At 35.3% G+C, this 141499-nt stretch overlaps 18 protein-coding genes, 1 non-coding gene and 1 pseudogene across 47 annotated transcripts; 10 read left to right on the forward strand and 10 right to left on the reverse strand.

Moving 5' to 3' along the window:
- Positions 1 to 2522: 2522 nt before the first annotated feature.
- On the reverse strand, positions 2523 to 8064 carry LOC112788300 (D-xylose-proton symporter-like 3, chloroplastic). Of its 6 annotated transcripts, none has more exons than XM_072232218.1 (15): positions 7775 to 8063; positions 7580 to 7686; positions 7056 to 7134; positions 6898 to 6957; positions 6731 to 6797; positions 6534 to 6658; positions 6356 to 6457; positions 5903 to 6280; positions 5718 to 5765; positions 5553 to 5615; positions 5392 to 5472; positions 5186 to 5284; positions 4830 to 4967; positions 4581 to 4715; positions 2523 to 3937 (listed from the first exon to the last, which is right to left on the reverse strand). In XM_072232218.1, the coding sequence occupies exons 1-14, from the start codon at positions 7985 to 7987 to the stop codon at positions 4581 to 4583; spliced, it is 1695 nt and encodes a 564-aa protein (XP_072088319.1). In that variant the 5' UTR covers positions 7988 to 8063; the 3' UTR covers positions 2523 to 3937. The 6 variants fall into 6 exon arrangements, with proteins under 6 accessions (XP_072088319.1, XP_072088320.1, XP_029151112.1 ...); XM_072232219.1 differs by having other exon boundaries at positions 2523 to 4004; XM_029295279.2 differs by having other exon boundaries at positions 2523 to 3867; positions 7580 to 7698; positions 7775 to 8034.
- On the forward strand, positions 2552 to 4364 carry LOC140183686 (uncharacterized). The gene is made up of 4 exons (XM_072232220.1): positions 2552 to 2681; positions 2806 to 3135; positions 3220 to 4011; positions 4113 to 4364. The coding sequence occupies exons 1-4, from the start codon at positions 2597 to 2599 to the stop codon at positions 4154 to 4156; spliced, it is 1251 nt and encodes a 416-aa protein (XP_072088321.1). The 5' UTR covers positions 2552 to 2596; the 3' UTR covers positions 4157 to 4364.
- A 12564-nt stretch (positions 8065 to 20628) lies between the features above and the next one.
- LOC112788362 (protein PLASTID TRANSCRIPTIONALLY ACTIVE 16, chloroplastic) lies at positions 20629 to 31068 on the forward strand. Of its 8 annotated transcripts, none has more exons than XM_025830433.2 (14): positions 20629 to 20901; positions 21064 to 21153; positions 21342 to 21464; positions 21833 to 22000; positions 22110 to 22196; positions 22334 to 22446; positions 22977 to 23024; positions 23111 to 23170; positions 23406 to 24149; positions 24389 to 24550; positions 24653 to 24796; positions 24901 to 25098; positions 25177 to 26066; positions 26325 to 26671. In XM_025830433.2, the coding sequence occupies exons 1-13, from the start codon at positions 20881 to 20883 to the stop codon at positions 25817 to 25819; spliced, it is 2601 nt and encodes an 866-aa protein (XP_025686218.1). In that variant the 5' UTR covers positions 20629 to 20880; the 3' UTR covers positions 25820 to 26066; positions 26325 to 26671. The 8 variants fall into 8 exon arrangements, with proteins under 8 accessions (XP_025686218.1, XP_025686220.1, XP_025686219.1 ...); XM_025830435.2 differs by having other exon boundaries at positions 24910 to 25098; XM_025830434.2 differs by having other exon boundaries at positions 23114 to 23170.
- Positions 31069 to 32343: 1275 nt separating this feature from the next.
- On the reverse strand, positions 32344 to 33122 carry LOC112769063 (uncharacterized). The gene has a single exon (XM_025813462.2). It carries the CDS (start codon positions 32986 to 32988, stop codon positions 32410 to 32412), a length of 579 nt encoding a protein of 192 aa, XP_025669247.1. The 5' UTR covers positions 32989 to 33122; the 3' UTR covers positions 32344 to 32409.
- Positions 33123 to 35815: 2693 nt separating this feature from the next.
- Positions 35816 to 37423, forward strand: LOC112788471 (tropinone reductase homolog At5g06060). Its single transcript, XM_025830442.2, has 5 exons — positions 35816 to 36113; positions 36200 to 36407; positions 36516 to 36732; positions 36810 to 36916; positions 37025 to 37423. The coding sequence occupies exons 1-5, from the start codon at positions 35926 to 35928 to the stop codon at positions 37211 to 37213; spliced, it is 909 nt and encodes a 302-aa protein (XP_025686227.1). The 5' UTR covers positions 35816 to 35925; the 3' UTR covers positions 37214 to 37423.
- A 689-nt stretch (positions 37424 to 38112) lies between these two features.
- LOC112788487 (tropinone reductase homolog At5g06060-like) lies at positions 38113 to 39517 on the forward strand (annotated as a pseudogene).
- On the reverse strand, positions 39362 to 43317 carry LOC112788418 (elongation factor 2). 2 transcript variants are annotated; one of them, XM_025830438.3, is made up of 6 exons: positions 43242 to 43304; positions 43035 to 43080; positions 42619 to 42669; positions 42447 to 42534; positions 41971 to 42364; positions 39362 to 41650 (listed from the first exon to the last, which is right to left on the reverse strand). In XM_025830438.3, the coding sequence occupies exons 3-6, from the start codon at positions 42619 to 42621 to the stop codon at positions 39604 to 39606; spliced, it is 2532 nt and encodes an 843-aa protein (XP_025686223.1). In that variant the 5' UTR covers positions 42622 to 42669; positions 43035 to 43080; positions 43242 to 43304; the 3' UTR covers positions 39362 to 39603. The 2 variants fall into 2 exon arrangements, with proteins under 2 accessions (XP_025686223.1, XP_025686224.1); XM_025830439.3 differs by lacking the exon at positions 43035 to 43080 and having other exon boundaries at positions 43242 to 43317.
- A 1012-nt stretch (positions 43318 to 44329) lies between these two features.
- On the forward strand, positions 44330 to 46418 carry LOC112788445 (metal tolerance protein B). 3 transcript variants are annotated; one of them, XM_025830440.3, is made up of 2 exons: positions 44330 to 44649; positions 45131 to 46418. In XM_025830440.3, exon 2 carries the CDS (start codon positions 45236 to 45238, stop codon positions 46397 to 46399), a length of 1164 nt encoding a protein of 387 aa, XP_025686225.1. In that variant the 5' UTR covers positions 44330 to 44649; positions 45131 to 45235; the 3' UTR covers positions 46400 to 46418. The 3 variants fall into 3 exon arrangements, with proteins under 3 accessions (XP_025686225.1, XP_025686226.1, XP_072082033.1); XM_025830441.3 differs by having other exon boundaries at positions 45217 to 46418; XM_072225932.1 differs by having other exon boundaries at positions 45223 to 46418.
- A 383-nt stretch (positions 46419 to 46801) lies between these two features.
- Positions 46802 to 49301, reverse strand: LOC112788503 (ras-related protein Rab11C). Its single transcript, XM_025830443.3, has 3 exons — positions 48882 to 49301; positions 48485 to 48683; positions 46802 to 47596 (listed from the first exon to the last, which is right to left on the reverse strand). Exons 2-3 carry the CDS (start codon positions 48647 to 48649, stop codon positions 47114 to 47116), a joined length of 648 nt encoding a protein of 215 aa, XP_025686228.1. The 5' UTR covers positions 48650 to 48683; positions 48882 to 49301; the 3' UTR covers positions 46802 to 47113.
- Positions 49302 to 61198: 11897 nt separating this feature from the next.
- On the forward strand, positions 61199 to 66848 carry LOC112788519 (protein THYLAKOID ASSEMBLY 8-like, chloroplastic). 12 transcript variants are annotated; one of them, XM_072232221.1, is made up of 5 exons: positions 63151 to 63568; positions 64739 to 64788; positions 65159 to 65558; positions 65904 to 66294; positions 66509 to 66848. In XM_072232221.1, exons 3-4 carry the CDS (start codon positions 65172 to 65174, stop codon positions 66291 to 66293), a joined length of 777 nt encoding a protein of 258 aa, XP_072088322.1. In that variant the 5' UTR covers positions 63151 to 63568; positions 64739 to 64788; positions 65159 to 65171; the 3' UTR covers position 66294; positions 66509 to 66848. The 12 variants fall into 12 exon arrangements, with proteins under 12 accessions (XP_025686233.1, XP_072088323.1, XP_029151122.1 ...); XM_025830448.2 differs by lacking the exons at positions 63151 to 63568; positions 64739 to 64788 and adding an exon at positions 61199 to 61513; XM_072232222.1 differs by lacking the exon at positions 63151 to 63568 and adding an exon at positions 61202 to 61513 and having other exon boundaries at positions 64739 to 65558; positions 66518 to 66848.
- Positions 66849 to 67206: 358 nt separating this feature from the next.
- Positions 67207 to 67971, reverse strand: LOC112788596 (uncharacterized). The gene has a single exon (XM_025830451.3). The coding sequence runs from the start codon at positions 67969 to 67971 to the stop codon at positions 67339 to 67341; it is 633 nt and encodes a 210-aa protein (XP_025686236.1). The 3' UTR covers positions 67207 to 67338.
- Positions 67972 to 68167: 196 nt separating this feature from the next.
- TRNAD-GUC (transfer RNA aspartic acid (anticodon GUC)) lies at positions 68168 to 68239 on the reverse strand. The gene has a single exon. It is a non-coding gene; the product is annotated as a tRNA-Asp (tRNA).
- A 620-nt stretch (positions 68240 to 68859) lies between these two features.
- Positions 68860 to 70035, reverse strand: LOC112788612 (universal stress protein PHOS32). Its single transcript, XM_025830452.2, has 4 exons — positions 69604 to 70035; positions 69410 to 69519; positions 69210 to 69328; positions 68860 to 69118 (listed from the first exon to the last, which is right to left on the reverse strand). Exons 1-4 carry the CDS (start codon positions 69776 to 69778, stop codon positions 69028 to 69030), a joined length of 495 nt encoding a protein of 164 aa, XP_025686237.1. The 5' UTR covers positions 69779 to 70035; the 3' UTR covers positions 68860 to 69027.
- A 20025-nt stretch (positions 70036 to 90060) lies between these two features.
- Positions 90061 to 92486, forward strand: LOC112788644 (uncharacterized). Of its 2 annotated transcripts, none has more exons than XM_025830454.3 (5): positions 90061 to 90446; positions 90526 to 90726; positions 90847 to 91057; positions 91769 to 91888; positions 91984 to 92486. In XM_025830454.3, the coding sequence occupies exons 1-5, from the start codon at positions 90243 to 90245 to the stop codon at positions 92097 to 92099; spliced, it is 852 nt and encodes a 283-aa protein (XP_025686239.1). In that variant the 5' UTR covers positions 90061 to 90242; the 3' UTR covers positions 92100 to 92486. The 2 variants fall into 2 exon arrangements, with proteins under 2 accessions (XP_025686239.1, XP_025686240.1); XM_025830455.3 differs by having other exon boundaries at positions 90529 to 90726.
- Positions 92487 to 96030: 3544 nt separating this feature from the next.
- Positions 96031 to 98656, reverse strand: LOC114925871 (uncharacterized). Of its 2 annotated transcripts, none has more exons than XR_011879456.1 (2): positions 96847 to 98656; positions 96031 to 96603 (listed from the first exon to the last, which is right to left on the reverse strand). XR_011879456.1 is itself a non-coding variant. In XM_029295309.2 (2 exons), exons 1-2 carry the CDS (start codon positions 96878 to 96880, stop codon positions 96324 to 96326), a joined length of 264 nt encoding a protein of 87 aa, XP_029151142.1. In that variant the 5' UTR covers positions 96881 to 98631; the 3' UTR covers positions 96031 to 96323. The 2 variants fall into 2 exon arrangements, 1 of the variants encoding a protein (XP_029151142.1); XM_029295309.2 differs by having other exon boundaries at positions 96031 to 96553; positions 96847 to 98631.
- A 648-nt stretch (positions 98657 to 99304) lies between these two features.
- On the reverse strand, positions 99305 to 99736 carry LOC112788670 (copper transporter 1). Its single transcript, XM_025830456.3, has one exon. The coding sequence runs from the start codon at positions 99734 to 99736 to the stop codon at positions 99305 to 99307; it is 432 nt and encodes a 143-aa protein (XP_025686241.2).
- A 3-nt stretch (positions 99737 to 99739) lies between these two features.
- On the forward strand, positions 99740 to 107615 carry LOC112788703 (uncharacterized). The gene is made up of 4 exons (XM_072224907.1): positions 99740 to 99844; positions 102584 to 102938; positions 104549 to 106401; positions 106498 to 107615. The coding sequence occupies exons 1-3, from the start codon at positions 99740 to 99742 to the stop codon at positions 104680 to 104682; spliced, it is 594 nt and encodes a 197-aa protein (XP_072081008.1). The 3' UTR covers positions 104683 to 106401; positions 106498 to 107615.
- A 14215-nt stretch (positions 107616 to 121830) lies between these two features.
- On the forward strand, positions 121831 to 127004 carry LOC112788714 (UDP-glucose iridoid glucosyltransferase). The gene is made up of 2 exons (XM_025830458.2): positions 121831 to 122771; positions 123704 to 127004. The coding sequence occupies exons 1-2, from the start codon at positions 122306 to 122308 to the stop codon at positions 124621 to 124623; spliced, it is 1386 nt and encodes a 461-aa protein (XP_025686243.1). The 5' UTR covers positions 121831 to 122305; the 3' UTR covers positions 124624 to 127004.
- On the reverse strand, positions 126545 to 126982 carry LOC112788741 (18.2 kDa class I heat shock protein). Its single transcript, XM_025830460.3, has one exon. It carries the CDS (start codon positions 126980 to 126982, stop codon positions 126545 to 126547), a length of 438 nt encoding a protein of 145 aa, XP_025686245.1.
- A 4598-nt stretch (positions 127005 to 131602) lies between the features above and the next one.
- Positions 131603 to 136176, forward strand: LOC112769079 (uncharacterized). Its single transcript, XM_025813483.3, has 3 exons — positions 131603 to 132143; positions 133060 to 135498; positions 135627 to 136176. Exons 2-3 carry the CDS (start codon positions 133222 to 133224, stop codon positions 135927 to 135929), a joined length of 2580 nt encoding a protein of 859 aa, XP_025669268.2. The 5' UTR covers positions 131603 to 132143; positions 133060 to 133221; the 3' UTR covers positions 135930 to 136176.
- Positions 136177 to 141499: the final 5323 nt, after the last annotated feature.

Below are 141499 nucleotides of genomic sequence, written 5' to 3' on the forward strand. Positions count from 1 at the left end.
GTTGCATTTTCTTGAAGGTGGAGTAGAATAAGACGTCGGCACTACTCCCTGGGTCGAGTAGAACCTTTTTTACTGTTAGTTCTCCCATTTGTATCGAGATTACCACCGGATCGTCCATATTCGAGCATTGCAACTTTAGTTTGGATGTACCAAAAGTGATTTGGGCATTTGTTGCCGAGTTTTGAGTCTGTTGCCGAGAATCCTCTATTGTCATCATGGTTCTGTAACTCCTTTTTCTGGCTGTGCTGGTTGCTCTTCCTCCTGCGAAACCGCCTCAAATGTAGTTTATTATTCCTTTGGATGCAGGAGTTTCAACTGGTCCATACCAGGCTCCCTTTTCTTTGTGGTCGGAGCTATAGCTTGGTTTGTCAGTGTCCCTTGTTTTTTTTTCTGGTTTCTGGAAGTCACGTATTTATCCAGTAAGCTTTGCCTCGCTAGCCTTTCCAATAAGTCTTTGGCTACTACGCACTCGTCAATGGTGTGGCTATACTTATGGTGAAATGCGCAATGTTTGCTTCTGTCTGCGTATTTCTGATCCTGGCATGTCCATGCTTTGCTTGGTGGTTTGATTAGTTTGTTTTGTAGGATTTCCTTGATGACGTCCTCTCTTTTTGTGTTGAACTTGGTGTATGAGTCGAACTTCGGCGTTAATTTTAAAGGCTTTCTGGAATCTTTGTTTTGAGATTTGGTTGGTCTTTCCTCCTCCTTCCGGGGTAATGGCCTTTCGTTTCTCTGAGCTTCACGTAATTCCTCGATTTCAATTTGCCCGGTTGCTTTTTTTTTCTGAACTCCTCCAATGTCTTTGGCTTTGCGACAGCTATTGTTTCCTAGAATTTTCCAGGTCGGAGATCACTTTTTATTGCGTAAAGTTGTACTTCAGAGTTGAGTTATGGGATCTCCATGGCTGCCGTTGTGAAGCGCGTCATGTAGTCCTTCAAACTCTCATGTTGTCCTTGCTTGATCGTGTTGAGGTAATCTGAGTCTCGCACGTAGATTTTGGATACTGCGAAGTGGTTTATGAACAATTTGGCAAACTCTTCAAAGCTTGATATTGATCCTGCGGCAAGTTAGAAAACCATAATAAAGCAGCTCCATCTAAAAAAGTTGGAAAATATCGGCATAAGATGGGATCGGAGTCACTATCGAGAAACATCATGGATTCGAATTTTGTGACATGGACTTTAGGATCTCGATCCCCTTGTACGATGTTAAAGTCATTGGAAGTGTAAAATTTGTAGGCATTTTAAAACTCATTATTTCTTCCGAGAAAGGATTAGTCCGTCGTCTTTCTGTTTTTGGAGATGTCTCCCCTGTCTTCACATTTGATTCTGACTGATGTTCCTCGTGTTGATCGGTATTTGTCTTCTTATTGCCATTCTTTTCTTCGCCATTGTTCTGCATTGTTGCTAATATTTCAGTCATTCGTTGGTTTTCTGCTAGTAGAATAGCATTAGCAGCCAAGAGTTCAGCATTGGTCGGATTGGCTTGAGGAGTCACTGAATGATCTGTCATGCTTCAGCTCCTGAAAAGAAAAGGAAGTACAAGGCGGAAATAATAGCATTAGGTCAAGAAACTAAAAAGCGAGGCGGGTCCCCACGGTAGGCGCCAAATGTTCGTGCAAGGATACTCCTCCCAAGCTTTACTTCGGTCTTGTGTTAATCCAGTGTCCTTGGCAGCTCAAGCTAGATTGGGAATATCCTTGTGAACTCAAACCCGAGCGTGGTATCTGCAAAAAAGATTCTAGCACTCAAGTCAGTAAAGAATCACTTATCAGAAAGAGTATATGATTAGTGGGTTATGTGTTTTGTTTTTATCGTGTGGCCTATTGTTTATTCTAGTTGATTTATAGGCTCCTTTATTTGAACTATTTGTCGGTCTATTAGTCGTGAATGGCTAGGGCCGAGATTCTCAAGAAGAAGGGAAGTCTGTTGGTCATGGACAACTAGGGCTGAGAATCTCGGAGGGAAGTGGGTCACGATGATAAATTTAATTTAATTTGAATTTTGTCTTATCCAACTAAGGTATAACTCGTGTTTTTCGAGATACGAGGGATATGATATATTATAAAATTGCTTACTTTCTTTTGACTAATTAAGTACTGACCAAATTTTAATAAAAATGTGAGTTTCATAGACTTTTTCGCCCATTTATTTCATTTTGTTTGTTATAAATTTATATTATCATCAAATATATACTACTCTACAACATTATTATAGAACATACGAATATCAATTCCACTTATAGATATTGAAATGGTTCAACAATCTTTCCTGTGTTGGCCTGGTCAAATTACTAATTCAGGGTGATTCTAATTTGTTTGGTTTAGTAGCAAGAAAAACTGTTAGTCTACACGTGTAGAGAAAAGAATCCACAAATGGGTCCTAATGGTGCATGCTGAGGTTCTTCTTGATCATCATTTCCCAGTGCAAGAACCCCGGAAGCCATTGCATGACCACGGTTCATTCTTTGTTAAAAAAGTAATTATGTCTATTATTATCATTATTATATATTTTCCAAAGAAAGAGCAAATATAAGAGCAGATTTATTAAAAGGCGGAAGCAAATTTGTTGATGTAAAAAATTTAGTTACAGAAAAAATGGCTCAACTCGAACGCCCTCAGAGACCTGGTGTTGAAACTTCAAAAACTCCCACCATCCATACCATGGAACAACTCCTCCGAGGTAAAATCATCATCCTATAATGTCTTTTGGCAAAGATTTGATTATGGTATATGCTAGTATTTACCAACATACATTCTTAGATGCTGAAATTATCATTCTAAGTTATTGTTTTGATGCACAACAGGAGAAGGGTCTAAAGTGTCACCAAAAGGTTCTAAGCTATCGCCAACAGGTTCTAAGATGTCAACCAACACTGCCACCTTGTCCTCCTCCTCCACCTCCTCCACTTCTAATTCATCACCTTTTTTCAATAAGTTGAGGCACCATGACTCGGAAGAAGACCATAGCCCGAACCAGAAGAAATCAGTCCTTGCCAAAGTGAAGGAGAAGGCTAAGAAATTGTGTCACAGCCTCAGCAAGAAAAAGCACGACGATGGAAACCAAACTCCCTCACCCAGCTCTGGCTTGGAAGACGAAATAACACACGACGAAGCTGAATACCATGGAGCTCCAAGTAATCAAGACCTTAACTTTCGATTTTCTGAAAAGGTTTCTCTTAACTTTGATCTTATGTTGTTGTGTAAAATTAATATTTCAGTGTACGAATCTGAGAAGGCACATCAACCAAAATCAGGTCTAGGAATGCAAGAAAAATGTTTAACTCGGTCATTCTCCAAGAGAACAACTCATCCAGCAACTGTGGCTAATGCTGCAGCTGGAGCTGCTACTAGCACCAATACTATTGATGCTGGTTCGAACAGGGTAGCGACGACTAGAACCTTAGCTCATGAACTGAACAAAGGATCACACTCTATGACTTCCAAGTTTCAAGGCCTCACTATTTACAAACCTGATGAGCTTCACACTTCAACATCACCAAAGGATGGAACTCAAAGTAGTTTCTTTGTTTCTGCTCCAAGTACTCCTCCAAAGACATCTTCCCAAACTTCTCCAAGCGCAGCACGAATTTGGTCAGCTCCAGTGACCCCAAAAACTTTAGCTCCAGTGTCACCACAGACTCCTTCATGTTCATCTGCTCCAACCACTGGCAGGTATGCCAGCCCTGGCTCGCAGATATGGGATAAGGGTGTTTCGGTGAAAGAGTACTTGATGAACAAGCTTGAGCCGGGAGAAGATGAAAAAGCTTTGTCTCAGGTGATATCTGAGGCCATGAGTCCAAAGAGAACTCCTGGTGATGCAGGTGTGATGGAGAAGGTGAGAGAAGCTGTAACTTCTTTGCTCCGAACTGAGGAACCAAAACAAGAAGACACAACAACCACTATCACGACCACTGACACCAACATTGCAAGCACATCCTATCAAAACCCAGTATCTATCAGTGCTGCTCGCAGTTCATCTCAAATTCCAGTATCTACCAATGCTCTAGAAGGTAAAGCAGCAGTTCATTATGGTAGTATAATCTGTTTATTTTTACTCATATAGTTCTTTTTTGTTCTAAACATAAACCTATAGTTCTTTCTAAATATGCAGTGGTTCAGGAAGAAAACCATGAAAGAATTCTTCAGGCAAATTGAAAGTTCCCATGATGTTTATGGCTACCTTGTGCTATATGTATTCAATTTTTGTTCTATATTTTTGTATATGTATCCAATATTTAGACTGGAATGATCATTTCCATTTACATTTGTAAATTTTAATTTGTATGTATTAATATCTTTGTACTCCATGTGGACTTATTGTATATTTATATTACACTAAATATTCTTCAGTTTTTTCTTTTAATATTTTTGCCATGAAACTCTATTATTTGGATCAAAGCTAAACTCTAAAATTCAGTTATGAGCAACAATAAGGAAACTACCATTTTTCTCACCATAAAACATATTTACATGACCAATGAATTCCAAGTGGGAGATGTATGCATAGGTATTACATTACATGCGCTCCAAAATTATATTCCATTAGGATTACAAGATGCTAGTTTAAGCTGTCACTTACTCATTTCAAGATTTTGGACTCAATATCTTCTAGGCTCAAGCCTTTTGTTTCGGGAACTGAAGATATAACAAAGATAAGTGACAGTAAAGCAATAGCCCCAAAAAGGAGAAAAAGGTTTTCTGCTCCTAGAAGCTCCTGCAGAAGAAGCCAATGCAGATTAGAAACTCCAAGAGTTGACAAAGAAAGGTAAAGTTGGTGAAGTTTACACTTGAATGAAAAGTGAACATGAAAGGTAAAAGGATCTAAAACCTTTAAAGGAGAGAATGCAAAGGTCACAACTGCATTTGAAGCAAAGTTGGTTAGAACAGCCAGACTGATCCCCCGTCCTCTTGTGCGCAACGGGAAAATTTCTGATACCATTAGCCAACTTATTGGGCCAAATGATACCTGCAATGCAAATAGAAATTAACATTAGTCTACTAAGCAGAGAGGAACTGCTGTGTCTGTTCTTCTCAAACAGGATTGGTTGGAATCCCCTTTAACTAGCAGTAGAGAGGTCCATGAATTATAATTGATGTCAGCATATATTGTATAGTCCAAATTGCAAGCCTGGCATTTTCTTTTCCACAAAAAGCAGCAAGGCCAATGACCAGGGGGTATTTTACCTGATAGCTACCAACATAAAGAAGTAAAGCCGCGACAGCAATAAGTGGGAACCCTCCAAGAAATTTATAATAAGCAGAAAGAAGAGCTAAAGAAAGGGCCTGCAGAAATTTAAAATAAAATAAAAATCAACAACAATGAGCATTTGACAAGTTGCAGACAGAATACTCCAAGAATATGCTAGTTTAAAATGTTAACGAATCCGTACAATGCCAGTGACACCTCCAATCAGAAGAGGCCTTCTCCCCAAATCATCAACTTTTAAGACAGCAATCCATGTCATTAGCAACTGCAGATTCATCAATAAGAATAAATTATTGTCAGGTTCACAAAGGAGCCACTCTTCCTAGGAAGGGGAAAAAGAAAAACCTTGAATAAGCCAATAACAACTGAAACTTTGGTAGCATCGGCTGCAGCAGAAAATCCAGCACTCTAGATAAAGCAAAAATAGAGAATAATCTAAAGTGAGAAAAATGAAAAAGAAAAGATTCTATTTCAGAAAAGAAAGAAAAACTGAAATTATTGATAACATACCTGAAGAATTGGGCCTGCATAATACAGAACACTTGGTTGGCCAGTTATCTAGAGCAAGAAGGTGTCTAATCAGAAAAATAGTAGATGGAATATTCGATATTTCCGTCAATAACATGATAAAAGTGGAAGGGGAAACTACAATCGTGATAACTATGAACTGACTCATTGCATAGAAGAGGCACTACCTGTTGAAATAAGACAAGCCCCCCACCAATTATGAAAGCTTTCAGATTGGCACCCTGAAACACCTCCAAGAAACTCCCTTCTGATTCCTGATCTGCATATGCAGACTTCAACGAAACAAGGCTCTCTTCTATTTGCTTCTCAGATTCTTTGTCGCCGGGTGGTCTGCCCCTTAATTTACTCAGGGAAAGAATTGCCTTTTCCTTCAAATCTTGAAACGAACCCTTCCCTTGAACGGCCCTGAGAAGCAACCACCTCGGAGAGGGAGGGAGACTCAACATTCCTAGCCCCATTAGTACAGCAATCGGAGCACTAAAGCCATACATAAACCGCCATCCCCCAACGGCATTAATCTCAAAGCTTCCCACAAAATAACCAAGCTGCACAATAGTTCATTCCCAACTCAGCAAGCTCTTTAGTTAATAAAAGAGACATAAAAGCCACAAGTGCAATACCAGAATCCCCAAGACAATGAAGAGTTCTTTTAATGATACTAGAGTCCCACGGATTTGTGATGGACATGTTTCAGCAATATACAAAGGAGCACCGTGCATGGCCTGCAAATCAATTTGTTTGAAGATGATGCAGGTATAATTAACATTACAAAATACATTACAGGTCATAGTATCCTACCAAACCTATACCAAGTCCATAAAGCAGCCTTCCTGCTAAGAGGACATTGAGCTCTGGTGCATACGCAGTGATCGAACCGCCAAGCACATATAACAGTGCTGCAACAATGAGTTGTCTCTTCCTCCCTAATGTTAAGCCATTTTACTTGATTAATAAGAAGCCTTTTTTCCTGGATAACAACAAAGTAAAGCTCTTACCAAGGAAATCAGCAACGGCATATGCAAGAAGTGAGCCAAGAAGAGCCCCATAGAGGGAACCACTGACCTATGTATGACATTGGAAGTGAGATTCTAATTAGTATAGAAAACAATAACTTCTCTGTAAATTTATAATAAACTTTTCAACTATGATGCTGAAATCATACCACAAGTCCAAGCTGAATAGCCGAAAGATTGAACCAAGCTATGCCACTAAGCTCAGGTGACTGTGAATTCAAATCAACAACTTGAAGCTCAATTATATAAATTACTGCACTAGTAATACAACAAAGTGTAATTGAAAGACATTGAGTAACAAGTTTACCTGCAGTGAGATTGTGGCCCCTGAGGTGGCACCAATATCATAACCGAATAACAAGCCACCCAATGCTGGGAATAGAAACCTATATTTGAAAGGAACTGTATTAATCAATCGAAAGTGAAACAAGTAGATCAGGAGTTTATACATTTCAAAATCCACAGTGTTTGACCAATCCATGCACGTGCAAGTTTTACAAGTTAGCATCTTCCTAGTTCCAAGCTTTAGCCTTGAATTCCTCACAGGGATATCAACGGCAGAAGATTGAAATTTGGAAACAAAAAGGAACAAAATTCCACCCCAAAATCTATCAAACTAAACCGTATGAACTTGTCACATTTTACGATTCAATCTAAACAACTTAATTTTGACTTTACTTGTTTCAAATGCTGTCAAACATGTAATTTAATCTGGCTTGAACCCAAAACAATGCAACTCCAAACTTAAATACATTGACCAATTTTGATCAAAATGTAAAGCAAGGCCATAGAATAATGAATATAAACAGTGTTACAGTGATAGAAACGTACGGAAAAACCACAGAAGACCAAGAGAATTCCTCTTGGTATGTACTTGTGTCAGAAACACGCGACTGAGGTTCCTCCCCAGAAGAAGCATACCCCTTCTGTGCTCCAACCTGCCCACAAGACTGAGATGCCAAATTAGATGAAAAAGCATGAAACTTTGAAGAGTTTTCCAGCTTTTCTTTTTTATGGGGTCCTCACGTGGAATCTGAGCTTAGGATTATGACCATTGCAAGAGGGAAGAAGAAACGGGTACTTGGGGACCAAATGATGGTTCATGGAAGTAACCATGCGGTGCTGATGACTGATGCCAACATTGGAGAGTTGAAGTTTTGAGCTCTTTATCCGTTGATGATGATGGTGAAGGGGGTTCAGCAGGGAAAGCTTGAAGCTGATGAGAGTTGTTAGTGCCATGTGAGGTCAACAAGAACACTAGACAGAGTATATGTTTTTGGTTCTTTCTTTGTGAATCTTAAATAGTAAAAATGCACGTGTGTGATTCTCGGAGCACACTCAGTTTCACACAAGATATTTAGCAAATTGCAATGGTTAAAAATGTAAAAAGCAACTATACGCTGTTATTAGTAAGACAATAGTTTTCGTTTTTTTTTTAATCTATCTTGTCATATACATATTAGTGAGTAATTTATTCTTTAATTTTCAGAAAATACCAAAACAATTGTAAATTGTCACCAAGAAAATGATTATTTTCAAAACTTTTAACACATTATAAGTGTAGATGAAACTTTTCGTTATAAGCAATTTTGCATAAAGTGCAATAGAAAATATATAATACGTTGGATCAAAATAATTAAAAGTAATAGATAGAAAGGTGAATATATATATATATATATATATATATATATATATATATATATATATATATATATATATTTCGTTACATTTAGAAGATAGAGGATGATGATGCCAAAAAAGATTAGGATAGATGATAAATATTTTAATTGTATTCTACAAATATGTTGCTAAAAAAAATGTGTCTGACAAATATTTGAATTTAAGTTCTATTATTGTGAGGTTAATGGATAATCTATAAGTATTCTAATAAAATTTTGTACAATTTACCTATACAAAATAAATGTGAAAAATCTTTACTTGATTACAATAATTAGAAATTGGTTACGTGCATATCTTGTTTCAATTTCTATATAATCAGTGGGAGCTCACTACAGTTTCATATTACACCGTGTCTGACAGCAAAGGTTTACATGTAAGGATAGTTGAACGTAAACCGTGGGATGCAGCCACAGTTTACTCTTGGAGAATGCAACACATAAATCGTGGGTGACAGTCACTGTTTATGAAAAAGATGGTGTGTGCATATAACTTTGGAAGTAGTCACGATTTATGCATGAGCAACTATAAATATAGAAGTCGTTGTTGGTGAGGGCGGATCATATTTGAGCATTCAAAATTTTGTGAAGTTGGATGGCTAAGAGAGAATCCGGAGAGTTTTGTGGTTTAGAGGATTGGTTTGAGATTTTGAACCAGTTGAGTGGTGGACCGATGAAAGACGAAACTCGCATGTACCGGTTAAATGGCGTTGCGCATGTGGCTGGATATATCGATCAAGATGTTAGTTAAACAACTTTATTATTATTATTATTATTATTATTATTATTAATCCTAGTATTGTTATTATTATTATTATTATAAATATTATTATTATTATTTTAATTGTGACTTTTTAATTTTGATTATTTTTATAATAATAATAATAACATTATTATTATTATTATTATTAGTAATGTGACTTGTTAGTATTATTATTATTATTATTATCGTTATTGTTATTATAGTTATTATTATTATTGTTATTATTGCGGGTTGTTAGTATTTTATTGTTGTTGTTGTTACTTTTGTGATTCCTGTTGGTATTGTTAGTTTTGTTATTGTTGCCGTTATTAGAACTATTGTCATCATTAGAGTACATAAAAACCGATATTGGTGTATAATAATTTTTAAAATTATATTAGATATTATTAGTATTGGTCGTATGTTGAGAATTTCTTTATCCATATTTTTGCAGCCTACTAGGGTTATTAGCGGTGTCAGGAAACAACAAAATATGCCTTTAAACGATTGGATTATACCGTATCTGGAGACCGCGGGCTTGTATCACTTGGCTAGGCTGAACAGTCAGTGGTTCTAGGTTGATGAGCCTCTATATAGCGCATTCATTGAGAGGTGGCATCCTGAGACCCACACCTTTCATATGCCCTTTGGGGAGTGTACTATCACCTTGCAAGACGTGGCTTATCAGCTGGGTTTGCCGATCGATGGGGAGCCCGTGAGTGGGTGCCTGACTGACAATGAGAATCTGATGAAAAACGAAAGACCGGCATGGGTGTGATTCCGCGAGTTGTTGGGGAGTTACCTCCACAGAATAAAGTCAAGCATATGACAGTGTGCTACACATGGTTCCATGAGCGGTTTCGGTTTCAGAAAGAAGACCTAACGCCGTCGCCGTCCATCCTCTCTCTATGGGGTCTCAGCTCACTCAACCGAGAAAGACACTGCCCAACTTTTTACAGGATTAAACCCCAAATAATCCTACAAGATACAAACTTGTCATCATCTCCAGTGGTCCCGGCGCCTCCATTTCTTTGAACAGGTAAATTTTCTGACAATCGAATAACAAGTTAAGGTTTTGCCCTAACTGTTGCAGTCCCAACATGATCTTCTCTTCACTTTTTTTTTTCTTTTGCTTTTCTTTTCATTTTTCCTAGCTTTCCTTTCGATGATTTCATCAACTAAAGTTTTATCTTCTGAAAATATCCAGTTAATACCTTTATGTGAATAGCCTCAGTTCAAGTATCCTTTTGATTATTTTTTTGTCTAATACTCAAATTTTTGTTGCTCTCCCATCTTGCTGAGTCTTAATTTGAACCAATATAAGAGATTGTCATATATTTTGGCATGCATGTATCATTCAAGGAGAGGTTCTTCCCCGATTTAAAAAGAAAAAAAGAAATTTTTGATTTCCAAAACAACGGATCTCTGACACTTGGATATGTCCAACATCTGATTGTTATTAAGTTCTTTTTTTTATGCTTTTTGTTAGCAGATTGTCACACGTGAGTAGCTGCTACTTTTGTTAATCATCTTGAATAGGAAGCTACATTTAAGGTAACATACTAAAATGTAAGTTATTAACATGAGAGAACTTCAAAGGATAATAACAGGAAGCTATTTTTTTGTTAATTTCTTTTTAGCAAGTTAATTAATTCAGTTTCAGTTCAAGTATCCTTTTGATTATTTTTTTGTCTAATACTCAAATTTTTGTTGCTCTCCCATCTTGCTGAGTCTTAATTTGAACCAATATAAGAGATTGTCATATATTTTGGCATGCATATATTATTCAAGGAGAGGCTCTTCCCCGATTTAAAAAGAAAAAAAAGAAATTTTTGATTTCCAAAACAACGGATCTCTGACACTTGGATATGTCCAACATCTGATTGTTATTAAGTTCTTTTTTTTATGCTTTTTGTTAGCAGATTGTCACACGTGAGTAGCTGCTACTTTTGTTAATCATCTTGAATAGGAAGCTACATTTAAGGTAACATACTAAAATGTAAGTTATTAACATGAGAGAACTTCAAAGGATAATAACAGGAAGCTATTTTTTTTGTTAATTTCTTTTTAGCAAGTTAATTAATTCAGTTTCAGTGAGGTTGTATTGGCCGTGTGAAATTCGGCAATTTTGGTATTATTATATTGTATCGAATAAGAAAAAATATTAAGTAGATAATTTAAAACATTTTTAAGAGTAAAAAAAAATAAAATCGTAATTATAATTTTTTAATATTCATTATAGTCTTTTATATTTTAATATTGATCTAATTTTTGTATATTTTCTTTTTTTTCATATTGTTTATAATGCATATTCTAATTAACAAATTCATAATTCATGATTGTTTCTTTAAATTATTATTAGTAGTAGTTGTTAGATTTCTTAAACTTCTCAACATTATAATTAGCATTAGTAGAAATTTAATTTATTAGAATAAATAATGATATTTTTGTTCCTATATTTCTTCTTTTGTTTATGAATGGTTGCTGTTCTTTATGTTTGTTCTTTAAGTTTCTTTATTCAATTTTATCACCTGTTTTTCTTGAATTTGTTGAAATCTCCTATTCGAGATTACTTTATTATAATTTTTTCGTTTACAATAAGAGACAAGATATTTTCTTTGTTCTTGAATCTTTATACCAAGTCTCTCTATCTGATAAGGTTGAATGGCCATAGATGCCAATAGAGAATATCCAAACAGGTATGTTGCTGAGCATTAGAGAAGATGTTTTCTTTGCTGCATTTTCAGTTCGATTGAAGTCTCATTTACTTTTCCATTCAATGTATTTCATATTAACTTTTGAAAATTTTAATGTCAATTAAATATCGATGTTATGCCATCTATAGTTTTTTTTTTAATTCTTTCTCATATATTTTTCATGTTGTAATTTAATTTTATTGGCTTCTCATTTATATGTAGGCTAGATTTCAGAAGTTGTTGTAATCTGTAAAATATGTTGTGTAGTAGTTTTCTAACGTGGTCTCTTGGGTATTTTTTGTTAATGTACTTTTAATTTGTTACTCTTTTTTTTGTATATTTAGTTAGTTGGTTTCTTGATTAAAAGTCTTAGTCTTAAATTCTAATCGTACCATTATGTGCTAATAGGAGGTTTTTAGCAACCCAACAATACTGGCCCAACGGAAAAGAATTGATTTTTAGATTTTGCCTTTTCAGTAAGCAGGTAACGAAATATATTATGGAATATTATATCATGCATGTTAACCGATTAAAGAGGTGGGTTAAATCTTTAACTTCGAATGGTTTATTTTTAATTTATATTCAGTTAGTGGTCTTTTCTACTTTTCTCCTCTTGATAGTTTCTTTTTCCTGTTAAATGAGTTTGATTAGCTAATTCAGTTAGTGGTCGTTTCTGATCTTTCTGTTCTCAAATGGGTGTAGACTACAACAACTCTAAAAAGATTAGTTTTGATAAATTATCAATGTCCATTCAAAATAAATAATATAAGGTTTACTAATCATACATATATTGATAATGACTTTAAAAATTCAACATTTATTAATACCTGAAAAGATGATTCGAAGTTCATGTACATGATTTGGTTTCAGAATCCATCAAGATAACAGAAATTTCTTTTTCATTGTTGAAATCTCTCAGTTTTCTCTTTGATTCTTAATAAGCTTGATGGCCAATGTGCAGTTTTGGCCAATAGTATCAATCTCAATTAATTAGATTCCTGATTTGACTTTATGTTCTTTAATTTGTTATTTTCTACTATTTTCTGCATGTCTGAGAGTGATTGCTTTGCCCCTTTGTCCCTTTTCTATGGATATTTTGTTTAAATTCATTGAGTTGTTTACTGAACTATAATCTTTTCAATTATTTATGTTAAAGCTTTCTTCTCATTATAATGTTAGTTTATTTACGTGATTATTGTTCTGTTGTGTTGCTCACTTGGTAATAATGGTAAATTTGAAATACCTCTCTTTACTAAATAGTTAGGTAAAATTATGTGAAGCATTTTTAGCATGTTTTGTTACACATGAATGAACTTTGGAAAAAAATTTGAATATAGGATGAGAGACTTCTTCTTTCAACTTTTGTTTCAACTCATGGCGAAGGATTTGGGCCAATGTTATATGTCATTGACGAGCTAGATAATTGTTTAGTCCTGGGGGTGATAAGAAAGAATGATCAGTTGCTCATAACTGACTACTCATTTGAACAGATTAGAACTTTCTATTTTATCGATAGAGGGACATCTGTTCAATTTAGGTATGTCAGTTTTGAATTTTTTTATTTCATTGTGGAATAAGGACAACCAACCCATCGAAGTTCACCTTGATCCTAATGCATATGTGCATGAGCTAATGGACTCAGAGACATTTGATAATGTATCAAGAGTGTTCCACATCAAATATACCAGGATTGATGAGGAGTCATCAGCTGATGTGATGGTTCTATCTGGTTCTGAACCATCTGATGATCAGTTTTCATCAGATGGTGCTGAAAACAATGATCAAGATGGGACACTAGTAGGGGATAATCCGCATAATCCGATAGATTTGTCTAGTGGAAGCAGTTTATTATTGGAGGTCAACGAACAAAGTAACGCTGCAAATGAATTGTTTGATCCTAGGTAATGATAGATGTAACTTTTTTTTCTTCTGTTTTGGATTTTAATATCATGGCATAGCTTGCTATTTTTTAGTGTGGTGACTAACATATTTAAATTATCCTGAGTTCGATGCACTCCAGAGGTTTATTATGAAAAGATAATTACGGCTTCGGATCTGGGTCAATCTAGATTGGTAACTTCATATCAAAAGAGTGATTTCTTTTATTCTTTTTTTTTTTCTTGCAAGCTTATTGGATGTTCTTCCTAAATCTGTTATTCATTTTGTATGAAAATATTATGTTTATGTTAACTATGAATTATTTGTTGCAGTATTTGGTTTCAAAACTTGCTGCGTATCTTAAACTATCTGGAGATGGTTCAATTTGTACGATCACCAGTCCAGATTCCAATGTAGAGAAGAATGTGTTCTTTTTCCACTTACTGAAAAGTGGAAGAAGAGGTGCAGAATGGAAATTTGAGGTCGGGTAGAATGAATGTTATAGAGTATACAATTTAAAGGAGGGTGATATCATTACCTTGAAACTCGGCTCGATAGCTAACCGCCAGATAGAGTTATCGATTCAGCGACGTTAGGCCTCCTATGTATAACTCTATTTGATGGATATTTTGAATTATATGTTAAGTTGTCTTGGACATATTTTGTTTTTTGTTTAATGAACAAATTTATATATGTTGTATATATTTTGTTTTGCTATCAGTAGGTATCTTGACGTTATGTGTTTCTAAGATAATCCGTAATAGTAAACTATATTTCTGTTGGACTTCTTTTTTCTGTTTTTTTAGTGGCTAACAATTGTTTAAATATTTTATTATCTTTTATTATCTTAAAAAATATGTTATACTATTTATTGATATATTGAATAATTATTGTATTCTATTTTTTTATTTTAGTATAGTGATAATTTTATAATTATCCAAATTTAATACAACATATCTATTTTTATAGAATACATTTTAGTTATACTCTTAATATTTTTCTTTTAAAAAGGTTTAAATTTCGTGAAGCCCGTGTATTGTACGGATTATCACGCTAGTATATATATATCGTTACATTTAGAAGATAGAGGATGATGATGCCAAAAAAGATTAGGATAGATGATAAATATTTTAATTGTATTCTACAAATATGTTGCTAAAAAGAAATGTGTCTGACAAATATTTGAATTTAAGCATTTTCTATTATTGTGAGGTTAATGGATAATCTATAAGTATTCTAATAAATTTTTGGACAATTTACCTATATAAAATAAATGTGAGAAATCTTTACCTGATTACAACAATTGGAAACTAGTTACGTGCATATCTTGTTTCAATTTTTATATAATCCGTGGGAGCTAACTACGGTTTCAGATTACACATAAACCGTGCCTGGCAACAAAGGTTTATATGCAAGGATAGTTGAACGTAAACCGTGGGAGGCAGCCACGGTTTACTCTTGGAGAATGCAACACATAAACCATGGGTGACAGCCACGGTTTATGAAGAAGATGGTGTGTGCATAAAACTTTGGAAGTAGCCACGGTTTATGCATGAGCAACTATAAATATAGAAGCCGTTGTTGGTGAGGGCGGATCACATTTGAGCATTCAAAATTTTGTGAAGTTGGGTGGCTAAGAGAGAATCTGGAGAACTTTGTGGTTTAGGGGGTTGGTTTGAGGTTTTGAACCAGTTGAGTGGTGGACCGATAAAAGACGAAACTCGCATGTACCGGTTAAATGGCGTTGCGCACGTAGCTGGATATATCAACCAAGATGTTAATTGAACAACTTTATTATTATTATTATTCTTATTATTATTATTATTATTATTATTATTATTATTATTATTATTATAAATATTATTATTATTTTAATTGTGACTTTTTAATTTTGATTGTTTTTATAATAATAATAATAATAATAATAATAATAATAATTATTATTATTATTATTATTATTATTATTATTATTATTATTATTATTATTATTATTATTATTATTATTATTATTATTATTATTAGTAGTAGTAGTAGTAGTAGTAGTAGTAGTAGTAACGTGACTTGTTAGTATTATTGTTATTATTATTATCGTTATTGTTATTATGGTTATTATTATTATTGTTATTATTGCGAGTTGTTAGTGTTATTATTGTTGTTGTTGTTACTTTTGTGATTCCTGTTGGTATTGTTAGTTTTGTTATTGTTGTCGTTATTAGAACTATTGTCATCATTAGAGTACATAGAAAACCAATATTGGTGTATAATAATTTTTTAAAATTATATTAGATGTTATTAGTATTGGTCGTATGTTGATGATTTCCTTATCCATATTTTTGCAGCCTACTAGGGTTATTAGTGGTGTTAGGAGATAACAGAATATGCCTTTACACGACTGGATTATACCGTATCTGGAGACCGCGGACTTGTATCACTTGGCTAAGTTGAACAGTCAGTGGTTCTGAGTTGATAAGCCTCTACATAGCGCATTCATTGAGAGGTGGCGTCCTGAGACCCACACCTTTCATATGCCCTTTGGGGAGTGTACTATCACCTTGCAAGACGTGGCCTATCAGCTGGGTTTGCCGATCGATGGGGGCCCGTGAGTGGGTGCCTGACTGACTTTGAGAATCTGATGAAAAACGGAAGATCGGCATGGGTGTGGTTCTGCGAGTTGTTTGGGGAGTTACCTCCGCAGAATAAAGTCAAGCAGATGACAGTGTGCTACACATGGTTCCATGAGCGGTTTCGGGTTCTCCCAGCAGATGCTACTGACGAGACCGTGCGTATATACGCGCGTGCCTATATTATGATGTTATTGTCGTCTCAGCTGTTTGCGGATAAGACCGCAAACCGGGTTCACCTTCGCTGGTTGCCTTATTGGCATCGTTGGACGACTTGGGTATATATAGCTGGGGCTCGGCGGCACTGGCCTGGTTGTATAGATGTCTTTATCGTGGGACAAACAGAAACGTTGTTAACTTGGCGAGGCCACTTCAGCTTCTACAGTCTTCGATTTTCTAGAGGTTTCCGAGTTTAAGGCCTAGTGGTTTCAATATATTCGGGTTTCCGCTTACATCCAGGTGCAGATATATTATTTTAGGTCCATAACTTGTTCAATTACATGTGTTGTTACCCGTTATGACATGCTTTGAATGAAACTTGTAGGTGGGCTGAGTATCTACCGAGAAACGATGCAGTGGATCAATGAGTGGTGGCTGCACGCCTTTGTCTGGATAGATTGCGTGTCCATGATGTGAGTCGTTTAGTTATTGCTCTTACAAGTAGTTCTTCCTGTATAGAGTTATGCTTTTACCTAATGTTACATTCTCCGATACAGTTCGTGTGGGAGCCTTATTCCTCTCCCGAGGTGGCTGTTGTTCATCCGGAGATACTAGTTGATGAGCACCGTAGGCTATGGACGGCGGTTACTAGCCTGATTTATTTTACCGCGATTGAGTGGCACCAGGTGGATAGGGTGATGCTGCAGTTCGGTGGGTTCAGCATCTCCCTCAGTTGGCTCTGAACATAGATTGGCTCCATGCGAAGGATGGAAGGGGTGGAGACCGATGGTTCCCCATATATTATCGGGTGTGGCATCAACATTGGGAGGACCGGCTTGATACAGTCATACCGGTCGACCGAGTCACTGACCCCGGTCCATCAGCTGAGTACTTGGACTGGTGGTGCTGTGTGGCTCACAGATTTCAATCCCCTGAGGTTGCATTTCAGGATCCCAGTCCGATTGTGTTGACGGAGGAGGCTCGTTGCTTGTTGCAACACCTTTATCGTAACTGTAGCATCTGCCCTAACCAACGAAAAAATCCTCGCACAGATAACGTGGTAATCAAGCTGACGGTGATCACTGGAAATAGAGGTGGCCAAGCAAGTGTGGGGACCGTTATACCTCCTAACCTCCCAAGTGCCCTTTCGTGCACGGAGCGATATTCGAATCAACCAACTACAACCCTTGCCGAACTCCTTGCATTTTCCATAATACTTCAGATGATCTGATTCCAACACTCGGTACTCAAAACCTCGACGGATGCTATAGTTCTTCACACTCAGAACAGCTTCATCTTTATTCTGGAACGATTGCCCAATCTGAAATTCTGTAGAAGAACCTCCAATTATAGCACCTCCATCCGCCTGTTGACCCAGAGCCTCCAAGTTTAGAGTGGAGAAGTGTGGAGGGTACTGCTGTGTGCCAGAACTTGATGGTGGGTGTTGTGCATGTGGATTAGCACCTGTGTCATCATCACTGTCCCAATGATATCTACAGGCTCCTGGTCAGAGTCATCGTCCCGCATTGCATTCTCTACTCGATTAGGTTTCCCGAAGCCTTGAACTTCATGAACTATGCCACCACCTGTATCCCCCTCAAATGCCTGCTGCCAGACCCCAGGATTCTCCAACAGTACAGAACCAACTACCTCCGTTCGTTCTAAATCAGCCGCGAAGGAAGGGGATGCGACATGCGAAACAGATGGCCGGGCCGCAGGCATTGAACTAGACGCACCGCCCGCGGCAGTTGAGCTATGAACTAGAGTTGATGCCCCAGAACTATCGATGTCAACCTCCAACTTCACAAACAACTCGTGTATTCTGACCTCCAGAAAACTCCTAACACAATGAAATAGAACCCTGATATCTTCATCAGCCGCTAGCACAAACATATCATACTTAACACTGGTCGAGATTACTGCGATGGAAATCTTGTAGAATAACTTCTTCACCCACTTGCTCCCAAATACCTAAAACTTCCGCAAGATGCTGTTCTTGACATCTGACAAAGTGCTTGATAAACTAATGAATACACTCAATGGTTCTCTGTCAGTGAACTTCACACCATATTTTTTGCTTCTTTTGATTTTCCCAGAGCAATGCACTAAGACAAGAAAACTCTCTTCCTCACTTGACATTGTGATAATGATCTCTTCACCAGCTTGAATCTCACTCACATATATATATAATTTCTCTCTTCATAAACCGTGGGAGCTAACAATGGTTTATGCCCATTCGAAACCCTTCATAAACCGTTGCTGCTAGCCCGTTTTATGCACATTTGTCTTCATAAACCGTGGCTGCTTCCAACGGTTTTCATCTCGCATTCACCAAGGGTAAACCGTGGCTGCCTACCACGGTTTACGTTGAGCTCTTCTTGCATGTAAACCTTTGTTGTCAGGCACGGTTTATGTGTAATCTGAAAACTGTAATTAGCTTCCAGAGATTATATAAAAATTGAAACAAGACATGCACGTAACTATTTTCCAATTGTTGTAATCAGGTAAATGTTTCTCAGCTTTATTTTATATAAGTCAATTGCCCTCAATTTTTATTGAGCTAATTATGGGTAAATAAATAAATTTGAGAAAAATAATTTAAATTATCCTATCTGAAAATTAACTTATAATTAAAGATAAAAAATAAAATAAAAATAATTAAATATTAAATTTAAATTATTAATATAAAAAATAATAAATAAAGAGTTAAAATATATTTAATTAATAAAGAGTATAATATTTTTTATTTAGTAAAAAAAACTTTAATGATGATAGTTTTTATCTAAGTATTTATTATTTAAATTTTTTTTATTAAATAAACTACTATTTATATCTATAAATATTTATAATGATAATAAATCTACATTAAAAAAATAAAACTAATATTATATTGATAAAAGATATTTCAACTGATAAAATTGTTCAGACCAACAAAAAATACTTAAAATTTTTAAATTATTCTTTATAACCCAACCTAATCTCAAACTTTAATCCTATCTTACCCGTCAGTCTCTATCCCTTCACTACCACCACCCTATTTGAGGATTAGTTAGAGTTTGAGGTCGGGTAAGTTAGTTTAGTTTTTTTTTGGTGACTAGTAAGTTAGTTTGGTTTAATTTAAAAAGGATAATTTAAAAATTTTAAATATATTTTAGAATTTAGATAATTTTATTATTTAGAATTTATCTTGCATAATTAGAACGTTAATTTTATTTTGTAAAAGAGACATTGGTGTACAAATTATAGTTTATTTTTGTTTTAAAAGAAAAAAAATAAATTTTATTATAATAAATTGTATTATATTTGTATTTATTCAAAAGAAATTGAAATAATATTTAATTTGGTTTCTAAATTTATACGTGAACTTTAATTTAATTCTTAAAATTTTAATTGCTTTAATTTTTTTCGTTGTCCACGGTATCTTCCAACTCGATAGGTCAAGAACTAATTCATCGCAGATCTAGGCTCCATTTAAGGGTTTGTCGCTGGTCAATGGGTTGCTGCATACACAAGGCGAGATTCAAACCCCCGACACTTATTTAAGTGGACAAATGAGTTGACCACTCGACCAACCAAGTTGATTTAATTGCTTCTATTTAATTTTTAAATTTTGTCATGTAACTCACATTAGTCATTAGTGCAATTTTTGGTACATAAACATTAATGGAGGACAAATATAAACAACTAGATATTATGCTAAAATCTGTAAAATAACGTCATTTTAATTTTAGTGATCAAATAACTTCAAAATGATGACGTATTATTTGTTCTAAAAAAAGTTTTCAATAAACAGTTAAACACTACTTAAAATATTTTTAAATTATTTGAATATCAAAATTAAAATAATATTATTTTATAAAATCTAACATGACATTTATCTATCTACATTAACATGTATACATCAAAAATTATTTTATAAATTTAATATAAATTATGTTCACAAAATTTAAAAAATTAAATAAAAATAATTAAAATTTTAGAAACTAAAATTATCAAATGCAAGTTCACACTAGATCGAATATTATCTCCAAATAAGTTCAAACAAGGTAACAGCAAAAAAATATCGGTTGTCTGATTCACTTAAGGGTAAAATCGTAAAACTAATTACGCGAAGGGATAGTTTGTAAAAATGGCACATCGTGTTAAACTAAAATTAGGGCATTTTGCTTCTTCGAGTAGCTTCTGAACCCTCTAAGCTCAGCTTCGCACTCCGCAGAGGGGAACAAGGAGAAGAAGGAGCAGCTGCTTCGCCGCACGACCCCACTCTTCGATTAATCTCCGCCGTTAAACGCATATTCTCACGCTCAATCTCAACCACACACACTCTCTCTGCGTTCCGAATCGAGGTCGATTTCACAAGATGTCGGGCGGTTTCTTTCGGGTAAATTTTGCTCATATCTTACCCTTGATTCGGGCTAAGTAATCTTAACAGTTCTCAGATCTCGTGTGCTTTGGATTTCATAATAACCTCTGTAATATTAACTAATTACGGATTGATGCGTGTTACTTAGTTAACTGTAATTGTTGAAATTTGTGTGTATAGGGCACATCTGCGGATCAGGACACTCGGTTTTCGAATAAACAATTGAAGCTGCTGAAGTCGCAAAAGTTTGCCCCCGAATTGGAGCACCTGGTTCGTTTTATTTTTTTTTTCAATTTTCTGTTTCTAGGGAAATGTTTGTGGGTTTGGGACGACAAGGATTAGTGTGTGTGTGTGTGTGTGTGTGTGTGTGTGTGTGTGTGTGTGTGTGTGAAATTGGTGAGATTAGTTGGTTTTAGTTTGTTTTGAATTCAGTTTTGGAAAAACAATGGTTTGTATAGGTGGACATGACAAAGGTGAACATGGAGGTGATGAAGCCTTGGATCACCAGAAGGGTGACTGAGCTTCTCGGGTTCGAAGATGAAGTGCTTATTAACTTTATACACAGTCTGCTTGATGCGAAGGTAACTGATCTATTAAGTTTTAGTTGTTCTTTTTGTTCCGCTGAATCTTATTATTGTCATTGTTGTAGTGTTCCTCAGTTTTCCGCTTCACAAGTTTTATTGGCTATATGGTGTTCTTGGAGTCTAAAATTTTCTATTTGTCATTCGCTGAATCTTCACATCTTTGATAATTTTATTTTCATGTGCATTGGTTGAAATCGGGATTGCATTTCTGTATATAATGTCATTTTGCTTTTAGCATTTGATCGTGCAACCTTGTCCCCACTTAAGAATGAAATATCTTTAATGTGTACACACTAATGACACCACCTAGTACTCCCACCCCTCCTCTCTTTTGGGTTGGTCACATTCTATTTCTTGTGACACAGGAAGTGAATGGGAAGGAAATCCAGATACAACTTACTGGGTTTATGGAAAAAAACACTGGAAAGTTCATGAAAGAGCTTTGGACGCTTCTTCTCAGTGCACAGAAAAATGCCAGTGGTGTTCCTCAGCAGTTCTTGGATGCCAAAGAAGAAGAACTCCGGAAGAAGAAGGTACTTTTGAGTCCTGATATACCATTACTGAACTTTCATGACGAATTCCTCTATCACTTTTGTTGGGGTGTTTCTGATGTAAGTTGCTTCCTGTGGGTTGTTACTTTAGGTTGAAAATGATAAAATAACTAGTGAAATTCAGAGGAAAAGAGAGAAAGAAGATAGAGAGTTCATGGAAGTGAGGCTGAAAAAACTGGTAATACTACCTTTTCCGTGCTGGAGTTACGTTTTATAAAGTTGAGACTTTTGTTTTAACTTTATTCATGTTTTCATGGCGTTCAGCTAGCTTCTGCAATTATTTGGGTTCATGTCCTTTACCTCAAACTACTGTAGGACGGTGGATTTGATGCGAAGGATAATGATACTGCTTTGGACTCAACCACAGGGCACTATGTTCAGGATGGAAAAGAAAGTGACAAGAGGAATGGTGTTAGAGGAAGGAGCAGGTTAAATGGGACAACTCCTTGCTTATTTTTCTTTTAAATATATTGCATCAAATTTCACAGTATAAACTAGGATTTTCAATTTTATAGAGGCTGTATTTGTGTATTCCTGAAGTTGCAAAGTGACACATTGTGAAAGTGGCTTGGCGTTGTTCTAGTTGACAACCTAGAATTCTATCCCTAGTATGCACCACAGTAAAATAGGCATAATTCAAGCCTGACTTACAGAAGTTCCCTAATCTATATACTATTGTACCAAAGCTTTGAATTTACCATGAAAACCTTTAATCTCCTGTAAATTAAAATCAATTATAAGACTGGAAGAAAAGTTTAAACAATTTCTATTTATGAATCATTCAAAATACATATTATTTCTTGATATTTGATGTGTTATGTGTGGTAGGAGTGTATTTTTTATCCGGTGAGACCATAAGCATTTATTTTGAACTTCCCTTTGGGTTTAAGCTTCATTATTTGAATATTACATTGATCTTTGGATGGAAAGATTAAATTATTTGCCTGCTTTGTTGCAGGGTTTCTAGGTCCCCCCGCTCACCTGCTGTTTCTGTTTCGCCTAATCGGTAACACATTTAGAAATAAACACTGTTTTAATAGACTTCCCATGTTTATTTTGATGGTTGAAATATTTGCTGTTTGCTATCTTCAGCAGAGGCTCGCCTTCAAGGTCAATGAGTAAATCATTTTCAAATTCACGAAGCTATTCGGGGTATGCTTTTTGTATTGATAGCTTAGTATGCCTTTTACTTTATTTATTATATATAGCTTATGTGCTTGTACACTATATATTGGTTTATTGCCGTATATTAGTATAATTTGATGTGGTGTAATTATTTGTTTCATTTCTTATCCCTTATATGCTCTTCCCTTATTCAGTGTTATCATGCACATTTAACTTTCCTTTAGTTTTGTTGTTTTGGGGTTAATGAGTTTGTGTTATTTAGTGGTAGACATAGATCGAGGAGTATATCCAGGTCTCCAGAAGCTAGAAGACGCTCCCCATCTTCTGATAGGATTCGCCGTTCTCCACGACGACGATCCATTTCTCCTCGGAGGTATTCACCTAGGCGATCCCCTTACCGGAGGCCTCCATATTCAAGGAGAAGATCTAGATCCCGCTCAACTTATAGATCTCCTTCTCCTCTACGACGTAGAATGCATTCCCCCTACCGTCGTAGTTCACCCTCTTACCGTCGACGCAGATCACCTTCTCCTGTGAAAAGACGCAGATCGCCTTCTCCAATGCGTCGACGTAGATCTCCTTCACCAATCCGTCGACGTAGATCACCTTCTCCAGTGCGTCGACGCAGATCACCCTCTCCTGTAAGGCGACAAAGGTCACCCTCTCCACTGCGACGTCGATCTCCCATCACGCGGTATAGATCTCCACCTGTGCGCCGAATGCCTCCAACCCATCTACGGTCTAGATCAGGATCTCCCATGCAATCCACTTCTCCCATACGTCGAAGGGACGGGAGTCAAAGTCCACAACGCAGATCTCCATCTCCTCTGCGGCGTAGATCACCTGGTTTTGTTAAGAGAAGATCACCAAGTCCTTCTCCGAGGAGGTCTCCTCCAAATGAATGGAGTTCTCAGTCCCCAGCACGGCATGTATCTACATCTCCAGTAAAGAGAACTTCGTCAAGACGTCAAAGAAGTCCTGTGCAGCCTTCTAGGGGGAGAGTCAGGTATTTAACGATTGTTACTCAGCAGATTGCTTTAATAATGTTGTATAACTTTTAAAATGAAACATTTCCAATAGAGTTATTTGCACAATTTTGAAGTAGGTCTAGAGTTTACTGCCAGAAATGTTAGTGGCACTACACCAACACCAGCTTTGATCTGCAAAAATTGTGCAGAATGTTATTCTTTTAATGGGTTTGTTCTTCCAAGGAAATTTATAAATTTGTGGGGATACCTGTTGCAGAACACCGGAAGAATTGTCACCTGTGGCGCATCAACACCCAAAAGATAAGGATCATAAAGCTTCACGCACTAAATCGCCGGACTCAGTTTCGTCAGGTGAGAAGTCTCCACCACGATCAGTGTCTCCACAACCAAGGAGGAGGAATAGCAGTGAAGACAGGAGGTAGTATTTTTTGAATAAAATCTTATTTGTTGCTCTTACTTACAGATCATTTTCTCTAACTTGGTTTGTTTGCACTTTTATTTGGTTATTGAAAATGTTTAGTCCACCGAAGAGCCCGGTGAGGCAAAGAAGAGACAAGTTGACCCATGAAAGAAGCTCGAGTCCTCCAAAGAGACCAAGAACCCAGAAACCTCGCCATGATAGCCCAGAGACAAGCGAAGATGCAGAAGGAACATACCATTCTAGGTTTGAATATTAATTGCATAACTTTATACTTGATTGTGCTTCATTTTGGAGTATGTTACTCTGATAAATTTGTTGAATTGTCTGATTTCTTTTCTCTCTGGTAGAGACAACAGAGATCCTAATTCAAAGTCATCCGGAAAGAGAACAAAGTATTTATCCCCAGTTAGTAAGCGGAAAAACTCACCTGCAAAGTTTCATGATGAGGAAGATTTCTCTCCCGAAATGGCAGCTGGTCGCGTTTCTTCTGGGTCTCGTCACTATGATAACACTGATGGGAGTAGGAAAGGGCGAGAGATTAAAGGGTAATAGTTTGGTATACTGCAGTTATTCTAAATTTCTGTGCATGGCATACATTTTTGATAATGCAACCTCTCTTGCAGTGATATTTCTTCTGGAAAAGGTGATGAATCTTATGTGCGACCTAAATCGCCAAGGAATAAAGAAAGTTATTCCAGTGAGAAGCCTCATGAATCTTATGCTGTAGATACTAAGAAGTCTGATGACAAGGATCATTCTCTTTCAAACTATGCAAAAAATAGTGATAGGCGCTACAAATCAGAAGCAACTCGAGATTTAGTTGGAAAAGTTGATCGTGTCAATCATAGTGCTTCCTATGATTCTGTTTCTGAGGAAAGTGACAAACATAGAAGGGAAGGGAAGGAAAAGAGAAAACATAGAAAGTCAGAGAAAAAAGTTGTGTCATCGGATGAAGATTATAGTTCTGATTCTGAAATGGAGGACAGGAAAGATGCTAAGAGGAGGAAAAAGGAGGAGAAGAAGCTGCGGAAGGAGGAGAAACGTCGAAGACGGGAAGAGAAAAGACGCCGGAGGGAAGAACGGCGGGCAGAGAAGCTGAAAATGAAGGGTAAAACTGACTATAGTTCAGACGATGAGGAAGCTGAACGAATGGATCATCGTCGTAGTGATAATGACGAGATGTTGTCTGAACAAAAGAAGCTTGAGATTGAGTTGCGGAATAAGGCTCTTGAATCTCTCAAAGCAAAGAAGGGCATGAATAACTGAATACATCACTTGAGTTTTGATTTTATTACTTCAAAAAACTTCTTGATAAATATCTTGTTATTTTTTAGCAGCTTAAAGATTAAGGAACTTGGATTTAGAAATGCGTATGCTTTTTTTCCTCTCTTTTTTTGTTGGTAAATGTTTGATGTAGTCTATCTTTAATGCTGGCAGCTGAAATGGATAAATGACGATTTCTGAGCAAATCTGTTGAGTGCAACTCTGTGCAGACATTGCCCTGTATTTACTGGTAATGTTTGTCTCCCCTTAGTTGGGAATCTCACGTTTTTTGGGTGGTGTGCATTTGGGTGCCTTGTCTCCTATTTTTTTAAGATGCTGTTTTGTTCTGTAGTAGTTCCTCATTTATTTTCTTCACAACAGTTCCCTAGGGATCTGATGTGATTCTTTTTCTTGACTATTTCATATTTAGACTAGATTAATCCTGAAGGTCTTATATGAATGTTATTGATGAGGTCGATACTAAATTAGCTTTCTGGTCAATTGGTAGATGAAATTTATGTCAGCTCTAGATGACCTGGTGACCAGACAATATGCAGACCTATATTTTGAACTTAAATACAGGTGAAGTTCTCATTCTTTTGCAGACTTTACAGGTTCTAGATGATATTAACAAGTAATCCGTTGTATCTAACATAGCCCAGGCTGTAGTAAATATTATTTTTCAAAGCCCGGTATCTATTGTTGGGAGCTATTCTAGACTCCTTTCTGGAATTCTCCATGATGTCATTCAACGGATCCATCTGATGATTGAGATTTGATACAGCTCCATGACTTTATATGTATACTGTAATACATGTACTTAATTTTATATATATGTCTGTGTGTGTGCTGATTCGTGCTGATTCTTGCCAACTTACATTAATATCGATAGGTGTGTGTGTTAAGGCTGTGTCCAAGTGAAGGTTTCTTCATTTCTTTTTTTTTTTTTTTTGGCAATGCCAATGCGGCAAGTGTTTGTTTGAAATTGTGCTGTTGGTTAAGTTGGTCTCGGGGCGACTTGTTGCATTCCTAGTGCTTTGAATAACTTGGATGTTATTTGGTGGCTGCATTTGGATTCCCTACGAGTGTTAAGGCTTTTAGTAGAATTATGCCTTTTTCCTTATTTGTATGTGTTCATGATCTGTGATAAAGAGTTAGAAGGAGGGTAAGAGGGACCAAGGGTGTGACGCGATATGATTTTTGCTTGCACACTTTCAGTTGTGCTAACATTTAGCATGGCGTATTTGGACCGCACATTTTAATCCGGAACAAGGGATGACGGAATTCCTTCTCCCCGTTTGTGTATATACCATTATCTAGTTTAACAGTTAAGAAATTCAGAATTGTGTTCGGAGAGTAAATGAATGTTTTTATTATGTGTCATTCATTTTATTCCATTCAAAAAATGAGTCAGTTTGATGTTAGTTTTTATTTTGTTCATTTTTTAAATTTAAATTAAAAAAGTGGTTTTATACTAATATCAATATAAAGCACAATTAATGAATCAGAACACTATTTTATTTTTGGAGTATATCATTTTATTAGTACTTGTAAAGATTGAACAAATTGGTTTCTCAAGCTAGATAAACCAGGTAAAAATTTAACTTTTTTGGTTGGCTTTTTTATTGTCCTTTTTTTCCCCTTTAAATCCAGGATAGGTTGTTTATGCATCTTTTGAATGCGACTTCTCTTTGAATCATGTGTTAATGCGAGATATTTTTATATCAAGTTTCTTTTCTTATCTATGATACTTTGTATGTTATTTGGAACTAAACATAACCTTAAATGCTATATAATTAGTGGTAGAATTATGGCATTTAGAATATTCTTTGTTTGTTGACGTTCAGTTTTATTTTAACTTTATGAATGAAAACTACATTAATTTTTTTGTTTAACGCATTAATCTTTTCTTATCTATAATACGTTCAGTTTTAACTCTAGAATATTCTTTTATTTATTTCATTATTTGCGTGCATAGGAAGTGTTAATTCAAGTAAGCGCCAGTTTTATCTTGTGGAAATCTAATGCCTAAGTTTCTCTTATATATTCTAAATGTTGAGCTAATATTATGAATTTTGGTTCTTATAAATACTTTGGAATATTAATTTAATGCTAAAAATATTGGAAATTTTGTTTTCTATTATTACGGATGTTTCCAAATTTTCTTCCGATATCTAGAAATATCCTTTATCAACACTTTATCTAAGCTCCAAAAACAAAACCAACTATATATATTGAAGAAGAAAATTAGTTACATTTAAAAGGATTAAAATATTATTTCTTTGAATGGAAAAAAAGAATCTTTTATAAACAAATTAATGAATTATATATGGCCTATGGCCTAGGCTCATTTAAGAACTCAGCACAAGCTATGGAAGAAATGTAGTAAGCAGAGTGTAGTCACGTCGTTTTTATTGATCTTTGGAAATTGGAATGCTTGGTGTTGGACTGTTGGAGATATGTGGAACTGGATAAAATGTGACAACGTGGCTGCACCCCATTCGCTCCTCTTCCATCCAGATAATGATTCTCATAACAACCAAACAAAATTAATCCCTGAAATCCTAAAGCATACACACTATGTTCTCTTCTCCTCATGAGAAACTGCTACACTTATTCAAAATCCAATTTGAACAAGAAGAAGGGTGAGGAGTAGTAGAGTAGGGTCCTTAATCCATGGCTCCAACTCTTACTTCCAATTCATCTCTCTTACCTCACTCATCAACAAGGTTCACCCTCCCCAGGAACCAAAGGCTGAGAGTATTAGCTAAGAGTAACAACAATGGTCCATTCCCATCACTCAGGCTTGGTAAACCCAAGGATAATGATGATAATGATGGTGAAGAAGCTTCATCAAACTCCAATCCCTTCCGTTTCAACTTCGGCAAGTTACCTGATGTGACGTCATTGATCCCTGTTGTAAACAACCCTTCCTCTTCCTCTTCACCTGGTTTGTCATTTGGCAACCCAAGAAGGAAGGACCCTTCCACTGTGTTTGTTGCCGGTGCTACCGGCCAGGCCGGTATTCGCATTTCTCAGACACTTCTCAGAGAAGGTTTCAGCGTCAGAGCTGGTGTTCCCGAACTTGGTGCTGCTCAAGAACTTGCTCGTCTTGCTGCTCAATACAAGGTCAGCTTCTTATTCGTTCCACACTTGACAATATAAACTAAGAATACACATCATCTAGTTCATCAGCTATATCTTTTCCTCTTTCTTTTTATTTTATTTTATTAGGATTTAGATATTTAAGCATGATTGGATTTGGAGTTTGTTGCAATAAGATGAAGTTAAGCGTTCTATATTATTCCACCAAGCCACGTGTACACAAAAATTGAAAATGAGTTACATGGCTGACATGTATAAATACATGATATATAGCATTTTGGATATTGTTTGGGGTATTGGATGGAATTGATTAATTTTAGTTCATGTGATCCCACACTCCATTGCTGATTACTGCAGATCATATCAAAAGAAGAGGCAAAGCGTCTCAATGCTGTGCAATCAAGCTTTGATGATGCAGACTCCATAGCCAAAGCAATAGGCAATGCCAGCAAAGTTGTTGTCACCATTGGGCCAACAGAGAATGGTCCAACGGCAGAGGTCTCCACAGCTGACGCCTTGCAAGTAGTTCAGGCTGCTCAGCTCGCCGGCGTAGGCCACGTGGCTGTTATCTACGATGACAACAACGCCACCACCACCTCAACCTACAATGTCCTTGATGGCATCACCTCATTCTTCAACAATATATTCTCCAAGAATCAACCATTGAGCATACAAGAGTTTTTGCAGAAAGTTATTGAGACTGATGTCAAGTATACCTTCATCAAGACCAGTTTAACCGATGATTTCTCACCGGAGAGCTCTTATAATGTCGTCGTGTTAGGCGAAGGGAGCGCCAGTGCAAGCGACTATAAAGTAATGTAATGTATGCGATAGTATCTAAATGGAATTTTGTCTTCTCAATCCTCCTTTTACATTCTTAATTTTACATATTTGTAGGCAATTGTTTATAAGAAAGTGATGGTTTATCTTTAATGTTTATTATAGGTTGCAAAGTCCAAGATAGCATCCTTAGTTGCTGATGTCTTCTCCAACACAGAGGTGGCAGAAAACAAGGTATCATCGGTTTTACATTACAACTGTTATGGTTGATTTCTCTGTTCGAGACAACTAGCATGCATGTGCAGCCTTAAAGTATTTGAAAAGCTAAAAAAATTGAACGTTCTGTTTGTTAATTTACTTTCTTCATCGTTTTGTTTTCAAATCTTTAACAGGTTGTGCAAGTGTATACAAGTCCAGAAGCCCCCTTGAAGCGTGTAGATGAATTGTTTAGGTAAATTAGTAACAAGCATCTAGTTGTTCTGTTCTCTTATCTGTATACAACAAGATCAATATGTGTTGTTCTATCTGATTTTCTGAATTTCTTTCCAGCACTATTCCTGAGGATGGAAGAAGGAAAGCCTATGCTGAAGTGCTCGAGAAAGCGAAAGCAGAAGAGGAGGCAAGATTGGCTGCTGAAAAGGCCCAAGAAGCTGCAGAAGCAACAAAGAAGCTGGAAGAAGAGGTGAAAAAGCTTTCGCAGCAAGAAGCCCGTGCTGCGAGTCTAGCTCAAGAAGCTCAAGATAAGGCAGTGGCTGCCGGGGCTTCAGTGGAAGGCCTCTTCAGCAAGGCCAAAGATTTCGGAGCAGGGCTTTCCTGGCAAAAGTTTAGCTCACAGATCTCGGCCTCAATTCAAAACGCCGGTGAGGACGAGGAACCAAATATTAAACTGGCCACTGTTCGGGGACAGGCCAAGGCTCGGAGCCTTACGCCTAACAAGGCAGTTGTGAAGCAAACAAGTACTCGAAACATCACCACTAAACCGAAGGAGGAAAAGCCAAAGCAAGCAGAGAAACCCACAGAGGTGAGGAAGGTATTTGGTGGCCTATTCAAGCAAGAAACTATCTATGTCGACGATGATTAGAGGAAAAGTTGAACATGCTTTTGTGCAGCTCTAAAATCTGTTGTATGAGTATGCGATGTTAATGCAGATTATTTGGTTGGGGATGTGTATGGTTTTGTAAAGTTCTATATTTTCATGCCAAGATAATTTTGTGGTTGTAATTGGTTAATTAAGGACCCTGTAACAATATTATTAGCAGGGGGCAAAATGTAAGATCAGATTTAGCTTCTCAAATTTCTCACTTTGTTTTACATAAACTGCCATGAACTAATAATATTTGAGAGACATGTTTTCAGTTTGGTGAAAATAGCATCATGCTTCAGATACCATTTTTCCATGTAAAAAAAAAATGTGCATGAATTATTCCCTTTGATTTTCTTATTAAGGGCGATAACTATGTATGCTTCATTCCTTGCTTGAATTGATATCTATTCTGCATTTTTATATGTGTATATACTTTTTGGCCTAATTGACCTTATTCGAATATAGATATTGAACATGGAAAATCTGATTCGAATCAAAATGGTTGACACTTTGCTTTCTCAATAAATATGGCTCAAACCATGAAATTAAATGAAAAGGAAAACAATATAATAAGGTACGTTATCATTAAGATACATAAATTAAATATAAGATACATAAATTAAATAAAAGCCAACACTCTATTCAAAAAGATAATAAAATGAGTGCCTACATTTAAATAAAGTGTTGATTTCTCTATCATTAAGGAAATACACTAACTTGTTAATCCTTCCATCTTTCTTCTTATCAATTGCCCAGGATGAGCGTTATAGATTACAACGAACAGATAACACATAGGAGTATAAGAATAAAGAGGAAAATTTAGAACTGGGTATATGTTGTTGATAAAAGTTGGCAACGTTAATTATGGAAGTGCCTAAAGAGACCTATACAATGTTCTTGTCTTAAAATTGAATTAAAACTAATATTTAATTTAATGTACTTGCATTGTTTGAATCCCATGTATTTCAAACACGCAACTTAAGTAGATTTACCTAGTTATTGCCGATGGTACTCAATGATATATATATATATTAGTGAAAGCCAAAGTAATAATTTCACATAACACATCATCATTTTGTGAACTATAATGGATATAAAATATCTCATGCAGATTAATTATCATCAGTATATAGTATACCGTAACATATATATATATATACATACATCGTATTACTTCCCAATATTACATACATCATATGCATGCATTTTAATTTGTAAAGTCTAACTGTGTATATAATTTTGAACAGGCAAAACAAAACATATAATAACTCTGAGAAAATTAAGTATATCTTCTGTCGTAATTACAATAAATATTAATAGGATTTGATATATATACATATATATAAAGAATCAGAATTATTATATTGAAGTAGCAGATTTCGTTCGATCATCATTTTACAACATTAAACTCATATATCCTTTAGAGTTTACAACAAACAATAACAATGATAATTGAGCTAAAATGACTATTGTGAGGGTAAGAAAATAAAAAAGAAAATGAATTATTCTTTGAACCAAGAAAAGTGAAAAAAGGGTTCTTGGAAAACAAACAAACAAATCAATATAATCACCATGTGTGTATATATGTATTATTATTGTTATATATAGAACAGTATTATTAAATTCAAAAGAATTTTCTAGTACCCGTTATTGTAGCTGATGATGAATTAGATCCTTGTGGAGGCTCAAGCCCTAATCTTAGTTCAAGGTCTAATTCTGAAGATGATGAGGGACCTTGTTGACCAGAAATTTGATCCTCTTGCTGTTGAAGATGATGATGAGGTGATGATGATGATTCTGAAAAGAGTGGTAACTGCCTCATCATCACAACATTGTTATTATTGGTTTCATCGTCCATAACTGGTTGATGAGGCACATTCAAAAGCTCTTTATTATTATCATTGTTACTACCAAGATTCCCCTCCAATAAAAATTGTTGATGATGAGTAGTTTGATTTGAAGAAGAAGAAGAAAACTGTTGCTGCTCTTTGATCTTTGCTTTGTCCTTCCTATGAAGGTTCATGTGACCTCCAAGTGCTTGTGCATTAGAGAAGCCTCTCTTGCAGAAGTTGCATTCATATGACCTTGTTGGATTCACATTATTCACTGCTTGCACTTCATTCCCATAATCACTGCTACTACTCACAACAACCTTTTCTGCTGTTCTTCTATGATCTTGATCATCATCTGATTGCTTCTCCATTTCATCAATTACTTTCAACTTTATTTCAAACTATATATATATGTATAGAGATAGTACTAGTCAACTATATATATAAATATAAATACAAGGGATGCTTTTAATTAAGCTACTTCACCTTCTATATATACATGATAATTAATTTTGTTAATTATAGTTAAAAATGAGACAAAGTTCACCATTAAAAATGAATTTTTAAGGAACGATTGCTATACAGCTTGAGTTGTATGAAAGGACAAAATAGACAAACTTGGTCACTGAATTCGGAACAGCTTGTCTTGTTGCAATTTGGCGTGTAGCTTTTTACCTACGTTGGCTTCTACATTGTTTCTTAAAACACATAACGTTACAATCAAACAGCTATGTTTTCTTTTAATAATATATTAAGTTTAATTTCCGGTAATTAGTTTCATACAAGCAGATGTTCCTCTGAGGGGTTGCTTAGTAATTAAGTTGTTATGGTACGTCCACTTGTTTAATTTGGATTCATTTAATAAATTCATTAAATAATTGCTCAAGTTCTATTTACCAAACCAACTTACTACTAATAAAATATCAGGGCCAAGCGGCGATCGCTTAATATATCCGATGAATCAATCTTTTATTATTATTATTATATTATTATAATATATATTCTTAAAAATGAATTGCTATCTTATATATATAACATAGCATATGCTGCTGATGAACTGGTCATAATAGGAATCACGCAACCGCTTACAACATGATCTCGTTAAGATTGTTGTATTTAATTAGTTTTCAAAAACTAATAATTATAATCGTCCCAAATTTTAAAACAATGAGTATTGATAAGTTCGCTGCGATTCATGCATGTATACTCTTTTTGTATCGATTCGTCCAGTTAATTAATTGAAAGATAAATTTATATTATATTATATTATATTATGGTCTGTGGATTTTTTAATTATTATTGGATAATGTAAGTTTAATAAGTAGTTAATTCAGTCAAAGTAGTCTTAACACGTTTGTGTGTTTAGCCGTCTCGAATATTATTGAATTTGAATCTGACTTAGTAGTTTGTGGCAAATGATGTTGTATGTTTAAAATGGAAACAAGAGCAACATAGGGTACTGTGCAGGCTGGTAGATGAGAAGAAGACTATATCTTTGCATAGTTTGTGTCAACATGCTACAATATAATTAATTAATTATTTAGTACAACAAACAAATTAATTAATTCTTAAACATTCTACTAAACGTCTTCCACGTGGAAACTAATTAACTATGGACTAAAGCCCTCACTAGGCTAAGTTGGACATATCGAGAATTCATACAATGTCGATGCAAAATGGGGCTTCAATTCTCCTTCCAACCTTCAATAAGTGAATAAACAATAATATACTATTATTGTTACAGTATGCATGCATGCATTTATCATAAAGTAAGTTTATCGTATATATATATATATATATATATATACGGCCAACATCAGTGCTTCTGGTCAAGGACATAATATGTGTGTGTGTGAAAACAGTTTTGCATTATTTTTTAATTTTTACGCATATCTCTTGTAACTTTTTTTTATGATATAAAAGATTTTTTAGCTTTTTACGAATAAATTTTAATGTCAAAAATAAAAAATTACAATAAAATTATATAAAAAAATGATGGAAATTCACTACTATATTTATAGAGAAAGTATACATTTTTTTGAATAATCTAAATAATAAATTAAAAAAAAATAATTTTAATTTTAAAGTTTAAATTTATTTATATTTAATGGATCTAGAATATAGTCTATTATTTAATATTATTCATAATTTTTATTGTTTATCTAACAGAATTGTGATAACTATCACATATCTTTAAGAAATATGAGATTTGAGATTTGTGATATATATTATTTAGATAAAACTTATTAAAACTATGTGAATGTTAAGATTTATATTTGATTCCATTATTGGCCACATACAAAAAATAAATTTTTTTAATTCCGTCTTAAAATTAAGCGTTTAACTTGGTAATATCATTATAGAAAATGATACTTGAGATTAGAATAAGTATAGAAAATTAATTTTTAATTAGTTAATATTAATTAATTTTTTATTATAAAATTATTTTTAATTTTTTTGAGAATTTAGAGTTAACTAATTTACTATTTATAATTTATAATTTAAATTTAAAATTTAGAGTTTAAAATTAAAAAAATTTACTAGTAGTATTGATTGAAAAAAAATTAAGGATCTAAACTCTAGTTAAACTATTGATATTATTATACCAATCTTGTATTGATTTTAAATATTGTATGTTAAGATAAAAACTTGTATACAGTTGCTATGAAATTAATAATTAAAAGTTATTAGATGATAATTTAATTAAATATATTAAATTATTTAATAATTTTTAATTATAAATTTTAAAACTTAATATGAATGTCCATCTTATATTAAATACACTCGTTAATATTAGTAAAGGGAGAGGAGGAGGAAGGAAAAATAATAATACATTAAAAATGTACTTTATGATATCTATTATCTACAAATAATACATGTTTTAACTTTATAAAAAGGTAGGTCTCATCTTTCAACACTCATATTTAGACAATTTAAGTAAAAAAAAATATTGTAGGTATCCTACATTAAAAGCCTGAAAATTTAGTTTTTATTAAGAAAAAATCTAGAATCCAGTAATTTTATTGTATTTTGGCTAGCATGTAACCAGTAGAAAAAAATGAGTTATTAGATAAAATCTCACATCAATCTCACACCATCAAATTATTATTGATAACTAATTGATGACTACCAATCACAAATATTGATGCCCCAGCATTGCTCTTTTATTAAACATGTTAGTTCTTAATTTGAACAAATGTGTTAACTGAGTTTACAGTAATTCAACGCAAGTTTCCTTAAAATGGAGAAAGAAGACATGGTGGCACGTTTAGACAATAATCATTAGAAAGAGACAAGAGAAGAGTAAGATGCATCAACCTCAAGGTGTACTTGCTCTCCATACTCCATCACTCTCACTATCACTCTCCAAACTCAGAAGAACAACATCACATTCACATTCAAATTCGATCACCATGTTGCACGCGCCGCCGACACATCCCAAGTGGTCTCTCCAAAGAATGACAGCCCTTGTCACCGGTGGAACCCGCGGAATCGGGTACCTAATCAAAATCTCATCTTTCAAACTCCTCATTCATTCATTCATTCATCACAATGACCCCTTCACTTTCTCTGCAAAAAAAGGCACGCCATTGTGGAGGAACTGGTTGGGTTTGGCGCAAGAGTGCACACGTGTGCAAGGAACGAAGCTGAGCTCACCAAGTCTCTCATCCAATGGAATGATTCTGGTTTTGATGTTACTGGCTCTGTTTGCGATGTCTCTGTCCCTCATCAGAGGGAGAAGCTGATGGACTCTGTGTGTTCTCAATTCCAAGGGAAACTCAACATCCTTGTAAGCTCTCTTCTTTCTTTGCATATCATGTGTTTGATATTATTCCCCAGCTAACACTGTTGTGTATGTTTTGAATTCACATTAACTGTTACTTTAATACCGGTATAGATAAACAATGTAGGGACAAACATTAGGAAACCAATGACAGAACTCACTACTGCAGAGATTTCCAGACTCATGGATACCAATTTAGGGTCCACCTTTCATATATGCCAACTTGCATATCCACTTCTGAAAGCATCTGGAATTGCAAGTGTTGTGTTTGTCTCGTCGGTTTCTGGTTTCGTCTCCCTGAAGTCCATGTCGGTTCAAGGAGCAACAAAAGGTAACTAATGCAGTAATGTCGATGAGTTAGTATAGAGTAATAAAATTTAAATGTCTGTCTCGTTTTCTGGTTTATAGGAGCAATTAATCAACTTACAAGGAATCTAGCTTGTGAGTGGGCAAAGGACAATATAAGGAGTAATGCAGTTGCACCCTGGTACATCAAAACCTCAATGGTTGAAAAAGTAATTGTCTTCCTCCTTATCCTGTAACCACAAATTAGGATGAGCTAAACTACCTATGACATTGATTTGAGCAACAAGGGTTCACCGTGGCATGGTAACTTTTTTTAGGTGCTGAGCAACAAGGAGTATGTGGAAGAGGTGTATTCGAGAACCCCACTTGGGCGACTAGGAGATCCAGCAGAAGTGTCTTCTGTTGTTGCTTTTCTGTGCTTACCAGCATCATCATACATCACTGGCCAGATTATTTGCGTTGATGGAGGGATGACCGTAAATGGATTCTACCCAACTCATACATAGGAATGTGTCTTCTCTACCATTCATGGATTGCATTATTGAGCATAGAACCAAATGGCACATGTTCAAATTTTGTAATTATTAACAAATGGTTTTGGCTATCGGTGGTATACGGGTCGAAATCTCTCGATTGACTCGGTTAACGGATACGCCACCAGAGATCTCCCCTTTATTGAAATGTCTATGAAATTTAATGCTTAATGGATTTAGTAATTTTTTTTCTTAAAAAACAGAAACCTAAAACGGGCGGACTAAGCTCGCCAACCTATTATCAGGTGGAGCGGGGCGACTGTCCTGCCCGCCACCCCTAGTTTTGGCAACTAAATCATATTACTTAGCCTCTTGCATCACTGGATAAACCATTTATGCGATATCATGATGAGTGTCCTTATGCGTTTTAGATATTTGTGTTAGTGTAGCCACTTTGTTCTCTTGATAATCACAATATACGTTAGTAATAATAATAAGAAACAGTGTTTGTGTGTTATGATGCTATGTAGTTTGGCTATTCATGGTGTATGAGCATTGGTTGTTAATACTTGACCCAATGAGGAGCACAAAAGTGTTTGAAACAAATAGCAATAGGCATTTTCAAGTGTATCATTCAGATTTGATCACCTCAATGGGCACTTTTTTGAAAGTTTTATCAAATGCCGTAGCCGAACCAAATTGAATTCTCCAGTGTACTGAACCAAGTTACGCATGCAATTACGATATAGTATACGAATAGCTTCCTTTTCTTCTCCACGTCTCAAAAGTAAAAGCAAAGTGCTGATCAAATTTAGTGTTAGATTAAAACAATAATTAGGTGCTTGATGGAAAGTTTCCCAAGAAAAATATAAGTAAAAGCCGCTCCAAATATAACAAGTACATATAGGACAAGGTTATTTATTAGAATTTTCTTCACTGGCTAATCATAATTCATAAATTTAAGTGTCACATTCATGTAACTACTATATATAGCCCATTCAGGAAGATGGAAGAAAAGGCTATTTTGTAACTAAAAAACAGAGAGAGAGAGAGAAATAATTAATTAAGGAGAGATGGCTGAAGCATCAAACATTGGTAGCAAAAGCAGTAGATGGTCCCTTCAAGGGTTGACAGCCCTCGTTACTGGTGGATCCAAAGGAATCGGGTTCCTCTCTAGTCCTCTCATCTTTCATTTTTTCCCCCTTCTTGCACCTTAATTATGTATTTTTATTGTTTAATAAGCTTATTAACATTGTGTGCAACAATGAACAAATATTAGGTATGCTATTGTGGAAGAGTTGGCAGGGCTAGGGGCCAGGGTACACACTTGTTCTAGGAACGAAGCTCAACTTAATGAGTCCTTACATGAATGGAGTGCAAAAGGATACCATGTCACAGGTTCTGTATGTGACATGGCGTCTCGTCCGCAGAGAGAAGACCTCATTGCTAAAGTCTCTGGTTTGTTTAACGGCAAACTTGACATCCTTGTGAACAATGTTGGAACCAATTTTCAAAAGGAGACCACTGAGGTCACAGAGGAAGACTTCAGATTCCTTGTGAGCACGAATCTTGAATCTGCTTTCCACATAAGCCAGCTTGCATATCCACTCCTCAAATCATCAGAGGCTGCAAGCGTAGTCTTCATATCCTCCATTGCAGGCGTGGTCTGAGTAGACATGAAAGGAACCATATACAGTGCAGCAAAAGGTAAACAACACACGTATTTATACACAAATACACTGACTGATTTGGTGTCTTTTGATTATGAGATTCTAAGAGGGATTAATAACTGGTTGCAGGAGCAATCAACCAACTGACAAGGAATTTGGCATGTGAATGGGCAAAACATAACATAAGGACTAATTGCATTGCACCGGGGCCAATCAAAACCAGTCTGGCTGAAAGGGTATTAAACTTAGACGGAGAGGCGAAACTGGTGGATGCTTTTGTTTCGCGAACTCCTCTTGGACGGATGGGAGAGGCAGGGGAGGTGTCTTCCATTGTAGCATTTCTTTGCATGCCTGCGGCTTCTTACATAACTGGACAGACCATTTGCGTCGATGGCGGCTTAACTGTCAACGCTGTCTAAATATCTTTGGCTTCTAAAATGCACCTCCTATTACTTTGTATGATTTAATTGTTCGAAAATAAGGATCTATCATCATAGAACCATAGGCTGAATTTTGCATTAATAATATCATGTATGTGATGATTGTAGTGTTCAAATATATCCTTGTAATGTGTTAGAAAACATAATTTGATCATCCATGAATAAACATAATTTGATCATCCATGAATAATATGGGTTAAGTTTCATAATTTAATATAGGTACTTATTCAGTCCAAACCCTACAGGGATAACTGATTTATTCATACATAAATATAAATATTGATACATGCAATATTAATATTGAGGAGTGAGTTCAGAGCTTGTCTTCATATTCAGAGAGAGGTGTGATCTGCTCCTTCAAGCCTTTTCTCTTACGAATATCAATAACAAGCTGAGAAGCTTGGGACCCAGGATCCAACGGATCAGAAGACATCATATCCCAATGATCAAACACGGCCTGAGGGAAAGCCTGACCGGAAGTGGCAGCTCTGAGAGTGCTCGAGAATCCAAAGGACTCAATCACCGGCAAATAAGCTTTGATATTATACAACGGTGTTCCAGGCCTCTGCATTTCCTCGAACACATGGCCTCTCTTCTGGTTCAGCACACTGTATATCCCACCCAGTGCATGTTCAGGTGCTTGGATTTCAACAAGGTAAACCGGTTCCAGAAGCCTCGGTTTCGCGGTTAACTGCGACGCGTAGAATACTCTTCTTGCGGTTGGAATGATCTGGCCACCACCTCTGTGGATTGCGTCGGCGTGGAGAACCACATCACAGACTTCAAAGCAGATTCCTCTCATGTTTTCTTCGGCCAGTGCTCCTTCCTTTGAAGCCCATTGGAATCCAGCTACAATGGAGTCCCTGATTTCGTTCAGGTACTGAACACCCTTACACATGTCAACCACAATGTTAGGCCCAATGGTTTCCGGTCCGAAGCACCAGATTTTCTTGGCCAGATCCTTGTCCCATCCGAATTCTTCCGAGAGAATCTTCGACCGGTTTTGGGGGTCGTCTTTTGGACCGATTCGGCCCTCGTCGATGGCCTCCGCGAGACCTTCCTCCATTGGCCTTGCTTCCATGTAGAGACGGTTATGTTTGTTGGGTGACTTGCTCATCACGGTACGGCAAGAACGTTCTAGAACAGTCTCGCGGAACGACACCACAGGGTCGGATTTTATTATCTCAGCACCTCCCATGAAATCTTCCTGCAAGTCCTTCAGACAGATCTCAAGATGGAGCTCGCCGGCCCCGGCGATGATGTGCTCCCCTGACTCTTCTATGGTGCACATTACCATGGGATCCGATTTCGATAACCGTTTTAGGCCTTCAACAAGTTTGGGAAGGTCTGAAGCTACCTTGCACTGCACGGCAACTCGCACCACCGGCGAAACGGAGAACTTCATGGCGCGAATCGGGTGTGCGTCGGCCTCCTTCTCGTTTGTCAAGGTTGCATTCTTGGTAATGAATTGGTCCAACCCAACCATGGCTACTGTGTTACCACATGGAACATCCTCAACAGTTTCCTGCTTCTTCCCCATCCAAATCACAGTTCTCTGCACATTCTTCACATACAAGTCTTTCTTCTGTCCCGGAACATAATTCGGACCCATGATTCTTACTTTCAAACCGGTCGAGACCTTGCCGGAGAACACTCGGCCGAAGGCGAAAAACCTTCCCTTATCAGAAGCAGGAATCATTTTGGATACATATAACATCAACGGTCCCTCAGGATCGCAGTTTCTGATGGCGGTTGCGTAAGGATCATCGAGAGGACCCTCATAGAGATTCTCCACACGGTACCTTTGTGCCTTTGAAGGGGATGGAAGATGGAACACCATCATTTCAAGAAGTGCACTACTTGCTGGAAGCCAATTCTGCATTACGCGCTTCATCAATTGTTTCCCCATGAGTTCTTTCTCTTCCGATTTCATGGTAACACCAAGCTTCTGCAGCATAGGCCAGAGCTTGTCCTTCTGATCATTCATACAAGTTGCGATCATCTGTTTGATTGGCTCATAACAAAACCGAACAAAACCTCGCTTACAAGTTGGAGAGCCTGTGTTCTTGGTTGTCCATTTCTTAGTTGCTGGATCAAAGAAATTCTCACCCCACAACCTCTCCATCATCTTGGACTCATCAACTCCAAACTTAGAAGCATACATTTTAGCAAAGTTGGTCAGAGTGAACGCCCAGCCGTGTAAACCGGCGGAGAACGCGACGGTCCCTTTCTCCGGGTAGACCTGAACATCACCAAGAAGGGGATCTTCATATGTAGCCATGATAACATTAGCATTCTCAATAACCTTTTGGAATGTCTGGTATGCTTCTTCTCCCTCCACTTGAAGCTCAAGGAAGCATCTGTCATCAACTATTCAATTAATCTAACTGAATTCTAACCAATTCACAAACTGAAAGCTAATAATAAGAATCCCGCTAGGGAGCCAATGAAGTATTTGTACAATGTGTTCAACGAGCTATTTATTTAGCCGAGTTAAAAAATGAACATCCAAAGCAAAATACTACTAATTTCTCAAACACAATACACTCATACTATCCAGAATAACCATCCGGATACCAAGATAATAAACATCTGATATCCTACTGAATCGAACATCCCTAAATCCCCATTGTACGTACAGATACTCCATTGACTCCCTATACTTTCTCATAATTGATACCTGTCCATCTTGTTAATGGTGAGAACAGGTCTGATCCTTTCGCCGAGGGCTTGCCGGAGAACAGTTTCGGTTTGGACACAGACACCTTCAATACAATCCACCACCACGAGTGCGCCATCGGTGATGCGCAATGCGGCTGTAACCTCAGATGAGAAATCCACATGGCCAGGGGAATCAATGAGGTTGATGAGATACTCATTACCCTGCCTCTCTCCCTTGAAGTTCTTGAGAGCTTCATCAGTCATCTCATAATAGAGGGATATTCCGGTAGACTTGATTGTGATGCCGCGCTCTGCTTCGTCCTGCCGTGTGTCCGTCATCCGGACGTCGCCGGCGGCTTCCTTTGCAATGATACCAGCAGCAGCCACCAGAGAATCAGTGAGAGTGGATTTTCCTGCAACATGGAACTATTAAACATCAATAAAAGAATGTTATCGATTCACTTTTGGAATTCGTTCTGCCACATCGACGCATACCGTGATCAACGTGTGCAATAACAGACATATTGCGAATGTTGTGCTTCAAGTTCATAATACGCCGAAGCTCTTCTGCTGTAAACTTCACCTGCAAAAATTAACAGAAATCCATAATTGTTGATAAAGATTCATCTAATAAAAATTCATAAATAACCTTAATTTATTAACTTACCATCTTGACTGAGTGTTATTTTCCACCGAAAGGACTTGAAATGATGTAAGACTGCCAGAGAAAAAATTGAGAAAGATTACAAGATTAATATAATCTTCTTGAATACAAGATACACCCTCATAAATAAGCAACAGAAAATAACTAGCTGCTAAATACAAACAAGGGGAAACATCTAAGCTTCTATATTGGCAGTGGTAGTAGTGCATGGATCTAGCAGCTTATGAAACTGGAATTAAAAAAAAACGAGCTTATTATGCAGAGTAAAGAACAAAGAAGAAAGGAAAAATATGATCAGATTCTGGCACTATAAGCAACCATCGATTCATACGTGAAACAGCAAGAGGAAACAACATATATATGAAGAAAAAGCAAGTAATCTTAATAGATCATCAAAAAGCTGTGAAGACACTACAAACCTGGTTGCACGAAGATGATGGAAGACATGCTGGATAATATTTTTTTCTTAACAAACAAAAAAACAAGAAACAACAAAAACGGTCATCAAATGTGTCAATAAGCAAGAAACTAGCATGTAATTAACATCTGACAACATGATTCATTGAAACATGAATTAGATGAAATTAAGAGCAACACAGAACAACTGTTGTGAAGTAAAAACGGACCTGGAAAGAGAGAAAGAGCGGGAAGTTACGTGCAGCCTCTTTACTTTTAATGTATGGTTGACTACTTGACTTATATAATGTGTTAGTTGATTAGTTCACTTAGTTGGATAGTGACTCAATTCTGATGAGTCATTAGCGCCAGAAGTTTCTGGTGTTGTTCAGTTATAATAATAATGAGATTGGGCTTCACACTTTTCAAACCCTCTTTTACGACCAAAAAATAAGGTTGGCCCAAGAAAGATATTGTATCCATGCATTTGACATTGATATCGATATATTGATTTATTAAGCAGCAAGAGAAATTATGTTTTATTTGAAAGTATTAGGTTTGTGTGTTAGTTTCAATTAATTTGCATTTCATTTGGTATGAAATATTATGATGAGCTTCAAATTGATTCATTTTTAAGTGGTTGAAAAGCCACATTTAGATCGACCAATCATTGGGAAATACCTCATGATTATTACTCAAGCGGTAATATTTTAGATAAATGGCTATTGATCTTGTTTCAACAGTACAGTGGAGTTAAGTAAATTAAACAGCTAACTATACTACTTTTACATACAACTAATAGCCACCAAATCATTTACTAATATAAAATATAAAAAATTATTTACACATTAAAATTAATAATTAAAATTAATTATTATATATATTTTTTAATTTATTTTTAATATATATTTTATATTTTATTTTAAAAATTAATTTTAATATATATCTAATATAATTATATAAAATATATTTAAAATAAATAAAAAATAAATTAAAAAAATATAAATATATAATAATTAATTTTTTATATAGAGTGATATACATAATATATAATTATTAAAAATTTAATATTAGTATATTTTATCATTTGGGATGAATTGAATTGAACGTTAAAAATATTAATATAATATATAATTATATTAAATATATATTAAAATTAACAACTAAAACTAATTATTAATATAAAATATATATTAAAATATAAATATATATTAAAAATAAATTAAATTATATATATAAGTGAGTAATTTTAATAACTTATTTAATGTATAAATAATATATTTTGTATAATATATAGTATATGGAATGAAATCAGACCAATTATTATTACTTTTTTTTTTAAGCTCCGTTTTTCCGCTCTATACATTCCTTGCAGTTTTTACTGTCAATCCCTCTCTCTCTCTCTCTCTCTCGCTGGGAGCTAAACGCTCGTTGGGGCTTCCGTCGGAACACTTCCAAACGACGTTTAGCCCCTTTCAATCCAAACACACGCCTTTAACTCTCCGCCGATGACGCTCACACACTTTTTGAGTTGATCTGATCGCTTCATACCTCTTCCTTCTCATATTTCCCCGGACACAATTCCCATTTTCCAATTCAGGCTTTCCACTTCTCCACAGATTCTAACATCATACTCTGGTACTGTTTTAAATTTTTCTTGTTTTCTCTATGCAAATTTGTTCTTATAACAACATCTTTTACTTTCTATGATTACATTTGTTTGTTCTGATTGGTCACTCAAAAGACGTGTTTACATTTTTTAATGTGTGGAATTTGGGCTCTTAGCTTTGTCTCTTTCTCTGATTTTCTCAAATTCCCAACGACCCTCGAATTATAAACTTCTTTCTTCAATTTGAAGTTGTCAAATTAGTCATTAATCCTCATTAATAAGTATTACTACTCATATGTCATTTTTTTCTTCTTATTTTATGGCAATGACCTCTTTCTTCCGTTTGAAGTTGTCAAATTGTTATTGATCCTCCACTAGTGCTAATAACTAGCATGTTTTTAATGTTCTTATTTTATGTTAATTACTGACCCTTAAAGTTGGAAATTGTCAAACTTTCTATGAACCCAACAAACACGGCCTTTACCCAATCTAAAGCTTTGTTTTTGACAGATGTTGATTTTGGCAATCATACAATATAAATGTGGTAAGTCCTGGGAGATGACTTTTGGTGAATGATTCATTTGTTTTGTTGGTAGAACCAGTTTGTTGAAGCGAATGGAGCTAGAAGAAGCTCCAGTCTTGGAAGAAGAGTCCAAGCTGGAAATTGAGATACACAGTGTCTCTAAGGAATCCGATGTTCCTCCAATAATTGTCAAGTCAGTATGCGATTCTGTTTGCCCTTTTTCCAGGGACGAGAACAGTTTGGTGGCGTCCAAGGAGTCATCGAAATCAGCAAAGAAACTCTGTGGACTCATAGCTTTTTATGCCATTGTTATGCTTGTGGAAGCATTTGGTGGAATAAAGGCCAACAGCCTAGCTGTTATCAGCGATGCGGCACACGTGCTTTCTGATATCGGAGGATTCTGCATCTCTCTCTTTGCAGTATGGGCTTCTGGCTGGGATGCAACACCGCATCAGTCTTTTGGATACAATAGACTTGAGGTTTTGGCTGCACTTTTATCTGTGCAGATAATTTGGGGGATATCTGGTTTTTTAGTATACGAAGCAATAGGTCGACTTGTGCATCGCAGCGCCAGGGTGAATGGAACGCTCATGTTTGCAATTGCAGCATTTGGTTTTGTGTTTAACTTTATCATGGTTGTATGGCTTGGTCATGATCATAGTCATAGTCATGACCATCATCATGGTCACAATCATAGTCATCATCATCATCATCATCATGATTGTGGACACTTGGATCATGATCATGGGAAGGAGGAACTAGCTAAAGTAACTGATGAAGAGGACCTTAACCTTCTTTCAAGTAATCAGAGAAATGTTAATGCCTTGAACATAAATCTGCAGGGTGCCTATTTGCATGTGATTACAGATATGATTCAATCTATCGGAGTGATGATTGCTGGAGCCATAATATGGGCTAAACCAGAATGGTTGGTGGTTGATCTTGTATGTACACTCATATTCTCTGTTATATCTTTGGGAACTACCATGCCTATGCTTAGGAGTATTTGTGGCATTCTTATGGAAAGGACACCAAGTGAGATCAATGTCATGAAACTAGAAAATGACCTCAGAAGTTTGAAGGGGGTGCAAGATATTCATGACCTGCACGTTTGGGCCATAACAGTTGGAAAAACTGTTCTATCTTGTCATGTAGTAGCTGAATCTGGCATAAATTCCATTGATTTACTTGGCAGGATTAGATATCATTGTGAGAAAACATATAAAATACAACATGTAACCGTACAAATTGAGTGAGATTACATACTTTTTTCTCTGATTGTTTCTCCTTTCACGTATTTACAGATGCATAGTTGTCAACCTTCACAGGATGTGTCTTGTTCGTTTGTACACGAAAAAAACAGAGACATCCTTTCCCTTTGATAAACAAGTGTAAGTGTTAACCTCTGATAAATAATGCCGCGTTATTTGCTTCCTTAATATAAACATCAAAATGATTAGTGTATTTGCACAGAAGCTAGCCGATTCTAACTAATATACAAGGTTAGTTGGTTGGTTGCTATACTTTAGGCAAGTGATTTGATCTATGGGGGAAAAGGAGATTTAAAAAGAAGGGATCATATATTCTATCAAGCAGGCTGGTCCAAAAGTAGCCTTCATAAAAACAACGAACTAACAAAAAACAAAGAAAGAACCAGCTAAGTATAATCTTACATGGCTTCTGAGATGTCACATTCTGATTGACCACGCTATATCATCAATATCTGTCAGTTCCAAATATTACATCGATTCATGAGAAACTATCAAATAACAGAGGAGATAATCCAAAGACACTATCGTTTTTATAGAATTTCACAAGCTTCCTCGTTGCAACTCAATGAAGTAAAATGTACTCTACATGTTTCTCTCTCACCCATAAAAGAAAGGGGAAAAAAAGGGGCGCAAAAAACAGAATTGGAAGAGGGGGAAAAAATAATATCTGCCAGCAACGATTCATCCTCAAATGTCACATTAGGTAGAACAGCAGCCTCTCTTTGTGTTCCCAGATGTATCAGCAACATTGATTGTGGTTCCTTGACCGGGAACTGTACTACCAGCAGCTTCCTGGGCTGCCAGTGCCTTTTTGCTTACAATATGATAAATCTCGGTCAAAATAGTTTGGAATGCCTTCTCAATGTTGGTTGCTTCCAGTGCGGATGTCTCGAGAAACGATAGACCTTCCTTCTCTGCCAACGATTGACCATCATCCCCTGAAACTGCCCTAAGATGGTTTAAATCAGATTTATTCCCAGCCATCATGATAACTATGTTAGAATCTGCATGGTCCCTCAATTCACGGAGCCACCTTTGCACATTGTCAAAGGTTTGCCTCTTAGTTATGTCATACACAAGGAGAGCACCAACAGCTCCTCTATAATAAGCACTGGTGATGGCTCGGTACCGCTCCTGACCTGCCGTGTCCCAGATTTGTGCCTTAACAGTCTTTCCCTCTACCTGTGGTGGTCCGACAAAGAATTGATCATTATCGGTAAATTCATAAATCATCTCCAGATAACATCATATTGAAAACAACTGTTTAGAATAAGAAAACAGTTTACTCTCGAGTCTCAACAATCAGCATGTAGTAACAAACATAAACACTCCAGGACCAATACATTCATTGTCATTTAGTTACCAACTGAGTTCAGACATAAACCTGGAGAATTTTTTCATAAAACCTGAGGCACCCAAATTAGAAGCATAAGAACAATCACTGGTTTACAAAATCTTAATGGCCAATTAACAATTGGGAAAATGCATATAACTTGTATAAGAATTTTCTCGTACTACTTAATATCATGAAAATATATAGTACGAGTGAAAAATATCCAATGTTTATGCTTGTTGAAGTATGGCACATCACATTATGATTTATATTGATCTACCAATACCACTTTATTTTATATTGAATCCCAGCTAATGAGACAAGGCTTAGTTGTATCTAACTTGAGCGCACCAATTCTATGCAAGAAATTTTCTTATAAATCATACTTCTCTACTCCTCTCCACTTCATTCGGAGCACATGAAGCTAAAACCATTCCACCAAAACTATCTCAGAAGAGGATCTGCTTTAGAAATTCTTGAATCCTTAAGCAATCAGTGCTTTGGAGCAAAAACATTAAAATAAATTATCATACTCCAATGCTACAAATGCAAAATACCACGTAGAAATCCAATCAGAAGCAAAAATGGCAATATTAAATAAAAAAGAATCCATAAACATAAGAAAACAACAAAGGATCAAGAAAAAACAAACAACGGCATGCGAACGCATTTAGAATTTCACATAACACAAACAGATAGAAGCAGCAAAGAACTGCAGAAAAGAGAAAGTTAAGTACCTGAAGAGTTCTGGTGGCGAATTCAACGCCGATGGTGGATTTGGACTCCAAGCAAAACTCGTTGCGCGTGAACCTCGAGAGAATGTTGGATTTGCCAACGCCAGAGTCACCGATCAACACGATCTTGAAGAGGTAATCGTACTCGTGGTCCACCCTGTGAGCCATGAGATCCTTCTTCTCCTTCTCCGATCTCTCGAACCTAAAACCAGAAGATCAGATCCAGCGACGAAAAACAAAAAACAAAAAAACACGAAACCGAACGTTCATTCAGATCCAAAGTCGCACCACGGCGGCGCGTAGCTACACACTCAGAAAAACCGAAACAAAACAAAAAGCGAAGCCACGGATGAACAGATCTATGTATGAAATGAATTTGGAATAGAGAGAGAGAACTAACCGTCAGCGCAAAGCGAATTGATGGATGAGGGAAAAATGAGAATGAAATGCGTTTTGAAGTTTGAAGTGGTCAGTTGTTGAGCTCAGATAAGGAAGTTGAGAGTCGGAGACAGTGAGTAGGGTAAGGTAGAGTTCGGGTAATGGCACGAAGCGGAGGGAAATTGAGTGGAGAAGATGATGAAGGAGGTGCTTGTGGCCGAACTGGCCAATGGGGAACAAAACGGAATTATCGATGAGTGAGAAACCAATTCGAAACCCAAAATAAATAAATATAAATATAAGTTCCGTATTTCTCCTTTTTTTAAAATGATCATCGTTATTCGTTAATAATAATAATTAGTGGTATTGTTGTTGATTATTTTTTATAGTGGACTCTAGAAATAGAAGAAGAAAATATTTATGATATATGATACTAATCTCCTTTATGAATATAATTGAGGGTACATAACATCCCATAAACTAAAAAATCTAATATATTAAATTTAATTTTAATGTAGTGATATTATAAAATATTTTATATAATTATACAGTTGAATTTTTTTTTTTATGATTATTTAATAGTTGTCTAAACTCTAAACTCTAACAAGTAACAACTCAAACTGAATATAATTTATTGAGAATTGGGATATAAAAATTATTTTTTGTTACCCTTAATTTAAATTGTTGGAAGTATCATATATGTAAATCTTAGTATAAGGTAGAATGGGACAAAGTCCGTGTGCACGTAGGGCAGTGAGGTGGAAGTATAGGCTGTGGCAGGCTGGCTTCAGGGTGGACGACGTTGGCAGTTGCCACCACTGTTTTTCAATCTTTTTCTTTCTTGCATTGTTTTCTTCCTCTTTTTGGTTATATTGTATATAATGGATTTGATCTCATTACTTTAAACTATGATTAATCATTTTTAGCTGTGTGACTATGAATCCTCTAAATAGTTTAAAAGTAATTAATTCTTTGTTTTTTGTTTTACAAATTTATTTACTTCAGAAAATGTTAGTCACCTTATATCAATATCATTTTATTGTTTGTGTGTGTGTCAGCTGCATATTATACATAGAGCGAGTAAAACAAAAATATAAGTTTCAATTCATAGTTGAATGTAAAATAACTCAGACCAGGTCAAAAAAAACCTAGAAGTCATGTTTTAATTTGGTCCATTAGAGACTTGGAGCAATTCATGTAAAATTTTTAAATAATTATTGAGCAAGAAGCAGCCAAACTTCAAGAGATTAACTATTGTATTGTAAACACAACAAAAACACCAACACTTTTTTCTCACCTTCGGGACAACCACTTCCAGCTAAAACAAATTATGTCGCTGGACTTATGTTTTAATTTAGGAAAATAAATTATGCTGCGGAATCAAACTCGGGACATTATGCTATTTGATTTTTCTTTTTATATTAAGAAGCCAAACATTCACCAGTTGTATCATCTGTCCTCACATGAACATATTATAATTTCGACGGTTATATAATTAGTTAGTTAATTACACAATAACTCATCAACCTAGACTAAGTCTCAATTAAATATAGCAATTGTCTAAGTCTCAATTACGAACTATTCCTTTAATTTATTTTGCATTGTCTGAATCATGCCAAGCAATTGGACTTTTATTTGGTTCTGGTGGGCAACATTATATTCAAGAATGACTGTGACTAGTCATAATTAATTTTCTTTATTTTTTTGTTCAAATTTATGAAAAAAGAAAAATGATGATAACATGCACAAACTTGGAGAAATAAAATTATGAAACTTAATCAAGACCCAGAGAAAATGGAAAAGAAATAACACTATATAGAAAGATAGTTACCTAAAGAGAGAGACAAATGTTTTGGATGATTTTCTTCCTAAGTATGATTTGGATGCGAACCCAATCATATCTTTCTAATAATGTCAATAAAGCATGGACCAAAGTGGTGTTACCTCTAGATCTTAATTTGCAAGCCAAGTCACAATCTTAATAATTAACTTATACAAAATGGTATGATGTTAATTAGTTCCATTCCTTAATTAATTATTTCAAAGCCTACTAGCTGATCTACATAGCTTTTTTCTTTATGACAGACTCGTGCATTGAAAGTGGACACTCACTGAAAATTAAAGAATGTTACGCAATTATACAAGCAAATTGCTGTGCAGTCACAACCACCATATCAAAGCCTTCCTCTACCCTTCACAGCTAAGGTTCGTAATTTTAAGTTATTCTTGTTCCAATTATTTTATTTTAAGTTATTCTATGCTAATAGGCAGTCCAGTTTTGATTTGGTATAGAGAGATGGTATATATGTTATATAGTAGGTCTTTGTAGTTTATAGACCCTTCAATAATTGAAATCAAAGTTGTTTATTATTAGGTTTCTTTCATATCATGTATCCTTATGGACCTTATCTTATCTTAATTGCTTCTTTTTGCACATTCTTTTTAGTTTGTTGCATGGTTATTATGCGCGCATTCAAAAAGGATGCATTGGTGTTATTATTCACGGAGAGGATATTTTCTTAATTTATTTTTTTATTTAAACGTAAATCACAGTAAACTTCTCTTAAGAGTTGCCAATATAGTACATGTAGATTTTCTTAGATTTTCAACCCAGAGACAACAATTAAATCACTCCATGCAAAACCAAATCAGACAAATTCAACGTTATTATTTCTTAATCACTTTCCAACCATTGAAGAAATAATGAAGGGAACTAACCTTTCAATATATTGAATTGTAATGTTTCAAATTTTACTAATAAACTAGTATATGAACCCGTGCTCAACATGAAAAAATTTATAAAAGTAAAAAAAAAATTATATGTTTAGATATTTAAATAAAAACACAAAATAATTATTATGTTAAGAAATTTATAAAATTATTATTAAAATCAAAGTTTAATTTAAAAATAGTGAGTAATAATTATTTTACACTTTTTTTAAGTAAAATAATTATACAATATATATTGAAACAGAATTTAAAATAAAATTAAAATATTTATATTAGAATCCTATTATTTCAAAGATTTTTCTATAAACAATATTGATGGTTGAATTTGCAAACATTTATACGTGATTCATAAGTAAAACTTTTAAACCCCTCTTACTTAACTCTTGAAAGTGCCACATATAGTTGGCCATGTGTAAAAACTGGTTTGGACAAGTACAATCCAACATGAGATAAAGTTTGTCCCTGAGACTTATTAATTGTCAAGGCAAACGATACTATTATGAGAAACTGTCTTCATTGGAATCTAACTGGGACGGTTTCATTTGTTGGTACCATATTCATTCTTGGAATCAAAGTAATATGACCAACATTGTTACCCGTTAAAATTTCACATTCTATGACATGATTTTCAAGTTTCCTAACTTGTAGCATTGTACCATTACAAAGACCACTGGATTGGTCAATTCTTCAATAACATCACCGAAACACCAATCTTGAGTATTAATTTATGTGGAGTCAAATCAGAGCAATTTATGCTATTCAGTAATTCAAGACCATAGAGATCTAGTTGACTCTCCATATTTTCTTCATCCATACAAATCGAATCCGAACTAAGATATAATTTTTTTCTCTAGGAATGATAGCCATCAGATAGTTGTTGACATCTTCAACGATGTCCAGCATGGGAGCCAATATAATTCTTGCTTTGAAAAAATTCTTTGAGGACATGTTATCCAAAATATTTGAATAAGAAAAATAAACCAACTTATCAAATGCCTGGTCCGAAGAAGGAATAACAATATCTCCTGGAAGACATATCTCAGATTCACCATCCATATTGTCACACATTAGACCATCATAAACTTTCAATAAGCACTAACCAAATTGCTCTGTCTCATCTTGATCTGAAATAGTCGTTCCTACAGAGAGTCTCATATTTTTTGTTAGTTTGAGCACCTGACAAAACTTCCAAATGTAAGACTAATTTGTCCCGATCCTCGTGAAATGATAGAAAGAATTTGTTTAAGTCTCCACCTAGTACAACCACTTTTCCTCCAAAGGCAAAATCTTTGTTATATGTTGGAGAAAACTTCATGATATCACCTAAAATTTTATCAAGCGCTTTATAGCAGTACCTAATAACCATTGGAGTCTCATTCCAAATTATAAGTTTGGCTTTCAACAGCAGCATTACTTGAGGGGAACCAGGTTTGATGTTACATACAAAATCCTTAGTTATATTCAGCGGTATTTTGAACCTTGAGTGTGCCGTTCTTCCATTGGGAAGAAGTAAAGATGCAATACCACTTAAAGCAATATTTAACACAATATCACCCCTTGAGCGAATCTCAGCAGACATAAAGTTCTAGAGAAATATTTTTCCAGTACCCCCAGACCATACACAAAGAAAAAACTCCTTCATCATAATACACAGTTGTAACAATTTCATCTGCTTAGGTGTTGCGATGGCTAACATGTCTGAGGCATTTTTCTTTAAATCATCCCTGTTAAAGTTTAGCTCTTCCTTGATAACCCTTTTGGTTAACAAAGAACTATCAACTTCAGTTGCTAAAGGCATAGGAAGATAGTCTTTTAAGATTTTACCATAGGAATGTAAGATCTTGTCTATATCCATTAAGTACAACTAATTAATCTCATCATCTGACATGGTTAACTCTGCATATTATACGATACTGTAAAAATTCAACCAAACTAAAAATGATCAATAATGAAGAAATTTTATAATTGCAATTATAAAAACTTACCCCTCATGTTCATCACGGTTCTCTATTGATACAAAATATCATTTGAGAGTTCATGCCAATATCTATCCCAGACATGTTCTGGTCTTGAGATATTGTTGGATGTTAATAGAATGACAAATAACCTTCTAATATATGATCCTGAGACTCACGAGCATGCTTCCTTAATTGCATCCATGAATTCTCTGTCATCTTGCAAGAGTCCAAGGACGAAGCATGCATCTCTATACGTAGCATAAATTGTTCCTCCTACTATCCTTATATCTCAAAAATTCATACATCCTCTTTGAGTATTCAAGAGAAGTCGTTGGTAATATTCTTCGGTATTTGCTGCAAAAAACTTGGTTAAAATCCCACTTTTAAATTGCTAAATGGATTAGGCTATGCGATTTCAATTATTATGTAGCTACACATCCGTATAAGATTAATTTCTCTAAAAAATATAGAATAATTCTAAAATTGTATAATCTATAAATTATAACTGCCGAAAGTTATTTGAACATTTGTTTTCTAGTGTAGAAAAATCGAATAAAATGGACGTGGGATACATGCTGTTAAGATTTTAAATTTAAATCATCAAATAAACAAGATCAAAATTAAATATAAACTCGTCATTACCTGCAGATACATGAGTCAACCTTCCAATTGTGAAGCCTTACTTTCAAGAAAACCATTTTAAAGCTGCGTCCTTCTAAACAAACTTGGTTAGAAACTCAGCATAAGTCAGACTTCGAGCATAGGGATATGACATGTTCGCCGTCATCCATCTCAAAAACATGGACTTAAGATATTGCTCTTTCGACGATATCATTCACATTAGAAGTTTCACTATAGAAAAATGCTACTTGTACAATAAAATTCAGTATTTGTTCAGCCTTTAATATTATTTAATTATTTTTTATTAAAACATATTCCTATTTTTTAGGATACATATTTATAGTTAAGATTAATTTAAATTTTAAAAATTAAAATTTCTCTAACTTCCTACCCACTTTATAGTTAGTTATTATTTCCTTCTTTCTTCTATTCTGCTACAATATTCCAATTTATATCTGCAGAAAGAAAAATCAAAGTCAGTGTATTTAGAAAAAAATTAATCCCTTACTTGTTGTACTTTTGATAAAATGCAAGATATGTTTTACGACTTTCTAGTGATAAATGGTCGAATATAATTATATACACAAACTAAAATATTTTCAATTATAGTTTTTTTTCAATTGTAACACATCTAAAATTATTAAGTTATACAAAAAATATTTTTGAAACACATCCAAAATCATAAATCTAAAATTTAAATTTAAACATTAAAAAACAATTGTAACACATCTAAAATTATGAAGTTATACAGAAAATATTTTCAAAACACATCCAAAATTATAAATCTAAAATTTAAATTTAAACATTAAAAAATAATTATAACACATCTAAAATTATGAAGTTACACAAAAAATATTTTTGAAACACTTCCAAAATATAGAAATCACACATGCAAAAATAATTTAACATTGCAATATATATGAAAATCTCTTCGGGCCATTTTATTTGATTTTTTATTTCAAAAAATAAAAAATTTATACAAAATAATAAAAAAAGCAATGGTGTCATAGACCCATCCAAACCTTAGGTAAGTTTTCGGCATGGACGAACCGCAACGTTGATGCGGACCAACGGTGATCGAGGAGGAGAAAGGCGACGACGAAGATGAGTGTTGACGAAGGGGAATGCGGTATTGTGACTGAGCACCAAGAAGGAGGAAGGCAACGTCGAAGATGAGCGCGGAAGAAGAAGGTGGCACGGAAGAACGGCGGCAGAGGATGACTTCTCTGGATTTACGTCTTTCGATATGCGGCTCGGGATTTTTGATGTGGGGCAAACATGACTTCTCTGCTTTTTTTAGTGTTTTGTGCGGATTTAGTTAATAATTAGATAGTTTAAGATTTATTTAAGAATTTTAAAATCAAAATTTTTAATTTTGAATAATTTAATTTTTAGATATGTATTGAATTTAAATTTTAAATTTCAGTTTTATTTAGTTTATATTTTGAATGTATATTTAATTTTAAAAAGACACTAAATTTATTCATAATTTTTAGATGTATTTATTTTTATTTTTTTAAATTATTGTAATAAAAGGTTGAATATTGTACCATTTTTAAAGGATACCTAGTTGAATTGAATCACAGGTTACTCATCCTCCAAATGGAATAGAAGTCTAATCACAAATGGTTCTTTCTCTTAGATTTCATATCCAAATAAACCAGACTGCTTCACATGCCGAAATGTACCTATAATCGTAGTAATTTCTAATTTCGTCAACAACTTGTGTGGCTTCTGACGAATCACCAGTGTTGTATAGGGTAGTTGTTACACGGTCATTGTCCTTGTGTACATACTTAAACAAATACTTAATAGAACTTGTTTGGCATGTGTATTCCACATTTATGTGGCACTCGAACTTGGGCAACAATTCTGGATTATAAGGAATAATGAACTTATTGTCTAGTACACATTACATTTTCTTCACTGTTCGACCGTTATCAGTATGCCTATATTTGGAAAATCCGGCTTCATTAATGAGTGTTTGCTGTCCAAACTCTTTGAGATAAAACTTTGAACATGATCCATTCTTCATGCAAGGTGAATTCTTATTGTACAGACCACATGGACCATGTACCATGTAATTTTGAACAGTTCCATGTAGATTTGGCATTTCATTTTAACCAGGAATCTCAGCTGTTATATGTTTGTCTATGTCATCTGGTGTTTGTGGCTTGAACTCTTTATTCATGAATAAAAGGATATGTGCATGCGGAAACCCTCTCTTTTGAAACTCTATAGTGCAAACATATGTAAATTAAAAAGACAAATGAGCAAAATATTACAGCATAAGATTTTAATAGTGTGTTGCATAAACACAGACTTACATTCTAAATTTTTTCCAAAGATTTGTTCCTCTTTTAGGTCATCAATCAAACCATCAAGTTTGATCTTAAAAACTCGACACAATATATCAGGGCGATCTTCTGCCTTTAATCCAATGGGAGTCACTTCTCTTTTTATCTCATCTTATTCAGGGTTACAGGTCATAGTGATAAAATAGTTAGGATATCCTGCATATCTGTAAATTACAAATGCATCTTTATAATTATTCATCATGTACTTAGGTCCACTGGTAAAAGTACCGGGAAGAATGATTCTTTTGCCAAGCCTTGCAGCATCTACATTCCCGTTTATAAGACTTTCATGCAGATATTTGTATTTGTCAACCCTCAACTGTGGTTGTTTACACCTAACGGATTTTAACCTCTCTGATTTTACCATTATGTAGGCATCTACCAGAAACTGTTGGAATAATCTATTTGATCTTAGAATTAACGGAGATTCACCCCTCCTTTTCTGTACGTAGTTGAAAAGTAAAGAATTGTTGCAAAGTGATTGTTTTGTTTTTTTTTGTAGGCCTAGCGGAGATAGAATATGATGTTGCAATACCCAAACGAAATCCATCCTCCCCATATAGAAACAACAATGGATATTGCAAGGCTAAACAAAATAGGTGAAAAACATCAATCTGTTGGAGCTTTTTAGTTTGACTCTTTATAATAATATCTCTATCTTTGCTTAGTTGTTCGACATCGCCAACAATCAATGCAGCCACTTTAGATGCAGATGGCAAGTTATATATCCTGCCATCTGTAGTCCTTTTACTAATCAACTTAAACTTTATGTTTGTGCAATTTTTCTATTGGTACTTATCTCTCGCTTAGCGAAAACTCTTTGCCAAACTATTATATTTTTCTAGCATGTTTTTTAATATTGCCACAATTTTCTTATCCTGCTCATTTATAGCTTCATTGGAACTGCAAAAAATAAAAATAAATTTTGTTATTTTCTCTCACATATAAAAAATAACTAAAATGTTTGATTGGTTGTATGAAAATTACCGAAGTGTGCCTATCCGATTATCAATCTTATTTTTTGTTCATAGATATATAGCTAGGCAAATGTTGGTTGCAGACTATCCGGAGGAAGTAAGCTACCAATGCTATGGTAGTTTTGACCTAAGGCTTAAAAATTGGAGGAGCAATCCCATTATTCATCCCAAGATCAATTTTTCCGGCCATTGATGTAAAACAAAACATTGAATTAAATGCCCTTATATTTTTTAGGAAATGAATACTTCTTTGATCTCCACTAGTATGAAGCTGAATGAGCTCATCAGGAGGCACAGAAAGTAGAGGAAGCTCGATCTTTCCTTCCATACAACATAATAAAAACTTTGGTTGGGGCGACTATTTGAATTTAGCAAGCCTTTCTTCAGACCACATCCATGCTTTACAGTGTTGACATTGATAAATAGGATTTTCTATATCCCACACATTTTCTAAATGAACTCTCTTTAAATACTCAGTTGTCATACCGATACAATTTAGTCCATGATGTACACAAAGATGCAAATAAATATACAGATAAAATTTTTACATACTAAAGTTTCTGAGGATGGTATAAAATTATCTTCTATATTCACATCCGACATTGAATCATCACAACCATTCAAATGGTTTCAACAGCAGAAACCACATACATTCAACTTTTTCACCATCTCAGTACAGGTTCGTCCGAATAGAGCTGCGGTCTCCTTATCGAACACAACAAAAGTTATTGTAGCAGTACCATCTAAAACCAACAAATTCAACTTATACCTACTTTTTTTATTCAAAAGCATCAACTAACACTTGGTCTGTCACCCTTAAGTTACAATAAAATCATAAAAATTATATTCAACACAATTTAAATGCTCAAACATAATTTTTTTAGGCTTATCAGTTTTTTAGATTTTAGTCTAGCAAAGGAGATTTTGGTATAAAATTATTGTAGGTATATGAATTTTTTCTATGCACTCTATCTCATTTTGATAATTTTTTTATGGATAGACAATATTTCCATCAATTAAAGGAGTTTTTATTTTTAATAAATTATTCTCTTATTGTCTACTAATTGTTGGTATTAAGCTAGATATTGCTAAATAAATTAAAAAGAGACATAATCAATTACATAACTATATTGCTTTTTTATGAAAAGATTGCACAAATAAGTCCAATTAGAGTCGTACCTATTAAAAACATTATTCACGTCCTTATTTCAGCCATCGCAGAAGTATGTATCCGCATTAGCTTCTTCCTTCACGCTGCAAACACAAGATTTATACCACCAACTTAGAACATGTTCAACATCAAGAATAGTGGCCAGAATAACATAGAATCCAACCTATATAGGAACAGTTTGAAAGTCAAAAAAACAAATAATGAACCAAACATAAAAAAGTAGTTTTCTATAAGGCACTCACATCCGCAGCCGCACGTAACTCCTTTATTGTCTTCCTCTCAGTGGAATATAAAACTTCATCTTCATTAACATACGCCGGTTTGCCAGAAAACACAGACAAGTACTGCGAGATCTCTCTATAGTACACGCTACTTATCAATTACAACACCATAAAAATACAGTCAATATGCACAACCATAAATAATTCACAATATTTGTACAATACTTTTTCGAAGCATCACAGCCTCAGGAACATCTGGATTTATCAAGAGTCTGGTACCATACATAATGTTCTGTAAAATATTGGTACCTATGTACAATTATCATTGCTTAAATGAGTTGTATAATTATACATGACAGAAAAATTATCGAATGAAAAGTAACCAAAAGTGTCATTAGATTTAAAAAAATAACTATAATCTACTGTAAACCTAATTAATTAGTAAAATTGTTTATTTTAGCAATGAGCTATATAAAAAATATTTATTGCAAATATAAAATAATAAAAAATATTATATAATAACAAAAATATAGCTTGAAATTATATATTGATTAATTAATTGTTGAGTAACATAGAATTTACAATAAAAAACTGGTGATACAATTTATTCACGTATATATAATAATATTTTTTATTACTTCAAATTTTAATTTCTAGAATGCCAGCCATTTGTCGGAATTGTTATTACTGTTTTCTATAATTTCACTTGTAATTCCACATGATCAAAAGTATTAAAACACAAGATACAGTACTTATAATTTTGCTTCCACGACATGTAGTATCACACTCTAAAATTTAAAAACAAAAATTTAAAAGCATATACGCTGTTCTCCATTGCTGGCTTATATGCTTGCTTGCTGGGAGAAAGAAGACCCAAAAAGATTAAAAGAAGATTTTGGGTGCGGGTTGAAATTAATTGTATGAGATCCGAATAGGTTTTCTATCTGCCCAACTTGAAATCGGGATTAGTCTCCGTAGGCCCATGTTTTGTTAAGATGCAATGGAGACAAGCAAACCAACATGGTGTGAGCCCTACTTTTTTATTCCCTTTTTATCACAATTCACAAGTTCTATGCTTTATTTGATTATTGTATAAATCATGGATCTACATTAGGCCGCCTAGAAAATTAATTTATTTTGCTTACATTTTAGAATGAGTTTAATTAATAATTTGTTATATAAAATTATTTTATATTTTTAATAAATCAAATCTAATGATATTAGTTAATGATACATAGAATAATTACGTTTAAAATGAAAAAAGTTTTGTCTTATATTACTTTTGCTTACGAAAATATAAAACTTAAAACTTAACAATCCACGAAATATAAAAGGCTAAAGAAATAAGGTCATTTATAAATTATCTTTAATTTATATATAATATAATTAAATTTAATAAATTCAATTAGAACAAACAACAAATTATTTATTTTATTTCAGACTTTATAAATGAATAAACTAATTAACCAATATAAAGAATAACAATTAATGTAGTAAAATTAATCAAGTATTATATACTATAATAAATTACATTGATATTTAAATATCTAATCAAATCAATTAGCTGGTATAATTAAGTCATATCAAAACACTTAAAAATACACCGTTCTTAATTAACTACTATCTATATTATATAAATCACATTTAAATCCATTTTTCCGTGCGTATATAATTTAAAGTAATTTACAATTTATTTGATTGAATATTATAATATAAAATAATTTATAAATTAACATTAATTCATATATAATATATAATTAAATTTAATAAATTTAATTAAAATAAATAATAAATTATTTATTTTATTTTAGATTTCATAAAGAAAAAAACCAATTCACTAATATAACAAATTATAATTAATGTAATGTAATTAATTAAGTAATATAAATTATAATAAATTATATTAATATTTAAATATTTAATCAAATCAATTAGGTGAAATAATTAAGTCATTGCAATAAATTATATTAAATGAATTAAAATAATTAATTTGAAAAACACTCTTTGGAGCATGCCACGTCAACTCCATCATTAAATGTAGATATTCGATCTTTATATAATAGAATAGATGTATATACAAAAGGGAGGTATTTAAGTATTTGAGAGAATCTGACTCTCCTAATTGCTAAATTTGTAATGGGCTTGTAAATAACTAAATATGTAGCAGTGAGATTTTTTTTTTTCGGTCAAGGTTGGATGGTTATTTCTGGGTTTGGTCTTGGCTGTTATGGGCCTTGGCCCAAATGTCCAGGACAAGAAAAAGTAGACCCACCCCTCAGGCACTCACTCTCAATTTCTCCCGCTTTCGTGTGTGTGTGTGTGTCGCCTTCATTTTCTTTCATCTGTCAGAACGTCTCTGTCTCGCCTTCATTTTTTGAGTCTCTCTCAATCTCACTCCAGTCTCGTCTCAGTCACACTCGCCGGCGTCTCGTGGTTCGTCTCGCCGACGTCTCGTCGTCACGCGGCCTTCCTCGTCATCTCACTCGAGTCTCGTCCCTGGGCTCCTCGTCGCCAGCGGCAGAGGCAACTCGTGTGGTCGTGGCTTGCTTCGTCGCTTTCCGTGGGGTCGTCGTCTTCTGGTTTTCTTTTCGTCGTCTTCGCGTGGACCGTGGATCATTGGTGAGTCCCCTGTTTTCTCTTTTCCGGACTTTCCTTCTCCCTGTATGTTGAGATGTTGCTGAATTGCTAAAATCAATTCATTTGTCTTGTCGTTGATCTAAATGTTGCTGTAAATTATGACTGAACTAGGAATTATTGAATTTTCTGTGATAAGTTGAATTTGTTACTGAATTTGTTGTTGTTGGTTGAATTTGTTGCTGAAAATATCACTTGGCTAATGTTTTGGTTGATGAATATTATCTCTAAGTTGAATTTGTTGCTGATAATCACTGAATCTTGAATTTGTTATAGTCTTGCTGAAATAATCATTTGGCTAAATTTTTTGTTGTTGTAAATTATCTTTGGAGCTAAATTTTTTGTTGCTAGAAATGGTCACAATTGAATTTGTTACTGAAAATTATCATGAGCTGATTTTTTTTTTGCTGGAAGAATAGATTTGATTCTTAGTATTGATTGAGTTGATTCTTAGTCTTACATAGTTAGTGTTGGTTTAGTATAATTAGTTGAATTTAGTTTTTAATTAGTTTATAATAATGTTATGAAAGATATAGATGTAAATCAAAATAAAGGTAATATAGTCAAGTTTTAATTGTGATGCTAGTTATTTTGGTTCGGGTGATAGTGTTGGTTTTGCTTATTAGAGATTGTAATGAGAGTTGGTAAATGGGGTGTTTGGGAATGATTGAGAGTAATAGTATTCTTCAAGGAGAATTGTTTGCTATTTTGAGAGGATATCTCTTAGTTTGGAATGTGGGTCAACAAGATGTTATTTGTGAGACGGATTGTGTGGAAGCATTTAATCTTGTTACTCAAGATGGTTTTGGGTTTATTGATCTATTGGTGCTCAAAATAAGAGATATCATGCATTGGAATTGGCGTGTTGACTTTCGTTTGATTATGAGAGATGCAAACACGGTGGCAGATACTATGGCAAAGATGGCGATGAAGTTACAACTTTCACATGTGGAGCTTCTTTCACCTTGGGAAGAGTTTAAGGGTAGTCTTAAACGGGATTGCCCCTCTATTTAAGCAGTTTCTTGTTTTGTTTGTTTTGTTTCTTTGTTTAATTTATTTCAGTCATAAAAAAATTTGTTCAATAAAAATATAAATATTAATTTTAAGATTATTTTTTGGACTTGATTTATTTATTGTATTATGTTTTGTTCTTTCTATTTAAATTAAAAAAATATTTTATACTAATAATTAATATATTTTTTATTCATACTTTTAAATTTTAGGATATTAATTATGTTTAAGAACTAATATTCGATTATTATTAATATGTTTGTGCTTTTAATTTTGAATTTTAAATATATTTTTTATAATGTTATATTTTATTATGATCGGATTAATTAGTTCAACTAATAATTTATGCGGTTAGACGAGTGATCCAGTTATATTAACAATGTTCTGAAAATCGGGATCGATGTTCGATCGGTTTATCGTGAATTGCAGTAATTACGCTTCGGTTTGTCTCTTAAAACCGTTTTTCTAAAAATTAGAGAAGAACCGTTGAACTGGCCGGTGGAATCGGACAGGGAACCGACCGGTTTAAAAGAAACGGCGTCGTTTTTGCCAAATTTGCTTACTTTCACTCTTGGTTTGAACCTCCTGCGTTTCTTTCTCCCTTTCTCCCTCCCTCTCTTTCATTCACAGAAACTCAGCCAAAAAACCCTAGCTCTGTAAGCCTACACCACCGCCGCCGCAAGGAGTGGCATCCTGCCGCCGTCCATCCGTCCGTCTATCTAGCTTCCCTCGTGATCCAACTCTTCAACCCCCGTTCGCTGTCACCGATCGCAGCTGCTTCCTCGAGCTCGGCGTCCGTCGTCTTTGTTTGCTCAGCCGCACTTCCGCCGCCGTTGGTTGCCGTTAACGTTCGCGTCTTCGTTCAGCCGTCGTCTTCGTTCGCGTTCTTCCCCGTTCAAGTTTGCTCGGCGTTCACCTCGCCGTTCACCGTTCGGGTTCGCGTTCGTCTGGAAGCCACGTTGCCCTGCTTCAAACTCTGCGACCAGCGCGCTCCACCTAGCCGTCGAACTGCTCTCTTTTGTCGCCGCCGTGAGTTCCCCAAACCTATCACCAGACAATACACTCACACAACACCAATACTCTGCTTCAAACTCTGCAACTTCTAATTTCTATTACAATAAGTAACTATTTGATTTGGCAGTGGTTTGGATTTTTTTCATAGACTGAATTAAAGTATACAATAGTTATGTTCTCTTCTCTATCACATTGATACTAAGCTTTGAATTCTCTTATTTCGTTTCAAGTTTACCGCACTCAACATGTTTGATGAAATGCTTTAACCATATTTCGGGTTGGTTTTATCATTTCTAGCTTTTAGAAACTTAGTAAGTTGATTGCATGTGAAATTAGAATAATTGGATCTTAGTAATTAGGAAATTTTAGCTGCACAAATAGCATATTTGTAGAAAACATATTAGCATGATGAATCCACTTGCATTTGTGTTCTTCTGGTAAATTCTTACTGTTAATGTGAACTTGTTAATTTGCTAATTGTTCTTGTGTTGTTGTTTTGTTGTGTTTCTGTTATTTTTATTTTATTTTATTTTTTGTTGTGATTTTCTGTTCTTGAACTTGTTAAGTTGATAATTTGCTAAATTGTTGGGCTGCTGTTGTTTTAATTTGCTAAATTGTTAGGTTTCTGTGATTTAATTTGTTGGATTTTCTATTTAGGTCTTGTTCATGTTTATTTGCTAAATTGTTGTTGTGTATTTATTGTTGTCTTTGAGATTCTTGTTGGATATTGGTGATCATTGATTTATTATATGCCTCATGTTTTCATTGTTTTCTTCTTTTGAAGGGGAAAAAAATTCTCTTTTCATTGTTTTGTTGATTGTTTGTTTTGTTTCAGAAATTAATTTTTTGTGATCAATGCTCAAACTCTAAATGCTGTTCTGTTGGTATTGCAGTGTTTGTTTTGTTTCAGAAATCAATTTTTTGTTATCAATGCTCAAACTCTGAATGTTGTTCTTCTGTTTTTGTTTTCTTTCATAAATCAATATTTTGTGATCAATGCTCAAACTCTGAATGTTGTTCTGCTGTTTTTGTTGTTTCAGAAATCAATTTTTTGTGATTAATGCTCATACTCTGAATGTTGTTCTGTTTTGTTTTAAGGCTGAGTTTAGAAGAGGTGATTGATTTTTGAGTGTTGTTTTGTTTTTGTTTTAAAGCTGTGTGTTGTGTTCAATTTTCATTTTGTAGGAAATTCTTTGAGGTATATAAGAATTAAGAAAGAAGACTATTTTAACGGGGTATGCTACAAGCTTGAACATAGAATTGAAGAGAGAAACCCTTTATTATTTTATCATTGGCCTATTTTTGGCATTGCATATCATTGTAGTTTGTTTATTCATAGAACTAGTTGTTTATGATCCCCTTTTGAAGTAAAAAAAAGCAGTAGAAGAGTGTTTAGAACAAGTTGCTTTATTCATTGAATTTTTATAGAATAAGGTGTTTATTATAAAACGGTTTTTCTGGTTGAACCGGTTAAACTAATGAATTAGTGAACCAATAACTAGAGCGGTTTGATGATCGGTTCGGTTTTCTGAACCTTGGTTATATATCTAGGTCGATTACGGGTTCTAATAAATAATAACTATAATTCATGACGATGAAGTGAAGCGTGATACTGATCATGGCGTCTCGTCGTTGCTTTACAATATTGAGACGGGCTCGTTTGGCTTCGGTATTCCTTCAACACTTCACCACAACACCCAACACCATCACCCACCACTCTTCTTCATTGTTGTTGCCACCATTACTGAGAGTCTTTGACTCTGCCAAAACGGTGTCCTGTTTCCGGCACTACCACGACGGAAGGCCCAGAGGCCCACTTTGGAGAGGAAAGAAGCTCATTGGCAAAGAGGCGCTCTTTGTCATTCAAGGTTTGAAGCGCTTCAAGGATGATCACGACAAACTTCACAAGTTCATCAAAAACCATGTCTTGAGGCTCTTGAAGCTCGACTTGATCGCTGTTCTCACTGAGCTTGAGCGCCAGGAAGAAGTTTCTCTCGCCCTCACGGTTTCTTTCTCATTCTCTATCTTCTCTTCTATTAACTCTTTCATTGTTTTGTTGGTTGCCCGTAACCTGTTTGTTAGAATGTCTGTTAGAGATATTGCTACTAAGTACTAACATGCTTTGTTCTAAGGTTTGGTTGAAGGATACTATTTAGTTTAATCATCTCTCACTAATAGTGCCTCTAATGACATTTTAAGCTGAATAGTAAATCAAAGTTAATATCAAGAGAGTATTGATACAGTTATTGGATTTGGGGGCATGCCGTTTTTGCTGAAATTTATTTCTATATTGATACTTGTAGGTGGTGTTTGCTCTGTTGGTCTTACAAGTATGTTAGCGAATTTTCAGGTTTTTAAGGTGATGCAAAAGCAAGATTGGTACATTCCGGATAAATACTTGTATAAGGACTTGATTATTGCACTGGCAAGGGCTAAAAAGATGGATGAAGTAATGGAAATGTGGGAAAGCATGAAAAAGGAGAATCTCTACCCTGATTCTCAGACCTATACTGAGGTTATAAGAGGCTTCTTGAAGTATGGATCTCCTGCAGATGCGATGAATGTGTATGAGGACATGAAGAATTCTCCAGATCCACCAGAGGAGCTACCATTCAGGATTCTGTTGAAAGGGCTCTTGCCTCATCCACTTCTGAGAAACAAAGTGAAACAAGATTTTGAGGAGATTTTTCCTGATTCAAGTATATATGATCCACCACAAGAGATATTTGGTGTACGTTGAGGTAGTTGCTTCCTTCTCACTCTGTCATCTTATGTTCATAAGCTTGCATTCACATATACTTTTTTCCTCTTGGTACCCGTGAACACATTTATGTTCAAAGTCTATCGTTAACGAACTTGATTTAGAGGTTTCTCAATAGCTATTGCGGATTGGTTTTGCATGCCAATGCCTTTGGTGATTTTAGTATCCTATTAAACCCCTTTCCTTTTTGATAGGAGCTCCAGGCCTTATGAAGCATTCTGGAAAGAGCTGAGTTGTGGAACAACCAGGGTAGGAGTTGAGGGCCAAGGCTGTTATGGATGGTGCTTCTTGTTTGAGCTTCATTTTGTAGGTTGAGGGTTTACATTTACTGATTAGTCTTTGTATATAGTGTTGAGGTGGATTGAACTTAGATCGGTTTGAAAGATGTTGATGCTCTTTTTCAGTTTCATCGTCCATAACTCCATATCAGCAATGTGCAATTTGTTATCAAAGAAAAATAAATTTTTAGTATTTGCTGAACAGCATGATAGATATTAAACTTTTAAGCAATGTGTAATTTTTCCTATTTCAATATGCCCAAAGTCCATCTCCCTCTTCTTTTATTTTATTTTTTTTCACTATCTTTATACTGTCAATTGATAATTTAGAGAACATCTTGAAGGCAGGAATAATGGAGTTTGATGAAAAATCTTGTTGACTGGCAAGGGTAATAAGCAAGTGTTGGTTCGGAGAGGTGGAAAACATAAGTTGCTAATTGGATAAGGAAAGAAGAATTTTGTGTTAGAAGTGGTGAATCTGTGAATGTGACTTCTGGGAAAGGTGGAGATGAGAACAGAGGAATAACCTCTCTAGTAGACTCAGTGGTCGGCAAGATTTGCATAAATTTCACATGTTGAAACACCATAGGAGTAAGTAATTGCACATTATAATATTAAAAAAACAAAACCATAGTTTATTAAATTTGAGTGCTATACCATTACCAGGTCTCTTCTTTCAGCCTTTGTTTGACTCATATATTATTCAAAATTCAAAACAATGTTCCTTCAATAAATAATAAGCTTAACTAACGAGTGAAGGCATAGAGCACGAGAGAAACATAGATGAGAAGCGCAGTGGGAACAAGAACAAGCAAAGGTGCCACAGCAGCAATACTGTAACGGCTACTTCCACAACCAAAAGTCCCCAACTTGATCTGCACCAAATCCACCAGAGCCATCACCAAGAACCCGCACCCGAATACCGACCCGAAAGCCGAAACAAGTGTCCCCACCCTCAATGACACCGCGTTAACCTCCCCGATGAAGCTAGCTGCAAAGTGCGCCACCTTGCTATTACTACCACCACCAAGAGCATCAATGTTATCCCCATCTTCAACGGTTTTTCTTATGTTGATGATGTTTTTGAGGGCCAACGCTATGAGGCTGGAGAAGAGGAAGCAGCTGAAGGAGTGCACGTGGCTTGATATGAGGCCTTCTGCCACCGAGGGCCCGGCAGCGCAGGCGGTGTCTATGCCGCCACTACCACCAACAAGGGCAGTGTCAGGGCTGGTGATTGTGAGGCCAACGAAAAGCGCTAAGGTGAAGAGGGAATTCACGTTCACGATGCCATCTAAGGCCATAATGTGAATGCTGGTCGTGGAAGCTGACATTTCCTGCGCCACTGCGTTGGAGGAACAAAGAGAAGAACCCAAAAACATGATACTAAGCTTGATGCTTTTGTAAAATGCATGATGTTATTAGGTAATGTAATTAATGCTTGTGGGATCTTTCGTTACTTGCAAGCAACCATTGTGTGTGTATGCAAAGGAGGGTGGCGTGGAAGCTTAAGTTTAGAACCCATGTTAGCTTGTTTCATTAGCCAAATCGGTAAGCATCAAAAAGTGAAAATCAATTCGCCGTTGCCGGGGATCGAACCCGGGTCACCCGCGTGACAGGCGGGAATACTCACCACTATACTACAACGACTTGTTGTTTGTAGGGCCGTTAAGATTTTACAACTATAATAAAATCACATGCTATTCTCTGTGATGTGATGCTCTTACTGATCTTCTGCAATATAAAGTTGGTAATCCCAGTTTTGTCATAAGCATCCCTAAACGTAATTCCATATGAAATGTGTAAACAAAGCCATCATCGTCACAAGCTTGTAACATTGAATTATCTATGACTATGAGTCAAAGGAATAGAAAAATGTTATCAACAAAAAAGTTACTGTATTGTATATATGATGAACCCAGGGTCAGCGTGGATAGTGAGTGCTAAAGGTTCGCATATCAGAATTAAGTTTGTTAGTAGCTCATGAAAAAGACAAGGCAATGGATTTAAGCAAAAGGAATAGCTTATGAGCTGAGACATTTGAAAAAGCATTGGATACACAGGGTTAATATGAAGCCTATTGAAAGAGTGTAGTAAGTAGTAACTAGTAATATGTAGGGTTGCTTGAGGAAGAGAAAAATTCAGTTCTCTTTTTGGATGGATTCATTGACAAGCATTGATGTATAAACAAGACAAGAGAATGTCCTAAAACCAAAAAGTTATAATAACTTTAATAAGGAGATAATTGAGAACTTTAGATCGTAAACAAATTCATGTGAATAGTAGTCACTTTATAATAATAAACTAAAGACATTGCACATCATTCTAGCAACAAAATTCTGGTTCCAACAAGACACTGAATCATGTATTGCAGTTCAGCACAAAGCTTATTTATTTATAGAAACTAAAAACACTATCAACAGAGGACAACAGCATGATCAAGCGGTAGAAGGGGCAGAGTCTTTGACAATTGTTACAGGACAAGTTGCATTTGTAGTTACATAATTTGTAACACTCCCCAGCAATACCCTGCAATCAACATATTTACCAGTAACTTATTCTCATTGAAAACAAAACAGTGTTAAGCATGAAGGTTTTCAATAAATAGTAAAGTTAGTACCTTTGAATGGCACCCAAGCCTCTGCTACCCATTACCAAAGAGTCAAGCTTTAAGTCCTCAACAGCTTCACAAACTTTATCTCTTGGATCACCCCAATATATCTTTGCTACCACCGTCACCTACAAAGTAATAACACTAACCTTTAACAACCAAATCAAACTATAGAACAAAAACCTAGCTAATCCGAGAGATTAAAGAACCTGTTTCTGCCTAGTAGCAGTGTCAAGCATGTCCAAGACCTCAGGATCAGTTTGGACCTCATAGTTGTTCATGACCTCCTGCTCACGAAACTCCATCAAAGGGATAAGAGCTTCAAGCCCCAAATTCCAACACCATAATCAGAATCCATTCCAAATAAAACATGAGATGTATTGTCAAGTATCAAGGAACTTACGAGAACCAGTTGTAGACCACAGAATATTCCTAGATTCACTAGATTGAGGGGGCTTGATGTGGATCACATAAAGGGTGTCTTCGTTTCGGATGAGATTCTCAATAGCCCATTTCAGAGCAAGTTTGCTTCCATGAGAGAAGTCCAAGGCAGCCCCAATTGATCTACCACTCGACATATCTATCTTTCTGCTTCAATCTCAATTTGTGTCTGCTCTTCTTGTTCCTCAAATGCAACTCTGCTAAGTGCGTAATCTTTGTTGTTTTAGATATTTTAACTTTAACATGCATACGTGTCCTCGTATTATAAATTTTGGTACCTACCTTTTCTTTTTTCCTTTTTAATGTCAAGCTTTTTTCTGACCGACAAATTTGTTGGGAAATTTACATTTGTGAATTTTAATTGGCAAGGGACAACGTTAGTCAAAATTATCCCTAGTTTGAATTTGTTTTGTGGCGTTAAATAATAATTCAATAATGGTGTTTTCTTCCAAACACATGGCAATTTTGTGGGTAATTTATCCTTGCACACGTGTCTTCATCTCAGCCATTGATCAAAAAAATTTTCAACCTTGCATTAATGCATTCATTGATTATAGCAAAAGCTTTTAATGAACATATACCATAATAGATACTACATTAATTAGAGTATATACATATTGTATAGTGTATTGGGGAACATTTGCAATTATAATTTCTACTATATCACTTATTTTTCATTTTAAAAAGTACCCTCCATCTCTTCCTAAAATTCAACATGCATCTCTCAGAACTTGAAAAACACAGCCTCCAACAGTGAAATTTTTTATACTAGTACCCACTATTCAACCCTGTTTGGTTTTTTCGCTTTCGTTGAGTGTTACACCAGAGAGGAATCCACCCAGCGTCCATTTAGCAATATTGATCTCCTTCGAGTAACAGGAGCTGGAACTGGTACTCTGGTTCCGTCGGCTAGGCATTGACGTCAACTGAGGAGATGGCGAACGCTAAACTGAGCAGAATTTTGTAGCAGAACTTCTGCTAGATCCGAAGCTGTGGCTGCTGGAAGCTGGTTTAACAACATTCATTTTTCGGCTGCCTTCGAATTAGGTGCGTCGGATTAGGTAAAGGTCACCTCCCTCCGACTCCGACAGTGCAATTTTTATCCGTTGAAGCTCAACCTCTGGTTCTCATTAAGGTATGTCCGATTAAGTTTTTTTGTTAATCCATATTAGTTTAATTTTGATGATAGTCTATGCCTTTTCAACGGTTCTCTGTTTACGGTGTTGGGTTGCTATTCTGGATTTTGCAAATAAAGCAACATTGTCCAGTTCTAAGCTGTGGCTAGGTTTGGGGAATTGAAATTAAAACCTAATACTGGGGTCCAAAACAATTGGGTTAGTTTAATTGGATTTGGTTCATTTAATTTTACATGCAGCTTAGTTTAGCTTTCCTTCGTTGCTGCCATTGGCTCTGTTAATTGACATTTTTGGGTAAAATTATGGCAGGGGTTAAATTATATCCATAAAGGAGGATGATGTTAATAATGATTCTGATAATGATTTGGGTGTTGATTTCGATTATCAACCGAATGCAGAAGATGATGCTGATGACGACGATGTGGATTCTCTGGATTCCACTAGCAAGAGTGAAGAAGTTTGTGGTGTAAAAAGAATAGCGGATTTAATGGTAGAGGATATTTGGAACCTGGAGTTTAGGACGGAGGATGAGGCTTGCCAATTTTATAACGCTTATTCTTGTTGGCATGGATTTGTAATGAGGAAGGACGACGTGGTTAGGGATAATCAAAGTAGAATCATTAGCAGGCAACTTGTTTGCAACAAAGAGGGCTGGAGAAATATGAGGTATCTTGATTTGGATGATAGATCAAGGGAGGCAAGGTCACTAACGCGAACCAAGTGTCCAGCTCGGCTTAGGATAAAGCTTGACTACGGCTGCGGTAGATGGAAGGTATCATGTTTTGTGGAATCTCACAACCACGATCTGACGCCACCCCAATTTGCGCATCTGGTACCGGCCAATCGTCGTCTCACTGTGACTGATAGAGTCCAAGTGGAAAATCTTCATAATTTTGGTGTCAAGAGCTGCCATATTATGGGGTATATTGCATTCCAGAAGGGTGGATATCGTCATGCTGGCTTCACACGGAAAGATTTGTACAACCACATCGATCGCTATCGTCGGGTAAAAGTTAAAAACGGGGATGCCAATGCGGCAATAAACTATTTGATTGGCAAGTCAAACAACGATCCACTGTTCTGTGGAAAGTATACGTTCACTAGTGACGAAAGGCTGGAGCATATTTTTTGGGCAGATGGGCAGTCAATTATCGACTATCACTGCTTTGGAGATATTGTTCCCTTTGATTCAACCTACAAGAAGAATAAATACAACAAGCCTTTGGTCATTTTCTCTGGATGCAATCATCACGGGCAGACTGTTATCTTCGGCTCCGGCCTACTATCCGACGAAACCACAGAGACGTATAAGTGGTTGTTGGAAACCTTTGTTGAAGCGATGGGTGGGAAAAGTCCAAAAGCAGTAATAACTGACGGAGACCTTGCCATGCGAGATGCAATCAAGAATGTTCTGCCTGATGCGACCCATCGGTTATGCGGCTGGCATCTGCAGAGAAATGCATGTGAAAATATAAAGAATCCTAATTTCCTGCGCGATTTTAAGGGTCTTATATACGACAACAACGACCAGAGAGACTTTGATCGGAGATGGACAGCCATTTTGGATAAGCACAACCTTGTTGGCAGTACCTGGATGGAGAAGACGTACGAAACTCGTGAGATGTGGTCCCATTGTTTCCTCCGGGATAAGTTTTTCGGTTACATAATGACGACATCACAGTGTGAAGGTATAAATTCTCTCATCAGATTTTATGTTAATCGCAAGAACACCCTCATTGACTTCATGCATAACCTGGATAGGGCCTTAAAGGAGTATAGAAACAATGAATTAATAGCTGACTTTAAGTCTCAGTGCTCAGAGCCTGTGATGATTACCTTATTGGAGGTATATGAAAGATCTGCATCATGTTATTTCACGCGAAACATTTTCAAGAAAATTCGTAATGAGATTCAGAGGGCAGGGGCTTTGAATATAACGGTACTAAGCACAACCTTGGACAAGGTAGAGTTCAGTGTGACTGCTCTGGGAGACCCGGCTAAAGATCGCCGGGTGGAAGTCGATAGAGGTAAGAATCTGTTCTCGTGCTCGTGCAAGCTGTTTGAATCATGTGGTATTCCCTGTAGTCATATCTTCTGTGCCATGAAGTTCGAAAACATACTTGAGTTTCCAGATTCGTTGATATACAAAAGGTGGACAAAGAATGCAAAGAACGAATTTATTAGCACAGATATGCCTGTGAATGATGACATCGAAAGGGTCTTAAAGTTTCGAGTTGGAGCGTTGGCATCGAATTGCAACAAGCTGTGTGATATTGCTTGCAAGGATCTTGCAGACTTTGATGAAGTCCAGTCTGAACTTGTCAATTTAGTTATCCGCCTGCAGTCACGCAAACAAGGCAAGTCAACTCCTAATGTTAACGTGGAAGGCATCAACGATCCATTCGTTGTCAAAAGCAAAGGAGCCCCTTCCAAGAGGTCTTCTTGGAGGAAGAAGAGAGCATGCTCTAATTGCCACAAGTACGGTCATTACTACAAGCGCTGTCCAGATCTGATGCAGCATAGTGTGGAAGGTAACCCTCGCGATCGATCATACGGCAATGCATCAGCCAATGACTCAGGTTTTAGTCCAGAAAGGTTTGCTAATTCTTCAAGGTCGTTCTCAATTAAGTCCGAACACCACTCAGGACCTAATACCAAGGTACGATCTGTTTATTCGAAATAGGCTCCTGCTGTGAAAATCTTGTTCGGTGTGTGTCCCTTTAAAAGCCATTAAACTATGTGAATGTTCCTCTGTTTGGGCAGCCTTTTAAAAAGGGTGGAACAAGGAAGTTTACGGCGACGGGTATGAGGAACCGGAAGGGTAAAGACAACACTTTTGTTGAGGTAATTTTTTTGAATATAAACATCTAATTTTCGTGTCATGAACTGGGTAAATTAATGATGATCTCGGACTTCTTGTCTAAAAAAAAAAAATTTATAAAACAGCGGAGCCTCCATGAAAGCAGCGAATCCATTGACATCGCGTCCACGAATGGTGTTTTCAATAAAAATCTCTACTCGTTAACACAGGTGTGATGCGTAAAACTCCTCTTAACCACTTTGCGATGAATGACCATTTCAAGGAATTAGTCTTCTGAATTTAGTGCAATGCAAGTATAATTGGTTCTAAAAGCATGATCTATCCTGATTTACTGACCGCAATGTATCTTGTTTATGGTTTGCCGGTTTTCGGTTCAATTCGCACGGTCCAGTGTGTACGGTTATAGTGAATAGGCCTTAGAGTGAACGGTTCCGTGCTAATGGTTTATTGTATGGCGGTTTCTCCTTCAACGTGTACGGTTTAGGGTTCGCGGTTTCTTCGATTGGTCTTTTAGTGAACAGCTTCGTGTATATTGTTTATTGTTTGCCGGTTTCCAGTACAATGCGCACGGTCCAATGTGTCCGGTCTAGTTACTAGATCTCAGACTGAATGGTCTTCGTGCTAATGGTTTATTGTTTGGTGGTTTCCCGTTCGATGTGTACGGTTTAGGGTTTGCGGTTTCGTCGGTAGGTCTTATCATGAATGGTACTGTGCCCCTGGTTTTTCGTTTGGCGGTTTCCAGTTCAATGTTAACGGTTTAGGGTTTGCGGTTTGATTGCTAGGTCTTTTAGTGAACGGCTTCGTGTATCTTGTTTATGGTTTGCCGGTTTCCGGTTCAATTCACACGGTCCAGTGTATACGGTTATAGTGAATAGGCCTTAGAGTGAACGGTTCCGTGCTAATGGTTTATTGTATGGCGGTTTCTCCTTCAACGTGTACGGTTTAGGGTTCGCGGTTTCTTCGATTGGTCTTTTAGTGAACGGCTTCGTGTATATTGTTTATTGTTTGCCGGTTTCCAGTACAATGCGCACGGTCCAATGTGTCCGGTCTAGTTACTAGATCTCAGACTGAATGGTCTTCGTGCTAATGGTTTATTGTTTGGTGGTTTCCCGTTCGATGTGTACGGTTTAGGGTTCGCGGTTTCGTCGGTAGGTCTTATCATGAATGGTACTGTGCCCCTGGTTTTTCGTTTGGCGGTTTCCGGTTCAATGTTAACGGTTTAGGGTTTGCGGTTTGATCGCTAGGTCTTTTAGTGAACGGCTTCGTGTATCTTGTTTATGGTTTGACGGTTTCCGGGTCAATTCGCACGGTCCAGTGTATACGGTTATAGTGAATAGGCCTTAGAGTGAATGGTTCCGTGCTAATGGTTTATTGTATGGCGGTTTCTCCTTCAACGTGTACGGTTTAGGGTTCGCGGTTTCTTCGATTGGTCTTTTAGTGAACGGCTTCGTGTATATTGTTTATTGTTTGCCGGTTTCCAGTACAATGCGCACGGTCCAATGTGTCCGGTCTAGTTACTAGATCTCAGACTGAATGGTCTTCGTGCTAATGGTTTATTGTTTGGTGGTTTCCCGTTCGATGTGTACGGTTTAGGGTTCGCGGTTTCGTCGGTAGGTCTTATCATGAATGGTACTGTGCCCCTGGTTTTTCGTTTGGCGGTTTCCAGTTCAATGTTAACGGTTTAGGGTTTGCGGTTTGATTGCTAGGTCTTTTAGTGAACGGCTTCGTGTATCTTGTTTATGGTTTGCCGGTTTCCGGTTCAATTCACACGGTCCAGTGTATACGGTTATAGTGAATAGGCCTTAGAGTGAACGGTTCCGTGCTAATGGTTTATTGTATGGCGGTTTCTCCTTCAACGTGTACGGTTTAGGGTTCGCGGTTTCTTCGATTGGTCTTTTAGTGAACGGCTTCGTGTATATTGTTTATTGTTTGCCGGTTTCCAGTACAATGCGCACGGTCCAATGTGTCCGGTCTAGTTACTAGATCTCAGACTGAATGGTCTTCGTGCTAATGGTTTATTGTTTGGTGGTTTCCCGTTCGATGTGTACGGTTTAGGGTTCGCGGTTTCGTCGGTAGGTCTTATCATGAATGGTACTGTGCCCCTGGTTTTTCGTTTGGCGGTTTCCGGTTCAATGTTAACGGTTTAGGGTTTGCGGTTTGATCGCTAGGTCTTTTAGTGAACGGCTTCGTGTATCTTGTTTATGGTTTGATGGTTTCCGGGTCAATTCGCACGGTGCAGTGTATACGGTTATAGTGAATAGGCCTTAGAGTGAACGGTTCCGTGCTAATGGTTTATTGTATGGCGGTTTCTCCTTCAACGTGTATGGTTTAGGGTTCGTGGTTTCTTCGATTGGTCTTTTAGTGAATGGTTCTGTGCCTCTGGTTTTTCATTTGGCGGTTTCCCGTTCAATGTGTTCGGTTTAGGATTCGCGGTTTGATCGATAGGTCTTTTAGGGAACGTCTTCGTGTATATTATTTATTGTTTGTCGGGTTCTGGTTCAATTTGCACGGTCCAGTGTGTACGGTTTAGGGTCCAAACACACACTTAATGGTTCCAGTCTTAGAGTGAATAAATCCAATGTTATGATACTAATAAAAAAGTTCCAAACACATTACTAATAGTTAGTTTTAAGTTTCGTTATTATCTTTCGGGGAAGGAAGTGCTTTGCGATGAGGGGTGGGAAGTTCAGTCTCCTATAAGTGATAGGCAACGGGCCTAAAGGTGGAAAGCAAAAAAGTCATTAGGCAATAAATTAGGGTGCACCATAAGTTAGATGATGAGTGACCATGACAAAGGAAAAATCAAAGATCTGTGTTGGAGACAGGTAATGGTATACACATAGTTAATGAAAAGGAATATAACTCATAGGAAATGGAATAAAAATTCCCCTTTTCTCGAGCTAGCAGCAAATACGTGTATTATTTTCATGCTAACCTTTTCGAGTGTTTAGCCGTCGCATTAAACTCTGTTGCGGACTAGATCTTTGACCGAGTGTGTGAAACAACAAGAGATAACAACAAACAAAATTCTGTTATATGAGCTAATTACTTTATGAGCAACTTAATGGAGACAAGCATTCATTACGAAAATTAAAACAAATCTTCCAGTCACCGATTGGAAAAAGAAAAAAAATAGACGGTTACCAGAAAATGTTTAATAGCTTTGACTACAGAAAAGAAAATTAAACAAATGTATTGAGCTGAATAACTTCAAATATATTTAAAGGATTGATACCTCGACCAAACGAAAATAATTTAAAAAAAAATTGGTTGTAGCCTTATCTTTTACCAATCAGAAAAAAGATGTTTTTGTAAATTTTATTTTATTCAAAAATTTAGGAATATAAAATGGAAACGTAAACTGCCTGATATATTATATTAAAAGGCCAAAATCCAAATATCACTCAATTGTCAAAACTCCTTTGAATAGAAGGGACAACCTACCATGTTTGTTATTCTTTTAAGAAATTGTGCTTGCTAGTGGAGTGCAATTCATTAACTGAACATGTTGTAGTACTTTTCATTTTTTTTAAAATAAAAAAATTAAACAGCTAAAACACCCAATGGCTGCCAGAGGAAAGCAACGCTCAACACAAAAAATAGAAAAGGGAGACGACGAAGCCAAAAAGGAACAAAGTAGAAAAATCTCGAGAAAAGTTGTCGACAAGGAAGTGATAGAACTGTCATCAAGGTTAGAATTAAATTACATTTCCAGAAACTAGTCAAGTCCTTTTATAACGATTCCGAATATAAAGTATTCATATTTTTAAGTTTTGTTTTTCATAGTCTCCGAGGAAGCACCATGCATGACCAGCGACTACATGTAAATTTTAACGGTGGAGCCAGCAAAGAGATAGGCGACGACTTCGGTAAAACTACAGTCGTAGAACCTTCCCTAAAAGAAGTGGTAACGCAAATGTCGACGATGATGAATACACTTACAAACCTGATTGCTTCCCAGACCAAGACGTGTTATCCTGTGTTTGGAACAATGCCACAAACAATCAATCTTCGGAATGGGCCGGCCGATAACTTCAACCCCACATTAATGCCTGTGATCATGAGCGGATTCAGCATGCCGTCCGGTAGTCTTGAGAGGAATCTGGATTCCTCCAAGAAGATTAGATCCAACATGTCAAGCATTCATCAAGCTGCGGATTCAAAATCGCATATGGCTACAAAGTGTTGTTCAATGTCTCCGAAGTGTGAACAGACACCGCCAGATGATTATGTTATTCACCGAAGTTTGTTCAGCGATGATGGTACTGGAAAGAAGACAGCTACAGAACCAGTTATAACGAGTAGCTTAGACAAGGCTGTATATGTTAGCTACTTCAACACGGCTGACAGAAAATTGCCACTAGCGAATGAAACCGCAAAGATACCTGCGGTGGGTTATATCATGTTAAGTAAGTTTTACAGATTTGTTGTGCTGGTTTACTATTAATATATAACGGCTTAGTTTTCGTTGTATCAGTGGAAGCCTGTTCTGTTCCGTCCCCCAGCTGATATGGCACTGTGTAAGGACGAAGTTTCAGTCGTAACCTACGTCTTTGGTTCAGATATGGAGGATGAAGAACTGAATTTGGAGATAATTTCACAGACAAACTTGTGGCACGCTAATAGGAGAGTCATGTATACTCTACTGCCGAACAAACCATTGGTGGACGAGGTATGGATTTTTCAGTCTTTAGCCTTCGTTAATTTCATAAATGAAACTCCTTGCATATAAAATAATTTTAACAAGGGAATATATGTTTATATTTTTTCTTATTGGCCGTCAATCAACGAACGCTGAAGCAGATCATAAACCTGACATCAAGCATGCTCATGTGTGATGCACGCAAGGACACCGGTTTTCCCTGCTTGTGGTTTTTACCCACTACATTTTCGGTGAGTGAAAACCATTAAGAGGATCTCCATCTCCTGGTTTCCGTTGATCTTATACATGTTTATGAAAAATCAAATTTCAGCAATTTGGCCCTTAATTGGACTCACTCCCAAAGACTTTGAAACGCTATTACGCTGAGGAATACATGGGAGAGTTTGAGTCGTTATGCAAGGTAACTTTATAATTTAATTGTCGTAATATATGATAATGTAAATAAAAAACGCTTATTCCAATATAACTTATTTGTGTATATTTTTGATAGATTTTTGTTCCAATGAATGAGGATAACATGCACTGGTACCTGGTTGTAATTGATATAGAAAAAAGACACCTAATATTACTGGATTCTAAACCATGCGTCTCAAGCAGAACCAGACGCCGTCGTTGTGCGAAGCTAATGGTAGTGTTGCAAAATTTCTAATAGGTGGAAAATAGATTCTAAATTGCTTAAACAGACACCAGAGTTGACACCTGAATTAAATTTTACTTTGATTACAAGCACTGTTTATTGAGGAGATGCTTGATGACTCCACCTTCTATGCTAACCAAACAACACACAGACCAGTAATTTCAGAGTATCCTATAATACACCCTGCAGAAATTGGCGAGCAGAACGATGACTCGTAAGAAACCTTACAAGTTATTATTGATTGTTGAGTTCTCAATTACTGAGATGCATCAATGAATTTGCTAACGTGTGATGAATACATTTTCCTTATGCACAAGTAAAAGAGACCGCTAACATATTTATTGATGTTGTAATAGTGCTATACATTGCTTTTCCGGCCAGCCTTGGTTACAGAAGTTAATATTTTTTAACAGTACCATTTCGTCTGCTATGATTTTTTTCCCTTAGGAATTAAGTTGGTTATAGACTTCAATAAACTTTTTTTACAGATACAAGGAATGATTGTGGAGTTTGGGTGACAACCTGGATGAGGGAGTGCCAATGGAGGAGTAACTACAATATTAAGGTAGTTATAAAATAAAATTCGTTTCATGGTTTCATATATTATCTCAAAATTTTAATCTAACCTATGCGTCTGAATTCTTTTGTTTTTTCTCCTAGGTAAATGATAGCACTAGATTACGGCTGGCTATTGATCTGGTGATGAATCCGTTCAATTTGAAATCCCAAGAAGTTCTTGAAGCAGCAAAGAAATACTACAACAAAATATCTAAAAAGGAAGAGCGATTGGTTAAGGGGTTAGGCAGTATGCTCTGAGTTATTTATACCTAAGGCATTAAAATAATTGTGTCCATTGCATAGACTTTTAATACTATAATGCGTGCAATAAGTTATTCTGGTTATGTTATTTTAAGTACGTTCGGTTAATTTTTGGTTGACGTTTTGTGTTGCGCTTACTGAAATTGAAAAAGCTACTGGGTCTTAAAAAATATGATTATGTTATTTGAAGTTCTTTATGTTAATTTATGAATGGAACAGCACATTCTGATATGTTAATACATGATTTCGTATATTTTGTCAAACAATTTAGTAAACATGATTTCAAAAATTTACGTAAATATGAACACAATACTAAACGTTATATTTTTTAACTTTATTATGTGTAACCTTCGTTATGTTTATTCATCTAGTGATACGTATACCAATGAATGGTTATTAAACTACATTTACCTTTACCAAAACATGAGTAATACAATTCAAATAGAGTTTATTATGTGTATTTATTATTTAGTTTAGATTTACGAAAAGGTATGATTAGTGATGAGGTTCGAATCCTAATTGGTGGCTTCAATATATCCCTTCAACTTCATTTCCAACCGGTGTGACCTCTGGTTTTACCCTCTTTAAAAGTAAAACTTGACTTCCTATAGAAAATCATTTGACAATACCATTGTAATTTGTAAACCCTCTCCTAATTCACTCACGGCGGCTATCAACTTCAGAGACTAGTCACTAATATTAGCAAACAAAGATGGAGCCAGAATTCCGGTAAGCAGATAACTATTTTTTTTCATTTTGTTAACTATTTTTTCCATACGCATGACCATCTCTCCTTGCATGGTTTGTTCTTTTTTAACATTGATTACTTCTCAAGTTTCGGTTCTGTCCTTCCATGGTTTCTTATTCTTAACAATACTGACTTTTCAACATTTGGTTCGTGGTGGCTACCGGCTAGTTACGTCAGTGCCTTAAGGAACGTGAGAAGATGCCCTGAACAGACTTTTGTCCTAAACCTATTCCCAACAGATGTAAGCTTACTTCCGGCGCTGCAGACACTACTTTTCTTTACGGTTTTCTATCTAATTTTTTTCAAAATCTGTTTAACATGTAATTTTGTTTTTCTGACTATAGGAAGATGTAAGGATTCCACAGCACATTGTATGGCACTTTTCGTTCTTCACAACCACTAATCTGTACTTAATTGACAGACAAGACAACTGTCTCCATATCCACCCAACTAGAGACGGTCATAACTACTGGATCAACGCAGCCGACATGGGGAGGATAAGATCTCTCTTTCGACCAACTCCACGGCTTATGCTGGAACTCAGTTACGTAGGTTGGGGTATCTTCCACATGCTTGCATAGGACCATACTCGTTCGGTTGAAATGCCCAGAGCCGTTGATGAGATATATGCCTCCAACGTATTGTCGGACCAAATCAAACACTGGCTAGCGGACAGATGCAACGTACACTTCAACAAGGATGAACAGGTGGCTGCGTTTGAGACTGAAAGGTTATTACGCCGGCAGCATCGGAGGCAAGAAGGTTCACCACCGCGTCCTCACGAGTCAAGGTAACAATAACTTGTTTACTTAGGAAAGTAAGTCTACATACTTTATTATATTCATTGTTGTATAATAAATTTTCCAAAATTACTGCAGGTTCAATCGCCGTCAACAGGGGGGAGGTGCAGTGGGAGGACCTATTAGGAGGGCAATCGCAGGACCTAGTAGGAGGTATGGAAGAAATTCGCCATCTGACTCTTCCGACTCGTCTGTGAACCAGATAACACCATCATCGTAGGACAAAAGACGACAGATTAATTTGTTTACGGTTTATTGGTGAAATAATGTTTTGTAGTAGTGTTTCGGTAGCCATGTCTATATGTACATGTTTACTTTTGTGGAAATCTTTGATTAGTATTCTGTGTAATAGCTTTGATTTTGTGAATGTAAATTATGGTGTTGGACTTCGTTATTTTGTTAATGTATATACATCTATGGGTTTATTTTTGATCAAGTCTCACACAAGTCTACCATCAGAAGTATTTTTTTATTCCGGTCATTATTTGTAAGAAAATTTGGTAACAACGACTTTTTTTATCATGGGGAAAACTTGAATGTTGTTTACCTGTGGCTGCATGGATGAGGGTGTGCCAGTGGTACCTGGTAACATCCTAATTAGGTATTGGAAATGATTAATTTGGGGAGTAACATGGTTTTCTTTAGGATGAGGGGTTGTAATGTTGTGATAAGGCAAAAAAAAAATTGGAAATCAGGTAAACAGATTAGTGAGTATATCAGCAAATTAAAACTTAATAGGGAAAATTTGCGGCTACATCTAATTTCAAGCTAGAAAAACAAAAAATCAAAGATAAGCTTATTGGAGTATGTTGGAATTCCAACTGAATTTATTTACTAGGGTAGGCAAAAACTTGGGTAGACGAGTCAAATTTAATGGTACTAAACACCTAGTTCAAAGAGGTTACGATAACACCGGTAAATACAATATTCTGCCTCATCAATTCTCGTTGGATGTTGCATCTCACACAATTAATAAGTTAGACTAATTTAGGTTCATTACTTAAAAGAGAGCAACAGACTTCAACAATTCAAAAACTACAAAGTAAACACAACCGAAAACCAAGACTACGAAGATCGCGTCTAGTAAAATGACTAAATTCCAACTTCCCTTGCCGATTATTCCGGATGAACTGCTACAAGAAATCTTCCTGCGTAGTAGTGCCAAAGCTGTAGGGAGATGTATGTGCTTGAATAAATTCTGGTACCGACAGCTACGCCAACCAGAGACATGCATACACCACATGCGAAGGCAGAAAGTGTTAGATCAACATGTTTTGTTTCATGTTGGATACTCACTACTGTTAATGGGTTCAGATTCACTATATATAGTGAATGCTGCTTCTGGAGAAGAAGTGAATGTTCAGCATCTTTTCGGAGTTGGCATCCATGGGTGGTTTCGTATTGTCGGAGTGTCAAACGGGAACATATGTTTCAAGTTCTCTCGTGAACGAGACGACACAAGACTTTTGGTATGGAATCCAACAACACAATGCTCTAGAGAAATTTCCGACCCCCACAGGGACCACGGTAGATCGTTTTTCCAGTATATGGTTTCGGTCATGTTCCAAACTCAGATGCATACACAGTCATACATATGTGCAAAAGGGACATAGCTGATGCCTACGTTTTTTTCTCTAGATATTGTTCAAGGCGTTCTACATGGTTTCACTGCGTTGATTGTCTCCCTGGTGTATAAAAATTGACCCTAACTCTGTTTTTAATAATGGTCAGGCGTATTGGATAACTGGTACAGGAGATAGCTATGCTACACCCAAGTCTGTTTTATGTTACAGTGTTGAAGATGAATCATTTAGCGAGGTGTCTATCCCTGTAGGTGCAATATATACCATTCACAATTTACTAACCCACAAGGAAAAAGTTACACTTCTCGCTCATACACACAACGAATTTGGTTATGTCGCAGCAATTTGGCACTTGAATGAAGACGCGAATGGAAACAGAATACTAGAGCAATACTGCAGGTTTGCGAGTCGAAGCATCAGAGAAAATCCAATACTATTCGTGGATAAAAACCTACTTTTGTTGGTGAACAATTCAAAGGAATGAGAGTTACTCGTCAATTACAGGTACAGAGAGCTTGTGTTGACAGAATATGACATCGAACATGGCACTAGAAATCTATTGGTGAGGAGAGCATGGCGATACCCAGAAACGCCACACCCGATCACAGTAAGGTCTACACTCAAGTATTTTGCAGGGATGTTTCCTGTCTAGAAATAATTGACATTTAGATATACTTCGACTACATGTATTGTGGAACTTGGTTGAAACTCTTTGTTTACTATTCCAGTTGATGTTAATTATGTTTTTTTTTTTGTTAATGGAATCCCTAGAACTGTTATGACATTGGTTAATTCCTACTGTTTTTTCTTTCAGCCTATCTTTATAATTGTATGTTTTACATTGGTTTGAAAGAGCCAAAATTAAGAGAAATGGTTGCATAACCACCTCAATCTATCTAATTCGATGTGTCGTGTAGTCTTCCTCATGTACAGGAGATTTATAATGGTGTTATTCTGTTTCTAACCATCCTAGTATAGGGATTATGTGAGAAATAACAGTTAACCTACTAACATTTTACGCGAATATTCAATCAAGAAATGCTATTCCAAAAAAACATTAATCAAATTAACGGTAAACACAAACATAAATGGAATAAATAGTTACCTGGAAAAACTTGGTTTTCTTTTAAAATTCCGGAGAGAGTTGTGCTTAACAGGTTTCAAGCCAGTTGCTGCATTAATCCTGACTTGAATTATCCACTAATTGTTTTTGTAGCTGGCCCAAGTTGATAGATAGCCCACTTTACTTTTAGATAGACTTGAACAACCAAAAAATAAACGTCTTTCCAGGTTAGTTGACTGAGCCCAATCCCAAGTATGACAGAAAGACTAAATATTCAGTTAATTAAAGTAACAAACGCTGGGGAAAAAAAATTCAATGACCTTTAATCATATACTATGTTACACCTTAATACTTATCCAGAACTGATCCGGGATAATCGTGAATCGAGACAATTCAACCTATAATTCGACCAAAGTTTTCCTATGTAACACGATTCGACCAAAAAAGACGACATATAAACGGACATATAAACGGGCAATGTTACAAGAGAAACTTACATGATGGCCCTGGGTTTTAAGAGAACATTTGTATACACCACTGCTTTGTTGGACGATGATAGAACCTAGCCCAGTGGACGGTAAAACCTGCAATAAGCCATATACTCGTTGAATATTATTTTATAAGAAGAAAAAAAGAGCAACCCAGTACATGGTAACCTGGTAAGACCTGCAATAAGCCATTAGCACTCCATGAACAAACTCCAGCTTGCACTCTACCTCCACGGCCACGTCGCTGAAATGATCAACCCATTAACACTCGTTCATTTACTTTGGATTATAGACTAATAGGAATTCAATCAAGTGCATGAAGGGGTGAATAAAGTCAAACAAATTGAGCAAACAAAGGATTCAGCAATAATGGGAAGTTATGGTATTTTAAAAAGTCAGATCTTTCAATTGGAGTATTATACATCATGTGCAATGGTATAAAGATGATGATCTACAACTTCAATACATAATGAGATGAAGCCTTTAAAACCCATTATGTTAACAGACAAGCTAGCTTATTTCAAGCATCATAGCTTGCTGAACAATTTATGTGTATTAGAACAAAGCAGTGGCCATTCATCATGATCAAATAAACTACAAGTGTTAAGATTTATTTAGGTTCAAGGGATTAGGAATTTCAAAACCTATGCAGGAAATTTTCTGAAAGGAAAGTAATTAAACTTGACCAATAAGTTACAATTCAACAAATTTCCAAAGCCTAACATAACATTCTAGTTTACTTTCAGCTTCTTCATTCTATCACAACTTAAAATTTATGTTGCACACTAGTATATAAGAAGAAAAACAGATCTTGTCAATTATCTATTGTGGTGGCTGCATGATTTGTCATGGAAGTCACCAAATCATCGGTGTATATTGTCATGCCCTTCTCCTTCCTACTCTTACAGAATTGCCGAAGATTGAGTTATAACATGACTGCAATCTTAAGCATTCGTTTCACTAATAAAAATGTTGCTATTTTCTGGTATTCAGGCTGACTTACTACAACATATTAGCCTTCATACGATATTGAAATTAGTAGGGAATTTTGGTAACTAAGTCACAAAAATAAATACCACAAAACATATACGTATATATGGGTAAAACAAAAACACGTAACTAGAAACATAAACAAATTCCAACCATGTTGCCCAAATCAGATGAACGTCTTCGACAATTTTTGCTTTTAAAGCTTCAAACATTTGTGTCTCTACATTCCAGTAGCAATTTTCAGCAAAGAAGGAAATTATTCTTAAGTTTCTGAACCTAATCGAGGTGCTTCGGGTTTTGGTTTGCAGCTAATCAATAGACGTTGTTGATGAAGCCTCCATGTCTCTTGCAGCTGCTTCTCTAGCCTTTTTCCTCAACTCTACTTCTCTACTTTTCTTGTTCAGTAGCTTCTCCAGTTTTGCTATTCTTTCCTCTACATGGTCTATCAAGTTATCCATTCCCAAATATTTTCCAACATCACTCTGCTTCCCGTCACCCGATCCCCTTGTAGCCTCCCCCGCTCTGACCCTAACAATGTGGTCATCAACCCAGAGAAAGAACTTGCAATGTGCTTCTGTCGCCTACAACGAATAGAACACAATTAATGTAAGGGGTTACAAAATACTCCAATTCAATCTAATCCATGTACGTCACTGTAATTAATCCCTAAATTCTACATCTATAAAATCCTTTCAAATTTTAGCATCCATTTTTAATATCAGAACAGGTACCATGTCAATTCTTGTCACAATCATGATTTTTAATCTAGGTAGATCTATTTTGAATAAATCAACTTTTTCCCAATTCTCAGTCATTCATCAAAATTAACCAGCACCAATATCAAATCATATACAAAATCAACCCAATTTAACATCAAATCAATAACAAAGTCAAATCATTTTCATAACCAATAGGCATGCAATTCCCAACAATTCAAAATCACATCCACAACAACTTGAGCAAGGTGGATAATAACCAAAATATAGAGTCTAAAGCTCCATTCCAGAAAATTCAAATTTTAATCAAATTTTAGCATAATCTTAGTTCTCAAACATAAAGAATTGCGTGGTTACCTTTAATAATGGGCATCCAAAAAATAACCTATTTGGGTTGGTGTCTGTCTTCGACATGTAACTGATGGCATATTTTTCACAGAAGCATTTTGGGGCCACACCATCTATTACATCCTGAGGTTGCAGCGAACTTGAGGTTGCATTTCCAGATCTCAGTTCCCGTTGTCCGCCGGCTCCCCCTATGCCTCGTCTCGTGTTTGAGGAGCATGCATCACTGGCCATCGATCTGATTAATATTTAACACCACCATGGACAACTAACATCATCTATTGCATTCCAAATTGAATCAATCTTCTTCGATGAACGGTGATTACAGAAAGTGATTAACAGAACAAATCACGCAAATTAGCTAAAAAAACAAAAAAAACGAACGAATGACCTAGATGAAGAAGCAGTGGGGCTTACAAGGGTTTTCCGAGAGCGTTCTGCACGTGGGTCACCGGAACCTTGCTAGCAAGGGGATGACTTACGTTCTTCGACGGTAAATCACAGAAAATGACACCCGCGTAACCCTGGACGAAGACGCAGAAGGCAGGGTCTTCCAGGGGGTTCGAAAAAATCTGTCCCTGACGATGACTGACCTAGAAATCAGAGGAACGAGGTAGAAAAAGAGGCTGTGGACATTACGGCGGTATTTGAGGAAGGTTTTGCGAGTGGGTCGTCGGAAAAATCAAACGCTTAAGTTAAGGGGAGGGTAGAACAAGCACTGAGGTAGATGATGGAGCTGTGGATACTACAGGAGTATCTGGGGAAGGTTTTAGGAGTGGGTCGCCGGAAAAATCAAACCCATCACCCACAGGAAGGGTAGAGAAGAAGAAGTGAGATCGTAGAAGGGTAAAAGAAGCAGTTCTTTTGAAGTGTTTTTTTAGAGGTAGAAGAAGAAGCTGTACACATTGAAATGGTATTTGGGAAAGGTTTTGATTTGTATGATATTTGGGGAGAGATTTGTAAAATCAACTATTTGCGTATTGCATCAAGTATAAATAAGTTATGGGGTATAATGTAAATAATATAAAATACAATATAGTATGAAAACATTTAATGCATCAATTAATGCAAGGTTGAAAATTTTTTTGATCAATGACTGAGATGAAGACACATGTGCAAGGATAACTTACCCAAAAATTGACATGAATTTGGAAGAAATCACCTTCAATAATATCTCTATTTCTCAGAATGAGTTAATGTGATGGAAAAATATAAATATACAAATTGGTTTATGATACATTTGTTGGTAATCATATTTAACTCTAAACCAGTTGTGGAAGTTTATAGCAGCAGCGGGAACTCATGAATCAATGATCTGATAATGGTGATTAGGATATACGCGTCAAAACTGAACAACTACCTGCTCTCTATCTTTTGGCATTTTCTTCAGCGGTTTTGTTTTGTTTTTGTTTTATCACACTATTCAATCACAAGAAATTTTTAGTTACTAGGAAAATAAGTCAATATTTTATTTCAATTAATTATTTGTTTTTTATTATTATTCTTAAAAATATTAATAAAATAAATAACAAAATAAAAGCATTCATTCATTCTCAGAGGCACACAAGAAATTTTGATTCAATCACTGCAAAAGCGAAATCTAAGTGCTATTTTCACATTCATTAAATTTTGTTAGGAAATCCTTCTATAAACACGTGTAAAATGTGACGTTTACGTATCATTATTATTAGACGTATTAATAAAGTAGTTATTTTTTAATTTCATAACAAATTAGAATAAAATCGATTTTTTATAACAATAATAATAAATTTATTTTTTTTGTTAGAGATCTAATTGTATTTTTAAATTTTTAGGGATTTAAATATTTGCAAAATAAAAGTCAAAGATATATTTATCTTTTGATAAAAAAATTAAAGATATTCGATTTAGATTATGTAATTCGATCGGATCAAATCGAGTTTAATAATTGTAATGCAGACAATTGAATTTATTATTATTACTATAATAAATCGATTTTGTTCTGATTTATTAAAAAATAAATTATTAATCGATTTAATAAAGATGTTCAATAATAACATTATACATATAAATATCTTTATAAAAAGATATTTTTAGTATATTTATTAAAGTGGTTTCCATTTCGTTATGTGTTCACGGAAGAGAAAACCAGGATAAATATAAGGTACGTCAAAAATGCTATTGATTATCAATGTATTTATATATAAATATATAATTTAATTTATTTTTTATATATATTTATATTTAAATATATATTTTATACTCGAAATGATCACAAAAAAAAAAAATATTCGAAATTACATTCACATAACTTCGCGTGGTACGGTCTTGTTTTATTCGATACATAAGTGGCAAAGGGTAGATAAATCCAACCTAATCTAATCATAAGCGTTAATAAGGCTCAGCTTGTAAACGCTAATGGTAGGACCCGACAAAATGCAAAATGTAATTGTGTTCAAACAAGATCATACGAATATGTCTCACTAGTGCAGTGAGTGTGACCCACGCGATTGCGTGTGGACTCGTGATTTCGCCATTCAAACAAGTTCTTTTCATGAAATGTGAACGGTTAGATTTCATGCTTTTCCAGCATTACATGCATGATTCAGTCTCTATTGCACATCTATTGTGTTTTGCTTCCAAACTAAACCAACCATAATTCGTGCCAAAAACATGCATCTGAATTATGCAAGTGTTTTACTAACTAGGAAGGTTTCAAGGAAATCATTGCATTAAAACTTAAGTAAAATTTTAAAAATCCTAAGAACTACCTTATAATAAGATCTTTGCAAGCAAGGAGACATAAGTTAAATAAATATTTAATAACCTATATGACCTTTGGCATGGATTCATATTTTATATATGTGATTCATTAATATTATATGGATATTGTGTGTTAAAGGGATTCTCGCATGGTGTGGTTACAACTTCATCCAACAAATGGCAGGTGAGATGCACAGCTGGTTAAATGTACGGTCCAACTAACAAAGCTGACCCTTGAACTCCATCAAAACCCTTCATAACACTCCCTCATGGACCAACCCTTTCGCCATTATAAATCTCTTATTGGAATTTGAATATGCGTATAATAAAAATATAAAAAATATCAGAATTTATTATTTTTTATCATTATTTAATCTACTTTTAAATATTAATAATTACCTGATAACTAAAAATAATAATTTTGTATAGTCGTCTAGCCTTGCTATGGACCTCAAATTTTATATATTTGATGTTAGTTAGATTCCGTTTAATTTAATTAATCACCTAGGCATAAATTATTTTATTATATTTGTTATTGAGAGGCAATTATAAAACAAATAATAATAAAAAAAAGAAACAAATTGTTGGCATTAACGTTGGTGTCCCTTTGTCTAGTTTGTGGGATAATGTGTGAGATATATATATAAGGAAAATGTTAGGGGACAATAATTTTATTGAACAATATGAATAATTACTAATCAAATAAAAATACACTATACTTTTAAATTAATCTTTTAAATTTTAATATTAAAATAACCGTCTGTACATTAGTAAAATGAATATCTGATATATCTATTATTTATATTGTTTAATATTTTCATTGTTCACCTATACTTTTCCTATATATATATATATATAGCATTACCAAGAAAGCAAATCTCTAAGCTAAGTCTCGGTAGTAATATTTGATGCCCCATAAAACGGAGTCACTTGCTTCCTTAAAACACACACACTCACTCTGTTTTCCATAAAACCCTTGCTACTAAGCATTAGCAAAAGGGTATAATGATAATCCTGATTGGAAATTGATGATAACTACTTTAGTTAAAGATGGGCGTTGACCTACACACATCATCAGCATCACTGCTACCTTACCGGTTCCTTCCTGAAAAGCAGGGGAAGGGCAATGAACAACCTCTTACTCTCTCATCACGTGATCATCACTACTTCCATTCATCTCTACAAATACCCAAACAAGTCCCAATTCCTCTGCCTAACATGGCACACCCCATTGACTCTTGGATTCTCGATTCGGTATTCTTCTACTCTCTACTACTAACTCTTGTTGATTTCTTCTTTTTCATGAATGCTGAATATTATTATTATGTTGCAGCAGCAGCAGATGTGGGACTTAATGGGTTCATCATCTTCTTTGGAGAGCCCTACAGCCTCCTCTGGTGGGATCAGCCATGATTCTTCTTCCTTCGAAACAACAACCTACGACGTTCTCTCAATTCCCGACAACACCATCAAACTCTACCACCATCCCACTCATCATGCTGGATTAATCCAGGAACAAATTCGAGCTATTCAGGTAATTATATTCTATTCCATTGCAATAAAAAATGATGCATGTACATACATCTATTAGTAATGAAAAATATTAGGTAACATATTTATTTATTAAGTTATATGAATGGTTGGGTTGGTGCAGTTGGGATTTGGTGAAGAAAAGAAGAAAATGATGCAAAAAGAGAAGAAGGTAGGGGCTATCGGAGTTGAAATTGGTAACGGAGTTAGAACGCGTGCAGCTCCGGAGGTATCAACGTTTGGGTCTGTTTCCGGTTCAAGAGGAGGTGGTTCTTCAGGGACCGGTGTTTTCTTGCCACGTCCCGCAACTACTCATTCATCACGGACCACACCTGGTATATTCATCTAACTAACTCTCAGATTTTTTAGTACTACTATACCCTTTTTTTAGCATCTATCACATTTTAGTTTTTATTTTTTCACAATAATATCATGGGCTTGTGTCATCTCGTAACTTACACTTAACCCAAATTGACACCAAAGGGAGATTGAATAAATTAGAGCACAACTTTTGTTTTTTATTCTAAAGGCATTTAAGTATTTGTATTTCCCATGTGATAGGCCGATTTCGGTTCCTTAAAGATTTGTTGGCAGTATTTTCCTGTTTTTGTTTTTGGTTTGGGATCTTTTCTTAATGTTGATCCAATAATATTCTAATATTCTGGACAATGGTTTAAATTTTAAGCTACATAATCTTCTCTAATCCTATTATTCTATATAAAGCATATATATTTGTGTATATTGGGTTACACATTCTTTAGTTAACAGGATAATCAAACTTAGACAAATAATCAAATTTCTCTATTATAATATAATAAAACTCTTCTATAAAATATCAAACATAAATTTCTATAGGCAAGTGTAATTGATGACTAATTATGTTATATGATTGATTCTATAATAGCATTTCTTTAGGCTAAAGTAAAACAACAACATCAATTGAAAAAGGAGGGAAAAATAATGAATGTATGAGCAAATTTTGATATTATAGTACTATATACAGCATGACTTAATAATAACAGGATTGTGATATTATTTTTGGTCAGGTAAAGGTTGCTCCAATATTCTTATACCAGCTAGAGTGGTACAAGCTTTGCAACATCACTTTGAACAAATGGCTGTCACCTCTGGACCTAAAGCAGCTGCTGGCTTCCCTCCCCTGCATGGTAACACTTTTCATATCAATTAAATTATGAGAATAATACTAAATGACTGAGAATATCCAATGTAATTTGATTTTGTATGTGTTTGTACTTTGTAGATGTTTTGGTGAGTAACAGGGACGGCATGTACTCACTGCAGAAGCGGCAATCACGGAAATCACAGCCAAATATGCAGCAGGGTGATATGATTCTGCCTCAAGAGTGGACCTATTGATATGATTCTGCATCCATTTCTCTCTGCTATGAGATTTTACATGTTCATAGTAATGATAATAATGATGATGGTGATCTTGGCGGTTTCTTGAAAAGGAATAAAGAACAAAATGATCTCCAGGGTCCCTACTATACCGATCTCATCACATGGAGAATAGTGTAGGATGATCAATACTAGTACTATCTAGCTAGCTAGCAATAATTATGGCTCAATTTGTTTTGGAATTAAGGGTGAATCAATAATAACATCTTGTATAATATGAGCCATGACGAGTCTCTTAGCTTATAGCTTAGAACTAAGCCTTAGCTTGATCAGAATTCAAAATTAATAATAAGGATGTCTTTTATAATCCTTTGCAATAATAATTCAGCTCTAGTTATGCCTTAATTACTCTGCTCTCTCTTGTATGTATTTTATGTTCAACGAAAATGCTATATGTATATAAAAATTCAGACTTCAAATCTGTTATTGATATATGTAAGCATTCAATAATATTTTTATATTTCAAAATATATACAGGTAGAAGATTTAATGGTTAATGTTTAGCGTATAGGTAATAATATGGTTGTATTTACAATCAAATGCGTGTCTATGATAGAATGCAAGGCACGTCAACCAAAAATGACAAACTAGCTTGTCTTTTGTTTGACTAACTCCATATAGGACAAGAGAAGAAACGATCTAATAGACTATTTGAGCATTAGTATAAGGATAACTGTAACAAGAACAATTTGCAGTGCAAGTCACGAGTTTTGTCCCGTAGTAAGAAGAAATGTAGAATATTTTGTAATGGATGGCTCTATTTACGTAGAAAATAAGTAGGATTCTTTGCTGTTTGTGGTACAAAATAAAAGGATTTAGATTCCCTGACTTTTTCTTTCAAGCTGCATCCATGGCGAAATAAAGTAAAGATCATCTCTTAGTCCAACTCTTGATATGTCTCTTCTGTTGTTTCACACTTTCTTTCCTTCCTTGGCAATCCTATCTTACTCCCACTCTAGGTATATTAGCAAGTTATTAATTATATGCATATTTATAGAAGGAAAAGTCTAGGGCCAGCAACTTTATTAAATTATGGTCAATATATAACTAGCAAAAAAAAAAGTGAGTAATCTCACACTATTGGATGAAATCTTACACCATTAAAATCATTATTGATGACTACAAATCACAAAAATTGTTGATCCTTAACACTTCTCTTTATAGAAGTCATGGGTAATAAACTTCATATTATTCAGCAATATTATTGTCGATCTATACTTTTCTTTAGTATGGTATGTAGTATTTACTATATTCTCTTCTATGAATTTATCCTTTCAAAACTCACATACATAAAGACCCAAAAGAAGTCACCGAAAAAACTAATCACATTTTTTGGCGGGCTTGTGAGCCCATATTCAATAGCCCTGCCCAAAAAAGTATGCAGCACATGTGGAGGAGGGCAATAAAGTTATGGAAAAGTATATAGAATCAAGAGTAATTTTTTCTTTTGCTGTCCGCTGTACTCTTTGGGAATCAATCTCACAGTTTTATAGTTTGCAATGTCTGTAAACCATGGCACTTCCTGAATGGCAAATAATTGCTCATCCAGAAAGGTTTCAGAGATCTCAGACATACCCTTGAGCCCGATTCTCCTTGCGACCAGTCTGAGGCGGAAGAGGAGGCTCAGCAGGCAGAGGCCCCTACATATGTTTTCGATTTTAATTCTTATTGATAAAATATAAAATATTACAATTTTGGTTTCATGAAGTTTTGATTGATGAATTTAATGTTTTATGCTTCACATATGCTTGATTGAATGTTTCAAAAAAAAATGAAAAACAGAACAAAAGTGCAATTTTTGACCTCAATTTTTTTGTGCAACCTTTAAATAATATTACCAAGGTTCTCTGAGCAAAAATCTGATTCAGATGCTGAAAAAGGACTGCTGATACTATTGGATTCTGACCTCCCTGCACTCGAAATGGATTTTCTAGAGGTGAAAATCAATCACATAGCAAAAATGGTACACAAAGTTTAGAAAGCTCAAAAATATATCGCTAGGTAAGCTTACCAACCAAAAATTAAACAAAACCACATTAATTTATATTAATAATTAATTTTAAATTCAAAATTTAAAAAATTTAAAATTGATTAAGTAAACCTAATTAAAACCTATAAAAACCTTTATTTTCTCTCACATTAATCTACCCACCTCCAACAATCACACACACAGACCTCTTTCTCTCACCGTCAGACCCTCTCCGCCTCCCCACCGCGATCCACTCCTCTTCTATCACCGACATCTGGTTCATCGAATTCGCCACCATCAACAAAAACCGCTTCCCTTTCATGAACCAGGTGTGTTACTAGAACCGCCGTTGCAGTTGGAGTTGAACTTGAGCTCGATCCCTAAGACGGCGACGATTTCGAGGGCGGGAGGACAGCCAGAGAAGTCATGGAGGCGGTGGCGGGCGTGGAGGGAGGAGACGACGGAGGAACTATTAATATCACACGAGCTTTCGGAATTGCATGGTTCTAAATTAGTGTGTCGCGATTGTCGTTGCAATCCAGGTGATCTTGATTGTTTGTCACAATTACTATTGTTTGTCGTGACCGGCTGTTTAACTGGAAGTGACAATTTGAAGAGAAAGTTTACTCAATCATTTTGCCTAGCTTCATAGAACAAAGAATACTATGTTTTGAATGATGTATTTAGATATGTTGATGAATACAACTCAATTAAGATTGAGTCTGTGCCAGTAAATGATGTTGCTAAAAGTGCCCAAGTTGATGGTTATTAGGTATCGTTTTGATGATTAAAGAAACTACAAACTATACAATTACAGAAATATAAAAAATATTCATTTAATATGAAAAAAAAACATGCTAATACTTAATAAAAGAAATATCTAGTTATATTTTAGCAAAACTAATTAAATATTTATAAAATTTTTAAAAAATAAAATTCTTAAAAAAATAGAAACATTCACATTTGTAATACAAAAAAATTCAAAAAATATATAAAATAACATTTATTTAGTATGGAAAAAAAACATTCTGATATTTAGCGAAAAAAACATCCATATATATTAACTCGTAAAAATTTTGAATTCACCTAAAAATATTTAGCTGGTTTTTTACTGATACTCTTTTATTCTCTAACATTATTATAAAGTTATAAGTCAATGAAGGATAGAATGCGATTCTGAGTTCTGAGTTCTGAGTTACGTTCTGAGCATATATTATTTCTTAATATGTGAATCATATAATTAAAAGGCAACCCGGATGTAAATTAATAGTAAAAATATGATTAACTATTATTATGGCATAGCTAGGGTTATCATTCTATGATTAAATAAAAATAACCATAGTCATCACTCATCATCATCGATCATATGAAAGATGATGCCTTATTGGCCACCTCGTAGCTAGTCATGGAGAAGTTCTTGACCTGAATCATTGTGCAATATGCTCTCAATAATTGGAGTCGGGACATCTGAGGCTGCCGCTATTCATTAGCTAGTACACTGTTACTTTGTAATGTCATATATATCTAATAGATTTTATAATAAAGAGAATCCACTAACTAATCTAATCTGTTCTCTTCTTTTTTTTCTTTTTCTTAACCATAATTAAGATTATTGTCCATTATTATTTTATTTTGTAATGTCATATATATCTAATGAATTTTATAATAAAGACAATCTACTAATCATTTTATTTTTTTTCTTCCTTTTTTCTGAACTATAATTTAGATTAATAATTAAATTTATTCTTAAAAAATTACTTATTCTTTGAATTGGTCCTAAAAAAATTAAATTAGTCATATTAATTATTAAAAAATAAAATATAAATTAAATTATTAAGATATGCTATTTATATTAAAATCAGCTATCAAAGTCAGTCACCAGTATAAAATATATGTTCAAATATAAATACATATTAAAAATAAATTAAATTACACATGTATTTATACACAAATACATTAGTGACTGATTTTAGTGACTGATTCTAGTGTATAAATAACATTTTTGTAAATTATTAGTCATTTCATTAGTTAAATGATGACATGTCACAAAATAATTGACTCACCTATAAAAACTAATAACTTTTTTGAATAAATTACTATTTGTGCCCATGAAAATTTAATACACTGACAAATGTACCCATAAAAAAACAAAAATAACTTTGTATCCACAAAAGACAGATTTTTACAGACAAATCTATCCAAACCCTAAAAAATTATTTAAAATGTCCAAACTGCCCTCTATTCCTCCACATCATCCCCCACAATAGGCTCAACCCTGAACCCGTTGGCTTGCTACCACCATAGCCATCAACATCATCACCACTTCCGCCGCCATTATACTCAACCCCATCTTCATCATCGTTGTCTTCAATTTCATGCACCTCAACAGCATCATCATCGTCCCCCTTGTCTTCATCTATCTCCTCTACAGACTCATTCTCCTCTTCATCAATTATGAAAAAAAAATTCAAACTTTGAAAAAAATGAGGCACCCTGCAAATCAGTAACACAAAAAATTCAAAGTGAAGGAGAAAAGGACTCGCGATTGAGGAACGCAGATATGAACGCTGTTGGTAATATTTATTTGTGAAATAAACGTTCTAATTTTTAACAGCATCTTTCTCTTTTTCTAAATACAATTGTTCATTTAACCTAAGCAAATGAAGCACCCATCTTTGTACAGAAGAGAGAGAACAAAAACAACATAGAGACAGAAGACATGTCTGCTTTTGATACCTTCAGCGTCGACTCCGATCACCGCCAAAACCATGCCGACGAAGACAACTTCTCCGGATACAGCGGCTACTTCAGCTTCTCCCGCGGAAATGTCTCCGTCGTTGACCACACTTCTCCGTCTTCTTCACCAGACATCTTCAGATTCAGCGATCTGGATCCAAGCTACTCCCAGTCTCCCTTCGAACTGGTGCATGTAGCAGAAAATGGTAATGACAACGGCTACCACGACGACAGTGTTTTTGTCTCAGACGAACCAATGCTTCCGGCGCCTACAGAGATGAGATTGGAGAAAGGTTACGCCCTTCGTGAGTGGCGCCAGTGAGAAATGAGAAATGATGAAAAATTTTGAAAATTCGAAAGATTTAAAAAGCCTTAATAAGGATGGGGTTGTTGATGTTGACAATGAGAGGAGAAAGAAGCTGTTGAGGAAGAGGCAGAAACGTTGAGAAGGGAGAACGGTGGGTCGATGATGTTGATGGCTATGGTGGTAGCAAAAAATGAGAACGGTGGTAGGGACGTAGGGTTTGGAATTGGGGAAGAGAAGATGGGAAATAAATTATAAATTAAAATTAGATTATATTTAAAGGACAGATTTGGAATTTTAAATAATTTTTTAAGGTTTGGATATATTTGTCTGTAAAAATCTATCTTTTATGGATACAAAGTCACTTTCGTTTTTTTGTGGGTACATTTGTGAGCGTTTTAAATTTTTATGGGTACAAATGGTAATTTATTCTAACTTTTTTTCTTTTTTAACTAAAAATACTAATCAATTAAAAACACCTCTTGGCAGCTTTTGTTTAAGCAATTTGTAGAATATGGTCCTTAAAAAAAGCAATGCAAGAGATCCAACAGGGTATACTGTGTAAATATTTTATTTTAGAAGGAAATAGGAGGATGAAAACAAATCATTGCCGAAATACTTTTTGTACTGAAAATCGGTAAATCATTAGTTAGAGACCAAATATATGTTAGGATGAACGACCAAATTAAATAATGTATAGCTTGATGTGTTTATCATGTTTGGTGTATTAATACCTGTTTTTTCATCAATTAAAATGACATACAATGTTCCATCATTTGTTATTTTTGAAAATGTGAAGAAGATCGAACTTGTAATAATTATTTGATGAAGAAAAAAGAAAAGAAAAGAGCAGCATAGACCCTGACTAGTTAACAAGACATTGGAGGAAGATCATCATTTGGCGGTTTAGAAAAAGCCCTGCTACGGAACAAGAAGAAGCCAAGAGCGTGAGCGAGCACAGCGACCAAGAACACACCACCATTAAAAGACATGAGCGCCAGCATAACAAGGTAGGCCAAACCAACTCTAAGGAGATACAGCAAGGTCTGAACCAGACCGGCAACAATGTTTCTGGAACCGGGTTTGGTGAAGCGTGTGTGGGAGAGCCACTCGACGAGGAAGGACATGATGAAGACAAAGAGCAGAGCGAGTGTGTACATCCAATACTGGCTGTCTCCAGGCCATTGGGCGAACAGAACCTCGGACTTTGTCCCCCAGAAGAATGTCATGTGCATGAAATGCTGCCGCTTGCCATCATGCATTTCCTCATGATCCATGATTATTTTGGATATTGCAATTCATAAGAAGCATGTAAGGAATTAATTAAAAGAACCCTTTTATGGTTTTAGATTTGCTTTATGGGAGATTTGAAGGGGTATGCTAAGTTTACACGTTTTTTTGTTATGTGACAAATTATGTATATATAGTAGTAGTAGTATTACTCAGTGTTGCGGTAAGAAATTGGTTTCGTTACGCAATGCAAATTACTTGTTTCATCTTTGATTAAAACCATGCAACAAATAATTTTATAGATAAGGGCCAAATATTAAGTAATTAATTGTGACCACCTTTTTCAATTCAGTTGGTTTTTATTAATTGTGTTGCATTGCATGAAGCTCACCGTTTATCATCTGTCTTTTCAAGAAACCCAAAGGCTGATACAAAGGTCAAAAACTATAAAAGGAGAAAAATGATAATGTTAAGAAATTAGTGATAAAATAAATATTAATGGACCATTGTCAATCCAACAAAATACTTGACTTATTAAAGAGAAAATCGTAGAACAACGGTAGATTTTGGGCTAGGGGGAATGTTGAGCCCATTAGAGTTGAGCATGCAGTGTGCACATACAGTGAATGACATTTGAGGGAAATTTGTTTTAAGGACGATGGGTCCAAACCGTAGACATTACATAACAATAAGAGTTTCTATCCATTATTACAACTATAAGACTGTACTATATGAGTGACCATGGGTAACCAAGTATACGTGAAATTTGATCTGGATCTGTCTTAATCCCCACCTACAATTCCATCTACCCAACACACAATTAAAATCACAAAAATAGTTCCAAGTTAATAATAATAAATGCTCTAATTATAGTTATTTCAACTAGGGAAATAAATAAAAAACACTCCAAAAAAAAAAAAGTAATCAACAAGACATTGGCGGAAGATCATCATATCTCTTATCATTGTGTGGTTTAGCGAAAGCCCGGCTACCAAAGAAGAAGAAGCCGAGAGCGTGACCCAACACAGCCATCAAGAAGACACCGGCGTTGAACGACATGAGAGCAAGCATAACGAGGTATGCCAAACCAACTCTAAGGAGGTGTAACACGGTCTGACACAAACCGGCACTGAGCTTGTTGGAACCGGGTTTCATAAAGCGGGTGTGGGACAGCCACTCCACCAGGAAGGACATGACGAAAACAAAGAGCAGAGCGAGCGCGTACATGCCACGGCTGTCCCCGGGCCATTGGTCGAACAGAACCTCAGACTTTGTCCCCCAGAAGAATGTCATGTGCATGAAATGGCGGCGCTTCATCATCACCATGGTGGATGGCGGTGGTGCTGCCATGCCCATGTCATGATCCATGTTGTGGATGTGTTGGGTGCTGTGAAGGGTTTCTTTGTTGTAATAAGGTGGGGTGGCGTGGGGTGTAGTACAGTACTGTGTGGACCTATAAGGAAGGTGATTTGTTACTATTGTACTGCGTTACCGTTACAATGATAAATGACACGATTTTAATTCAATTGGGCCAAGCTGCGGTCCAATACAATCAATTATTTATAGTAAAATAAAAAAAATTATTTATTCCCCAAAACGAACATATATGGAAAATGAATAATAAAGCAAGTCATAATTTGGTATAGGCACAAGCTCTAGTATTATTCATATTTGTATATACGTGTGAAGTTGGGATTTGATGCAACTAACAATGACAACAAAAAGCCACAATTGGAGAGAATCTGGCGTCATGGATATAATATCAATATATATGCATCAGCTATCTTTCCATATAGTATAAACTATAAATGCAGTTTTGATCTGCCGAGTAATTTTAGTAAGGATACATATGCCAATAGCTTTGCAATTTTGGCTTTTTATTCTATTTTCTCAATCTACCATTATTGCACTCTTATGTCATGGATTGATGGTTTCGCACTCGTATATATGGTTTCTCAATCTACCATTATTGGCGAGTATAGGATTTTTTATTTTAATAAATAAATTAATTATAATAATTATCGAAATAAATAATTTAAAATATATTTATCGAAATAAATATTTCTTATCTCGTTTACTGTGTAAAGGAGATAATTTTACATATATCTCGTTTACGCGTGGACGCGAAACGTATATATATGCAATTAGTATATAAAAAAGTTAATAGAAGAGATTAAAATGAATATGTTTAATCAATTAGTATTTAAAAAGGTTGACGACATAGTAAGAAGAGAATTGAAAATGTTATTTCTCACGTTCTCTTCTACTGACCTTTTTATGTACTAATGTATAATTATATGCTAAAAATTTGAATTATTGATAATATTAATATTTTTTATTATTTTCAATTTTTTTAAATACATGTATCTTGTTTACACTCTAAACGAGATAGACACATTTCGCGTCCACCCGTTTTATCTCGTTTATTTCAGTAAATATTTTTTAAATTATTTATTTCGATAATTATTATAATTTATTTATTAAAATAAAAAATCCCATGAATATATGTATTCGGAAAGATTCCTTTAATTCAATTTTAATACCATCATTTTTAAAATGTTAAAAATTATTTGTATATGATACATTTGTTATATACTATACTTGAGTAAAATTTGTTACTCTTCAATAAAATATTTAGAACAGTTATACGTACTTGAGTAAAGTAAAAAAAGAAAAAACTTATTTGTTTAATTTTATCACATTTGATTTTGATTTTCCTACGAAACATTATAAACATTCTTGCATGTTCTTAGAAATTTATGTTATAAAATTAAAATAAAAAAATCTTAGAAACTATCAGTTTTTACTTTTTAATAAATTTTATCAGCATTTAATCAACATAAACATCAAATTTTTTTACAAATAAATTTTATTGATTTATAATTGTAAGTAGAGCATAAATTTTATTATTCATGTGCTCTCCAAATCAGATGGAATAATAAGCTGGATCTCGCATAATCCGTACTTGTTTTGCACAAATTGATTAGCTGGACTAGAGCATCTCTTATGGTGTGTTTGTTTGAGGTGAAAATGGGAAGAAAGAAAATAGAGGAAAAGAAATAAGAAGGAAAATAATTATTTTCTCTTGTTTGGTTGAGGAGAGAAATGGGAGAGGAAGGAAAATGGATGGAAAAATATTGGTGGGACCCACCAATTTTTTTTCCCTCCAACAATGGAGAGAAAATGGAGAGAAAATTAAATCTCTCTCTACTTCTAATATTACCCCTTTACTTTTTTTGATATCATTTATATTATAAGGATAAAATTATCTTTTTATAACATTTCTTTCCTTCATATTTTCCCTTCATCCAAACACATCTAAAGAAAATAACAATCCACTCAATTTCTTTCCTTTCTTTTCTTTTCTTTCTATTTTCTTCCTCTCTATTTCTTTCCATCCAACCAAATATAGCCTTAGACTCTTATCGAGAAGCCCACGGGTTGATAGGAACAATTTTCATCCTCAATCTAATATTTATCAGTTCATAATTAACCATGTTTGAGGCTTATAATCAAATTATCATATACGATTGCAGGCGATGAGACGGTACGGTAATGTGTACTGTGATGCATGACTTAGCATCATATCGCCAGATATATATAATGGAAAGATTTTCACATATTCCATTTATTTTGCTGGAACATTGTTATACCATGTATTAAACAGTAGAATTATACTACGTATACACTAAAATTAGCAACTACCAATATAAAATATATATTAAAATATAAATATATATTGATATATATTTATACACAAATATATTAGTAATTAATTTTAATGATTGATTTTAATGTACAAATAATAAAAGACTTTGTTGTAAGAAATTCACATGTGCCAAACACATTCAAATGAACCCAGAACCACACCTATCTCCGTCCTGGCTTGTCCATTGATAGGCTCCCATAATAACAGCTGGCTAGCTTCCACGCTAACCATCAAACCACAGCAGACAGGAGGGCAAGGCTGATATTATAAACCTGGATTGCTGGGTGAAGACTGAAGAGAAGAGCAACACGTCTAGTCTCCACAGTGTTCTACATAGAAAGACTTCCATATGAGAAACTACCCTGTCAATCTGAACCTAATGTTTATCTTATTAAAAAATCAAACTCTTAATAGACAAGGTAAAGGCGTAAAGCAGCGTTTCAATAAAGTGCAATGGCGCATTACTTTTTCTGTTCCCTCCTTTTGATGTGTAGCGCATTATTTTCTTCTTCTTAAGTCCTCCCATAGCGCCATCTCCTCTCATCCCATCACAGTCTCGAAACTCCTCCCTCTTCTCCGCCTCCGGACAGCACCATCGCGGAGGCGCAGCCCTTTCCTCTCCCTCTCCCTTCGTCCTCCACGGCTCCACATACTCCCTCCCCAGCAGCACGCCATCTCCTCCACGCACAGCAGCAGCACGCACCAGACGCCTTCGTCCTCCACTCACAGCAAGACCTCCCTGCACTCAGCCACGCAGTGGCACAGTAGCAGGGTCGTCGTCCACGTATCAGCAGCCCCGTGTCGCCCTCCGTGCAGCGCAGTCCAGCCGCCGTGCCGTCCGCCACGCAGGTTTGTTCTTGATTTCCTTTCTTACTTTTCATTCTCTGTTCTTGTTATAAATTTGTTCTTGATTTTAATTATTGATTGTTGAACTTAATTTTAATTTTTTTTTCTTTGTTCACTGCTATTATTAATTTTTAATTTGTTCTTCATTTTAATTTGTTCTTGATTGTTGATTTAGGGTTCACTGCTGCTATTATTGATAATTTGATGACGTAATTCTGAATTTAATATCTCATATCATTATTTTTCGTGACGAATGTAGTATTTGAAATCTGGGTATTATTTAGGATAATGTTTATTTTAATCTTTTGGGAAATTCTATTCATATCAAAATGTAATTAACTTTTAATGTAGTACTGTTTTTGCATTTTCACCGGATCACTTGAGTTAAAGAAAGAGCCATTAATGTAGGTATTTGCACTCTGAAGTATGGTGTTAATAACAGATTTTGTTCTAAAGTGGGTAGTCAATTCATAATTTGTCAATGGAAGATATAAATGTATAAAGTTGATAAGTGTATAATTTGTGCACTGCTAGAATAAGAAATGTTTAAGTGTTTTTATTTGTCATAGTTTGTTGTTATGATTCTAATTTTTAAATTCTGTTTTAAAATTTTTCTTAAGTTGATTTTGGAGTTCACCAAAATTCCTAATACCATGTCATGTACATCCAAAAACATAACCTTACAGGACAATGTAACACTAACGGTCATGTCTCTAATACTTCCTAAACCTCTATTATACACATTGTACGCTTAGGCCATTGGCTCCCTATACTTTCTCTTTTTTAATTATGTTTTTAAATTCAGTTTATTGGTCACAATTTGTTGTCTTAATTCTGATTTTAATCGTCACCAAAAAAAATTTCTGATTTTAATCTGATTATTTGTTACTTGCTGATTTTTGTTAGGATTATTTGCTCTTGGCTCGGGTTGTTTAATTTCATTGTTTTTGTTCTTGCTGACTTTTAATCTGATTATTTGTTCCGTGCTTAGTTATTGTTATTATTTTTTGTTCTTGCTTCTGTTTTTTCAATCTGATTTATATTTTTTCAACTAACTAAAAATAATTGAACATAATCTGTTTATATTTATGAGTTTCACTTATTTGAAAGCTGCAAAACTCTGGATTGTGGTTTTTTCTGTCTCACACTTTGTTATTTTAGGTGGTCAATATTATTGTCCTTCATCTCTTTTTGACCCTGATCTTGGAGAATTGAAAGTTTTTGTCCTTGTCTCAAAGATTCCAAATTTATTTTTGGGTGTAGTTGAAGTGGAAAGAAGAATTAAAAGGTAATATATCTGTTGGGGGTCTCATTTCTCACCAGTCGTTACGTTGAAGTAAAATATCTGATTTTTTTCAGTTCTAGGATCAGATTCTAATACCATTTTGTTCCTTTGGTATCTGTCTATCTGAACCAGTTATCTTATTAGAATTTTAATTATTCTTCATTTAAACATTAGTATATTTCCTTTCCTCAATTACAAATATTATAATGTTTGTTCTCTTTGCTTAATAAGCATAACGATCAAGTGCATCAGCAATGAGTTTTAATAACAATCATTGAATACCATGCTTTGTAATTGTCTTTTTTGGTGATGCTTGCTTCACTCACAGGTGAGAGTTTGACGAATCCAATGGATAGCAATAGTATAAACAGTGAAGATCTGACAGAAATTGAGAATTCCAACAGAGAGGACCCTGAACAGCCTCAGATTGAGGGTGAGGAGCTGAATAGGATAGCTCCATGAGAAAAGCAAATCACAGTCCGGGGAATAATAGCTAGCTTACTGATCAAAACAATTTACAGTGTCATAGCGATGAAGCTGGGTCTTACAACTGGTCTAGTACCTAATCTCAACTAGGGAAATAAAAGACTCCAAAAAAAGCCTAAGAATAAAAAGTAATCAACAAGACATTGGCGGAAGATCATCATATCTCTTATCCGTTGTGTGGTTTAGCGAAAGCCCTGCTACCAAAGAAGAAGAAGCCGAGAGCGTGACCCAACACAGCCATCAAGAAGACACCGGCGTTGAACGACATGAGAGCAAGCATAACGAGGTATGCCAAACCAACTCTAAGGAGGTGTAACACGGTCTGACACAAACCGGCACTGAGCTTGTTGGAACCGGGTTTCATAAAGCGGGTGTGGGACAGCCACTCCACCAGGAAGGACATGACGAAAACAAAGAGCAGAGCGAGCGCGTACATGCCACGGCTGTCCCCGGGCCATTGGTCGAACAGAACCTCAGACTTTGTCCCCCAGAAGAATGTCATGTGCATGAAATGGCGGCGCTTCATCATCACCATGGTGGATGGCGGTGGTGCTGCCATGCCCATGTCATGATCCATGTTGTGGATGTGTTGGGTGCTGTGAAAGGTTTCTTTGTTGTAATAAGGTGGGGTGGCGTGGGTTGTAGTACAGTACTGTGTGGACCTATGAGGAAGGTGATTTGTTACTATTGTACTGAACAGGATAGTTCCATGGGAAAAGCAAATCACAGTTTGGGGAATAATAGCTAGCTTATTGATCGAAACAATTTACAGTGTCATAGCGATGAAGCTGGGTCTTACAACTGGTCTAGTACCTAATCTCAATGTCTGGGCTGCACTTCTTGCCTTTGTGTTCATTAGGACTTGGACTAAGCTCCTTTCCAAAGCTAATATTGCTTCAATACCGTTCAGTTGGCAAGAGAATACCGTAAACTATACTTGTGCAGTGGCTTGCTGAGAATGGCCATGTTTCTATAAATGAGGGCATATGGAGCCTTGTAATTACCATTTGGGTTCCCAACCTCAAAGGCCTCGTAGAAAAGGAAGAATGTGAGAGGAGCCACAACACAGCCTATCCCTGTGGCGATTGCTTGGCTTAGAAGCATGGAACGAGAGGATGTGAAAGTGAGATGGCCGGTCTTGAAATTATGCATCAAATCAGAAGAAATAGAAACAATTAATTTGATCAAGCCACACCCCACAAGTCCTGCAACTACACCGTCAGTTTTTCTGGCCAAGGATGCAAGTACAAAGAGACACGAGGTTTAATTAATGACAGTGAACAAGTACTCCATGGTTGATGCTTGATGAAGAGCACGAGGCTTTCCAGGCTTTCAATCCAAAAGTTGGAAACTGAACAAACCCACACTGATCTCCACCTGTATAGCCATTGAAAGAATGCCCAAAGGAAACTGAATGAGAAGTACTTCATGAAACCATGAACCTGCTTCCTGCAAAAGCAGTTGAGTTAGTTTTACCTTTCATACATAAATATTTACTTTGTTGGACAAAATAAGATAAACCAGAAATCAACAAAAAGCAAAACAGATTTGTACTTGGTCATGGCGTCTCCTTTAGGAGTATGGAATCCATTAATAAGAACTGCAGTAGCTGTTCCACTGGGATAAGTCGATTTGTAGTCTGTTTCACAGCAATTAATATCTATGCAAGCATGCAAAAGAAGAATCCTAATACATGTAATCATTCTAGTCCCTGTGTCTCTTTGCATAGAGCTATTTTTTGGTGAATTTGTCTATGATCTCAGCCATTTTCATATTTCTTTGTCACTGCAGATTTAGAGAACCAGAGGCAGCTGTCTCACGACGAATTTAGACGGAATGAAGTGTTTTTAAAAGATAGCATTCCGGTATGGTTGGCGGTTGCAGCATACATATTGTTCTTTCCATCATTGTGATACCTTTGATGTTCCCTCAAGTGAAGTGGTTTTGTGGTGATTGCCTATATTCTTGCATTCTCACTTGGATTTTGCAATGCTTACGATTAACTGACATAAACATGGCTTATAACTACGTCAAAGTGACTCTCATTGTACTTGCATCCTTCCCAGAAAAACTGACCGTGTAGGTGAAGGTCTTGTGAAATGTGGCTTGATCAAATCAATTGTTTCCATTTCTTCTGATTTACTGCATGATTTCAAGACCGGCCATCTCACTTTCACATCCCCTAGTTCAATGCTTCTAAGCCAAGCAATTGCTACAGGGATAGACTGAGTTGTGGCTCCTCTCACATTCTTCCTTTTCTACAAGGCCTTTGAGGTTGGGAGCCCATATGGTAATTTCAAGGCACCATATGCCGTCAATTATAGATACATGGCCATTCTTAGCAAGCCACTGCACAAACATGGATTACGGTATTCTCTTGCCAACTGAATGGTATTGAAGCATATTGGCTTTGGAAAGGAGCTTAGTCCAAGTCCTAATGAACACAAAGGCAAGAAGTGCAGCCGATATATTGAGATTAAGTACTAGATTAGTTGTAAGGCCCAGCTTCATCGCTATGACACTGTAAATTGTTTCAATCAGTAAGCTAGCAATTATTCCCTGGACTGTGATTTGCTTTTCCCATGGAGCTATCCTATTCAGCTCCTCACCCTCAATCTGAGGCTATTCAGGGTCCTCTCGGTTGGAATTCTCAATTTCTGTCAGATCTTCACTGTTTATACTATTGCTATCCATTGGATTCATCAAATTCTCACCTGAGTGAATCAAGCTTCACCAAAAAAGACAACTACGAAGCATAGTATTCAATGATTGTTATTAAAACTCATTGCTGATGCACTTGATCGTTATACTTATTAAGCAAAGAGAACAAACATTATAGTATTTGTAATTGAGGAAAGGAAATACACTAATATTTAAATGAATAATAATTAAAATTCTAAATTGTGAAATCTTTTTTATGTGATTCAACAAAATCGGATTTATATATGCATGTACCATTTTACAAAGCAGAATATGTTATATGATCAACATACATTTTGTTTATATTTATTTTGTCTTTGAATTAATAATAAACTTTTTTTTCTTCACTAAAAATATTCGTCTTTTAGCATTCTCATTTGCAAAAACAACTTTAAAAATGCCTTGTCCAGTTGTCCTATCCCCGGAGAATTCACTGTATGACAGGTTTGCAATTTTGGAAAAGTTCAAAACAAATTAAATAGAATTGGAACAATAATTCTCTTCGCAGATCATGCATAGTTGCATACCGTGTGCTTTGTATAGTCAATCAAAGACAATCTTTCACTTGTTCAAGAATACATCTAATTAATTACACATGTCTTTTTGTATATAGATGACATCTAAATATTATTAAATAATATTAAATCATATAACATTTTTAATTTTTTGTTGTCAACTTATCTTGAATTCACTTTTTATTTCTAATGCCTCTCTTCATCCAAAGTCTTATGTAATTTTTTTTATAGACTTTTTCTTATTTTTTACTTGCTTTATATTAAAATTGTTTCCTTTAAATTTAACAAAATTAAATTTTAAATTTTTCAATTATAAAAATTTTAATATTATATCTTAAAACAACATTTTTCAAAAACTTAATAAAAAAAACATAAATAAATATATCTCTAACTACAATTTTTATGTAAATGGTGTTGAACAAGTTATACTTGAAATTGTAACATAAAAAATCTATGAATCAATAACCAGTTCATATGCATTATAATTGGTCCCGGGATAAGATGAATTAAATTAAGGTGTCGTAGTGGTAATAATAATACATGCATATGATACATGATCATAATGTATCGAAAGTGAAATAAGGTGTACGTCTATTCCCAGTTATTGTCTTTGATATTTAAACAATAATTTCTGCAGATTGTTGTAAGTAATGGAAGAGACATTTTGAAACTTGTCTACATCTTTTGGTTCCTTTCATTATCTCTCTCCTCATTTTCCATTGACTAATTAATTGCCTTTCTTAATTGATTGGTTCTTATCATGGATGATGATGTTACAATTGCATAGTCCTAGCAATACAATGCTGGCCCATTAGCATAACTGGCTTATTACACTGCCATTTTTCATGATACATTGTACAAGCATGCCGGTGATCCATGATACGAATATTCCACCTTCTAACCACATATATATTGACTTCATTATTCTTTTCCTAATTGTCATTAATTAGGGTTAGCTAAATCATACTAGTTCTCTAAAAATACTGTTTTCATTAACAGCTAAGGTTATTGATCGTTAAACACTTATAAGAAATGATATAGTAATGCATGAATCTGATCTGGACCAGAATAAGATACGACACAAGATAAATGAATACATAAATTTTAAATTTTTATAAGACATGGTTACATGATTTATATATAAATAAAAAATATAAAGTATTTTTTAGATAAATTATAATGATATTTTGATATATTAAGAATATTAAAATATAAATTAATTTTTTAATATTTTTTAATTATAAAATATTTAAAATATTTTTTATTTTAATAAAAAATAATATATACTGAAAAAGAATTTTTTATTTTTTATTAAGACACAGAAAATATGCACGTCAGGTAAGTGAAAATATCTGGTACGATAACTCAGTGAAATAGTCGTGCTTTATAGGTAGTGTAATTAATTTCTTTTAAAAAATCATATTTGCATACTAAATCAGTAACTATATATTTATATATAAATATATATTATTTAGTTTATTTTTAATGTATATTTATACATATATTTTATAAAATGAATAATTTAATAACTATTTTTTATATACATATAGCATTATTATTGATAACAATACAAAAAATAACATAAGAATAATAATTTTTTTATGTTTTCCTATTCTTTGGATGCTCTATTGATCTATACAATACTTTTATGATAAACTTATAATAAAAACTGAAAAATATAATTATTTATATTCCTCTTCTTATCCACTTAAGTTAGTGGAAGTCTCAGACAATTAAAATTTTTTTTTGAAAGAGTAATGTTAGGGCCAACAATTTTTGTGATTGGTAGTCAACAAATAATCATCAATGATGATTTAATGGTGTAAGATTGGTGTGAGATTTCATCCAATAACTCATATTTCTCTGCTAGTTACATGCTAGTCAAAATTTAACAAAACTGCTGGTCCTAGACTTTTCCTTTTTGAAATATGCTTTCATTTTTATGACAATTGCGTCAACATTTTTTAGACTTGGTCGTAACTCAGCTCGTAACCTTCTAAGTTGTATAGAACCTTAGTTTTATTTATTTTAATTTGCTTGCTTATTAGGTAGTTAGGTTTACAAAATAAAACTTAAAATTGTGATTGTTAGGATGCCTAAAGTCCTAAAAGCATTTATTTTCATGCCGACCAAAATAAAACCCTTTTCGTATTGCAGTATGAAAAAAAATAAATAAAGAAAATTTCAACCCTGCGCATAGTAGCAAAACTGAAATCAAAGTGCCCTAGTTGAGCTAGTTCGGTCTTGGCTGTCTCATATATATGTCTTGGCCTTCACAGGGAATTAGCTCGTCGAATTAAAATATACAATATAGGAACGTATTGTCGCACTCTCATAATTTTAAAAAGGAAAAGTATATGGAACCAATTAATAATCAGTCAAGAATAAAATAATATAATTAATTATAATTAGTTTTATTAATTTATAATTTAATTTGTTTTTTAAATTATTATTGACCACATTTAAAACATGAGGGAAGATACGCTAGTGATAGGAGAGAATCACGGAACAGATCTTTTGATCATTAATTAGTTGGTTCTATATAATTAATTATGTTTTATTAATGCGTAACACATGAAACATAGAAATCATATCCAAAATCATCCAATTTACAAGAAAAAGAAACATCCGTGTGCTTATCAGTAGCAACATCCGGTTAAAATCACCGGTACCTCTGATTTACTAGTTGACTGATTCTTAACTTATATAGCATTGTTGTTTTAAAAAATATCACAAAATTCAATAACGGAGGGTTATATTAAAATCTTTTTTATATTCAAAAAAATTAACTATAACAAATGACACACACACAATATGTCATATATTGCTAATTTAAAAGTTCAACCAATCATCTTATAATACATAATATTATTTATAATATCATTATGATATATAATATTTGTTCATACCCTGTCCCAATGATGAGGCCCAGGACCCAACGAAAGGCCCAATCCAAAGGATTGAGTCTCGCCCTATACCGACCTCCTCCCTACGAAGTCGGTTCACCACGACTTACCCCAAAGAAGTCGGGGACGAAGATTAGCTGGCAGATAAATACTCATTCAAATGAGTAACTGCCCCTAAAATCTCTCTACCCACTTCCAGAAGTCATATCATAACCTCCGTAAGATAAAGGGACGATTATACACCCTGAAAAGTGGAACTACTCCAACGGTGGTTATTGGTTCACCACTATAAATACACTGACATCCCTCAGGTATCTCTAAGTCCCAATACTCTCTAGACCTGCTTGCACCCTTGCTGACTTAAGCGTCGGAGTGTCTTTGCAGGTACCACCCCCATTCACTCGTACTCACAAGTCGGACGGAAGCCCAGAAGCACGATTCTCTTCGAAGGTTTCTCTCCACTAACGATTGGGCCAACCTAACGAGTCAAGCCCATTACCTCCGGTTATCCAACGTAACATTGGCGCCGTTGCTGGGGAACCGAGAGATCAACCAGTAATGGCAGACAACTCACCAGAAGATGGACATACAGCGTCTGATTCCGAGCAAGAAAATCCAGATACCAAAAATAATGACGTAGACCTGACCCTTCATCAAGGAACCAGCGACCAGCATAAAGAAGGCACCCCTGGGCTCAAAAACCTAAAGGCAAATTCCTCGGAAGGACGAAAGTTCGGAAAGGAAGGGCCACCCCATGCAACCGAGCTAATGGGGCTGGTCCACGACCACCAAGGTCGTCTGGAGCAACTGGAACAGGAACTAGAACGACAACGAGAGGCAGAGCGAAACCTCAGGGAGGAAATAGAACGACGAAAAGAGTTGGAAGAAAAACTCGCAAAGCTTGAATCCTCCCTTAAAGGCCGAAACTCTCGCGGCAACCGAGAAGAATCGCCCTTAGGAGGAGAGGACCCGTTCAGCGAGGACATAATGAGGGCGAAGGTTCCAAGAAACTTCAAAAGCCCTGATATGAACCTCTATGACGGAACCACAGACCCAAAGCATCATTTAAGCAATTTCAAAAGTTAGATGTATCTGGCTGATGCTTCTGATGCAACACGTTGCAAGGCTTTTCCGATCACCCTGTCAAAAGCGGCGATGAAGTGGTTCGATAGCCTCCTTCCAAGGTCAGTTACCAGCTTTGAGGACCTCTCAAGAAAATTTCTGATGCGATTCTCCATCCAAAAGGATAAAGTAAAACACGCACCGAGCCTCCTGGGAGTTAAACAGGAGGTTGGGAAATCTCTGCGTGATTACATGGAAATGTTCAATAAAGCGTGTTTGGAAATCCAAGATCTGCCCACAGAGGCGGTTATCATGGGATTAGTAAATGGACTTAGGTAAGGACCCTTCTCACAGTCCATATCAAAAAGGCACCCGACCTCTTTGAGTGATGTACAGTAGAGAGTGAAAAAGTACATCAACATGGAGGAAAATGCCAGACTGAGAGAGTCGAGTTGGCGACCTGGGCACCCTCCCTCGATAAAAAAGAGGGAGATGGAGCCCAAGAAGAAAGAAGACCTCGGTCTCGATAGACCCAGGAAATATCACTCTTATACTCCTCTAAAGGTTTCTATAGTGGACGTATACAGAGAAATTTGCAATACTGAAAGGCTGCCGCCTCTCAGGCCCATTAAAAATAAAAAAGGGGGAGTTGCAGCGATTACTGTGAGTACCATAAAATATATGGTCACTCAACAAACGACTGTTACGACCTCAAAAATGTGATAGAAAAGCTGGCCAGAGAAGGCCGACTTAACAGATATCTCATGGAAAGGTCGGACAATCATGGGAAGAGAAAGCGAGATGACGCGGATAGAAGAGACCCACCACCGCAAACTCCAGAGAGACATATACATATGATCTCAGGTGGATTCGCGGGAGGGGGACACACCAAGTCCTCTCGCAAGAGACACCTCAAGCGAGTCTACCAGGTCGGGAGCGAATCGCCCGACCTTCCCACCATCTCCTTTACAAAGGAGGATGGGCAAGGAGTAATCCCTGGACACGACGATCCAGTGGTGATAACATGATCCTAGCCAATGCCCATCTCTACAGAACTCTAGTAGATCAAGAAAGCTCGGCGGACATCCTTTTCAAACCCGCATTTGACAAGCTAGGGTTGGATGAGAGGGAGCTAAGAGCCTACCCCGACACCTTATACAGGCTAGGCGACACGCCAATAAAGCCACTGGGCTTCTTACCCCTTCATACTACCTTTGGAAAGGGGGAAAAATCCAAAACTTTGAGTATAGACTTCATAGTCATCGACGTGGGGTCAGCATATAATGCCCTAATCAGAAGAGTTACCCTAAATCGACTCAGAGCGGTGGTATCCACCCCCCATCTCTGCATGAAATTCCCGACAACAGTGGGGGTAGCAACGGTGCGGGGAGACCAGAAATTGGCAAGAAAGTGATACAATGAAAGCCTGAACCTAAGGGAAAAAGGCAAAGAGGTTCACACCATAGAGCTCGGCGGTGCAAAGGCCAAAGAAGAGTTGCGACCACAGCCAGGAGGAAAAACTGAGGAAATACAGGTCGGCAAAGAGGAGGGAAAAAATACCAACATAGGAGCCAACCTAGGGGAAACCCTGAAGCAAGGATTGATTAAGCTCCTAAGAAACAATTCTGACCTCTTTGCCTGGAAAGCCTCCGACATGCCAGGGATAGATCCCGAGCTTATGTCCCACAAGCTCTCGGTGTATCTAGGATCCCGACCTGTACAACAGCGAAGGCGACAGCTCGGCCCGGAATGAGCCCTAGTGGTGGAGGAGCAAATACAGGCACTCCTAGAAGCTGGCTTCATCAGAGAAGTTAAATATCCAACATGGCTAGCAAACGTAGTGCTAGTCAAGAAGCAAAACGGCCAATGGAGGATGTGCGTCGACTACACCGACTTAAATAAGGCGTGTCCCAAGGACCCTTATCCACTCCCAAGTATTGATACTCTAGTAGACTCTAGCTCGGGGTATCAATACTTGTCGTTCATGGATGCCTACTCGGGATATAATCAAATCCCTATGTATGAGCCAGACCAAGAGAAAATATCGTTCATCACGCCCCGAGCAAATTTCTGTTACGTGGTCATGCCATTTGGATTAAAAAATGCAGGGGCCACATACCAAAGGCTGATGAACAAGGTGTTCGCCCCTCACCTCGGGAGCTTAATGGAAGTCTACGTAGACGACATGCTAGTAAAAACTAAGGAAGAAGCTAATCTCTTGACAAACCTCTCGCAAGTCTTCAACACCATAAGGTTACACGGGATGAGGCTAAATCCCGCAAAGTGTACCTTCGTAGTGGAGGCCGGAAAATTCATAGGGTTTATGCTGACGCAAAGAGGGATTGAAGCAAATCCCGATAAGTGTCAAGCTATACTGGAAATGAAGAGCCCGACTTGCTTAAGGGAAGTTCAACAACTAAATGGTCGACTTACAGCCCTCTCCAGGTTCTTGGCAGGATCAGCATTAAAATCCCTTCCACTGTTCTCTTTATTAAGAAAGAGATGCCAGTTTGAATGGACTCCAGAATGCGAAGGAGCGTTCTAGGAGTTCAAAAGGCTCTTGAGCCAACCTCCAATCCTAACCCGACCTCTAGTCGGGGAAGATCTCGTCCTATATCTGTCCGTAGAAGACAAAGCTGTCGCATCAGCTCTGATAAGGGAGGATGAGGTCGGACAACATCTAGTGTACTTCATCAGCAAAGTTCTACAAGGCCCCGAACTAAGGTACCACAAACTGGAGAAATTTGCTTACTCCTTAGTAATAGCCTCACGGAGGCTACGGCCTTACTTTCAAGCTCATACGATAAGAGTCTGAACGAACCAACCCATGAAGCAAATCTTCCAAAAGACGGATGTTGCAGGGAGAATGGTTCAATGGGCAATAGAGCTCTCCGAGTTCGACTTGAAGTATGAAACTCGGACAGCAATCAAAGCCCAATGCCTCACCGACTTCATAGCAGAATACGCGGGAGATCAAGAGGAAAAGCCAACTGCATGGGAACTTTATGTAGATAGATCCTCAAACAAGACAGGAAGCGGTGCAGGCATAATACTAGCCGACAGAAGGGGAACCTAAATAGAGGTATCCCTCAAATTTGAATTCCCAGCTTCAAATAATCAGGCAGAATATGAAGCCCTGATTGCAGGATTGAAGCTGGTAGAAGAAGTCGGTGCAACAAAAGTGATGATATACATTGACTCTCAAGTGGTGACCTCCCAGATAAATGGAGAGTATCAGGCTAAAGACCCGAACATGAAAAGATACTTGGAAAGAACTCTGGAGTACCTCGGGCACTTTGCGGAAACCGAGGTTAAGCACATAACCCGGGATCTTAATAGCAGAGCAGACGCCCTCTCCAAGTTAGCAAGTACCAAGCCAGGAGGGAATAATAGAAGCTTGATCCAGGAAACTCTCCAAGAACCCTCTGTGGTAAAAGTAGAGGACAAACGAGATGTCCTTGAGGTAACTGGGCTAAACCTCGGATGGATGAATCCCATGGTCGAATACCTAAAATTCGACATCCTCCCCAAAGAGGAAAAAGAGATTAAGAAAATCCGGAGGGAAGCACAACATTACACTCTGGTGAAAAATATCCTTTATAAAAGAGGAATATCAACGCCATTATTGGAGTGCGTACCGACCTCAAGGACCACTGAAGTACTAGAGGAGGTTCATAATGGGATCTGCAGAAACCATCCCGGAGCCAGGTCGCTAGCTAGGAAAGTAATCCGAGCTGAATTCTACTGGCCGACCTTGCAGAAAGATGCCACAGAATTTGTGAAAAAGTACCAACCATGCCAAATGCATGCAAATTTCCACGTGGCTCCCCCCGAGAGGCTCATTAGTATAACTTCTCCATGGCCCTTCGCAAAGTGGGGAATGGATTTGTTAGGTCCTTTTCCCCAGGCGCCAGGACAAGTCAAATACTTAATCGTGGGAATAGATTATTTCACAAAGTGGATAGAAGCAGAACCATTAGCCACCATCACAGCCCAAAAAAGTCGGAGGTTCCTCTACAAAAATATCATCACAAAGTATGGAATACCTTATTCCATTACTACAGATAACGGAACCCAGTTCACCGACTCCACCTTTAAAAACCTAGTGGCCAGTATGAAGATCAAACACCAGTTCACCTCGGTGGAACATCCCCAAGCAAATGGACAAGGCGAGGCAGCCAACAAAGTCATATTGGCAGGGCTAAAGAAAAGACTACAAGATGCAAAAGGAGTCTGGACAGAGGAGCTCCCCCAAGTGTTGTGGGCTTACCGGACGACACCACAATCTGCTACTGGAGAAACGCCCTTCCGACTTGTCTATGGTGTAGAAGCTATGATACCAGTGGAAATCAGTGAACAAAGCCCAAGGGTAATCCTACATGATGAAATCGAGAACATACAGGGGCACAAAGAGGAACTTGATTTGCTCCCCGAAGTCTGAGAGCAAGCCCAGATAAGAGAAGCAGCATTGAAATAAAGGATGACTATCAGGTACAACAAAAAAGTCATTCAAAGGAGCTTCACCCCAAACGACTTGGTCTTAATCAGAAATGACATAGGAGTCAACAAGTCTGGGGAAGGAAAGCTCGCCGCCAATTGGAAGGGACCATACAAGATTAGGGAAGTCATAGGAAAAGGCTATTATAAGGTGACCGACCTAAACGGCACCGAGTTACCATGGTCGTGGCATGCTTGTAACATGAAAAGGTACTATAGTTAAATGCGAACTCTACTCCCTGATGTACTATTTTTCTAACTTCACGATTTTCCCAAAAATCAAAGGGTTTTTTCTGAAGAAGGGTTTTTAATGAGGCATCACAGTAGAGACTAAGGGAAAATAGATTATTAAAAACCCTTAGTAGCAGTAAGGTACCTTCTCAAATAAATAAAGATCTTTTACAATATCTCTTATAAATTCCTTCTCGTCTGTTTTTTCTTTCTACGAAACGCACCGACTTAAGCTCGACAAAGCGTGAAAATCCCATGAACCGACCTAGATGGTCGTCAGGATAAAACGACGAGGTACAAGTCGGTGTAAAGAGGTTATAAAGGTTGATCGTGAGAAACTCGGAGACACTCCGACTCATAAGTCGAGATGAAAAACCGAGTAGGAGAAAAAACGCATCGCAAAAATAACCTAAGTCATAGGAACTCAATGAATCAAAAAAAAAATTGAGTATAAGGAATACCAAAAAGAGATCGAAAAACCTATTAAAAATCCAAAACTAAAGGCTGTCCTAAGCCCTTAAAACAAAAAGGCTCAAAAGGGACAGACAGCCTAGAAAAAGGTTTTCAAAAGATCAAAGGGGTTTTCAAAAATGCCAAAATAAAAAAGCATGCACACCAAAAGGTAACTAAAACCCTTATCCAAAAAAAGGTATTTTTTGTTAAACTTAAACCCTTATCCAAAAAGGGTATTTCTAAGTATTTTTTGTTTACGGCCTTAAGAGGCCAAGGAAAATGTCAACCAAGTCACCACCACAAACAAAAAAGAGTTTAAAAAAGAGGGGACCCACAGGCCGGGCCCCATATAGCCAACAAATTTTTTAGAGAACATCACCACCAGAGTTGGGAAGAGTAGTCGGAGCGCCATCAAGACCAGGGAGAGAAGTGTCCATAGGAGACGGAGAGGAGGTTCTGTGAGACCTTGAGGAACTCGGAGCATCCTTTGGATGAGGAGGGGACTCAATGATTCTATGCCCCCGAGTCTTCAAATCTGACTCAGAGACAACCTCGGGAGCAGGAGGAGAAACTATGGCACCATCAATGACGACCTTGTCAGGATCCAAAGGAGAGAGATCCAGGTCAGGAGCAAGGACTCCGACCTGCTCCTTAAAAATCCTCCAGGCCTCCTCGGCTCCTTCAGCAATAGAGTCCTCCAACTCGGCGTAAGCATTCCGAGAATTCAACAAGTCCTTCCTCACCTCCACGAGGTCCTTGAACAAGCTCGAATAACTTTCCTGCACCTTCTTCCTCAAGCCCTCCTCCATATTGCATTGGGCTTGTAACTTGCTCTCCTTCTCCCGAAGGCCATCCCTCTCCTCCTTCAACTTAGCGACCTTCTCCTTCAACTCCTTCTCATGTTTTTGATATATGAGAAACCTTTCCTCCAACTCTTCAACCCTCGAGGTTGAACCCAGAGAGCTAAGATGAGTCTTCTCAAAAATATCAAGAAATTTGGTGCACACCGTTGCCGCCCTGATATTCTCCTGAGCCAGATTGGTGAGGTGGTTCCGAATAGAAACATCATCCATACCTATACGGGTATGAGGATAGATGTATTTTCGGATAAATGCAGGAGCATCCACCTTAGCCTCACCTTCAAAAGAAGAGCTAGACTCTAAAGTCTTACGCTTCTTCTTCTCTGGATCAGGAGAAGGTCAGGGGGGAGGGGGCGGCTGAGAAGAAGTCGAGGAGGAAATAACGATGGGTTGAGAAGGAGTCCCCAAACTTCGGGAAGAAGGGGGAGGAGGAGGAAGAGGAGAGCTAGTTACCCTGGCGCCGCCAGCTCTGGCACGGGACCTCGTCTTGGCCTCCTGGACTCTCTGGTAAGATTCACTGGAATTCTTCTTCGCCATCTCTGTAAAAAACAATTAGTAGCCAAAAAAGTCAGACAAGTCGACAAAAACAAGTCGCAAGTCAGAAACAAAGCAGAAAAATAAAAGCTACCTAGTTGTGTCTGAACAAAGGTCGGCGTCCCTTAGAGAAATTTTTTGGTATCCAGATATAGGACCCTCCCCCACACTTCTCGGAGGAACTCCACAATGGCTGCCTCCACTTCATCTAGATCGTCCAAACCATATTTCTCACAGGGGGAGGCCTCTAGCCAGTACAGAGGAAAGCGAGGGGAAGAACTCTCGTCTAAGAAGAAGGGGTGGTGACCCTCTACGGCTTGTACTTTGAAGAAATAATTTTTGAAGTCATGAAATGATTCATCAAAAAGGGTGAAAATTCTCCGACCTTGTATAGCTCGGAAAGACACCCATTGTTGCTTGTTATTTTGCCCACTGAAGGGCTTAGTCATATTAAAGAGAAAAAAGAAAATTCTCAAGGACGTCGGGAAGTCTAAAGTGTGGCTAATAAACTGGTAGATTTTCAGAAAACCCCAGGAATTGGAGTAAAGTTGGGTAGGAGCAACTCGGCAGTGACGTAAGACAGCAATTTCGAAGTTAGAAAATAGAAGAAAAACACCCAAACGGGTAACCATGCTCTCATACATGTAGAAGAAATGAGGAGCCGCCTCAGTAGCCCTCCCGAAGCAAACCCGGTCTTCCGGACCCGGGACCACCAATTCATACTTCGGCTCATCCTCCTCAGAAGTACAAATTCTGTGGTGAGTGCGAAGGTTGGTAATAAATTCGGTATCAACCAAAGGTTCCTCTTCTAAAACAGTGACATCGACCCACTGAGCAATAATTTCTATGGAAGACATTTTTCTTTTCCTAAAAAGGATTAGCGAAACCTACAAAGGAAAAAAGAAAAAAGATCAAGAACAGAGTCTCTAAGGGGGCATGTAATCAAACAGAAGCCTACAGAGTAAACTCCTCTCTCTAAAAAAGTAAAAGCATGCAAATAGAAGCATTTCATAAAAGATAAGAGGAGAAAGGACTAACCTTTGTTTGGAAACAAGGTAGAGGAAGATGAAAGCTTTCAAACAAAGAATGCCCCACGAACAGATGAGAAGAAAATTTGGAAAAATCGCAGAAACGAAACAACGAAAGAGAGGGAAAGTATTTATAAACATGTTAGGGGCATAATGGTAAAAACAGAAGCAGTCATTAAGGGGTGCACCGTTACCAAGGTAATTAATCCCTTCGCGAACCTCTAACGGACGCGACGTTTGATTAGACGTAACTGTGAAAATCAAAAGCCACGAAAAGTCACGTCGGTTCCCTCCCAGGTCAGCTACGACCCCGAGTAGAATACTCGAACCCAAGTCTTAAAAGAAACTGGGCTCGAGTAAGGGCACTGTTCATACCCTGACCCAATGATGAGGCCCAAGACCCAACGAAAGGCCCAATCCAAAGGATTGAGCCTCGCCCTATACCGACCTCCTCCCTACGAAGTCGGTTCTCACCACGACTTACCCCAAAGAAGTCGGGGATGAAGATTAGCTAGCAGATAAATACTCATTCAAATGAGTAACTGCCCCTAAAATCTCTCTACCCACTTCCAGAAGCCATATCGTAACCTCCCTAAGATAAAGGGACAGTTATACACCCTGAAAAGTGGAACTACTCCAACGGTGGTTATTGGTTCACCACTATAAATACACTGACATTCCTCAGGTATCTCTAAGTCCCAATACTCTCTAGACCTGCTTGCACCCTTGCTGACTTAAGCGTCGAAGTGTCTTTGCAGGTACCACCCCCATTCACTCGTACTCACAAGTCGGACGGAAGCCCAGAAGCACGATTCTCTTCGAAGGTTTCTCTCCACTAACGATTGGACCAACCTAACGAGTCAAGCCCATTACCTACGGTTACCCAACGTAACAATATTTAATGTAATATATTATTATTTAATTAACAAAAAATAAATTTAATTTATATTTTATATTATAAGATTAGGATAATTAATTTAATTTATCAAAAATCAATTTAAAAAATAATAAATTTTTAAAAACGAGATTTTGACGATTAATTATTTATTATTATTATTATTATTATTATTATTATTATTATTATTATTATTATTATTATTATTATGTATACGTGTATCTGTTATGTTATGTAAATTGAACAGAAAATCAATTATTCGAGATAAGATCGAAAAGAGATTGATGGGCAAAACAATGAAAATTTTATGAAAGTGAGTGGTGACTATATAATTGTTTATAGTTGGAGGAAAATTTTGGGTCTCTAACTTAATGTGACTTAATTAATAAATCTTTTGGTGGATAGCCATCACAGTTCACAACAATCATGACAAGCAAAAGCATGAAAGGCAAAAAATTTTTTTAGGTTTTAAGGCAAGAAAAATCAGCCAGAAAAATCTATTATTTTAATAAATTTATTTTGATAAAAAATAGAATAATATTTTTATATTCATTAATTAATTTTATTTATTTAAAAATATTAATTATTTGTAATTAAAATTATCATAAAATAAAAAATATTTGACACCACTCTCTTAAATTTAGTCCCGTCTTTTATTTTTTATTTTTAAATAAAAGTGGAGATATTAAATTTATTTATTTTTCCAAAAAAAAATAAAAAGAAGAAAATTGGTTTAAGTCTCTCAAATTTTTCTCTTTCTTTTGAGCCTCATATTCCTATTATTTATCTCATTCTCTTTGATATTATACTTTATTTGATAGGAACATGATTTTTAATTATTTATATCTTAATCGGATTATTTAATCATTTTTTTCCAATAAAAATTATATTCATATATTTAAAACCAGTTTTAGATTTAATTTTAATTTGCTTATAAATTTTAATTATAAAAAATTAATTTGCGATAACATATCTTAAGAATAAAATAATTATAAATATTTTTATAATTTGATAACAAAATTCAACTCAACTACCTCAAACATTTTGAGATACAAATAATAATTATATTATACTTAATATATTTTTTATTATTTTTTTTATTCTATCTCTTAATCTAATATATTATTAAAAACTAATTTGTTCCATACTTGAGAGTAATTTGTATAGAATATGACACCAAATATTCTTATAAACATAATGTTAATTATGTTAAGTAGTAACTATATGAGAATTATTTTTCAAAAAAAAATGGAGACTTTCAATCAGCTTACAATTTTTGAATTTGACAAAAAAAGTGGTAATTATAAGTTACCCAAACATTTAAATCAATCAAACTTTAAAATGCATATGATTAAGATAAGGTAATATATCTCAGTAGAATAGAAGTTCCACTTAATATTTGGTGAAAGATATCTTATAATTCAATAATGCTCTCAGAAAAATGTGATTAGTCTGACGAATTGTAGTACTTGAGACTCAATTGGAAGCAATGAATGTCTGAACCGTAACAAAAAAAAAAAAATGAATTGATGGTGAATTTTACTATACTTGAATAAAAGACTAAAATTATTAGTGTATTATGTTTATTAAACGATGAATTCAATGCACTCTAACTTATGGGCGCTGTAAATCATTGACTATATGATGATGAGTCCAATAATGTCAAAGGCACATACCTTATGCCTAGCATCTTGGGATTAACAAAGATGAGACTTCTTTTTAAGGAGATTCTAGAAATTAACAAAATATAAAACCACGTCAATCTCAAAGAAAAAAGCTATAATGGCATCAAAGCACCCCTTATAAGTTTTGCACATACCTTATGCCTTATGCCTTGTGCTTACTGAATTTCTTTGAATGAATCTTCACTTCAATATAATCTCCACTACAACCTTATACATCTGTCAATCAAAGATTCATGATAATGGCATCAAATCACCGCTTAATTGTTATTCCACCACCCCTTCAAGGCCACATGACACCTATGCTTCAATTAGCCACTATTCTTTATTCTAAGGGCTTCTCCATCACTGTAGTACACACCAAATTCAATTCCCCTGACCCAACTAACCACCCTGATTTTACTTTTGTACCCTTTCATGACGGTTTACCCAATTCATACACCGTTTCTTCCAAGAACTTTATTCATATTTCTTCACACCTCAACACCAATTGTGTCACACCGCTTAAGGAGGTTTTGGTTAGGATCATCAAGGAAGAGAAGATTTCATGTGTTATCTATGATGGCTTAATGCACTTTATTGATTCTGTGGCTAGAGAACTCAACCTTCCTACCATACTCTTCAGAACCACATGTGCTACTAATTATCTCTCTTACCATTGGTTATCTATGCTACAAAGAAACGGATATCTTCCCTTACAAGGTATGCAATTTATATATTATGTGCATGCATGCTTCAATGATAATTAAATTAAAGCTAGAGTTTGTTTGTGTGTGTTCTATATAATTAATTATGTTAAGAGTATATATCATCTTAATTAACTCTTTGCTCTAACGAGAAATTCTTTCAAATTTTTGGAATATATTTAATGAGTGTTTTAAAAGCAATTAATTCTTATTTTCAATAGTTGAAAATTAATTAATTAATTATATATATATATATATATCAAACAAAGATGAATAATTATGTTATTTATTATGTTACATGTTTTAACATACGAAATAAAGACGTATTTTACATGTTGACTCAAACTTAAAATAAAGGCTATGTCATAATATTATTTTATGAGTTTTGCTATATTGTTTATTTAATATAAGAATATTTTATTCAAAATTAAAAAATTAAAAGTTTTATTTCAATTAACTTCAACAACAATTCCATTTAAGTGGACAATAAAAAAATAGCAAATTTAATATAAAGCTTGAAATTGTAATTTTTAAAATTTTAAATATGTAAAGTTGTTAGTTTATTTTTGTTGTGCCTTTTAGCAAAATTGAATACTAATGAGCTATATGGCAAAGTCAATATTGTACAACCGAAACTAGAAAGTATGAGATTGCAGCTATTCACACGAAGTGGTAGTTACCAAAAAGGAAAACAAAATAGAAATATGTATCTATTTTTAGAGTAATAATATGTGCATAATTTTAGAAATATATACTATAATTGCTTCTTTAATATAGTTTTTAAATAATAAAATATAATCACTTGTAAATATTTTTGAAATATGTATTAGGAATGAAATTATAAGTAACAAGTAATAAGTGTATATTTATGAATTAAACATGTTTATATAAATGTGTTGATTTCAAGTTGAACAAAAATCCTTAACTGGCTAGAAATTTTGTTGACAGATTTTAGTATGGAGATGGTGGAAGGACTTGAACCTCTACGATTCAAAGATCTACCAATTTTTAATTTGGGAGAATCTGCAACTGATATCATGGTGAAACAAGTAACTGAATCATTCTCAGTGAAACCATCATTAGGTGTCATCTTCAACACCATTGAATTCCTTGAATCTTCATCGCTCCAAAAACTCCGAAAACTCTACAAAGTTGGTGTGTTTTCCATAGGACCCTTACATATGTGTATGGCGTCATCAGAAACACAAGAGAAGAATAATAATTGTTCAACAAGCCTCATGAAAGAAGACTATAGCTGCATAACATGGCTGAACGAACAAGAGCCATGTTCAGTTCTGTATGTGAGTTTAGGAAGCATAGCAAGCTGGGAAGAGAAGGAACTAATTGAAGTGGCATACGGCTTAACAAACAGCGAACAAAGGTTTCTATGGGTGATAAGACCAGAAACGATAGAGTCAATTCCGGAAGAAGTGAAAAGTGCGACGAGAAAGAAGGGTAGAATAGTAACATGGGCACCGCAGAGAGAAGTTCTGGCGCATAGAGCAGTGGGAGGGTTCTGGAGCCACTGTGGATGGAATTCGACGCTGGAGAGCATGTGCTTTGGGGTTCCGATGATGTGTCAGCCGTGCTTCGGAGACCAGAGGGTGAATGCAAGGTTGGTGAGTAATGTATGGAAGGTGGGAATAGAATGCTCGGAGATGAGAATAAAGAGGGATGAGGTGGAAGGTGCGGTGAGGAGAATGATGGTGAGTGAGGAAGGAAAGTTAATGAGAGAGAAAGCGGTGTTGATGAAGGATAAAATTAAGATAAGTGTTAGAGATAATGATGCTTTAAATGGAATTGTTCATGCTATCGTCATGTCTTCTTCTAATTCTTCTGCACAACATAATAATCATAACTCGTCATAGTCATGGCTTCACTCTACAGTACACTACCTCTTCTTTTCCACGGTGTAGCTCATGATAATGTATAACATTGTTTTGCATACTAGAATGTTCTTTTGTTGGTTCTTTAGACACAGTCGTGTTTTTTACGTTTTAAAAAAAGAAAAGTACAGGTGAACAATGAAAATATTAAACAATGTAAATAATAGATATATCGAATGTTCATTTTATTAATGTACAAATGGTTATTTTAATATTAAAATTTAAAAAATTAATTTAAAAGTGTAGTGTATTTTTATTTGATTGATGATTGTTCATATTGTTTAATAAAATCATTATCCCCTAACATCCTCCTTTAAAAAAACATATTTCTTGTACAAACTGAAAAAAAGATGTTCATACTTATCTTTATGTAAAGTTACAAGCTTCAAATAAATGCATAGTTTATTATCAAGGCTTACTTCTTTACGTGAAGATTAACCCTAAATATTTTTTGCATTGATAATAAAACAGTGCAAGAATTTTTCATTATGAAAAACTTTTCTTCATTAGTAATATATATTTGTGCGTGTTTTTATATTTTAAATTAATTAAACACGTTTCATGATTCAAAAATGGTGAAAACTCACGTATAGTCAACTTCATATGAAATTAATATCTGAGAGCTATTAGTTAATTTGACTGATTTGACTAAATTTTTATTTAAAAGCTTTTAAATATCAGCTTCATATAAAATTGATTTAATGTGAATTTTCACTTTAAAAAATATGTAATTCGATATCATGTAGAAGTTTATAACCGATTTTTTTCCTCACCCAATGTAATTAAGACATTTCTTGTGTTTATATATGCAATGGATTAGGGGATTAAGATTACGAGAATCGTAATGATATGATTTCCTAATTCCTAAACATTGTATGATATGCCTATTTGTGATTTCCTAATTCCTAATTCCTATTTAATTTGACCAAACGTAAATGAGAAAATAGTGTCACATTAATAATGGCCACGGCCCACCTATACCATAGCATGTGTAAGTAAAGTATATAGGGGTAGGCAGATTCATTCGAATTATGTTGTTCGAGATATAATTATTTATGTGTAATTTTTTTTCGAAAAAAATATTTAAATTTTAATATTATATTATAAAATCACTAATTTAAAAAGTTTAAACCAATAGAATGAGACAACATAAATAGTTAGAAGTCCCTTTCCCTTCTTCCCTCACCTCACTAGATATGTAGCTACTTCACCGTCCTCCAAGTCTGATCTCCACTATATCCTTTAATTTGACACACTTTTTCCACTGGTAGGTTCAATGAATTTATAGTTTTGTGGTTTTTTTTTTCAATCTAATGTTGTAAAGTCTTGGTTGATTATTGAAATTATTGTTAGTTGTTTGAATGATACTTGGTACAAAAACAACCTAACAAAACTAGCCCAACAACTCAACAAGTTGCCATATTGTTTACTTGAAATGTTGCATGCTGAGAGCACCATTAATAGGGTTGAAAACGTTGAAGGAATCGCTACATTCGTTCTTCCCAACAAGAACGGCAGGCGATGGAGCTGTTAGGAACTATTTCTCTAGGCCAGGAACAAGGCTCAAATACTCCCAAAGATTCGGATTCATGGTTAAGAAGAAATATTTCAGATTCTAAGGGTAATAATAATTAGTTGACCTCATGAGTTTAGTTGCTTTTAATAACCTATCATTTTCCTCTTAATGTTACAATATCTACTATAAATAACCGTAAGGAGATCAAACCCAAAATCTCATAATTAAGCTAATACCTCTTGCAACTCATCCGAGTCTTGAAACCTAAAACCCACTGAATAGTAACTAACTGGTAAACACTAACATTTCATACATACATTAGTTAAACCGCACACATATGGTATACATTCTTAATTAACATACAGTGATAAGCAAGCAAACAGGGAATCAATCAGAGCCTTCAATCTCAACGACCCTAATGTTGGAGGCTTGTTGATACTTGGGAACAGTGATAAGCAGAACCCCGTTGTGCATATTGGCCTTGAGTTGCTCAAGGTTAGCGTCATCAGGTACCTTGAATCTGCTCATGAACTTGCCGCTCTCCACGCTCACCTGAAGCACCCTCTCGTCTTGGAGCTCAACCAGAACGTCCTCATCCGTGAACCCAGGTAGCACCACCTTCCACACGTGTGCCTTCGAATTCTCCCTCCAGTCCAACCGGGTGTTCATCGATGACCCGAGTCCCAAACCCGACAACATGTGGGAGAACGGGGCGGGCATGAAGTGGAAGGGGTCCCACAGCTCCATACGGGAACCCAAGAATGCATCAACCAAAGAGTTAGACCCCTCGCCCTCACCATCCTGCTTGATTGGCACTATCGACATCCTCAACCCACTCTGTTAACTCATCACTCTTCACACTTTCAGACCCTTTAACCTCTACTCACTCACCGACTCAGAATGTTCCAGAATGCACCACCTTTACCATTGGATACGGAAGGGCAATTTTGTCATTTCATGGATCTAGAACCTACTGCTGCTTCATTTTTTTTTTATTTTTTGGAATGTTGGTCTTGTTTTTGCTTTGTTGGATTAGGCCCATAGGAACATTTGTTTTTTTACTCAAGTGCACCTTGTTGGGCTTGTAAGCCCATATTCCATTAACCCTGTCCAAAAAGAAAAAATAATTATGACGCGAGAATAATGCAGCACATGTGGAGGAGGGCAATAAGTCAATGAAGGGTAGGATGCGATTCTGATTTCTGAGTTCTGAGCATATATTATTTCTTAATATGTGAATCATATAATTAAAAGGCAACCCGGATGTAAATTAATAGTAAAAATATGATTAACTATTATTATGGCATAGCTAGGGTTATCATTCTATGATTAAATAAAAATGACCATAGTCATCACTCATCATCATCGATCATATGAAAGATGATGCCTTATTGGCCACCTCGTTGCTAGTCATGGAGAAGTTCTTGACCTGAATCATTGTGCAATATGCTCTCAATAATTGGAGTCCAGACCAGACATCTGAGGCTGCCGCTACCCACTGGCTAGTACACTTTTATTATGTCATATCTATTAGATTTTATAGTAAAGTAGAATCTACTAGCCATTATTATATTTACCTGTTCTTTTTTTTTTCTTTCCTTAACTACTATAATTCAGATTAATTTGAATTTTTTAAAGTGAAAAAATAGTAGAGTATAATTATCATTAATTTTGTAATTTTTATAAAATATATATTCTATTATCTTAATTTAAGAGTGATTAATTTCTTATTTTAGAAAATATTGATCTATTCATAGATTATTGTGTTACTTTAACTCAGGTTCATTCAAATTATTGTTTATTATTGTGTTACTTAACTCTTCACTTTAAAAATCTTAATCCGTTTAGATTATTATTCATTATTATGTTACTTAACTCCTTTTAGAATATCTTAATTCGTTCAGATTATTGTCTATTATTTTGTTACTTAACAACTTATTTTTTTTACGTATAATATAGAGGTTTGGTGTACGGCATGCATGTGCCACAGACAAGGAGTCAAATTTCAGACATTGTTAACTCTTGTAGTCTTGTTAACATGGTAATGACAACTGTCAACAAAGAAATTAATAATTAGAATTAGGGATTAAGGATAACAATTAGGATTACCTTATGTCTTGAATTAAATACAAATACATCTTTGATCTGGAGACGAGTAAGAGCAAAATAAATTATTATTTGCGCTTGAAAATATTGTTGATGCCAAGACGTTAGTTCGTTTTGTTAAAATTAAGATTATGCCTTAATATCAGTATTATGCACATCTCACATGTTCAAATTTCAGTAACGTTTTATTGCCAAACATTCCATGTATAATTGTATGAGCCAAAGAAGGACGAATTAGTATTAGTTAGACAAAAATAATTAATATATTATAATGTGCGAAGAGTTGGTGAGAAGCATGGTCACAATTGGCATAAAAAAGTGGCTGATTAAGCAAGTGCAAGTACCATCATTACAGCGTTTGGATCTTATTGGTAATAATGATGTCCGGCTTTAAACCCTCACCTTTTATTCATCGTATAATTAAACCCTTCAATAATCTTATCATCCATTGCTTTTCTTTAAGTATCTCCTCTGTTTCATATGGCCCTAGCTATATGTATATATGTTACTCTTATTCGCTTTCGGTTTCGATTTTGTGCTCCTTAGTAGCATAATAATGACAACATTGATCTCAATTGTCAAGCGCTCCCTCGATAGGAGAATATACTTTTCTTCCCTTTAATTATTTAATTAACAGTACTTTAGATGATTTTACTTCGAACAACAAAAGTGCAAGTTTGGTCCTATTCTATATTTTTACTTACTTACTTTCCATTATCTAACATATTATATATTTTTACTTACTTAGTAGGTTTGAGCTAAGTGTTCAGGAGATAGCGACATTAAGACTCTATTTGTTAGTTTGTGCTTTTAGGGTTTTATTAACTAGAATAATATTATATATCCAAATCTTTTTATTAACTAATTTTAATTAAGTTGATTTAATATAATAAAAATCAGTTATAATTAATATTATTTTAAATTTTATTATTTAATTTAGTTGAACTTGATTTATAACAAAATTTAGATGTGTAATATTATTTAAATATAAAATTAAAATATATTTGTCCTATACAGCTATACTAAACCCAAGACTAAAAAACATGTATAAAAACACTAAACAGTCAATCATAAAATTATATAATTATTATTTAATATCTATTAACACTTCATAAAGGAGCAATACCATTATGAGGATAAGGTTGTCCTCATAATAATATATTAGTATATTTTTTTTGGTGACTCGGTATATTAGTATATTATTGATATTTCAATGAATTTTAATCATTGATCTTAATTATATATTTTTTATGATTAAAATTAACAGTTAAAAATTACTAAAATACCAATGTATCACTATAATTAAAAGTTTTTTCTATCCTATAAATAAAGAATAAATTTTCAAGTATTATAATAAAATAATATTTTACTCATTGAATCATCAGAATGTTTTTATTGATATCAACTCTAGTTCATTCATTTAGAAAAAATGAGATTTCGAATTACTTGCTTAGTGAGTTTGCTAAATATACGAACAATATCTTAATTTTTATTGTTTTAGTAAATTCTAAGACTAAAAATATAAAAAAAATTATTTTATTAAATAAAACAAATTCTAATTAAATTTAACACGGTTTATGACGATTATACAGCATGGAAGAACCTCGTAATATGCTAAAACATAAGTACACATCACAAGTGAATAGTTTTGTGTCGTGTTTCTCTTCGGATAATATATATTTTTAGAATTATTAAACTCAATTGGGAGTTGTGTACCTAGAAATAAAAAATAGAAAAGATAATAGAGGTTATTTACGTCCAAATATGAAAATGGAAGCCAGCACCACCTCTGCCATTGCCTACGCCGAACGTCAAAGAACAGAAGAATCCAAATCGGAAGCAAGAAAAGGCAAATACGAAATTATCAAAACCGGAGAAAAAATGAAAATGGAAAATAAAGAGATAAAAAGGAACATAATTGAATTGAATAATTCATCTGAATAAGGACACTTATAAACGACGATTTATCCCTTGTGGGCCAACTGCAGTCCAATCGAACGGCCCATACATAGGATGGAATACTTAAGTGGGTCCCATTTAAGCCCATCTTTGGCAGAACGGGCCCACCATTATTTTAAATAACACTTTCCACAAAGGCAACCCAGTAAAATGTGAGTTCAAGTGGGGCCCGAAATACATACTCTCTCTCTTTCTCACCGTATGAGTTCCGAAATGAATGTTCTGATTTTGTTTTGTCAATTATTTAGTAAAATATGTTTTTTTTACCTTATATTTTTTAGATGGGATAAAAAAAAATGAAAAAATAATAAATAATAAAAAATCATACTGTACAAATTTTTCACTTTTTTACAGAAAGAAATAAGAATTAAACATAAAAATTTATGTTTGAATAAAATATCTAAAAATTAAGATATAAGGTAATAAATTTGTGCTTTAAACACAACAAATTTAGATTATCTTAAATGAAAAATTTAAGAAAATGATCAAGTAAAAATTTAATTATTATTAAATTTGTAATTTTTATAAAATATGTATTTATTATTTTAATTTAAAAATAATTAATTTTTTATTTTAAATAATCTTAGTCCACAAGTAGCGTGGACTCTAATTTTAAGATATTTGATTTCTTATCTCAATTCTCACATGTATCATTGATATTAACAAAGTAAATATATTTTGGGATATTGAAACATAAATATAAAAATATAGATATAAATTTTTATATCTTTTATTTGAAATGACAAAATTTTGTAGATTTATGTGATTAAAACAGAATCAATTATTTATATTTTATCCTTATTCAAAATATCCTTTTTTCAGTTTTTTATTTATTTTTGTATTTCTATTAGAAAAAAGAAACTGAAAAAATCTCTTTGAGTTTATCTTTACGTTATATATTTTGTATTTATAACTAACAAAAATTATTATTTAAGATAAAAGTATAAATCAAAGATATGTTTTTGAAAAATTCTAGGAAATGAATTATAATATAAATCAATTCAGTTAATTTTTTATTTTAGTTTTAAAATATTAAAAAATAGGAATAGTGGAAAGTTTTATTCTTTTTTATGTAACTAGCATATTTTTTAATTAGTTAGTTATAATTGACTATACTCTAAGTTAATTTTCTAACGGAATCTTATATTTTTTTTATTATGTATTATGTATAAATTATATGAATTATTTTACATATTTTTATATAATTGAGTTATTTTTAATATATATGTAATGTAATGGTGTACTTTTTAAATTTTGGAAAAAGCTAGTAAAAAAAACAAAAATAAAAAATAAAATATTGACCATTAATTTCACAAAGGTACGTAAATAAATTAAAAAACAGAAACAATAAATGTAATTTAGAAAGCAAACCACCCTTTTGTTTCAACCTTGGGATTGATCTGAAGCCATCTGACCCCACTTCCCTCTTCTCAGTCTCACACATGTTACATTACAGGCTTACAGCTACTTCTCTTGTACATTTTCAGTGCATTTGTATTACCAGATACACACACACTCACATGTTCAATGCTTCTTTCTTTTTCTTCTATGGACTTAAACGACAAATAAAAATAGCAAAAACACTTCTCTCTCTTCTCTCTCATTGTTTATTTATGATGAGTGTGTGAACGCGTCTGAAAGCTCAGTGTCTTGTAGCAGGTGATATTCTCTGAAAGCCCCCTTTTTTGTGGTCTATAAACTTAACACTCTGAACCCTCTGAGTGAGTGTGAAGAAGAAGAAGAAGGAAAAAAGAGAAAAGGGTTGAGTCCTTTCACTTTGGTATATGCATTCTCATTATTAGCATTCTCCATTATTACTCTTTTGTTGGATGCTATGTCCTTTTGCAACACCGACACTACTCCTTCCTTCTCCTCCAAAGCTCTCACCTTCTCTCCATTCTCCATACTCACTCCCTCTCTGGTACGCATTCTCTCCTTCAAAATCTCAACTTGCCTCTTTTCTATGTTTCTATGCCTTCAAAAGAAAGGCACCGTTTTTTTTTCTTATTTTTTATTGTTGTTAGTATTAGTTAGTTTATTATTAGTAGTATTGTGGAAATGTTTTTATGGGCATGTGCAATTCTGTCCTTTGAGAATAATGAGGGCCTAGTAGTGTTGTGTAATATGATTTTGAACTTTGAAGAGTGTAATAGCTAGCTCTAGCTGTGGATCTTTGTCTCTTGCAGAGTTGTGGCAGGGGAATTTGATTTGGATCAAGACGGGTCCTTTTGCCTTATCTCTGATTTTTCTTTATATTTTCAACATTGTGATTTGCCTTGTTTGATTTATATGGACCACTTCTCTTACCACTTGGTTGTGGCTTTGTGATTTCACTTCCCTCCATACCATACTTAAACTTACCTATTCTCTTAGTGCAATTCATTTCTTTTACTCTTGCATCTGGCTTTTCTCTCATCTTAAGCTATGTTAAGTCCACTTCAGTCACGTGTTATCATATTATCATCATCAATTCAAAGACCAAAGACTTATGTAGTGTATGCATCAATTCAGTGCAGATGGCTATAGTTGAGACATTATCTTTACTCCTTGGTTTCAACAGTTGTCAGGAAAAGGATTTTTATTGGACATTTATTATGCTTTCTTAGCTCATAGATTCTCTGTCTCAGGCATTATGCTTTCATGTTTTAGATCTACTTTAATGCCATGAATCTAAGTTGATGCTGTTATGACAAATGGCATTAATTATTGGTTTTGCTCTTGGTTCATGTTAGAGTTAGACACTCCTGATGTATTGTTCCCATTCTTAGCATGCAATAATTGAGTTAGCTTGATATATTTGTTACTATTAGAAGTTTGATTCTTCAAGTATAATACAGTTGTGATGCAGAGTGACAAGCTACATTTTTTTTCTCAACTGCTATCTCTTTCGAAGTGACGAAGGTGGTAGAGTGTTTAGGGGCTGGAGGTCAAGTAATTTTTGCAGCTGATGGATTGTTGTCAAATCTGAAGACAAATTTCAGAAACTATCTACTACAGCCATGAGTAGAAAGCTTTTTGACCAGTTGAAGTCAGAGGAGTCTCCATATCATCCTTGTCATGAAGTTATCAGAAATGAGGAAGACAGCACATGGAGTCACCTCAAGCATGGGAACCGTGGAAGGGAAAGCGATGATGATGATGAGCTGGTTAAGTACATGTCGAATTTGCCAGGTTATCTGGAGAGGGGGAAGAAGAATAGGGAGAAAGTGTTGAATGTTGGCGTTCTTGATTGGACCCGTCTAGAACAATGGCAGTACAGCCATAAATATGTGTCTCATAAAAGTGGCAGCAGAACTTCTACATCTAGTAATGCATCCTCTTCTGTTTCGACAGATCGGTTATCTTGTTCTTCTAACAGAGGTAACAGTCATTGTGCTTCTGGTCAAAGAAAAAACAACCCTTCACTACAAGCTCATTTCATGGCATCTCCAATGCAAAGCCACTCTGAAGCCATCAAATCCTCTAGACAAAGTGTCGGAAAACGTCAGAATTTTACAGGTCGCCATGGCAATCCAGATGCACAGAGCAGATATGTTAACACAGATGGTTATCTTGCTTGGAACAAGCCTAGTAACAGACTGAAAGGTTGCGACAGGAAATACTTGGGTCAATTTGTTAGTAAAGAAAGTGACATCTTTCCGAATGATCGAATGTATGAGGCAGCATTGTGTGGGGGTAGGATGGGAGTAAGCATTCAAGATGGTGGATTGGAGAAAAGATCAGAAACTTTGAGAAGACCAAACATTGATGCTGTTGTACAAGGTGCACTCAGGAAAAGTGAGCCAGTTCCTCATTTTCCTAGAGAAGTTGCTCGAAAGAGTCATTGTGCTGTCCCTGATATGCATACATCCTTGTCTGAAAAGTTTAGTCGAATGAGCTTTTCAGAAAAGCCTAGGGAGTTTTACCACAAAGAATTTGATTATGATGTTCCGCACTCCTGTCCTTTACCAGATGAACTTAGCTATGACAATAATTCTCAGTATCAAGGATCAGGTTTCAGTTCGACAGATCTGGAAAGTATCAAAGTTCCTGCTTCAACTTTCTCATCACCCTTATCTACTTTCTCATCACCCATGTCGGTCAAGATGAGCATAAGTCCATCCAGAGTTAGTAAGACCGAAGAAAAGAAGCCAACCATAGGCTCCACTTCATCTGCAAATGAGCCTCACCAGGGATCAGACCCAAAAGTAATGCCTGAAAAGTCAAGAAGCTCTTCACCTTTTCGTCGATTAAGCCTCAACATTGGCCATACAAGCAAAGGTTCTACCTCTAAAGAGGCTGGGCACATGTCGCATTTGAGCTCCACACCAGCTCTTAAATCAAACATGCAAGATGTGAGGGGCTATGTTAGATCAAACACTTTAGGCGATGATAAAGCTTGTGATGCAGGCAGAAGAAAATCAAGCCCATTGAGGAGGTTACTGGATCCATTGCTGAAACCAAAGACAGCTAAAAGCCGTCCTTCGATGGATTTAGCTCAGAAGGATTCGGTATCAACGAACAAGAATTATATCTCGGTTAATGGGAATCTTTCCAGTCAAAAGGCAGACAAAGCATTAGACAGGGATTATAGCTCAGCTAATGCCATTGATTCCTCGAAGGACAAGCATCACGTCGCATCAGCAACTCAAGCTTTTCTTAGAATTGCTGTGAGGAATGGCATGCCTCTTTTCACATTTGGTGTGGACAACACTGACAGAAACATTCTTGCAGCGACAGTGAAGAACTTAAGCTCCTCAGGAGAAGATGAATGCAACTGTATCTACACTTTTTACACCTTTAGGGAGGCTAAGAAGAAGAATGGAAGTTGGATGATTCAAGCAGGAAAAAACAAAGGCTCTGACTACATTTCTCATGCTGTTGCCCAAATGAAGGTATCTGACAAACATGGAGACAATTTGGACTCCTATAACATGAAAGAGTTTGTTCTGGTTTCAGTGAAGTTAGTGCAGGGAGATGATCAAGTCACCGATTATCAGCCGAATGACGAGCTTGCTGCCATTGTTCTCAAAACACCTAAATCTATCAGTTTCATCAATGATGCACATCAGGATCCTGTCCATGCAACAGTTTTGCTTCCAAGTGGGGTTCATAGTCTTCCTAGTAAAGGTGGGCCTTCGTCTTTGATCGAGCGCTGGAGATCCGGCGGATCATGTGACTGCGGTGGCTGGGATTTGGCCTGCCAACTTAAAATCCTTTCTAATGAAAATCAAGCCAGAAAAAAACCAAAATCATCCAAGGCTTATTTTGCAGATAAACTTGAACTCTTCCTCCAGGTACTTAATAAGCTTATCAAATTCTCAAGTTCACTTGTTATGAGTTAAGTTGAGTTTATGAGCTAACCTTTATGATTTAAGTTTGTCTTTCTACAACGTTTTCAATGTCTTTTTCTTGCTAACCACAGGGGAACGAACAAGAGCACCGGTCCGCATTCAGTTTGACCCCCTTGAAGCATGGAATGTATTCAGTGGCATTTGATTCATCACTCTCACTTTTGCAAGCATTCTCCATCTGCATAGCATTGATGAAGAGTAAGATGCCAGTGCCATATGAGCTTTCAGGATCAAGAAGCTCCATTGAAGGTAAAATTCCAAGGGAAACAACACTATTGGTGCAAAATGAGGAACTTAAGGCTTTTGGTAAATTGGAGGACATTCCTGCAAGTTATGTCTCTTATCCACCACACTCCCCTGTTGGTAGGGTCTAAAATTAGCATGAAGCATAGCAATCTCTCCCTTGTAGGAATCCCCTTAATAAGTTTTCATAAGATTATCATTGCAAGGTAGAGTTATAACTTATAAATTATAATAGTCTTATAGATATTATGAGATTGAAGCAGCATCATAGTAATTTTTATGCTTTTTTGTATTTACTATTTAGAATGTACCAGTTACCATGTGATAAACCATCATTAGAAAATATCAATCAATTGAAGTGTGAATAGTATGAGTAAATTGGTTTTTGTTTTATGGTGAAAGGTTACATATTTCATTATTTTGTTGTCTTATTATCTTTAAAGTCAAATACGGTTTGCAAGTAAATCTGGATTCTTTTGATTAAATGTGTAACTTGCATTTTCTGTATCTTTTCATTTGTCAGCTATGTCATAAATGATAAATGTGACAAATTCAAATCAAACGTACTCTAAGATACGTGACATGAAATTTTAAATTTGCGATTAATGATTTGGTTGAAGCATGGCTTAAAACGTGAGCAACTGACAATAATGTTGAATGCAAACAGGTTAAGTATCAATGAGACCTACCAAACAATAATCTCCAGCTAAATGACCAACAAGACAAAGGGACAAACGCATAATCTACACTTGTGTCTCGTGTACCAAATTGTCCAAATTGCCCTTGTGTTTGTTCACAGTTATTTTTAGTTCAGTTAGAATAGATCAATAAAATATGACAAATTGATCCTATTTTTTGATTCGTTGACATTTAAGTCTTTGAGAATTTGACCATTTTAAAATTTGGACACATCTATTTTTGAGTCTAATTTATTCTATTCAAAAATTTTTGTACGTGTGCATCCATATCAACCAGGTCAGTACAATAAAAGTCACGTTTGATTTTTTTGTTAGGTCTGACAGACCTAAATGAATATGAGAATTCAAAGTGTCCAAATTAAAAAAAAAATAAAAACTTAAATATATCTTCAAATTTTTTAGAACTTAAATGTTTATCTACAAAAAGTGAAAGACCTATTTGACATTTTCTCCTATTTTTATTAGTAACAATATTTTTGGGTTAAGTTTGCGGTTGTGGCATGAAATTTGGTTTTGGGCTTGTAACTTGAAAATTTTGGTTTAGGTCAATAATGTACTGCTCCATTAAGGAATTGGTTATTAGTCATTTACTATTAAAAAGAAAAAATTTGTTAAGAAGTGTCTTTCCATTCTGGTGAATACATGAGCTCACCATGAAAAAAGGCTTTCAAGAGAGGGAGAGAGAGACTAAAACCAAAATCTAAAAAATAAAAACTAGTTAGGTAATATATCAAATCAATCCTAAAAGAATTGTTAGTTACACAATTTAATTATTAAATTAATTTTTTATTCTATTAGATATATTAATTTTTATATCAAATTTTGATTAAAAAAATAGACAAATCCATGTCTATTATTATTTAATAAAAAAATTAATAATCTTTAGAACAACATCTTTACCTGCGGGTATCTAATCCAATCAAATAGGATTACCAATCTAATTCGTTGCGAATTAAGAATCTTTCGTTCATATAAAAGTCTTTAACTATTAAATTAAAATATTCAGTTGCAGATTTAACATTTTTGTTTATATAAAAGTTAAATCTGTTTAGTAATATATAAATACTAAATTATAACTCTAAGATTTTATCATATTATTAAATATTACATTTTTTATGATCTGCAAATAAGGTCGGATACCCACAAATTGAGGGTACATAGAGTTAGGATTGAATTTTAGTGAAAAAATAAACCCATGGATAAGATTATAGTTAGATCGAAATTTTATCCTATCCTATTAATTGTCATCTCTAATAATCCTTAAAAATTTTGTAAATTTTTATATCAATTTTTTTATATAAATAAACAATTTAATGTGAAAAGTAATTTGACTAACAAAATAAAAATTTAAAGACTGATTTGCCTTTTAAAATTTATTAAGGAAAAAAGTATTGGACTTAAAATGTTATTTCTCAAACTAGTTTAACAATTATTATTCTTATCTGATGTCCACGCCCGGGTACTTCTGCAAAAGTCTTATTACTTTTTAGTTTCGGAAAGCTTTTCCCCCCTCTCCTTCCATTAAAAATCTCTTCATGTTGTGTAGCTCTAGGCCTGCTAGGATGGGGAAGCATGCATGCTATTGGAAATAATTGTTGTCACATCACATGACTTTCTCTATGATCTCAATTTTTTTTTACAAGTAATATTATCAAATATTATTTTTTATTATATACTTTTTAAATGAGATTAAGAAAAAGTTATATGTAAAAAGATGTTATATAATTAAAAATTATACTTAATAATATTATTGAAAAAAATAAAAAAAATCATTTTCAATACACCTAAAAAATATTCAATCAATTAATTAAATGAAGTTTTGACCTAAAATTTTAAGACAATAATTTATAAATTATTTTATAATATATATTTTATTTAATCAATTTTCACCAGATAGAAATTAATTTGATATGTTTTTATTAAGGCATTGATGCTACTATCTTCAAAAGGCACTGCTGTTTTGCCCTTTTTTTCTATTATTCATAAACATGACATTTCCTCTGTTTACTTTCAATTCCATGCAAAACTCAAAAAGGCACCGAAAAGGATTATCACACATGCGTGTGCGCCTTTCTTTTCAGACGCTGTTTCGCTAAACCCAATACATATCTAAAAATTATTGCTTCCTTCTACAGCAAATCAAAATGAAAAGTATTTTTTAAAGAGGAAATTATATTTTTTTAATATTTAATTATTTATCATGTTTTAAAATATTTTTATTAAAACAATTTACATAAATAAAATGCGTGAAAAAAATCTTTATGTAAATACAACATTGGAAAACTGTAAATGAAAATGCAACGATCTCAATTATATGTAATTCATGACCCGTGACACTTTAACGCAGATTCTAAATACACGTAATTCGCTACACTCTATCGCGGATTACGCTGAGAACCTGACATCACATAAACCGCTACACTGGTTTATGACCAAATATGTAGAAAGCATAATCTGCTACACCCTGTAGCGAATTATGAGGAGAGTGACTCACTATAAAAAAAAACAAAGAATACCTTTGTGATAATAACCACCCATGATGCAAAATGCACGAATTGATACAAAATGTAATCGTCATAAGTAATAAGTCGTACAAAAATAATAGTCACCAGGCATTAACACTAACACAAAATAAGTTAAGTACATAAATCATACAAAGATAACTGTCACAAGTCGTTAAAACTAACAGAAAATAAATAAGTCATAATCCATACAATGATAACAGTCGGAACTAACACAATAGGTGCTACTGCTGGTCACCATCATCATCATGGTCGGCACCGAATGGAGCAAGTAGGTGCGAGCCTGTGCCACATCGAGTCGGACACCTCACTCTAGTCGCTCGCCGATCTCCGGGTGGAGCATTTTGTAACCCAGCTCCAAATGCAGATGGCGGCGTCCCCCATGCCGAACCAAGGGTCGTACGGGCTGCCTGCGGGCTCATTCAAGTCGACCGGGAGCTGGGACTCAGGAACCTGGGACGGCACATCTGCTGGCTGTGGCCTGGAATTGGACTCTGGTACTAATGAACGTCGTCACCTCGTATGATCTCTGGCGAAATCCACATAGAACTGTGGTCCAGCCAGCTGATCGTCCAAATAACTCCTGAAAGCTCACCAAATAACTCCTGGAACCACTCCCATGCCGGTCTCCTCAATGTGCAGGTGGAAGTCAGTCATGCACCCAGAAACAACTTGGCCATCCATGGGTAGCCCCAGCTGATATGCCACATCCTGGAACGTGATAGTACACTCTCCAAATAGCATATGAAAAATGTGGGTTTCAGGCCGCCACCTCTCGATAAATGCACTGACCAAAGGCTCATCCAACCAAAACCAATGCACGTTCAACCTAGCCAGGTGGTACAACCCAGCCCTCTCCAAGTAAGGTATGATCCTATCATGTAACGGCATATTTTGTTGCCTACGGATACTATAAATACATCAGGTTGACTGCATATTCATAAATAAAGAACATCGGCTTAATTTCTAACAATGACATCACCAAACCATAACTTATGTTTCAAGTCTTAAACTACCTAGGTTTTAAAATTACTAATTTATCATCCACAACTTAAATTCCAAATTCTCTGCATTTAATTTTAAATTTTAAATTTCAAATTTTGATTTTTAAACCCAAACTTAAATTAAATCTCTATCTTTCTAATTAATAAATAACTTCCTTAATATTAAATAAAATATACAGTTATTATCCAATTGAAAGAAAATAAAGAGACTTACCTCTTCATTGATGGTTCTGGCTACGTGAGCAACGCTGTCGAGCTAGTACAACTGTCGTTCATCTTCCATTGTTCCACTGCTCTAATAATATCCTCTCCCTTTTCTCTATTGTCTCTCTCTAAGTTTCTTTCCCACTATACTCAAATGAAATCCACTACAGCCTCACGCAGTTTTTATAGCGAGTCACTCTCCTCATAATTCATTACAAGGTGTAGTGGATTATACTTTCTGCACATTTGGTCATAAATTATGATGTCAGGTTCTCAGCGTAATCCGCGACAGAATGTAGCGAATTACGTGTATTTAGAATTCACGTTAGGGTGTTGCGGATTATATATAATTGAGATTGTTGCATTTTTGTCTGTAGTTTCTCAATATTGTATTTGCGTAAAGGTTTTTTTTCATTCATTTTATTTATGTAAATTGTCCTTTTATTATTAAAAATTTTTAAAAGTAATTTTGTCAATTATTTGATAATTTAGACTGCCTTTATTTATAATAACAAAATATTTAATCATTATATTTTAAAATATTGAATTAATATATTTTATATTGCCGAAACACTGAGTAGAGATATAATTTTTTTATTTTCTTTTATTATCACTATTAATCTTTTATCATTTAATTTTTTTATTTTGTATGAAAAAATAAAATAAATTTGAACTTTTTATTGTGTGTTTTATTTTATATTATAAAAACTCATATAAAATTATTTTTATATGAAATTGATACTTGAAAATCATTAGATGATAATTAAGTCAAATATACTAAATTATTTAATAATTTTTAATTTTCAATTTATATAACATGCGAATTTTTCTCATCTTATATTCAGTTTATTACTAAATAAAATATAAAAATACTAATTTTGTATTTCTATCTTTTATATTCTATTCTCAATTTTTCAGTATCTTATCTTATTCTATTATCAAAATCAAATACAATCTCACAAGTCACATACATTTTTGGTCATTTCTTTCCCTTTTAAACAGGAAATGCTATTAGTCACGGAAAAAAAATGCTATTATCTTTAATTTATAGTGACAAAATTTAGTAATTTTATTTCAAATAGTAATTGATAACTTTAATTTAATTTTTTTTCAAGGATGTATGCGTTTATACTTTTTAGTGTGTGTACAGTACTGTCTATCAAATTTAATATCTATACTTCTTATGCTCGATTTGATCCAATTTGCATATTACGGATCGAATTAGATATCAAATATGTCTTCAAAATAAAAAATATATTAAAAATATTATTTC

Source organism: Arachis hypogaea, chromosome 3, assembly GCF_003086295.3.
Source record: "Arachis hypogaea cultivar Tifrunner chromosome 3, arahy.Tifrunner.gnm2.J5K5, whole genome shotgun sequence".
Lineage (NCBI taxonomy): Eukaryota > Viridiplantae > Streptophyta > Magnoliopsida > Fabales > Fabaceae > Arachis > Arachis hypogaea.

Coding starts and splice junctions, on each gene's coding strand:
- LOC114925871 (XM_029295309.2), bottom strand. CDS start 96,880: ATGGTTTTGGCGGTGATCGGAGTCGACGCTGAAG. Junction 96,554..96,846: donor GATCGGAGTCGACGCTGAAG/GTATCAAAAGCA, acceptor TAATTGATGAAG/AGGAGAATGAGTCTGTAGAG.
- LOC112788741 (XM_025830460.3), bottom strand. CDS start 126,982: ATGTCGATAGTGCCAATCAAGCAGGATGGTGAGGGCGAGGGGTCTAAC.
- LOC112788519 (XM_025830448.2), top strand. CDS start 65,172: ATGGCGTCTCGTCGTTGCTTTACAATATTGAGACGGGCTCGTTTGGCT. Junction 65,559..65,903: donor AAGTTTCTCTCGCCCTCACG/GTTTCTTTCTCA, acceptor GCGAATTTTCAG/GTTTTTAAGGTGATGCAAAA.
- LOC112788703 (XM_072224907.1), top strand. CDS start 99,740: ATGATCCATGTTGTGGATGTGTTGGGTGCTGTGAAGGGTTTCTTTGTT. Junction 99,845..102,583: donor TGTGTGGACCTATAAGGAAG/GTGATTTGTTAC, acceptor TTTGATGTGTAG/CGCATTATTTTCTTCTTCTT. Junction 102,939..104,548: donor CCGTGCCGTCCGCCACGCAG/GTTTGTTCTTGA, acceptor CTTCACTCACAG/GTGAGAGTTTGACGAATCCA.
- LOC112788714 (XM_025830458.2), top strand. CDS start 122,306: ATGATAATGGCATCAAATCACCGCTTAATTGTTATTCCACCACCCCTT. Junction 122,772..123,703: donor CGGATATCTTCCCTTACAAG/GTATGCAATTTA, acceptor TTTTGTTGACAG/ATTTTAGTATGGAGATGGTG.
- LOC112769079 (XM_025813483.3), top strand. CDS start 133,222: ATGAGTAGAAAGCTTTTTGACCAGTTGAAGTCAGAGGAGTCTCCATAT. Junction 135,499..135,626: donor AACTTGAACTCTTCCTCCAG/GTACTTAATAAG, acceptor TGCTAACCACAG/GGGAACGAACAAGAGCACCG.
- LOC112769063 (XM_025813462.2), bottom strand. CDS start 32,988: ATGGAGAAGCAATCAGATGATGATCAAGATCATAGAAGAACAGCAGAA.
- LOC112788471 (XM_025830442.2), top strand. CDS start 35,926: ATGCATCAACCTCAAGGTGTACTTGCTCTCCATACTCCATCACTCTCA. Junction 36,114..36,199: donor GGTGGAACCCGCGGAATCGG/GTACCTAATCAA, acceptor CTGCAAAAAAAG/GCACGCCATTGTGGAGGAAC. Junction 36,917..37,024: donor AAACCTCAATGGTTGAAAAA/GTAATTGTCTTC, acceptor AACTTTTTTTAG/GTGCTGAGCAACAAGGAGTA.
- LOC112788445 (XM_025830440.3), top strand. CDS start 45,236: ATGGAGCTAGAAGAAGCTCCAGTCTTGGAAGAAGAGTCCAAGCTGGAA.
- LOC112788670 (XM_025830456.3), bottom strand. CDS start 99,736: ATGGGCATGGCAGCACCACCGCCATCCACCATGGTGATGATGAAGCGC.
- LOC112788418 (XM_025830439.3), bottom strand. Junction 42,365..42,446: donor TATTGCACACGTTGATCACG/GTATGCGTCGAT, acceptor TCCATGTTGCAG/GAAAATCCACTCTCACTGAT. Junction 41,651..41,970: donor ACCATTAACAAGATGGACAG/GTATCAATTATG, acceptor AGTTGATGACAG/ATGCTTCCTTGAGCTTCAAG.
- LOC112788503 (XM_025830443.3), bottom strand. CDS start 48,649: ATGGCTCACAGGGTGGACCACGAGTACGATTACCTCTTCAAGATCGTG. Junction 47,597..48,484: donor TCGCCACCAGAACTCTTCAG/GTACTTAACTTT, acceptor GGACCACCACAG/GTAGAGGGAAAGACTGTTAA.
- LOC140183686 (XM_072232220.1), top strand. CDS start 2,597: ATGGCTCAACTCGAACGCCCTCAGAGACCTGGTGTTGAAACTTCAAAA. Junction 2,682..2,805: donor CATGGAACAACTCCTCCGAG/GTAAAATCATCA, acceptor GATGCACAACAG/GAGAAGGGTCTAAAGTGTCA. Junction 4,012..4,112: donor ATCTACCAATGCTCTAGAAG/GTAAAGCAGCAG, acceptor CTAAATATGCAG/TGGTTCAGGAAGAAAACCAT.
- LOC112788300 (XM_029295279.2), bottom strand. CDS start 7,987: ATGGCACTAACAACTCTCATCAGCTTCAAGCTTTCCCTGCTGAACCCC. Junction 6,281..6,355: donor TCATTGTCTTGGGGATTCTG/GTATTGCACTTG, acceptor ACTATTGTGCAG/CTTGGTTATTTTGTGGGAAG. Junction 4,968..5,185: donor TTTATGTTGGTAGCTATCAG/GTAAAATACCCC, acceptor TTTGCATTGCAG/GTATCATTTGGCCCAATAAG.
- LOC112788612 (XM_025830452.2), bottom strand. CDS start 69,778: ATGTCGAGTGGTAGATCAATTGGGGCTGCCTTGGACTTCTCTCATGGA. Junction 69,329..69,409: donor CTGCTACTAGGCAGAAACAG/GTTCTTTAATCT, acceptor ATTACTTTGTAG/GTGACGGTGGTAGCAAAGAT. Junction 69,119..69,209: donor GGCTTGGGTGCCATTCAAAG/GTACTAACTTTA, acceptor TGTTGATTGCAG/GGTATTGCTGGGGAGTGTTA.
- LOC112788644 (XM_025830454.3), top strand. CDS start 90,243: ATGGGCGTTGACCTACACACATCATCAGCATCACTGCTACCTTACCGG. Junction 90,447..90,525: donor ACTCTTGGATTCTCGATTCG/GTATTCTTCTAC, acceptor ATTATGTTGCAG/CAGCAGCAGATGTGGGACTT. Junction 91,058..91,768: donor TTCATCACGGACCACACCTG/GTATATTCATCT, acceptor ATTTTTGGTCAG/GTAAAGGTTGCTCCAATATT.
- LOC112788596 (XM_025830451.3), bottom strand. CDS start 67,971: ATGTTTTTGGGTTCTTCTCTTTGTTCCTCCAACGCAGTGGCGCAGGAA.
- LOC112788362 (XM_025830433.2), top strand. CDS start 20,881: ATGTCGGGCGGTTTCTTTCGG. Junction 20,902..21,063: donor TGTCGGGCGGTTTCTTTCGG/GTAAATTTTGCT, acceptor TTGTGTGTATAG/GGCACATCTGCGGATCAGGA. Junction 24,551..24,652: donor AATAGCAGTGAAGACAGGAG/GTAGTATTTTTT, acceptor GAAAATGTTTAG/TCCACCGAAGAGCCCGGTGA.